The sequence below is a fragment of the Cibotium barometz genome, chromosome 40, assembly GCF_041138505.1.
Source record: "Cibotium barometz isolate CiBa-2024 chromosome 40, ASM4113850v1, whole genome shotgun sequence".
Lineage (NCBI taxonomy): Eukaryota > Viridiplantae > Streptophyta > Polypodiopsida > Cyatheales > Cibotiaceae > Cibotium > Cibotium barometz.
This window is the reverse complement of record NC_141085.1, coordinates 13,106,865-13,251,043: the sequence shown is the minus strand read 5'-3', so window position 1 is coordinate 13,251,043 and position 144,179 is coordinate 13,106,865. Positions and strand designations below refer to the sequence as shown.

Below are 144,179 nucleotides of genomic sequence, written 5' to 3'. Positions count from 1 at the left end.
ATTTATCGAGTAATTTTTGATGTGTTCTACTATTTTCTATAATATTTAAAAGGTCTTAGAATTGTTAAAAAACATACTATTTTATCCTCCCACCACATCTACCATTTAAAATGCTCAAATTGTATGGATCTAGTGATGATTAGATTGGGAAAGATTAGTATAATTTGGGTATAAGGTAAAATTACAAATCTAACGGTTGGATTTTTGTAGATTTACTTTGGAAAATTTGTTATGACTGTAAGAGGCCCATTAAATCAATTGTAATTTAATTCTAGAAAATTAAATATTGAATCTTTCAATCTAAAAACTCTAGGGATCAATACTCTTGTTGCCATGAATTTATTAAAAACAATTTGGCTTAATTTGAGTATGGGAAGGTCCATTTTCAATCCCCCCAAGTGAAAATTCCCATATTGTGTCCACTCTCCCCTTTTCAAGTCTAAAACCAATCCTAGTTAGGTTTGGAAATCTAGGCTTGGTAAACTTCAAAGCTTAGGTTTCATTCCATGTGTGAGGCTTGGGTAGGCACAAATCTTATATATGCATGCCACTTTATGTCCACATGAGCTTCGAGAGGATCCACATAAGCAGCTTGCGACCTCAGCGATGACCTGACAAATTTGCTATGTAGGAGGGTGATGTATTTGCTGTCATTGTTGCCAGTGAGGGAAATAGCGAGGGAGTAGACTACTATCTGATGAGTTGCACTAGGCCAAAGTGCATCCTTGACCAAGATACAATGGATGATCATGGGTTTTCTTATGACGCCCATAGCATGATTGTGGCAGGCCAGTTCTACCAGCAGATTTGACTTCATCGGGGGAGTCTTGAGTTCCAGCAGTGGAAGTGGGAGTTAGAGGCATTTCAGTTCTCTCATCTAGTGGTTTCTACCAGGCTCACTCTTGATCGAGTACAGAGTCGAAAACACAGTTCTCACCCTCGTTTTCAGCTTCGAGTGGATGACCATGAGAGCATTCTAGAGCAGTTTAGAGGTAGAGAGGGTGCTGTTGACTAGATCTCTATCTTGATAGTGACTAAACTCAGACTAGCTGGGTTAGCTCACTTACATTGTACTTAGATTTTTTGGGAGTGACTAATCTCAGAATAGCTGGGGTAGCTCATTTTCAAAATACCTTGATCTTTTGAGTTAGTGGCTAAACCCAGAGTGGCTGTGTTAGCTCGCATTCTGATGTACTTAGCTGATGTTTATATCATTATGAGTTTTCTCATTATTGAGGATCATTGCATTTCAGTTGATGTTCATGTTTTTCTGATTTTTTTACACTTTGGCTATCATATCGTTTATTGATCTGCACTCGACGCTAATTACCAATCCAAACATGCCCCGATTAAGACCAAACTTTGCAAGCATGTGGGGGTGGGTCCCCCCCACATGCTTGCAAAGTTTGGTTCCCATCGGAGCATGTTTGGGTACGATGGTATGGCGAAGGCCCGGAAGAGACTTGAAAAATTTGCACTGGGCGCTTCTTACCAATCCAAACATGCTCCGATTATGACCAAACTTTGCAAGCATGTGGGGGTGGGTCCCCCCACATACTTCCAAAGTTTGGTTCCCATCGGAGCATGTTTGGGTACAATGGTATGGCGAAGGCCCGGATTTTCCATGGCCTCTTAAGCACCAAGAGACTTGAAAAATCTGCACTGGGCACTAATTACCTATCCAAACATGCCCCGATTGCGACTAAACTTTGCAAGCATGTGGGGGTGGCACATGCTTGCAAAGTTTAGTTCCCATCTAGGCATGTTTGGGTACGATGGTATGGGGAAGGCCCGGATTTTCCATGGCCTCTTAAGCACCAAGAGACTTGAAAAATCCGCACTGGGCACTAATTACCAATCCAAACATGCCCCGATTGTGACTAAACTTTGCAAGCATGTGGGGGTGGGTCTCCCCCACATGCTTGCAAAGTTTAGTTCCCATCTAAGCATGTTTGGGTACGATGGTATGGGGAAGGCCCGGATTTTCCATGGCCTCTTAAGCACCAAGAGACTTGAAAAATCCGCACTGGGCCCTAATTACCAATCCAAACATGCTCCAATTGTGACCAAACTTTGCAAGCATGTGGGGGTGGGTCCCCCCCACATGCTTGCAAAGTTTGGTTCCCATCGGAGCATGTTTGGGTACGGTGGTATGGGGAAGGCCCGGATTTTCCATGGCCTCTTAAGCACCAAGAGACTTGAAAAATCCGCACTAGGCGCTAAATACCAATCCAAACATGCTTCAATTATGACCAAACTTTGCAAGCATGTGGGGGTGGGTCTCCCCCACATGCTTGCAAAGTTGGGTTTCCATCGGAGCATGTTTGGGTACGATGGTATGGGGAAGGCCCGGATTTTCCATGGCCTCTTAAGCACTAAGAGACTTGAAAAATCCACACTGGGCACTAATTACCAATCCAAACATGCCCCGATTGTGACCAAACTTTGCAAGCATGTGGGGGTGGGTCCCCCCCACATGCTTCCAAAGTTTGGTTCCCATCGGCGGAGCATGTTTGGGTACGATGGTATGGGGAAGGCCCGGATTTTCCATGGCCTCTTAAGCACCAAGAGACTTGAAAATCCGCACTGGGCGCTTATTACCAATCCAAACATGCCCCGATTGTGACCAAACTTTGCAAACATGTGGGGGTGGGTCCCCCCCACATGCTTGCAAAATTTGGTTCCCATTGGAGCATGTTTGGGTACGATGGTATGGGGAAGGCCCGGATTTTCCATGGCCTCTTAAGCACCAAGAGACTTGAAAAATCCACACTGGGCGCTAATTACCAATCCAAACATGCCCCGATTGTGACCAAACTTTGCAAGCATATGGGGGTGGGTCCCCCCAAATGCTTCCAAAGTTTGGTTCCCATCGGAGCATGTTTGGGTACGATGGTATGGGGAAGGCCCAGATTTTCCATGGCCTCTTAAGCACGAAGAGACTTGAAAAATTCGCACTGGACGCTAATTACCAATCCAAACATGCTCCGATTATGACCAAACTTTGCAAGCATGTGGGGGTGGGTCCCCATATGTGAGCAAACTTTGCAAGCATGTGGGTCCCCCCCACATGCTTGCAAAGTTTGGTTCCCATCGGAGCATGTTTGGGTACGGTGCTATGGGGAAGGCCCGGATTTTCCATGGCCTCTTAAGCACCAAGAGACTTGAAAAATCCGCACTGGGTGCTTATTACCTATCCAAACATGCTCCGATTGTGACCAAACTTTGCAAGCATGTGGGGGTGGGTCCCCCCCACATGCTTCCAAAGGTTGGTTCCCATCGGAGCATGTTTGGGTACGATGGTATGGGGAAGGCCCGGATTTTCCATGGCCTCTTAAGCACCAAGAGACTTGAAAAATTCGCACTGGGGCTAACTACCAATCCAAACATGCCCCGATTGTGACCAAACTTTGCAAACATGTGGGGGTGGGTCCCCCACATGCTTGCAAAGTTTGGTTTCCATCGGAGCATGTTTGGGTACGATGGTATGGGGAAGCATGTGGGTCCCCCCCACATGCTTGCAAAGTTTGGTTCCCATCGGAGCATGTTTGGGTACGATGGTATGGGGAAGGCCCGGATTTTCCATGGCCTCTTAAGCACCAAGAGACTTGAAAAATCCGCACTGGGCGCTAATTACCAATCCAAACATGCTCCAGTTGTGACCAAACTTTGCAAGCATGTGGGGGTGTGTCTCCCCCACATGCTTGCAAAGTTTGGTTCCAATCGGAGCATGTTTGGGTACGATGGTATGGGGAAGGCCCGGATTTTCCATGGCCTCTTAAGCACCAAGAGACTTGAAAAATCCGCAGTCGACGCTTATTACCAATCTAAACATGCCCCGATTGTGAACAAACTTTGCAAACATGTGGGGCTGGGTCCCCCCCCACATGCTTGCAAAATTTGGTTCCCATCGGAGCATGTTTGGATACGATGGCATTGAGATTTTCAACAAACAATATGATAGCCAAAGTGTTAAAAAATTTAATAAAATCAAGAACATCAACTAAAATATAATGATACTCAATAATGAAAAAACTCATAATGATATAAACATCAAATAAGTACATCAGAATGAAAATGAGCTACCCCAGCTAGTCTGAGGTTAGTCACTGCCCATAAATCTAAGTACAATGTAAGTGAGCTAACCCAGCTAGTGTGAGTTTAGTCACTATCAAAACGGCAATCCAATCAAAATCATCATCTCTAACTGCCGGTCTACATGCACGTTGAGGCTGCTATGCACGTCGAGGAGGCTGTGCCGGCTGCGGGGGAGGTCTGTGCCGGCTGCAGGGGTCGTCGAATGTGTGGGGGGAGGTCTGCCTCTCAAAGGCAGGATTGTGAGCTGGTGCCGGTGTACTCGGGAGCTCACAAGTCCCAAAAGATGCTATAGCCCTCTCTCTCTCTCTACGTCGTGCTAATGCAAGACATCTCTGTCTATAAACCCAAAATCTATAATCTGCAATGGTACGTGTCTGCCACTCTGCTCGTGTAAGCTCCTCTGCTGTAAGGACACACTGCTCATGAGAAGCAGCACTGCTGCTAGCACCATCACCCGAGGTGCCACTAGGACCAGCACCACCCACACGCTCATATGCTGTGATCTGGCTCTCATGTAGGACTCTCTGGTATGCATCAAACTCATGTGAGCTCCACTCAATCTCTGGAGGCACCTCGGGCTCCTGATCTCTATCATCGAAGGCGTCGAGTCCCAAGTCAATAGTAGCTGATGTAAAATCAATAGGCCTGCCAGTCCGAGCATCTACTCGAATGAGGCCTGGGTGAAGATCATCAATGCCCAAAACTCTGTATGTCGCTAGGTCGACGCGTGCACAGCAAGAGGGACATGCTGAGAACCGTACTAGCTCCTGGGTGATGCAAGACAAATGGAAAAAATGTCCACATCCCAGGGCATATCCACCAGTAGTGTTAATGTCCTCGGTACATAAAGCACAGCATGCATCACGTAGGAAGGGTGGTGCATCCTGAGGGAGAGGTCGTCGAAAAACCTCTATAACAGGCCGTGGATATAAAGGTAGGTAAGGCACTGTCACGTCCGAGGATCTGCAAAACTCTCGAACATGCAGCATCAACTGCTCTGCCCTATGCTGGGCAATCTGCTCCATAATCTGGTGATGTTGTGCCTCAGCTCTAGAGCTCTCTACCTCGGTCCGAGCCTACGCAAAAAAGTAAAGCATAAAAATAATTGATTAGTCTCTCTCATTAGGTATTACTTAAAGAAATTTATAACTTAGGACCTTAATTATAACTCTTTTACGTGCAAGAGAAACCTACCTACTGGATGTCCGACTCTCTCAGATGCTGTGCCTCTGCAGTAGCTTCCTCTGCCGTCTGTAATGCAGCTCTAAGGTGGTCAATCTCCGCTCTCGCCTCTACCAACTCCTGAGTGAGCCTCTCAGTGGTAGGTGTGGGACCCTACTTGACACAATCAACCATGCCGCTCATGTAAAAATATAGAAAAGTACATATAAACATGTAAATAAATGACTAAAAAAACTTATGAAGTAATAAATATGTAAATACCTCGACATCTGTCATCGGTATCGATCGTGAGAACAGGCGTACCACATGCTGGATGCTCTCCGTGGTACTCCGTACGTCGATGCCAACCTGGGTGCCAAGAGCCTCTACTGTCAACATAGGCACAAATGAAGAATCTGAAGGAGCTACACGAAGGGCTGGTGGAGGCCGCCTACCCTGGTCCTGGAGACGGCCTCGGCCAGCACCACCACCCGGCCGATGGCTAGTGTAATCCACCTCCTCCCCTAAGACAAACTCTGCATATAATTGCTTTGCGAAGTATATGGGAATCTGGCGGTTGTTTGGCATCCTCCCATATGCGGCAACATATCGACTATAGATATGTGCTGCCATACGAGGATGCGAACATCGCGAAATAGTAAGGGGCTTGCCCGCCCAGGCCTCATCCCACGACTATCGAGGAAAAGATCTAAATAGGCTCCATCCCTAATCAGACCAAGATCACAGACCTGACAATATGTCAGGCCATGTGACACAGGAGCAGTGCGATGGTGGGCTATCCACTCATCCACATAAACAATATCGTGAAGGCTACGAAGGGACAAAAGCATCGCCTCCAAGTCTGCCACAATATGTAATGTAGACGGTGTGTCTCTAGCACTCGTACGGATAGCCACTAACTCGCGGTCTATCTCCGCGAGTGAGGTTCACAATAGACGAGCGGCCCTCCTCGTGGCCCTCCTCGTGTGACTCCATGCTAAAACCTAAGCCTAACACAAAGGTCCAATGTGAAAGGGTCCAATGTGAAGGGTCTAATGCTTAGTGCTAAGTAGCACTAATGAAGCTATAAAACAATGCTAATGGGCCCACTAATGCTAATCCAAATCAAGAGAGCAAGGAGAGTGAAAACGACTTCTTACAATGAGGCAAAAAAAAAAGTTTTTTGGTTTTATAACCTCGATCGAGGCTCGGTAGCATCATGCAATTTAGGGTTTGCAAGATGTACGCTCTGGATTTTAGGGTTAGTGAAACATACGGCCAAGATACACACTTAATTTTAGGTTTGGTGAAGGATCGACGGCTGAGATTTGATATCATTATCTCGTTCGAGGTACATGGACGGCTTTGATTTTAAGTCATTACCACGACCAAGGTATGTCGACGGTCGAGATTCATTATATACCTCGATCGAGATATTTAAACGACTGAGATCGCATCTTCCAATGTGCCTAAATGGATGGTGGAGATTGCATCTACGTATCTCGAACGAGATATTTGGACGGTGGAGATTTGATCTCAATATCTCGTTCGAGATACGTGGACGGTGGAGATTGTATTCCTTTACCTCGAACAATGAATGGTTGAGATTCGATTTTGATATCTCGCTCGAGATACATGGACGGTGGAGATGGGCTAGTCAAATATGCCTAGGGGGATACAGCGTGGCTGTGATGTGGATCCGAGTGGCATAGATATCTCGATCGAGATAATGTGGTGGCGGTGACATGTAATGGTGACATGGATGATGACTGGAACCCCGAACCTGCTAGCGTGGCATTGGTTGGTATCTCGATTGAGATATGTCGATTTAGGCTTGGGAGGCACGTGTCGTGTTTTAATTCACGACGATATCACGATCGAGGTACTCTGCCCGAGATGCATGGATGTCCCAATTTTAGAGAGAGTGAACGAAAGTGAGTACCCTCATCTTGCAACCTCCCGAAATTGCCTTTTACAGATTCAGCTGTAAAGCAAACTTGAAATGAAACGAAAGTGAGTACCCTCATCTTGCAACCTCCCGAAATTGCCTTTTACAGATTCAGCTGTCTTTAAAGCAAACTTGAAATGAAACCATAGTATTACTGATCATAATCCTCCAAAATATCGAGATCCAATTTCCAACTTTTTCACTTTCCAACCATAAAATCCAATTTCAGTCATTCCTTCCTCAGCGTACCTATGGCATTATCGGCCAACCAGAACACTCACCACCTACTCACTCAGGGGCCTTTTCAATAGTTCCTAGCCCATAGTACCTAGGAGTTTAATCACATAAAACCATTGGCTCAATTGGGGATCACCAAGATCAACCAACAAGATCCATGTAAAAGAGCCATGAACTCCTCCGAAGACCAGCAAGGTCAATCAACCAGATCCATGCCCATGTTCAAAAAACAGCTCCAACACAGTTTCTTCCCCAACGCACGTATGGGTATCTTCGCTGACCCAGAGCCCGAGCACCGTATGGTCAGCACCCTCTAGGTTCCTTGGCAAGTGACCTAGCGCTTCCCTCATAGGCCGCTTCCTTGGTCCCTCATCCACCGTACCGGAAGCTCACCATTTTAATCAAACCAATGCTGGTCAAGACCTTGGCGGCCGACCTTGCCATACCAGATGTCCTTCATTGACTCTCCATCAGGTGTTGTGCAACTTTTTCACTTAGGTCCGCACGACCTCATTCACAAGATGGTCAAAATACTTTCCCAACATTCTTGACATAAAACAATCTTTTAAAAACAGGTTTCATCTACAAATACAGTTCCAAACAAAATTCCCATCTTTTCTCATCATCCACATCCTTTCACATTATTCCTCATCATCTCTTGTCATTCCACATCATTTCTTATCGTCCCATTCCATGTCATTTCTCATTTTTTCATGTCATTTCTTATCATCCCATTCCACGCCATTTCTCATTATCCCACATTTTCTACATTAAGTCACATCAACTCACATCCATTCACATCATTCCTACATCCATTCACATCATTCCTACATCCATTCACATCATTCCTATATCCATTCCTACATCCATTCACATCCATTCACATCATTCCTATATCCATTCATATCATTCCTACATCCGTTCACATCCAGTCATATCATATCACATCCATTCACATTATCCTACATCTGTTCACATTTATTCACATCATTCCTACATCCATTCAAATCATTCCTACATCCATTCACATCATTCCTATATCCATTCACATCCATTCACATCATTCCTACGTCCATTCACATCCAATCACATCATATCACATCCATTCACATCATCCTACATCCGTTCACATCCATCCATTCACATCATTCCTACATCCGTTCACATCCATCCACATCCATCCACATCCATTCACATCATTCTTATATCCATTCGCATCATTCCTACATCCATTCACATCATTTCTATATCCATTCACATCATTTCTACATACATTCACATCATATCACATCCATTCACATGATCCTACATACGTTCACATCCATTTACATCATTCCTACATCCATTCACATCATTCCTACATTCATTCACATCCATCCACATCCTTTCACATCATTCCTATATCCATTCATATGCATTCACATCATTCCTATATCCATTCACATCCAGTCACATCATATCACATCCATTTACATCATCCTACATCCGTTCACATCCATTTACATCATTCCTACATCCATTCACATCCATTTACATCATTCCTACATCCATTCACATCATTCCTACATCCATTCACATCATTCCTATATCCATTCAATATTTTCACATTCTTTCTCAAATTTCTCAAAATAAACTACGCTCACAAAATGAATTATACCCATATTTTCTCTTTTAGTATAAACACTAATCCATTTATCTAAATGAATCATTTCCATAATTCTCATAAATTGAATGATTCTATAAAATTTGTGCACAACCTTCTTTATTTTTCTTACTATTGAATAATGCTCAAAACTGCACTTTTAGCATAAAAATATCTATGCCTAAAATATGATAGGAATTCCTCTTTTTACATTATTTAAAATTATGCATAAAAATAAGAATTATCTCTTTTTTAGAAAATTTTACGAGAGCTTCAAAATGAACATTAATCTAAATAGACATTATGAATCTTTGGGAAAGCTTGATTTGAAGAAAACCATTGCTTAGAAAGATTCTCAAGCTTTAGAGGGGTTGAGAAGAAGAAAATCATTGAGAGAATTGAAAAAAAAACCATTAAATAGGGTTTACCTTTGATTTGGGCTTGATTCTTTGGCTAGAAGTGAAGCCCCCAAGCAAGTCCTTGTCCACCAAGAGAGAGAAAGTAATCTCCAAGAGAGGTTGGAGGAGAGAGAAGCTCCAAAGCTCTCAAGAGAAGAGGGAAATTAGAGAGATAATAGAAATAAGGTAATTTAGAGAAAATACTAGCATGGTAATTCTCCAATATGAAAATACAAAGGAATGAGGGTCTATTTATAGGTGAGGGAGGCCACTTACCAAGTCCAACTGGGTTCTAGAGCCTTCCAACTTCAGTTTGACCCGATTCGAACAAGATTTGGATCAGTTTAGCTCCCTTTTTGATCCAGTTTTCTCCAGGAGAGAGGAGAGATAAAAATATCACATTTTTTGAATTAAGAACCCAAGAAATGATGATGAAGAAGGCGCCTAGCTCAAGTGGGTTTCCCACCTTCCTGAGGTGTCAAAAATGCATCATTTCAACTAAATATCTCATTTTTTTACTAATTACCTTAGTTTTTAACTAATAAACCTTGTACTCAGTCAACTCTTCATCTTATGTGAGCATTTACTCATTTTTGGGCTATTTTCTTTTATTCATTATATTTATCTCATCCCAACACTTGGATTAATCCTATTGGCCCTTTGGAACCTTATTTGGACCTTAATCTAAAAATTTCTGAAAATGTGAACCCTTAGGCTAGGGTCTCTTATACACATATTCAATTAATTCCTAATGTACATTGGAAAGTTCATTTTGAACTTCTATTTTAGGGAAATTCATCTTAGACATTAGGAGAATTTTTGTATCCAAAAATATCTCAATTTTGAATTACCTCTACACATTTTCTCTCAAGGCCAAAACAGGGTAAAACAATATCTTCTTCCATTTCTGAGGGAGGATGATTACAAGAGACTGAAGGAGAGGTTCTTACACCTGTACATCTCAAAAGCTGGGGGGGAGGAACCTTACATCCTACCCCACTTAAAAAACACGAGATGTCCTCATCTCGCAACTGGAGAATAATCTCTTAGTTCTCTTTCTTCTTCTATTACTTCCAGCGTTATTGCCTTGGAAGTAGATGGCCGATTTGGGAATATCTCTCTTTGACTTCCCCTATTCTGAGGTGGAGGCCTTGCATTACTTTTCATTAAAGCTCAGGGTTGGTTAGGGGGTCTACCTATGGGGTTTTTCTGATTTTGACGGGAAGGACCTTGATTATTCTGGAAGGAAGGAGCTGGCATCTGGAATCTTGGTCCTTGAATTCCTTGTCTTGAAAACCTTCATCGAAAAGGAGTTAGGCAATCCATACTATGATGACCGTATCCTTGGCAGTTAAAGTGTGAGGTCCCACTGCCCCCTCCGCATACTGGATTCCCGGTAGTAGCTGGCAGCGGAAGCAGCTCCCTCATGCGCGGGGCAGGGTTTCCCACTCGGGGCCTCGCCCATGAATGTCTGGGCATGAGACTAAGCTGGTGGTCATTCCAAAAACCAAAACCAAGGAATTTTCTCATTCCCGAAAAACGGGGACGATTCCACCATTTTGAATTTCTTAACGAGTTTTTCTAACGAGATCAAGATACTGAACTAACCTTCATGTGATTAAACCAGATAGAAGGAAAACTATTACTACCAGACTTATCTTGAAGGAATCAACGCTTTTTTTCTAATTGAATCACGCTTACCGATTGATCTATTCATTAGAGAAGTCTTTATGCTTTTATTTAACTACTCGAGTTTTAAGCGTATTCCTATTAATCAATTTTATTATTAAAACTCTACTGATTCCAGCCTAACCCTATCTGGCCCGTGGGTTAATTGAATGCCTTTCTTGACTTTTGCTTTAGAATACAGATACGCACACACTCCTCTTTAAACTTTAACTTTTAAAAACAATCCATTGATAAACAATTATTGGTTACAGATGTCATAACTCAAAATTTCCATTCAATCCTTGTTTCTCACAAAACAGTATCACTCTGGACTCTCTGTTGAGACTAGCAGGTCAGCAACGAGATCCAATAACAGATTACAATAATTTTCTCGTCATCATACATATATAAATCTTCCACGACATATGTAAGATTCCTCCCCAGCCTCTCAAGATGTCCAGCATCTTCCCCTGTAATCAAATCCCTCTTCAGAAATATAAAAGATCTTGTTTCTACCAGAGAGCCTAGACAGAGAAAATCTTCTAGAAAGTGGTAATTCAGTTTTTAAATATTTTTAGATAGAAAAATATCTCATCTTATTAAAATAAGTTCCCCTGAAATAGAAGTTCAAAAAGATTTTCAGAAGGTGCATTAGAAATTAAGTATAATCTGTTCAAGAGGCATTATCCTCCTGAGGGTCAAGATTTTTTCAAAATTTTAAATTAAGGTTCCTATGGACCAATAAGATTCATCCAAATGTAGGGAAAAGATAAATAGAAGAAGAAAAGGAAAATCCCCCAAAAATGAGTAAATACTCACATAAGATGAAGAGTTGACTAAGGACAAGGTTAATAGTTAAAAAAGAGAGATATTTAGAAGTAATGATGCATTTTTGACACCTCAGTATGGAGGAATTTCCCTCATGAAGGAGGTGCCTATTTCACATGCTTGAATGAGTTTTAAACTCCCAAATAATGAGATATTTTTATCTCTCCTCTCTCTTGTTTCAACTAGATCCAAAAAGTGAGCAAAACTGACCCAAAAATGGTCAAAAATTGACCAAACTGATCTGGAAAATTCTAGAATCAGTTGGCTTGGTTAGAAGCTCACTTTTTCCTATAAATAGAAGCCTTCCCCTTTGTTGAAACTCAATAGTGTTTTGCACTACCCTGCCTCTCCCAAGTGCCAAAAACTGTGAATTTTAGTTTTTGACCTTCCCTCTTCTAAAAGATTGGTGGCCACTTTTGTTTCAAACAAGAGTAGAACCCTCAAACCATCTAGCCAAAGGAAAGCTCTCAAATTATCAATGTAAGTTGGAGATTCTTCTCTTTTCTATTTCTTTTATGGTTTTTTATGATTTTTGTCTTCTCTAAATTGAATGGATGTTATGCCTCATTGAAAAAAGGCATTCCCCTCTCTTCTTTAGTAAATCTAACCATTCTTTATCTTAGATGATTGATTATTGGATAAAATCAAGTTTTTCATAAAGTTCTCTTAAATAAGTAGAAAATGTTTACACTAGAATGATTTAGATACTCTTGGTGAACTTCTAATTAATTTTAGTGAGTTAAAAATTGAAAAATGGTCAACCATACAAAGGAGGTTATGGCAATTTTTTTGAAAATTTGTGAAATAAATTTCATCTTTTATTAATCAAAAAGAGTAATCCCCATCGTTAGAGCATTCTAAAAGCGTCATTTTCATTCATGCATAGAAAGATGCATATTGATTAATTTTTATAAAAGAATGATTTTCAATAGAATTAAATTCTATGAAAGATACTTATTGATAATTTTTTTATTATGAAAGTGTTACTTTCTTCATTATGAATTTTTATGCATAAAATAATGCATAAAAGTATATTTTTTTATTACAAAAGAGTTACTTTAATCATATTGATTTTTATGCATAAAAGAATATTTTATTATTGATTTTTATGCATAAAAGAATATTTTTTTAATTATAAAAGTGTTACTTATATCATTATTGATTTCTATGCATAAAAGTATGCATAAAAGGATATTTTTATTATAAAAGTGTTACTTTTATCATATAGAATCTTTATAATTAAATAAGGATTCTCCTTAATCCTCTATTTAATTTTCGTAAAAATTAAAAAAATGAATAAGTAGATAATCTGAGAAGAAATGCTACCATTTCATATTCACTGAGATGGTAATGAGAAAATTCAATTAAACTATCGAAGTCGGAGATCGAGATAAATGATTATTTTATTCCTCATAAGAAATTCATGTTTTAGAAATCTGTAAGCAAATATTCATTAAATGAAATTTTAAAAAAAGAGAAATTAAAATAGTACCTTTCGAGAAAGATAGTTTAAGAAGAACCTTTCCAGACCCAAACTCTTATTCAGACTATTGACCAAGACCTAATTCCTTCGTCAGTTTCAATCAATGACGATGTGTCGAGTTCAAGAAAAATGTACTCAAATCCCTCACCGAATCTGAAACTAAGTTAAGATTTTTGATTTTGATCTGAGGATCAAGTTAACAGAATTCGAGGAATTCTGTTTAGAATTCAGACCTGGATCTAGAAGTATTGAGATACGGATTTAAGATTATTCATGGTTTTCAAAAAAAATCAAAACTGAAAACTTGCAATAGAAACCTTGTTTTCTTAAAGGACTGTCTTACGCCATAATGCTGGAGGGAGCATTTGGCATATATGTTTATCTAGGGGAAGTTCGGTTGCAACAGCTGGTGGGGAGTGTTCGAGTGACAGCTCACGCGGCAAAAACCTGCCTAGGTCTTAACCAGCCTGGGTATGGTGAAAAATGGTGTGCTTCTGGTATGATGGGCGAGGGCCGACGAAGCGGTCCCTGAGTGAAGTACCAGGACCTAAGGAGGAGCTTGGAGGGTTCTGACCAGGTGATGCACGGGCTCCCGGTACTTAGGACGCCCATTCATATGTCGAGGAAGATATATATATGTATGTTGAGACGAAGTGATTATTATAATCTATTACTGGATCTCGTTTGCTTACCAGCTGGTCCCAACGGAGAGTCCAGAGTGGTACTGTTTTTGTGAAACAAGGGATTGAATGGAAATTTTGAATTATGAAATCTGTGATCGTATCTATTTTGTCAATGGATTATTTTTATATTACAGCTAATCATTGTAACATACATAGCATTGTTGATTGTTGATTAAAATCAATTTATAAGTGGTTTATAAACACCATTTAAGTCAGTTGTAACATACATAGCATTGCTGATCGTTGATCTAAATTATTTTTTAGGTGGTGTTTATAAACACCTTTTAAGTCAATTGCACTTGAACAATTCCACAACTATTAAAAAAAATGTGTAAAGGATATACAAAATCAAAATAAAGAAACATTAGTATGGTGCCAAAATATTAAAAAGAAAAAGCATGACCATGTTCTCAATATTTACATGACAAAATAAGCTATGGAACCATAAATGCTTCCTCATTCATTCTCCACATCACAACCACATAAGCTCTGAAGTGCCTTTGAGCAAATGTTTAGCATAAAAACACAAGAGAGAATAATTGGGTGCAATCTATCCCTCCTCAAGAAGTGTCGGCTTCCTTCCACTTCTTGAGTATTTATGCTTTATTAATCAAAAATAGCCCATAAGCCAAAAATAGATGCACGCTTATGCATGGGTTTGCCCTTTACAAAAATGGGAGCTGCTTTTAACACAAGCTTAGCTAAAGTGTTCCTATCTAAACACTAAAGGATAATTACAAAAAGAACTCCAAAGGCTAATTCACGAGAAAATAAATAAATCCATGCCCAATATAACAAAAGTGGGCTGCTCAATAGGTCCACGCTCGAATACATCAAAATGGGCAGCCAAATACAAAATCTTGTAGTAAACACTACGACAAAAATCTCAAAATGAGAACCATCCCGGTAATAGCTCGCACCATATTGCCGCCATCACATCAATCTCACCAACCTACAAGGTTGTCCATTCAAACACACTACGAGCTAGCAACACATGCCTTAACATGTCCACGACAGCACATACGTAATAAATCCACACTTAGTTCCAACTATCCCTGAAAGATCTTTGCCCCCTCTACGCAACAAATTCTGGGGTGCTAGCAGCGGAAGTAGAACTTCTTACACAGGGCAGAGTCTCCCAAATCGGGGCCTTGCCCATGGATATCCAGATAAGAGACTAATCCCTCGATTCTTTCAAAACTGAATCCAGAAAAACTTCCCTCACCCAACAGACATAGGCGATTCCACCAGGAAAAATCTATTCTAATGTAGTCAAAAACCTTAACAAACCAAACTGATCCGACCGAGCCCGTAAGTCACATGGTCAGATCAAAGAAGAGACTTGTACTTGGATCATAGGACCAATGATTTTTGTCTCATCAAGAGGCACAGCCGTTGATTCGTTTTTCCATAGAACAAGGACTATCTGGGATTTACTTCAACTATCGTAACTTAACAGAATTGAGTCTCATTTTAAGGATCCATCAGTCCAGCCTAATCCCATGGGTTAGCCAACCGCCCAACCACTGTAGTGATAGGATCCATTTAGGAATTTGGTTATGTTTTGCCCTTGGTACCAAGGAAAAGAGTTCCCAGGCCCCCTAGCCAGTGCTTCAAACAAACTTCAAGATAGTCACACCACTTACACACCCATATGAAATTGCATGTTTCACAGATTCAGTTGTCTTTAAAACAATCTTCTAATGAAACCATAGTATCACTGATCATAATCCTCCAAAATATCTAGCTTGAATTCCAATTTGCATCATTCCTTCATCGGTGTACCTATGGCATCATTGGTAACCAGAACATTCACCACCTGTTCACTCAGGGGCCTTTTCAATAGTTCCTAGTTCATAGTACCCAGAAATATATTCACTTAAGAAAATCCAGATGGACTCTCCGTTGAAGATCAGCAAGATCAACCAACAAATCCATGTAAAAGAGCCATGGACTTATCCGTTGAGGACCAGCAAGGCCAATCAACCAGATCCATGCCTAAGTTTAGAAAACACTCTAACTCCTTGTTCTAGTTTTTTCCCCGATGTACGCATGAGTATCTTCCGTGACCCAGAGCCTGAGCACCATATGGTCAGCACCCTCTAGTCTCCTTCGCGCAGGTCACCTAGCGCTTCACTCATAGGCCACTTCCTTGGTCCCTCATCCACCGTACCAGAAGCTCAACATTTAAATCGAACTGAGGCTAGTCAAGACCTCGGCCAACCTTGCTACGCGAGACGTCCTCCATTGACTCTTCGTCAACTGTTGCAACTTTATCACTTAGGTCTCCATGCCCTCATTCACAAGATGGTCAAAATGCTTCCCCAGTATTCTTGACATAAAATAGTCATTTAAAAACAGGTTTCATAAATAGAGTTTCTAAATAACGAACTCTCATCTTTCCACATTGTTCCACATCATTTCTCATTATTCCACATTCTTCTACATCAATTCACATTGCTTATTCCACATCCAGTCATATGTATTCCCATTGTCTTTATCCAATCACATCATATTACATCTCATCACATCTATCCTTATCACATCACGTCACAACATATCCACATCACATCTCATCCATTCATATCACATCACATCCATCTACATTCATTCAGATCCACATCGCATCCACATGTCATCACATCACATCACTTCACATCTACCCAAGTCCACATCACAACACATCTCATCTATCCACATCATATCTCATCCATTCATATCTAACCAGATCCACATCACATCACATCTCATCTATCCACATCATATCTTATCCATTCATATCTAACCAGATCCACATCACATCACATCTCATCTATCCACATCATATCTTATCCATTCATATCTAACCAGATCTACATCACATCACATCCATTCACATCTCATTACATCAAATTCATATCACACCACATCTCACCACAGCCACTTACATCTCATCACATCCATCACACCCCATTCACCTCCCACATTCATTCACATCTCATCACATCCATCCTCATCTCATCACATCCATCCTCATCTTATTACATCTCGTTCACATCCATCCACATCACATCACATTCATTCCATCCACGTTACATCACATCCACATCTATCCATATCACACCACATCCATTCACAACTCATCACATTCATCCACATCCATTCATTCATTCACATACACATCTATCACATCACATCTCATTCTCCTCCATTTACATCACATCACATCCTTTCACATATCATCACATTCACATCCACATCCATTTACATCTCATCACATCACATTCATATCTTATCACATCACATTCACATCTTATCATATCACATTTACATCTCCTCTTATCTCATTCACATCTCATCTAATCACATTGCATCCATTTACATCCCATCACATTCATTCAGATCTACATCACATCTTATCACATCCACTTTTAGTACGATTTTCTACTTTCAATACTGATAGGACGTTTCTAAGTTTCTGCCAATTTCTTGGCCTAGATAAAGGTACTTTTTCTCAATCTCATTGAATCTATGTATCAGAGTGTTGTTGAAGGTTTAAAAAGGAAAAATAAACCTTATCAAAATTGAATAGTAAAGACTCAAAAAGAGCATTTACGTATTGTATTTTCATTCCTTAAGCTTCATTAATGAGAATTAATTCTAAACTTTCGTTTACTCATTGGATCCTCGATCCTCCTAGGGATTCCAGATTCTCTTTTCTCTGAAATAGGAATTATCCCTGTTTTCTCGATGGATATTTTCACATTCTTTCTCAAATTTCTCAAGTAAGATGTATTCAATATTCTTCTTTTTGAATAAAAGATTCATGGGATTTATAAAAATCAATTCTACCCATATTTCCCAATAAAAATAATAATACTCAAAATTTCACTTTTGATAAATACTCATAATTTTAATTATGACAAAAATTCCTCTTTTACCATTTAATGACTTGGATCTCAAATATCATGGGAATTCCTCTTTTTGCATAAAAATAAATTAACCAAAAATTCCTCTTTTCTTTTAATTTAATATTTATGCATAAATACAAAAATTTTATCTCTCATGAATATGATGAAAATCATTCTTTTTGCATAAGATGTCCAATCCTAGAATATGGTAGGAAGTCCTCCTTTTGGCATTATGCATAAAAATAAGATATGTATTATTTTCTAAAAATTTTACCATAGCCTCACTGCTATTATTGATAATTCTCAATTTTTCCTAAAAGAGTAAAAGCTTGTAATGAAAATATGATAGTTGTTCCTCTTGTATACTTAAAATCAAACTATGAATTCAAATCATAATTTTAATCATAATTATAAACATAACTATGATTATCCCACTAGATTAAGCTAATTTCAACATTCCTCTTTTCCCAAATTGTTAGGATAATCCATTTCTCATTTAGAATGAGTTAAAGTAGTTTTTAACTACTCATAAACAATCTAAAAGAGTTTACCATTATTTTAATAGTACAAAATCATGAAAATATCATTTTCTTACTCTCTAGGTCATCAAGCCTAGAGTTTAGCTTTGAATTAAGAGACTATCATTGAGAAGCATCCTTTTCCAAGGGATTTAGCCATAAAGATGGCTATTCTTTTAGAGAGAGAGATCTACTTAAAGAAAACATTACAAATATCTTTTTCTTACTGTCTAGCTCATCAAGCCTAGAGTTTAGCTTTGAATTAAGAGACTATCATTGAGAAGCATCCTTTTCCAAGAGATTTAGCCATAAAGATGGCTATTCTTTTAGAGAGAGAGATTTACTTAAAGAAAACATTACAAATACCTTTTTCTTACTCTCTAGCTCATCAAGCCTAGAATTTAGCTTTGAATTAAGAGATTATCATTGAGAAGCATCCTTTTCCAAGGGATTTAGCCATAAATATGGCTATTCTTTTAGAGAGAGATTTACTTAAAGAAAGTATTACAAATAAGCATATATATTAACTTTATCTTAATTAAACATTAAGATTTTTGGAGAAAGCTTGATTTGAACTAAAATAATCATTTTGAAAGCTTCTCAAGCTTGAGAGGGCTTGAGAAGAAGAAAGTTATTGTTTGAGATAATTTAAAAAACCATATAAATCAAATTTACCTCCAAGTTTACCTTGATTCTTTGTTAGCAGCAGTGAAGCCCCCCACCAATCAATTGGTCCACCAAGAGGAGGAGAGCAACTCCAAGAGTTGTTGTAGAGAGAGAGAAGCTCCAAGCTCCCAAGAGAGAGAGAGAGAGAAATTTAAGGGATAATAGAAAATATGATTATTTTAATATAATACTACCATGGTATAGCTCCAATATGAACATATAAATTAATGAGAGTCTATTTATAAGTGAGGGAGGCCACTAACCAAGTCCAACTGGGTTCTAGAATTTTTCAGGTTCAGTTTGACTCAATTTGGATAAGATTTGGACTAGTTTGGCTCCCTTTTTTATTTGGTTTGATCCAGGAGAGAGGAGAGATAAAAATATCACAATTTTTTGAATTAAAAAACCCTTCCACACATGTGAAAAAGGCGTCTACCTCAAAGGTCCCCCTCTCCTTACCAAGGTGTCAAAAATGCATCATTTCTCTAAAATATCTCATTTTTTAGTAATATCTTTTAATTTTTAACTAATAAACCTTATACTCAATCAACTCTTCATCTTATGTGAGCATTTACTCATTTTTGGGTATTTTATTTTATTCTTTGGAGTTATCTCATCCCAACACTTGGATTAATCCAATTGGCCCATTGGAACCTTGATTGGACCATATTCCAAATTTTGTTGAAAATGTAGACCCTTAGGCTAAGGTCCCTTATACCATTTTCAATTAATTCGTACTGCACATTGGAAAGTTCATTTTGAACTTTTGATTCAGGGGAATCCATTTTAGAAACTAGGAGAATTTTTGTATCCAAAGATATCTCACTTTTGAATTATCTCTCTCTAGGTATAAACAGGGTAAAACAAGATATTTCTTCTATTTCAGAGAGGGGAATAATTACAAGAATAGAAGGGGAGGTTCTTACATCTTTACATCTCAAAAGCTGGAGGGAGGAGTCTTACATCCTACCCCACTTAAAAAACGCGAGATGTCCTCATCTCGCCCGCAGCTGGAGGATAATCTCTTAGTTCTCTTTCTTCTTCTATTAGTTCCAACGTTACTACCTTGGAAGTAGATGGTCGATTTGGGAATATCTCTCTTTGACTTCCCCTATTCTGAGGTGGAGGTCTTGCATTACTTTGGATTGAAATTGAGGGTTGGTTAGAGGGTCTACCTTTGGGATTTCTCTGATTTTGATGGAAAGGAACTTGATTACTTTGGAAGGAAGCAGCTGGAATCTGGAATCTTGGTCCCTGACTTCCTTCCCCCAAAAACCTTGATCCAAAAGGAGTTGAGCAATCCATACTACGATGTCCAAATCCTTGATAGTTATAGCATTTCACTTCTTTGTTCAAGGGTGGAACTTCTGAAGTTGAATTTCAGGGGATTAAGTTCCGAGAAAAAGACCTTTCTTCCATTCTGGAACTTCCCATATCCTGAGTTTGACCTTGTTATCTCTTAGGTGGTGGAAAGTTGGAATCACCTTCCGGAGCTAGAAATCTTTTAAAAGGTGATGGTGCTTTCAGCGAGACCTTGACATCAAAGGCCTTGGTGAAATCCTTCGCCATCCGCACTGCTTTAGCCATGGAAACTGGCTTGGCATTCTTCTAGGTTATTCAAGGGTTTGTTCAGTCCCCAAATGAACCTGGCCATTAGCTGTTCTTTATCCAGCGGTGGCGAGTACTTGAGGGAGGAGAGTGAACGCTTGGTGATACACTTCACCCAGGTTAACTCTAAGAGTTCATTCATCTTGGTTTCCAAAAAGCCGGGAGGACAGAATCTCTTCCTTAGGTAAATCTTGAGATCATTCCATGTCTGGGTGTTACGATCAAGACGGTTTGTCTCGCAGTGGGTTTTCCATGCCACTCGCTATTTCTACTATCTTCAGCCTTGCAAGAGCCATTTTACTCTTCTCATTGTACCCAGTGACATCGAAGTATTCTTCCATTTCTTTGATCCACTTCTCCACAGCTTCGCCCAAGTTGTCCCCTCACTCTTGAAAGGTCCACGCTGCGATCTATGAAGAGTTTTACGAACATCCGGGTCGAGCTCTTCCTCGTCGAGTTGGGGGTTAACATTCTCACCACAATGACCTGGATCCATGATCCTATCAATACGAAAATTCTTGTTAAGTCCCTTTTTTTTTCCAAATTAACCAAGACGCTCAGATGAAAAGACCACTTTATTTATAATTCAAATCCGACTTTAGATCTAATTGATTTTGGGGTTCTTCATAGTTGGCTAGCCCCCCACAAAATCCTGGGATAAAGATCCCTTCTACAAGAAGAACATACAGAGCTCATTACCAGAGAATAATTCATTCATATTCTTAACACAATAATGGTCCATTAGATCGAAAATTTTATCTAAACATTCGTCCATCAGAATTTCAGTTATGCAAGTTCTCAATTTGTTATCCCTTAATTAGATCCACTGGGTCAAAGGTGAAACAGCAGCAATCTGTCAGCACAATCCACTAATCTCATAAAGATTTGCTAAAGTCATAATCATCTTCCAATTACTAACATCATCACTGGGATTCGTCCCATTCACCCTCATTGTGACTTTGTTCAACTTATCTTCTTTCAACCAGAATTCAGCAATCATCATCTTTCAATCAGAATCCAAATCAATTCATCAATTCTCGACCAAAATTCAAAAATCATATCAACCAGCATTCGAATTCATCTTTTGGATAGCATTTTTGCTTATAATTTCAAGGTCTTAGATTTACTCGTATATATTGTTAGTAAAGAGCTGCAAATATACCCACGGTATATACGGGTAGTCATGCTCCTTGGAGCTATAAGGTAAATACCATCATATCTAGGACTCAATCAAGTCATGGATTCCATACAATTGCGGTACTTCCATCTAAAGACCCAATTTCCAATTTATGAACCTTCATTCTGAATATCAATTTGTATGAATTTCATCACACCATTATAATCTTTTACTGGTACTTCATAAATTTTTGACATTTCTTGCTTCTTGATTGATCCACTTTAGCCAATTCATTCGGATACTATCTAAAAGATCCCTACCCCCTCCGCGCAACAAATTCTGGGGTGCTAGCAGCGAAAGTAGCACTTCTTGTGCAGGGCAGAGTCTCCCAATCGGGGCCTCGCCCCCCCCACGGATAACTAGACAAGAGACTAATCCCTCGGTTCTTTCAAAATCGAGTCCAAAAAAACTTCCCTCACCTAGCAGACATAGGCGATACCACCAAGAAAAATCTATTCTAACGTAGTCAAGAACCTTAACTAACCAAACTGATCCGACCAAACCCGTAAGTCACATGGTCAGATCAAGGAAGAGACTTGTACTTGGATCATAGAGACCAACACTTTTTTCCTCATCAAGAGGCACAGCCATTGATTCATTTTCATAGAACTAGGACTATCTGGGATTTACTTCAACTATCGTAACTTAACAGAATTGAGTCTCATTGGAAGGATAGATCAGTCCAGCCTAACCCCATCCAATCCCATGGGTTAGCCAACCGCCCAACCACTAAAGTGATAGGATCCATTTAGGAATTTGGTTATGTTTTGCCCTGGGTACCAAGGAAAAGAGTTCCCAAGCCCCCTAGCCGCGCTTCAAGCAAACTTCAAGATAGTCACACCACTTACACACCCAATATGAAATCGCATGTTTCACAGATTTAGTTGTCTTTAAAACAATCTTCTAAAGAAACCATGTATCACCGATCATAATCCTCCAAAATATCTAGCTTGAATTCTAATTTGCAATCATTCCTTCATCGGTGTACCTATGGCATCATTGGTAACCAGAACGCTCACCACATGTTCACTCAGGGGCCTTTTCAATAGTTCCTAGCTCATAGTACCCGAAAATATATTCACTTAAGAAAATCTAGATGGACTCTCCATTGAAGATCGGCAAGATCAACCAACAACAGATCCATATAAAAGAGCCATAGGCTCAGCGTAGCAGGACCAGTAAGGCCAATCAACCAAATCCATGCCCGAGTTTAAAAAACACTCTAACTACTTGTTCCAATTTCTTCCCCGATGTACGTGTGGGTATCTTCGGCGACCCAAAGCCCGAAGCACCGTATGGTTGGCACCCTCTAGGATCCTTCACACAGGTCACCTAGTGCTTCACTCATAGGCCGCTTCCTTGGTCCCTCATCCACCGTACTACCGAAAGCTCACCATTTAAATCGAAACGAGGCTCGTCAAGACCTCAACTGACCTTGCTACGCGAGATGTCCTCCATTGACTCTCCATCAACTATTGTAACTTTATCACTTAGGTCTCCACAACCTCATTCACAAGATGGTCAAAATGCTTCCCCAACATTCTTGACATAAAACAATCATTTAAAAACAGGTTTCATAAATGCAGTTTCTAACGAACCCTCATCTTTCCACATTGTTCCACATCATTTCTTGTTATTCCACATTCTTCTACATCAATTCACATTGCTTATTCCACATCCAGTCATATGTATTCCCATCGTCTTCATCCAATCACATTATATTACATCTCATCACATCTATCCTCATCACATCACGTCACAACATATCCACATCACATCTCATCCATTCATATCATATCACATCCATCTACATTCATTCAGATCCACATCACATCCACATATCATCACATCACTTCACATCTACCCAAGTCCACATTACATCACATCTCATCTATCCACATCATATCTCATCCATTCATATCTAACCAGATCCACATCACATCACATCTCATCTATCCACATCATATCTCATCCATTCATATCTAACCAGATCCACATCACATCACATCTCATCTATCCACATCATATCTCATCCATTCATATCTAACTAGATCTACACCACATCATATCTCATCCATTCATATCTAACTAGATCTACATCACATCATATCCATTCACATCACATTCATATCTCACCACATCTCACCACATTCATATCTCACCACATCTCACCACATCCATTCACATCTATCACACACATTCACCTCCCACATTCATTCACATCTCATCACATCCATCCTCATCTTATCACATCTCGTTCACATCCATCCACATTACATCACATTCATTCCATCCACATTAGATCACATCCACATCTATCCATATCACACCACATCCATTCACAGCTCATCACATTCATCCACATCCATTCAATCATTCACATGCACATCTATCACATCACATCTCATTCTTATCCATTTACATCACATCACATCCTTTCACATATCATCACAACTCATCACATTCACATCTCATCACATCACATTCACATCTTATCACATTTACATCTCCTCTTATCACATTTACATCTCCTCTTATCACATTCACATCTCATCTAATCACATTGCATCCATTTACATCCCATCACATTCATTCAGATCTACATCACATCTTATCACGTCCACTTTTAGTACCGTTTTCTACTTTCGATAAATACTGATAGACTTTTCTAAGTTTCTACCAATTTCTTGGCCTAGATAAAGGTACTTTTTCTCAATCCCATTGAATCTACGTATCAGAGTGTTGTTGAAGGTTTAAAAAGAGAAAATAAACCTTATCAGAATTGAATAGTAAAAACTCAGAAAGAGCATTTACGTATTGTATTTTCATTCCATAGGCTTCATTAATGAGAATTAATTCTAAACTTTCGTTTACTCATTGGATCCTCGATCCTCCCTGGGACTCCAGATTCTCTTTTCTGAATAAGAATTATCCCCGTTTTCTCGATGGATATTTTCACATTCTTTCTGAAATTTCTCAAGTAAGATATATTCAATATTCTTCTTTTTGAATAAAAGATTCATGGGATTTACAAAAATCAATTCTACCCATATTTCCTAATAAAAATAAAAATACTCAAAGTTCTACTTTTGATAAATACTCATAATTTGAATTATGCCAAAAATTCCGCTTTTACCATTTAATTACTTGGATCTCAAATATCATGGGAATTCCTCTTTTTGCATAAAAATATATTTACCAAAAATTTCTCTTTTCTTTTATTTAAATATTTTTGCATAAATACCTAATTTTTATCTCCCATGAACATGATGAAAATCATTCTTTTTGCATAGGATGCCCAATACTAGAGTATAGTAGGAAGTCCTCCTTCGGCATTATGCATAAAAATAAGATATGCATTATTTTCTAAAAATTTTGCTATAGCTTCACTGCTATTATTGATAGTTCTCAATTTTTCCTAAAAGAGTAAAAGCTTGTAATGAGAATATGATAGTAGTTCCTCTTGTATACTTAAAATCAGAATCATAATTTTAACCATAATTATAAACATAACTATGATTATTCCACTAGATTAAGCTAATTTCAACATTCCTCTTTTTCCAAATTGTTAGGATAATCCATTTCTCATTTAGAATGAATTAAAGTAGTTTTTTACTACTCATAAACAATCTAAAAGAATTTACCAATATTTTAATAGTATCAAATCATGAAAATATCATTTTCTTACTCTCTAGCTCATCAAGCCTAGAGTTTAGCTTTGAATTAAGAGACTATCATTGAGAAGCATCCTTTTCCAAGGGATTTAGCCATAAAGATGGCTATTCTTTTAGAGAGAGAGAGAGAGAGATTTACTTAAAGAAAGCATTACAAATATTATTTTCTTACTCTCTACCTCATCAAGCCTAGAGTTTAGCTTTGAATTAAGAGACTAACATTGAGAAGCATCCTTTTCCAAGGGATTTAGCCATAAAGATGGCTATTCTTTTAGAGAGAGAGATTTACTTAAAGAAATCATTACAAATAAGCATAAAGATTAACTTTCTCTTAATTAAACATTAAGATTTTTAGGAAAAGCTTGATTTTAAGTAAAACAATCATTTTAAAAGTTTCTCAAGCTTGAGAGGGGTTGAGAAGAAGAAAGTTATTGAGATAATTTGAAAAAACCATATAAATCAAATTTACCTCCAAGTTTGGCTTGATTCTTTGTTAGCAATGAAGCCCCCGACCAATCAATTGGTCCACCAAGAGAAGAGCAACTGCAAGAGTTGTTGTAGAGAGAGAGAAGCTCCAAGCTCCCAAGAGAGAGAAAAATTTAAGGGATAATAGAAAATATGATTATTTTAATATAATACTGGCATGGTATAGCTCCAATATGAACATACAAATGAATGAGGGTCTATTTATAGGTGAGGGAGGCCACTAACCAAGTCCAACTAGGTTCTAGACATTTTCAGGTTTAGTTTGACTCAATTTGGACAAGATTTGGACCAGTTTGGCTCCCTTTTTGATTTGGTTTGATCCAGGAGAGAGGAGAGATAAAAATATCACAATTTTTTGAATTAAAAAAGCCCTTCCACACATGGGAAAAAGGCACCTACCTCAAAAGTCTCCCAAAATATCAAGGTGTCAAAAATGCATCATTTCTCCAAAATATCTCATTTTTTAGTAATATCTTTTAGTTTTTAACTAATAAACCTTGTACTCAGTCAACTCTTCATCTTATGTGAGCATTTACTCATTTTTGGGTATTTTCTTTTATTCTTTGGATTTATCTCATCCCAACACTTGGATTAATCCAATTGGCCCATTGGAACCTTACTTGGGCCATACTCCAAAACTTTCTGAAATTGTAGACCCTTAGGCTAAGGTCGCTTATACCATTTTCAGTTAATTCCTAATGCACATTGGAAAGTTCATTTTGATCTTCTGATTCAGAGGAATCCATTTTAGACACTAGGAGAATTTTTGTATTCAAAGATATCTCACTTTTGAATTACCTCTCTCGACATTTTCTCTCTCTAGGCCAAAACAAGGTAAAACAAGATCTTTCTTCTATTTCAGAGAGGGAAATAATTACAAGAATAGAAGGGGAGGTTCTTACACCTTTACACCTCAAAAGCTGGAGGGAGGAATCTTACAATCCCTAATTTCATATGTCCTACACATGGAATATTTAGAATTACCCAAGTGCCATGCTTTGGACATAGTGGTAATTAGGCATCCCCAATCAACCACATAAGGATGGACGGACAAACCGTGACATCCCTCCTGCCCGGGATAGCAACTTTCCGTAGTTGCATCATATCAATCCGCTCGTGTTGTTTGAAAGTAAGATTGGATGATGTCGGAATAAGCACGAAAAAACCGCTCATGCATCCATTTCGCATTTTCGTGAGGATGATTTTTGAAGGTCAAAAGATATCTATTATATACAGTACATGTGCGAGTAGCAGTGGTCTCATGGTCAATAATAGCCTCAGGTTAAAGTTCTTCTACTTGATCAACAAGACTAAACACCATATTAGGGAATTTGGAAAAATCCCAATTCCCACTTTCAAAGATTTGGACATATTTGTTAAAATTGGCTAGATAAAATCAATAAAATGATCTAGATTTGGAATATATTTATTAAAATCGACTAGAAAAAAGCTTGTATTACTTATAAATTTAGTCTATATTAGTGAAACTTGAGAAGAATTACCCTTTTGATTTAGACTATATTTCACTAATGCAAGAAGAACATGCTCAACAAATAATAACCTATATTTCTATTGGAGAGATTTTGAAATACTACAATACAACATAGGTTACCATGTGATTATAAGGATCATTACTTAGTAATTCTACTATTCAAAACTATATCAATCAGGACAGTTCCTAAACACTACCAAATTTAAAATTCCATACTATATTTATGAACACATTCATGCCACTTAGGAGCTCGAGTACATAGACATTGAAAACTTTTTAGAAGTAGTAGTGTTGAAAAAAACTATAAATTATAATTGAGATTACATTAGAAATCATAATCAGCAAAAAGTTCATCTCCAGAGTGATATTCTTCAATGCTTCTACATAAATGTAGCCGTAATAATCTACATGTACATTTATTTCTCTATGATTGTACCATGGAGGTAATGATGGTGAGAATACATAACACACATTCTCTCTTTCTTTGTAATCCTTACAGCTATTTATATAACCAACCACATTTCCATCTTGAACATCACCGACAATGTAAACTCTGTCCTTCTTATTAGGACACACACTAGGGTCCTCAATGATCGAGTACTTTTGTGCTCTAGGATTCTCTACACATAATTTTATCCAATTATCATGAGAATATTTTGACCCTCCATATTGCAACAAGGTCCTTCCAGCTTGCACATTTGAATGTATAAACAATCCAAGCCCAACCCCTTGGATTGATGAAGGTTTAACCATGTAAGCCACATCTTTAATGTAGAAGATCTCTGCAACTTTGATAGGTAAATGTGGTGGTCGCATTTCATCATCTTTGATATGGTATTCACATATCAAAGATATGTTGATTTTTCTTAAAGCCTTGAATTCTATGAAAAGAAAAAACACAAGTTAGTCTTTACATAAACTACATACCATATATAGCATAAATGTTAAATGCTTCCTCCTACACATTTGCAGGGTTCATGGAAAAAGAACCTAGTTTCTCCCTGGTGGCTGATGTTGATAAAAATCTTTCAATTTGAAATATATAACTCTTAGCTGCAGTTCCTGTGATGAATCTTTTTTTATACCCTAGTTGTTGAGCATAGAGCATTGCTGCCATGTCTTTTAGTGTCGACACTGGAGGGATTCTTTGCAATATCACTAGTTGTCTACTACTTCGATGAACGAATAGAGCACGAATTTTAATTGTTTTCCAGATCAATATATGTTGTGTGTCCTTGACATTGACTCGATGCAGTTTTTCTACTTGATGAGCTTGAATGAGCATCTTGTCCTCCTTCCCTTGTTATGTTCTTGTTCATCTCATCCCATTCAAGAATCACCTTTTGAAAATAGTCATATAATGAATGACCATATTGCACTGGTTGTTGCCCATATCTATTGAAAGTTATAACATCATGCACATCTAATGACCATATCTACTGCAACAACGGATCCTCAATTAAAATGTAATCTCCTTGCTCAATATTGAAAGTGGTAGGAAAGATACAATTTTTTGCGGGATTCAAATAACCTTTATAAGGGTTGTCATCAATGAGCAGAGTCCTTTCCACAAAACACTTTCCACTCCTTTGGCACCATACCTTTAGAAGAGGTTGAAACATTGCTTCAACCCCAATCTTATTTGGCCTATAAATCTTCTCTTTATCATATTTGTAGCACTCTTCTTGTCCCCAAACCATGAAAAATGGCAAGTCTTTTCCTGCGTGTTTCGTTCAAAGTTTGCACTATAGACAAAACATTTTTTTGCATTCCTGTTGACCATATCCCAACATGAAATCTCATAAACAATTCATTTAGAAATTCCATGCATCTTGGATGAAGAACAATCCATTGATCCACAATGTAGGCTTGTGAATTTATTTGATCCCATGAAGCAACGCTACAAAATTAATCCATTCAGGTCCAAGATAATTACCATCTTTGGTTTAGTTTCGATCGGTGCAAGATCTCTCATTTTTTCTTATGGAGAAGTTAACAAGACATGATCTGTTTCACACAAAGATAATTTTCTTATTACAAAGATTTTGGGAATGTTAATAAAATCTATACATGTACTAAATATAATAAAGGTGATCTCTCTTTATTGAATAGTATGATATATAAACCCATTACAAAACTTCATTTGATATAATAATTGCACATAATTTCTCAAACTAATATGGATTTACATGCGCACCTTGCTTAATAAATGGAATAAAGACAAAGCAATAGCATTTGACTTGAAGTATTGATTTGTATTCTACTACCCTCCCCTCAGGATCTTACAAGTTCTTGTTTTGGCCTGGAGAGAGAAAATATTTAGAGAGAGGTAATTCAAAATTGAGACATTTTTAGATATAAAAATCCTCCTAGTGTCTAAAATGGTTTTCCCTGAAACAGAAATTCAAAAAGAACTTTCCAATGTGCAATTGGAATTAATTGAAAAAAGGTATAAAGGACCTTAGCCTAAGGGTCCAGATTTTCAAAAAAAATTAGATTATGGTCCAATTAAGGTTCCTATAGACCAATAAGATTAATCCAAATGTAGGGAGGAGATAAATTGAAGAATAAAATCAAAACCCCAAAAATGAGTAAATGCTCACATAAGATGAAGAGTTGACTGAGTACAAGGTTTATTAGTTAAAATTTAAGAGATATTTAGAGAAAATGATGCATTTTTGACACCTCAGTGTGGAGGCACCTATTTCATATGTGTGGAGAAGTTTTAAACTCAAAAATAATGAGACATTTTCATCTCTCCTCACTCCTATTTCAACTAGATCCAAAAAGTAAGCTAAACTGACCCAAAAATGGTCAAAAATTGACCAAACTAATTTGGAAAATTCTAGAATCAGTTTGCTTGGTTAGAGGCTCACTTTTTCCTATAAATAGAAGCCTCCCCCTTTGTAAAATCTTAATGGTGTTTATGCACTCTTACTCTGCTCCTGTCTTGAGCCATTTACATTGAATTTTTTAATAATTCAATTATTTTTGGCCTAATCCTCTCCAAAGTGAATTGGTGGCCACTCTTGCTTCAAACAAGAGTAGAACCCTCAAGCCAAAGGAGAGCTTACAAGCTCTATGTAAGCTAATTTTCTTACTTGTTTAATTTTAAATCTATGGTTTTCTTGATTTTTATGTTTTATAGTAAATTGAATTAAATTAAAATGCTATGCCTTGATGAAAAGGCCACCCCCTTCTCTTCTTTACATTCCAGACTTTCTTAATCCTAGAAAGATTAACTAAAGGATTAATTAAACTCTTCTTATTGTTTACTCTCTAAAATTTAGAAAATTATCTAGGTTAGAGTTCTATGAATCTAATTTGGGTTAATTTAAGTCAATGAAAGAATGATAAAAATGAGAAATGGTCAGCCATACAAAGGAGATTATGGTAAAATTTTCCAGAATTTTGTGGAAAAGAAAGTTTGTTTTTATGTTATTCCAAAAGAGTAATTCCCACCATTTTTGCATCTAAAAGAAATATTTTGATTACTCCATGTACATATTCACCTATGAATATGCATGTATATCACTGATATTAATTATTAAAATTGATTTTTATGCATAGAAAGATGCATAAAGGAATTATTTTTATTTCAAAAGTGTTATTCTCATTAAATTTGATTTTTATGCATAGAAAGATGCATAAGGGAATTATTTTTATTTCAAAAGTGTTATTCCCATTAAAATTGATTTTTATGCATAGAGAGATGCATAAAGGAATTATTTTTATTTCAAAAGTGTTATTCCCATTAAAATTGATTTTTATGCATAGAGAGATGCATAAAGGAATTATTTTTATTTCAAAAGTGTTATTCCCATTAAAATTATTTTTTATGCATAGAGAGATGCATAAAGGAATTTTTTTTATTTCAAAAGTGTTATTCCCATTAAAATTGATTTTTATGCATAGAGAGATGCATATAGGAATTATTTTTATTTCAAAAGTGTTATTCCCATTAAAATTGATTTTTATGCATATAGAAAGATGCATAAAGGAATTATTTTTATTTCAAAAGTGTTATTCCCATTAAAATTGATTCTATGTTTAAATTCTATGAATAGATGTGAATAGAGGTGATGAGATGTGAGGTGAATAGATGTGATGTGAATCAGATAAATGTGAATGAATGGATGGATGGATGTGATGTGAATAGATATGAAGAGATGTGAGGTGAATAGATGTGATGAGATGTGATGTGAATGAGGTAAATGTGAATGAATGGATGGATAGGATGTGATGTGAATAGATGTGATGAGAAGCAATGTGAATTAGATAGATGTGAATGAATGGATGGATGTAATGAGATGTTAATGAATGGATGAGATGTGATGTCATATGAATCAAGATGTAAATGAATGATATGGGATGTGAGTGGATGATATGTGATGAAAATGGATGTGAATGAGTATGTGAAAGAATGGATGTGAATATGTATGTGAAGAATGAATATGAATGTGTATGTGATGAAAATGGATGTGAATGTGTATATGAAGAATGGATGTGAATGAGTATGTGAAAGAATGGATGTGAATGTGTATATGAAGAATGGATGTGAATGTGTATGTGATGAAAATGGATGTGAATGTGTATGTGAAAAATGGATGTGAATGCGTATATGAAAGAATGGATGTGAATGTGTATGTGAAGGATGGATATGGATGTGTATGTGAAGAATGGATGTGGATGTGGATGTGAAGTGATAGATATGAATGTATGGATAGATGTGAGTAGTCGTACATGTGAACGATTGGATGGATGTGGATGAATGAGATGAGATGTGTATGAATGAGATATGATGTGGATAGAAGTGATGTGATATAATGTGGATAGAATGTATGTGATGGGATGGTTATGAGAATGAATGTGGTGGATATGAATGAATGAATGTGATGGATATGAATGAATGTGATGTGGGATGTAAATGGATGTGACGGATGTGATGGATGTGAATAGATATGATAAGATGTGAATCGCGATGTGAATGAATGAGATGTGATGTCATGTGAATCGGGATGTGAGGGAATGAGATGTGATGTCATGTGAATCAGGATGTGAGTGAATGAGATGTGATGTAAATTTAGGATAGATGTGATATGTGATGTGAATGAATATGATGTGATGAATATGATGTGAATGAATATGATGTGATGAGATGTGGATATGGGTAGATGTAAGTAATGAGAATTGATACGGATAAATGAGAAAAGATGTGATGAGATGGAAAATGATGTGATGTTAATGGGAACACTACAAGGGATCGGGCTCATACCCGCGCTCCTAGCCGCGCGGAAAATGACTTGTGGAAAAAAAGTAGTGGGCCGTGTATCATCGCGGCCAGAGACATGCGTGTAAAAGCGCGTGTATAGACGCAGTCAGATGCGCTGATACAAGGGCTTATACACGCGTTTTTTGAGTTTAGCTGTGCTTACACACGTGCATTTCACAGAGTATCCGCATATATACACGCGACTTTTACAGAGTTGACGCGTCTATACACGTGAACAGAGAGTATGAAAAAAAATCCAGAGAGTGCTATTTTGGTACCTGAATGGTGTTCCAGCATTCCAGCACCCAATAGCACTCTCTGGATTTTTTTTTTAAGTGCATTGCACCATCCACGACGAGGAAGATTTAGTGCATTGTCATTACACGATTCAAGAACGACATGAATGCATACATTGTCAATACACGATTCAAGATAGACATGAATGCAATACTATCAATTCACGATTCAATATTACTATCAAAATTTTATGTGTACACATATATACAAGGGAGTCCGTATGTCGAATAGCCCATGGCTTCAATTATAAACAAATATATACAAAATCAAATTGGTTTGTCTAAAAAAGCCCATGGCTTCAGTTACAAAAATATATATACAACCACATCCTCAATATGGAATGTGATACTATAAGTCTGAGTACTACTCAGACCCAGATGATGACCCGCTGCTCCCTCCATAATCAGATGAGCTCACATCGGTATACATGTCCGAGAGTAGTGCTCACGTCCAGCAGGAGCAGTGGCGGCGGGTGGATCATCAGTGGCAGGAGCATCAGCAAGTGCAGCAGCAGCTTGTGCCTGTTCAAGTAATATATCGTATATAAGTATATATATATGTAATTCCATAAACCAAAATCATTCGTTTAGAGTTTTCAAGTACCTGTCGACCGTATGGTCTCATGGTGGCCATTTCAAACTGCGCGTTCGTAATATGTCCCTCGGCTCTGAAGAGGGCCCACGTGTCACGTTTGCTATGCCGGCGAGCATACCCAGTATCGTGGGCTGTGGGCTTCCTCCCCATAACCCGTCGTTGTATCATAATCAACACAATTTGTAAGATTAAAACAATCATAGAATCAATGAATTAAGTAAACAATCAAATAAAGTGGCAAGATACGAACTCTGTCTCCCATGACTTGACGTCGCCAGATCCGAAATGCGAAGATCCAATGGTCTCCATCTAGATCCGTCGTGCCTCCACATGGTGCCTGCTCTTCACGCCACCCTCTGCTTGTTTCTTTGCCTCCTTCCACTCGCATTTGTGCGCAGTGGTAGGTTTGTTGCGGCAGGATAGCCACCTGCAGCTACATTTAGCCCATCATCGTACGTGAGTTTCTTAAGGTGAGATCTTTTATTGCTTAAGATCTCCCTTATTCGCGTCCTTCCCCATACATCCGAGAATGTCGCATGTGGGGGATTGGGGTACCGACTATGTACAGCATCTATCACCTCCCCAACTAATCGGCGGCTATTTTGATCTTTAAATTTAATAAAACAATTTCTGTACAAGTTTGAAACTACCCCACGCATGTACTCCATTACCTCTTTCCCCCTCGCATCCATCACTACCCCGCCCCTATCCGTCACATCATAGTAGATCACTCCCTCCACCTCTCTCACCTCCTCATCCTCACTGTCTCCTCTAACTCTTCTCCCTCTATCTCCTCTCTCACCACGTGCCCTACTATCTCCCCCACCAAAGCACCCATCGCATCCTCCACTCCCACTCTTCCTACTGCGGCATTTGCTCTCCTCTATACTGCGGGTGGAGTCACGACTGGGGGATTGTGTACATGACTGTGTACGTGACTGTGTACGTGACTGTGGCCGTGAGGGAGTACGTGATGGTGGCTGTGAGCCCTGACGTGACGGTGCCTGGGAGGGTGTGCGTGAGTGTGTCTAGGACGGGGTATGTATCCTTGGTGGGCGTGGAAGAGGAGAAGCTGCATGCCGTCTCGCCGGACTCCGCCGGACTCGCAGGCATAGACAACAGTGGAGTGACGTGGATACTCGGGGGCGGGGTAATCCAGGAGGGGGATGGGCATACATGTACTCTGTAAGCTAAACTGGACCAGGATGGCACCCAAAATGATTTAGCATCTCCATCATCCAAGTGCCGTATGCAAATGGATCGGATGAAGAACCTGGATCCATGAAGAATCTGCAAAAATAAAAGTATATACATGAAGGATCCATGAAGGGGATGGCGATAAGAGCTACTATGAGAGGCGATAAAGGGGATGGCGATGCTGGGAAACACTCTATGTATCAAAGCACAAGGCAATCACTCTATGTATCAAAGCACAAAGATGAAGATTGAAAGCACAAACTTTATGCAGCATCTTGATCAAGGTTGTTCCTATACATTGTTGATGATTCCCCACCATGATGACAACATGCAAGCTAGCACATATGATTTTGTGAAGGCAAGCCATATGCAGATGTGAAGGCAAGCCATATGTAGATGGGATCATCTCTCTCTTGAGCTCGATCGACACAAGCAAGACACGCAAGCATGGGTGAACTTTAAGGACCAACACAGTCGCGTGTAAAAACCTGTCCAAAAACGCGTGTATCTGCACGTGAACAATCTGTGCAAACAGGGTACACGCGCTCGTACACGCGACCTGCGCAAAAACTTTTTCGAAAACGACCGACCAACCGACAAATCTTTCTTATAAAGAAAGCCCAGACTGTCACTATCGTTCACAAAAATACTAAAGCAGGCACGACCAGAGAAGGACGGAGACAATCACATAAGGAAAAGAGACAATCGCATAAACAAATGGAAGGAAAGAGACAGGACAAGGGACAAACTGACTCACCTCTAGAAAAGTGAGTCTTCTTTTTGGCTGGTTTCCTTCACCCGTGTCTGTTCCTTGCACCCATGTCTGCTCCTTGCACTTGGCTTTAGTTCTCTGTTGGAAGAAGAGGGAAGATTTGGCGGTGACAAAGGAGAGGAAACATGGAGTTTGAAAATGGTTTTTTGGAGAAGGCGGCGAGTTATTTTAGGTATAGAGACAGGTGGTCGCGTGTAGGAGCACGTGTATATTCGCATGTATTATAAAACAGCCGCGTTCATACACGTGATTTTAGACATCTAGACGCGCTGTTACACGCGATTTAAAACAGTGAGATGCGCTATTACACGCGATCAACACAGGATATAGAGACTTTTTTATACTTTCATTAAAAATTGATTATGATTATGTGTTTGCTCTTTTGTACATAGAATGTCATCAACCTCCTCAAGCAGTTCTGGTGAGGATGAGACAATGCGTCATCGTAATCGCGATGTGTGGTTGGGACAAAGGATCAAGTGTATGTGTAATCGATGTCAAGGATGCATTGTACGAGCGCGTCGAATTACCTTGAATCACATCTCCATGTATGGAGAATGGAATCAAACAGGTTTAGAGGTGAGTAGATGTAAATTGATAGTATTCAAATGACTCATGGTGTCCAAATTAATGGAGTTGTAATATATATACTCTAATTGAAGCAGGATGCAGTACCACACCCTAACATGGTGCCCTACGCGCGGTGAGAGCACGCAAAGCATCGACGAGATGATGCTGGAGCTTCAAGATCTATTGTCAAAGATGAGTGGGAAAGGGATGACAATAGCCCTGCACCCCACGAAGTTGTGGAAGAGGAAGTGTTTGATGATATGGTGAGGTATCTTTTTAGGGATGATCCCAAAGGTATGGACGACGATTATATGGAACAAGAGCATCTTTACAAGGCTTCATTGACACCAATTTTTGAAGGGTGCACATTCTCTATTTTACGTGCTTCACTTGAACTACTCAATATACAAACAGTTTATGGATCATGGAGCAATGCAAGTCTTGACGCATTATTGAAGTAAGCATTCTAACTTGCAAATTTGAATTAGTGGTTAAGGGTTTAGAGTTTAGTGTTTAGGGTTTAGGGCTAATTGATGATATTGGATGCAGGCTATTATCAAACATGCTTCCAAAGGGGAATAGACTACCCACCTCAAGAGACATAGCGAGGCGCTATGTGACATCTCTTGGGGGATTGGATTATGATCGCATACATGCATGCGTCAATGATTGCATTCTCTTTCGTGGGATGCATAAGGAGGCTCGACATTGTCCCACTTGTGGTGAAGCAAGGTATAGAACAGATGTGAAGAGTTTTGATGTACCTCGTAAAGTCTTGCGACACTTTCCTATAATTCCTCGCGTCAAACACGTGTTCAAGTGCAAATCCATAGCAGAGCTCATGTCATGGCATTCCTCACATTGATCGGATGATGGCATGTGGAGAACTCCCGCAGACACTCCTACTTGGAAGCATATTGAAGATGAGTGGCCCAGCTTTAAAACAGAGCCCAGCTTTAAAACAGAGCCCAGAAACTTGAGACTTGGCCTAGGTATGGATGGAGTGAATCCATTTGGTTTCAAAAGCACCGCATACAGTGTGTGGCCAGTTGTGTTGGTGAATTACAACCTTCCATCATCAATGGCGCTCAAGAAGGGACATCTTATGTTATCCCTTCTAATTCCAGGGAAACATAAAGTCAAGCATATGGATGTTTATCTCGAACCGTTGATTGATGAGTTGAAAGAACTATGGAGAGGTGTTGCGGTGGTGGACATTAGTAGGCTTCCCTCCTCTCGACACTTTGACTTAAAAGCAGTGTTGATGTGGACAATGCATGACTTTCCAGGATAAAACGATTGTTTTGGTAAGAATTCTAATTACCTCCCTACTCTTATACTATTGGCTATATTAATTATAACTATTGACTTTATTATTCTAAATTTTATTTATATTTTAACAGGTTTGAAAACATCGGGTAAACATGCATGTCCTATTTGTGGCCCTTCGTTAGTACATGAGTATGTTGATGGTTTGTGTAAGACCATATTCGATAATCATCATCGATTTCTCCCATCAGATCATCCTAAATATGTTGCTTATACTAGTAAGAGTAACATTCCTCCACAAACACTTCATACAAAAGATTGGAAGCGTATTTGGGAGTCTACAAATGTTCTTCCAGATGGCATGAACAAGTACAGTAATTTTTTTCAATCTTGTTTTGTGTAGTCTCTAATTGGACTAAAGATCACATAGAGCAGTCCCTTGTGTAGGTACTCCATTTTTTTCCGGCTACCATATTGGACCCATCTTAAGATCAACCATCTTCTTGATCCCATGCACATCTTCAAGAATGTGGGATCTAGTATTTGGGAACATGTTATTGGTAAACGAGACAATGTTAGCGTACGGGATGACTTGCGGGTCGCAAGACATGGAGAATGTAGCAAGCCGCAATGAAGATGATGTCGAACATGCCAATGAAGATGTTGTGATCGATGATCAAGAAATAAGAGATGATCATGATAATGAGGATGAGCGTGCCATTTCTCATGATCATGAGGATGACCCTACTGCGTATATACACTCGCTAGTACACGCATTTCTGAAACTAGTATACACGCAAATTTAGATGCCAATATACACGCGTTTTTGAAACCAGTATACACGCGAATGTAGATGCCAATATACACGTGCCCGTTACTACTCATATACATGCGCGACCATACACGCGCCCGTAACTTATCACGTGTATCGAACACATGTATGGCAGCAGTGTCTTGTAGTGGAATACATATGAAATAAATGAGGATTGATGTGGAACAATGTGGAAAGATGAGAGTTCATTATTATAGAAACTCTATTTATGACCTGTTTTTAAATGACTATTTTATGTCAAAAATGCTCGGGACGCATTTTGACCGTCTTGTGAATGAGGTCGTGGAGACCTATCTGATAAAGTTGTAACAGCTGACTGAGAGTCAATGGAGGACGTCTCACATAGCAAGGTTGGCCGAGGTCTTGACCAGCCTCGGTTTGATTTAAATGGTGAGCTTTCGGTCCCTCATCCACCGTACCGGAAGCTCACCATTTAAATTTAATCGAGGTTGCTCCAAAATCTTCCACGATGCATGTGTGGGTATCTTTGGCGGTGACCCAAAGCCTGAGCACAGTATGGTCAGCACCCTCTAGGATGCTTTGCAGGTCACCTAGCACTTCACCCTCTAGGATATTTTGGAAATTTATGATCAGTGATACTATAGTTTCATTAAAAGATTGTTTTTAAGCTAAATCTGTGAATCGTACATGTAAACGATTGGATGGATGTGGATGAATGAGATGAGATGTGTATGAATGCGATATCATGTGGATAGAAGTGATGTGATACAATGTGGATAGAATGTATGTGATGGGATGGTTATGAGAATGAATGTGGTGGATATGAATGAATGAATGTGATGGATATGAATGAATGTGATGTGATGGATGTAAATGGATGTGATGTAAATGAATGTGATGGATGTGAATAGATGTGATAAGATGTGAATTGGGATGTGAGGGAATGAGATGTGATGTCATGTGAATTGGGATGTGAGTGAATGAGATGTGATGTAAATTAGGATAGATGTGATATGTGATGTGAATGAATATGATGTGATGAGATGTGGATATGGGTAGATGCGAGTGATGAGAATTGATGCGGATAATGAAAAAAGATGTGATGAGATGGAAAATGATGTGATGTTAATGGAAATACATATGAAATAAATGAGGATTGATGTGGAATAATGTGGAAAGACAAGAGTTCGTTATAAAAACTCTATTTATGACCTGTTTTTAAATGATTGTTTTATGTCAAAAATGCTCGGGATGCATTTTGACCGTCTTGTGAATGAGGTCGTGGAGACCTATCTGATAAAGTTGTAATAGCTGATGGAGAGTCAATGGAGGACGTCTCGCATAGTAAGGTTGGCCGAGGTCTTGACCAGCCTCAGTTTGATTTAAATGGTGAGCTTTCGGTCCCTCATCCACCGTACCGGAAGCTCACCATTTAAATCGAATCGAGGCTATTCCAAAATCTTCCACGATGCATGTGTGGGTATCTTCGGCGGCGACCCAAAGCCTGAGCACCGTATGGTCAGCACCCTCTAGGATGCTTCGCAGGTCACCTAGCGCTTCACTCATAGGCCGCTTGCTTGGTCCTTCATCCACCGTACCGGAAGCTCACCATTTACCTGCGAAGGATCCTAGAGGGTCCTGACCATATGGTGCTCAGGCTTTGGGTCGCCGAAGATACCCACACATGCGTCATGGAAGATTTTGGAAGTAAGAGTTGTTTTCTCTGAATTCGGGCATGGATCTGGTTTATTGACCTTGCTAGTCCTCAACAGATAAGTCCATGACTATTTTATATGGATCTGTTAGTTGATCTTGCTGATCTTCAACAGAGATTCCATTTTGATTTTTATAAGAAAAAATATTGCCAGTTACTATGAGCTAGAAACTATTGAAAAGGCCCTTGAGTGGACCGGTGGTGAGTGTTCTGGTTGCCAATGATGCCATAGGTACACCGATGATGAAGGAAAAATTGGAAATTAGGATTCAATCGGATATTTTGGAAATTTATGATCAATGATACTATAGTTTCATTAAAAGATTGTTTTTAAGACAGCTAAATCTGTGAAAAAGGCAATTTCATATTGGGTGTGTAAGTGGTGTGACTAGTTTTAAGTTTGCATGATTATCTGGCTAGGGGGCCTGGGAACTCTTTTCCCTTGTACCCGAGACAAAACCTTACCAAATTCTTAATTTGATCCCATCGCTACAGTGGTTGGGTGGTTGGCTAACCCACGGGACTAGATGGGGTTAGGCTGGACTGATGGATCCCTAAAATGAGAATCAATTCTAATATGATACGATAGATGAAGTAAATCCTGGATAAAAATTGTTCTATGGAAAAGAATCAACGGTTGTGCCTCTCAATGAGGAAAAAAGCGTTGGTCTCTATGATCCAAGTGCAATATTTTCCTTGATCTGACTATGGGACTTACGAGTTCTGTCAGATCAGTTTAGTTAGTTAAGGCTTTTGACTACGTTAGAGTAAAAATATCATGGAGGAATTGCCCGTGCTTTCCGAGCGAGGGAGGTTTTTTCGAGTTCGGTTTTGGAAGAACCGAGGGATTAGTCTCTTGTTTGGATATCCGTGGGCGAGGCCCCGAGTGAGGGACCTTGGCCCGCGCAATCGCTAGTAGCACCCCTGAATTCGTTGCGTGGTGGGGAGAGGGATCTTTCAGCTAGTATCAGAGCAAATTAGCTAATGTGGATCAACCGAGAAGCCAAAAATTTTAAAATTTATGAAGTAGCAATAAAAGGTTGTAATTGTGTGATGAAATTCATACAAATTGATATTCAGACTGAAATTCATAAATTAATAATTGGGTCTTCAGATGGAAGTACCGCAATTGCATGGAATCTGTGACTTGCTTGAGGCCTAGACATGATGGTATTTACCTTATAATTCCAAGGACCGTGACTACCCGTATATATCGAGGGTATAACTGCAGCTCTTTACTGGCAGTATATAAGAGTAAATCTAAGACTTGAAATTATAAGCAAAAATGCTATCTAGATGATGAATTGATATACGAGTAAATCTAAGACTTGAAATTATAAGCAAAAATGCTATTTAGATGATGAATTGAAATGTGGTTGATATGATTTTAAAAACTTTGGTTGAGAACTGATGAGTTGATTTGGATTCTAATTAAAAAATGATGTGTTGAAATTTGAGCATAATGATGAGCTATGGTGGATCATACACTAGAATCAACATAATTAACAAAGTGATTAGCAAATGATTAAGACATAATTAGTGAATAATTAGCAAATAGATTAATGTAGGCATGGATACTCAAAAACCAACAAATTCTCATTAGGGCTATGCCTCAATTTATAGAGTTTACATCAAGCATCTAATCCCATTGATTTCTCCATGATTTACTCCCAGAATATCTCCACCTTTTGCCTGATTCTCTCCACCTCTTCTCTTTTCCCTGAATATCTCCCAGAATATCTCCACACTCCTAAATTCCCTCATGCTACCCATTATTCTCTCCCAGTAGATTCTTCTAACCTTTCCACAGGTTCTTTCACAATTACATCTCCTCTTTTACAGCCTCTATCCAAGAGCTTGTTCCCACACACACCCTATTCACTTGTATATTTCAACACCTCCCCTCAAGTGAATACTCCTAGTACACCTAGACCCTATACCAAGTTTGCCTCCCCTTACTTGGTAGTCCGTGACCAGTGTCTACTCCTCCCCTCAAGTTATCTCAGCACACCTGGACCCTGTATCAAGTTTCTCTCTTACTTGACAGTCCGCGACCAGTGCCTCAAGTCCCTAAACTCCATAGTCCTTGACACACTCTCTCTCTATGTGTCCAAGGCTACTATAAGTGCCCGCGACCTTGACTAAAGTGCTCACACATACATCTACCACGTGGCCTACATCATCGGTGGCTCAGAGGTGGTTTTACTTTATTGGGGCAGGTTACATTGGGTTGTGGGGTCTCTCTCTCTCTCTCTCTCTCTCTCTCTCTCTCTCTCTCTCTCTCTCTCTCTCTCTCTCTCTCTCTCTCTCTCTCTCTCTCTCACTCAGAGATTTTTACACGGCTCCTCACTCTTTGGAGCCTCACATCTTCTCTTGTCTTCAGTCTTCTTGTCGTGGCAGCTTCTCTCCACGCTCCGTCTCTTCTTCCAGTCTTCTCGGGGCAGCTTCTCTTCTTGTGGCAGCTTCTCTTCTCATGTCTATGTCTTCCTTCAGATCTTCTTGGTGTGGATCCTCTTCTTGGGAAGAGATATTCTTCTTCTTTCATGGCTGGGGCCATGAGCTTGTCCGTCCTCAGGTCTTTTTGCTCCATGTGAGCAACATGTTCCAATGTTTTGCTGACAGCTCCTTTGGGCTTTTTATGTTTATCTTTTATCAATATGCAATGCAAACCCAAATTTATGCGGGAGGTCTTACCTCTTGCCTTATTCTGGACAAGGGCAGTGTCTGTTCCCATTTTTACACTGATGCAATGTGCCCAATACATAATGCGTATAGCATTCATTCTCATGCACATTCCAAATGCAACTCTGGCTGTGAATAATCTTGAATTTGAGTGAGATTTATAGGCATTAACTAAGGGTTAAATGCAAAATGATGATTTTCACAATTTTATCAGCACAATACATTGGTGTTTTATCCCACGACTAGCCAGAAATGCATCAAACTCTTTAGACAAGTACTCCCCCCCTCGATCAGAACGGAGGGTGCCCACAATACAATTGGATACATTTTCAACCATAAGAAAAAACTGTTTGAAGCACAAAAACACTTCGGACTTTGCCTTCAGTGGATATACCCATGCATGCCTCGAGTAATCATCAATGAAAATCACGAAGTACAAGTGTTTACCAAATGACGGAGTTTGCATAGGCCCACATACATCACTATGTACAAGTTGCAATTTGCGAGTGGCCCGCACAGAACCATCCTTTGGAAACGCAGAACGCTGCATTTTGCCCAAAATACAGCCTTCACAAACATGTTTCAATGGTGCCTCAAGAGGGGGCAATGAAGCAACCATATCAAATTTCTGCAAACGCAGCAAACTAGCAAAGTTCAAATGACCAAAACGAGCATGCCATAGTTTTGCATCTAAAACTGCCTTTTCATCTGAAACTGCATTTGCTGAATCTTTCACACACTTGTCATAAGAATTGAGCCTATACAGCCCACGAAACAAGGTGCCAGATGCAATAATCGTATCACCAGAAGTCAAATCATGAACAATACATCTGTCATCCACAAATTTGACTACAAATCCAAGTCTAGCAAGCACAGAGACAGACAAGCTGCTAGAACCTGCAACATCCTCAACAGATCCTACATCCACAGAACCTGGACATACATCCATACCCTGCACAATGTTCCACACTCCTTTTGCAACCAAAACATGCTGCATCATGTATGCCCAAAGTGGGTAGTTACTGTCTCCATCCAATTTGTCATCAGCAGCAGATAACATGCGAAATACATCATTGTTGTTATCAGCCATGGCCACTGACTGAAATTGATGCAAAAGCTACCTGTAATGAAGCAAAGACTAAACAAAAAACAACTCGTGCTATGTAGCACGGTCCACAATAGAGTACGTATGCCTGTTTTGCAAAAAACTGCACTGTCAAAATTTCTGCAAAAAATGACGAAAACACCTGTGCAGAACTTGAAATGCAAAAACGGAGCCCGAAACGACCTCAGAGTATAGGGACCTGGAAGCTCTCGTGAAAGCTCACCTCAATCGGAGAACGTGAGTCGGAGGGTACTGGCGGCGTAGCCTTGGGAGCCGATGCCTGCTCTGATACCAATTGTTGGAATTAGGGTTGCAGGAAAGCACACAAAGCTTGGAGAAGAAGGAGCAAGAATGCACACAACACAAAAGCATTAGATTGTGTCAATGTACAAAAGATAAGTTAGCCTAGAATGATGGGCGTATATACAAGCCGGGAGAAAAAACCTCCTAAAGAGGGAAAAAGTGTCCTGGCGGTCCTAAGCGTGTTCACACACATCACTGCCTATATATATGGCAACAGATTTTTATGCATAAATAGATGTATAAAGAAATTTAATATCAAAATTAGAATCCTCTTGAATTCTATGTTTAAAGTCTATGAGTATTTGATAAATGAATAATTAAATACTCTAAGAGAGAAATTTCTATCGTCTTATATTCACACGGTTTGTAAAAAGAAAATTCACGAAATCTATTGAGATCGAAATATTCATATAAATGATTAATTTATTCCTCATTAGAATTCGTAACTAATTTAGAAATCAGTTAAGTGTATATTCAAAGAAAGAAATTCGGTAAAATAGTAACTAAATTATCAAACCTTTTCGAGAAAGATAGTTTAGCAAAAATCTTATCCAAATCGAACCTTGAATCAGACTATGACCAAGACCAAACTCTTTCGTCAATTTCAAGGAAAGAAGATGTGACCAGTTTAGAAAAGTACACTCAAAACTCCCACCAAATCTGAAGCTAAGTTTGAGACCCTTCGAATTGATCTGTGGATCAAGGTTATAGAATTCGAGGAATTCTGGTATGAAATTCAGAATGCCGATCAAGAAGTTTTGGGGATACTGATTCAAGAAACATTGTATTCAAAAGAAAATCAAACTGAGAACTTGCATAGAAACCTTGTTTTCTTAAAGGACTGTCTTACGCCAGAATGGTGGAGGGAGCATTTGGTATATGTTTTTCTAAGGGAAGTTTGGTTGCAACAGCTGGCGGGGAGTGTTCAAAGGGATGGCTCACACGGCAAAGCCTGCCCAGGTCTTGACCAACCTCGGTATGGTTGAAAATGGTGTGCTTCCGGTACGATGCCAGGACACCTAAGGAGGATCATGGAGGGTTTTGACCAGGTGATGCACGGGCTCGTGATGCCTAGGACACCCATGCGTATGTCATGGAAGATATGTATGATGGACGAAATGATTATTGTAATCTGTTACTGGATCTCATTGTTGCTGACCAGTGGGTCTCAATGGAGAGTCCAGAGTGATACTGTTTTTTGAGAAACAAGGGACTGGATGAAAATTTTGAGTTATGATATCTGTTTGTCAATGGATTATTTTATATGTTAAAGTTTTAAAGAGGAGTGTGTGCGTATCTGTATTCGAAAGCAAAAGTTAAGAAAGACATTCAATTATGGGTGGGTGAGTAATTGTCTGGTTCTACCGATTCCAGTGGTTGGGTGGTGTCTAACCCATGGGCCGGATAGGCTGGAATCAATGGAGTTTTGATAATTTAAATTGAAATAATAGGAATACGCTTAGAATGCGAGTAGTTAAATAAAACCCTAAAGAATTTCTCAAATGAGTAGATCAACGACGGCTGTGCCTGATTTCGGTTAGGAAAAAAGCATTGATTTCCTCAGATGATTAATCAACGGCTGTGCCTGATTTCGGTTAGGAAAAAGCGTTAGTTTCTTCAAATTAAGTCAGTGATAGTTTTCTTTCTATCTGGTTTAATCACATGAAGGATAGTTTAATCTCTTGAATCCGTTAGAAAATTCTTTAAGAAAATAAAAAAGGTGGAATCGTCCCCGTTTTTCGGGCAAGGAAAATTTTCTTGGTTTCGGTTTCGGAATGACCACCAGATTAGTCTCGTGTCCGGACATTCGAGGGCGAGGCCCCGAGTGGGAAACCGTGCCCGCGCAAGAGGAAGCTACTTCTACTGTTAGCAACCGAGAATCCGGTGCGCGCGGAGGGGTCAAAGGGATCTCACAGCTGGTATCAGAGCACTGTTGTAAACTTACAAAACAACAGTAGAAATTGCCTAAAATTTTAAAGTAAATCTGGGAAATAATGTTTTCAATTGTTAAGATTATGTTTGAAATGAACTTCATAAATTGAAAACTCATAAATTGAACTGGATTTTTAGATGAATACCCCAAATCTGTCTAGCATTCCTGGACTCTCCCAGAGTCAAGATATGATCTCATCAACTCCGCTACAACCCGAGTAAGCAGAGTGAGACTCGCTCGTCACTTTGAGGATCTATACTTTCCTGATCCAGTAGAGCGACGTCAGCATATGTGGTTCTCTGGAGGGCAAAGTATTCGCATCAATACCAATCAATGACAGAGACTCAGGCAAAATATCTCGCTAGCCATGATCTTGATAAGGCTAGGAGTTATTCATTATGTACAACTCTATAGTCACTCACCCCGAAATTTTAGAAATTCTTGTCGTATTTTTAGACTTCTTAGGTGCTTTATTCCTAGGAGCAGAATTGCAGCACCATTATCAGTGATGAATCATCGTGTATATCATAGCATGTCTCCATCGCAGTATCGCCTTTTTATGAGTACGCGATTGAGGCGGTGACTTTTGGAGCCGAGACGCTCTATGTATATATCAAAAACTTTTGATAATAAATGATGTTTTGCAAAAGATTTCAAATTGTTTCGTGGTTGTGAATATTGGTTAATAAAATTATCAAAGTAATCTTGTTTTCAAGAATTATGATGGAATATTTATTTGTTTGAGAAATAAATCTAAAAAATTAAAGTCATAAATCTGTTGACAAAAATGTCGTTTTGTCAGAATCATGAGGCGCACGGGCCGTGGTAGCAGCTGGATCCTCTTACCGATGATGAAGAGTTAGATCCGGACATTCATAAAGCTCTGTACCGATCCCAACCTGGTCCCTTCAAGGGTGAAGGGGAACAGTTAGGAGAAGTAGTGGAAAAATGGATCAAGGCAATGGAAGAGTATTTTGATGTAACCGGTTATAACGATAGGAGCAAGATGGCTCTCGCCAGATTGAAAATTGTGGAAATGGCCAGGGTTGCATGGAGGAACCATTGCAAGGCAAATCGTCTCGACCGAATTACCCAGACCTGGTCAGATCTTAAGGCTTACCTTAGGAAGAGGTTCTGTTCTCCGGGCTTCCTGGAAACCAAAATGAATGAGTTCTTGGAACTGAAGCAGGATAGCCAAACGATTGAAGAATACCATCAGGCAATTGCCCTTCTCCTCAAATATTCTCCACTTTTGGATGAAGAGCGACTGTGGCCAGATTCATTCGAGGGATGAACGAGCCATTGGACACTTTAGTGAAAAATGCCAAACTAGTCTCAATGGCAGAAGCTTTCAGAATGGCAAAGGACTTTGCTAAAGCATTTGTTGTTAAGGTCCCGCCAAAGCCTGCACCCTCAAACTTTAAAAGGTTCCAAATCCCGGGAAGTGCTTCAAACTTTCCACCCCAAAAGAGGCAGCAAAGCCCTAATTAGAATCAAGATACTGGGAGATTCAGAAGTGAAGGAAGACCCTTCCCTCAGAACACTTTGTCAGGAGCCCCACCTCTTTTAAGGATTTAGAGGGATGAGCTTAGAAGTGAGAGCAGGTGTTTTGGGTGTCAGGGTTTCGATCACCAGCTTAAAGACTGCCCAACTCCTGCCATGTCAAGAGGACAGGGAAGTCAAGGACCTAGAGTGCAAATACCAACCCCTTCGTAGTATTAGTCAACCGTCTCGCCCAAATCAGGGCAATCCCAGGAGGACTCCAGCTCAACCATCTGCCTCCGTTCATAGTAGTCTCAGAACTCCCTCCTAGAACTGGGGTAACCAAAGAGAAAGAGTTCCGCCCCAATCTGCAGCAACCAGAGTAGTTACAATAGCAGAAGTTGTGAGATCCCTCTACCCCCTCCGTGCGCCGGACTCCCAGTAGCTGACAGCGGAAGCAGCCCCCTCATGCGCGAGGCAGGGTTTCTCACTCGGGGCCTCGCCCTCAAATGTCTGGGCACAAGACTAGGCTGGTGGTCATTCCGAAAACCGAAACCGGGAAAATTTTCCATGCCCGGAAAGCGGGGGGACGATTCCACCTTTTTGAATTTTTCTTAACGATTTTTTTTCTTTCTAACGAGATATTATTTTCTCCTTAGGAATAAAACAACTAAGGAGTCTATAGACTTGACATGAAAGTCTATAGACTTGACATGAAAGTATGAAATTCCGAGGTGTCGAATGATATAGAATGACGCCACGCACCATTTTCAGCTTTAACAGAATCATAGCCAATGAGAGGTTCTACCACAGCATTGCACGGTGGTCGCAAGAGGCATGGACATACTGCCCTGCAAACCACTTATGCTGTAGCCTCTCCACTGGGTTAGAAAAATATAAATCCTCGAAATGGCGTGCGAGTCTTACTCGGCTTGTCCGAGTTGAAGCGGAAGAAATGAGATGCTCGAAGGCGAATGCGGTCATATCTTGAGACTGGGTGAGGTCGGGAGGGAATACCAAATAAATAGGAAATTTCCATGTATAAAAATAATTTCTTTGATTAAAAATTATTCATTAAAGAAGCTTACGGAATGAAAATACATTATGAAAAATGTTTTTTCTGAGTTTTTATTATCAATTTCTGATAAGAATTTGTTTATTCTTATTAGCTTTCAACTTCGCTCTGATACCAACTGTGAGATCCCTCTGCCCCCTCCGCGCGCCGGACTCCCGGTATCTAAGAAGGAAGCAGTCCCCTCATGCGCGGGGCAAGGTTTCTCACTCGGGCCCTCGAATGTCAGACTAGGCTGGTAGTCTGTTATATGTACACTATGTGTGCTATGTTATATACACATTATGTGTGCATATACTAGGAGGCTAACCCACATTAGGCTTGTGAGCATGGGAGCATGGGAACAAGCTCTAGTGGAGCATGGGTTAGAACTAACCTTAAGGTTTAAGGTTAGGGTCAGGCATCCAAGGGTCACACATGAGGAATGGAAAGTCAAGAGTCACTTGAGGGCCCTCCTATATAATAGGGGCATGGGGCACACTCAAGGGAGCTTGGAGGCTTGGAGGTTTGGGCTCCATGAGGCCAAGGCTATGTTATACTCTCTTTGTAGAGGTTCATATCTACTCACCTACCATTTCACACTATAGCTATATGCTATTGGATTGTGTTATACCTCTTGATGGTATGGGACATCAAGGTAGAGGTATGATGTATTTCATTCATTATTCATGTGTGCATCCCTTGGGCTCGGGGGTGGTTGGGTGGTTGAGTTTATGCCTGATTTATGCATGTTTTATGCATAACAATTATCTAGAGAGATCTTAGGGTTTTAACAGTGGTATCAGAGCAATCTCTATTTAATTGTTGTTGATTTTTTTTAGTAAATTTTAATATTTACTAATAAAATGTTATCTTTTGTTGATTTGTGTTGATGAAATGCACATGGATCATCGTTATGGTGATTGGAACGTGTGGTACTTCAATTCAATGGACGAATCGACGTTGCGGGGGAATACCGTGAGTTAATGCTATTTTTCCCTATTTTTTATGGTTAAAATTGAGCATTAATGGATTTATTTACAAAAATGCCATATGGTTTATGGTGGATATTTTTGTAGGATGGATTCCCTGAATTTCTAGAATTTTTAGAAATTTTTTTCTAATTTTTTAGGAATTTTTTGAGCATTTTTATGATTAAAAATGTATTTTTATACATTTTTGCGGGTTTTTTCCGCGGGAATGCGATCAAGTTTCTGTCAATTTGCTACTAAGATTCAGTAGGGGACAGCGTGTTGATGCATAAATTGCTCTCCCGTGTGCGTGGGGTCCTCTCCGCCTCTCAAATCTGATTTTTCTTTCTCTTTTCCGGGTGAAAATTCTCTTAAAAATGAATTTTTTTTTACATTAATCATAATTAATGCTAATTATGATTAAGGATTTAATTGAAAAAGCTTAATTAAAGATTAAGCTAATCTCTGATTAACAGAGAGAAGGGTGGAGAAAGAGAATGGAAAGGAGGTGAAGGAGAGGAAAGAGGGGAGAAGATGGTTGTGACTCTTTCCATCTCTCTCTCTCAGGCGCAGGCGACGACGGGAGGGGGGGGGCTGCGCTGCAGCCGGGCGGAAAAAAACGCCCCCCCCTAAGAAAAATCAAATTGGCTATAAGCCAATAAAGCCATTTTTTTTATTTTTTTTAAAAAAATGAGTTTTTTTATTAAAAAAAAGCTTTTTGATATTTTTCAAGAAAAAAAGCTTAGAAATTTCTGAAAATTACTGGATTTAAGTAAAAAAACTCTGAAAATTCTTTGGAAATTTCTTATTGAAAATTTTTGGCTTTTCATCTTCCGAAAAACCTTTGGCTTTCCGTTTTCCCGAAACCTTTTGGCTTTCCGAATTCCGGAAAAACTTTTGACCTTCCGTATTCCGGAAACCTTTGACCTTTCACATTCTGATTTTTTTTTGTCTTTTCATTTTCCCAAAACTTTTGGCTTTCCGTATTCCGGGAAAACCGTTGGAATTCTGAAATTTTTTGACCGTTCGTATTCTAAATGCGTTCGGGGTAATTTAAAAATTTCAAAAAATTCCTGAAAATTAGTGAAAAATTAGACAAAGGTTATTTTAAATTTTGGAAAAATGTGGGGTTGGTGTTTGGCATGTGGTGTGTCCATTCGGGCGCCCATGACCATTCAGATTCCTTTAAAAATATATTTTTTGAACCAGAAAATTAGAAAAATCCATTAAAATTGAAAATTTTCATTGGATTTGAGAATTGTCGGGCGGAATTGGAAATTTCGTGAACGATGGGATTCTCAGGAAAAATTAGGAATATTCTAGATATTATATTTAGAAATCCTAAAAATTGATATTTTTAAAATATCAATGGTATTTTGGCAAATTTAATTGCTAAAAATTTTCTGGAAAAATATAGGTTTGGAATGCCATGAGATAGGTTTGGTGGAATTCAAAATTATTATATTTTGAGGCCCTATAAATTTGGAAAAATTAGAAAAAAAATCATGATAATTCTTTTTCTCGAGAATTTAATATTTTCGAGGGTTATTTAATGTGAAGTACGTTTTCTCGTGCTGACATTAGATAGATGCGGGTTATTCGTATATTATTAATATGAGTATACCTCGTATTAATGGATATTTATGTTTGGATTAATTCTAAACGATGTATTCATGATTTTTTACCATTTTTTAGCCATTCTTTTTGGACATGTTCCTTAATTTCTTTTGATGGCTATAATTTACGTTCAAAGTGTGTTTCACCTTTGACACTTTTCCATGATAATTTATTTTGCACTTATTTAAGTGTGGCTTGTGCTTAATTTCTTAAGCCTCTATCATGGGTTAGTTGATCGGTTTGTTTTGGTGGATTTTTATTGGATGTTTTCTAAGTTTTATATGGACTCATCAGGTTCTGCCTAGATCACTTATGTCTAGGGTTTTCTTATTGAGAGTGCTACACACATGTGTTTCACTTTCTTACTTTGGAGTTTTATTTGAACAACACAATGTTCATATACTCCGGATTGATGAGTTGGCCACCAATTTTAATGCTTCTTTTGGCATGATTAATGTCCATTAGATGGTATGCATTGATTCTTATGATCAACTATGCTATTTATGGATTGAAGGAGCTTCTATGCTTTTATCCATGGTTTTATAAGGATCTTTTGATCTTTTGAATATTTACATGTGCTTTGAAGGTAGCATTTGCCTTCGTTTTTTGCACGTAATTTTGGAGTATATTTCTTATACTCTTGTATATATTCCAACTCGGATACCTAGTTATTTATATATCTAGGTGAGTTATTTTTCTACCCTAACTTTATTGTGTTTTGGGTAGTTATCATTAGAAAGGCGCCAATAATACAATTTCTTTTCTAATGATGTACTCAGAAGGAGTTATTCCTTGATGTAGTCTCTCAAGTATATAGAGACAGGTTTAGTATGTGAAAGTCTGGATAAGACCATCTTATTCCTTTTACACGGGAATTTATTCATATTTTCCTAGACGGCATACTAGGGAGTTTCAAATTGTTAAGGTATGTATGGGTGGTATCATGGTGGTATGGGACGCTAGCGATCCCTCACATATATTATCTTATGGGATAATTTGGGCTCAAGATTGTTGCTTTGCTTACATCACTTAGCATGTTGACCTCAACATTCAAAGACAATCTTATTTTCTAAATTCACTAGAAGTTATACTGTGGGCATTCTCTAGATAAATATCTTTTATCTATAGCCTACATGTTTTGATGAGGGTAATCTCATCGGCATTTTCACTTGTTGAAATCTCTTTCTTTAGAGTTCAAACAAGTTTATCTTGTTGTATTCGGATAAGGAAATTTGGATTCTTCCTTTATTGGCATTTCTTTCTCTAGTTCCGTACTTTAGGTGATTTACACAATCAACCTGATAGGTTTACGGATGGACATATGTGACTCATCGAGACATTGATGATTCTCTATGTTGATATGGATAACTCGAGACGTTGATTATTCCATATGCAGATGTGGATATGTCGGGGCGCCGATGAATCCCTGGTTTCTGCTGTTATAATGCCATGTTTTCCTACTTTATTCCGAATGGTTTACAACGAGGAAGTTTACTTTGAATGTGAATTATTCTGATCATCCGCAGTAGTCTGATGGGCAAACAGAGTGTATGAATCAGATTATAGTGTATATGCTTTGTGCATATGTCTCTAGAAAATTATCATATTGGAAAATATCTTCCAATGATGGAATTTGCCTATAACAGTTCTAAATTTACGGCTATTGTTTTAGTCCGTGCATACTTATGTATGGGTATCAACTCAGGGCACCTATTGATGTCGGTCTTAAGGACATCGAGCTTGATGCATCGAGGGATTTCTTGCGTGATATGTAGGAAATCCTGACCGAAGCTCGGGATTCTATCAGGAGTGCTCATGATAGGGCACGGTTTTATGTTGATAGGAGACGCTCATCTCGGTCTTTTGAACCAGGAGCGTTGGTTTATTTTAATGTTCCTAAAGATTTTCAGACTTTGTCAATGGAAAAATGCTCGAATTTATCTCCTAGATATTGTGGTCCATTTCGAGTTATATATCGGATTGGCACGGTTGCGTATGAACTAAAACTATCTCCAATTGTTAGAGTTCATCCAGTCTTTCATATCGATAGATTGAAAGGGAAACTGGGAGGTGAGGATGACACAGTTACTCCTCAAGAACTCGTTGAAGTCGATGAATTATCCTATGTTCCACATGAACCTGATATGGTACTTGAATTCAGGGAAAGGAAACTTTGTAGTTGACTAATCCTTGAGGTTAAAATTAGGTGGAAAGATAGGGAAATTGAGAATTCGACTTGGGAGTCGGTTGAGATTGTTCAGCGCAGTTCTCCTTCTTTTCATTGCAAGAGTGCAATGTTTTGAGAGAGGGGAAGTATGTTATATGTACACTATGTGTGCTATGTTATATACACATTATGTGTGCATATACTAGGAGGCTAACCCACATTAGGCTTGTGAGCATGGGAGCATGGGAACAAGCTCTAGTGGAGCATGGGTTAGGACTAACCTTAAGGTTTAAGGTTAGGGTCAGGCATCCAAGGGTCACACATGAGGAATGGAAAGTCAAGAGTCACTTGAGGGCCCTCCTATATAATAGGGGCATGGGGCACACTCAAGGGAGCTTGGAGGCTTGGAGGTTTGGGCTCCATGAGGCCAAGGCTATGTTATACTCTCTTTGTAGAGGTTCATATCTACTCACCTACCATTTCACACTATAGCTATATGCTATTGGATTGTGTTATACCTCTTGATGGTATGGGACATCAAGGTAGAGGTATGATGTATTTCATTCATTATTCATGTGTGCATCCCTTGGGCTCGGGGGTGGTTGGGTGGTTGAGTTTATGCCTGATTTATGCATGTTTTATGCATAACAATTATCTAGAGAGATCTTAGGGTTTTAACATAGTCATTCCGAAAACCGAAACCGGGAAAATTTTCAATGCCCGGAAAGCGGGGACAATTCCACCTTTTTGAATTTTTCTTAACGATTTTTTTTCTAACGAGATCACTATCCTTCACCTGAATAAACCAGATATAATTTGATCATCTGAGTAAATTCAACGCTTTTTTCCTAATCAAGATCAGGCACAGCCGTTGATTCACTCAATTTAGAATTTTATCAGGGAATTAACTAACTACTCGAATCCTAACGTAAACCTAAGATTTTTTTAGTTTGATTATTAAAGCTCCACTGATTCCAGCCTAACCCCATCCGGCCCATGGGTTAGCCACCACCCTGCCACTAGAATCGGTAGATCTAAACAAGTACTCACCCACCCATAATTGAAATGCTTTTCTTAACTTTAGCTTTAGAAAACAGGTACGCACACACTCCTCTTTAAAACTTTAATATAAAAATAATCCATTGACGAAACAGATATGATCACGGATTTCATAACTCAAAATTTCCATTCAATCCTTTGTTTCACAAAAACAGTACCAGTCTGGACTCTCCATTGAGACCAGCTGGTCAGCAACGAGATCCAATAACAGATTACAATAATCATTTCATCAACATACATATATATATCTTCCTCGACATACGAATGGGTGTCCTAAGCACCGCGAGCCCGTGCATCGCCTGGTCAGAACCCTCCCGGATCCTCCTTAGGTGTCCTGGTACTTCACTCAGGGACTGCTTCGTCGGCCCTTGCCCATCGTACCGGAAGCACACCATTTTTCACCATACCCAGGCTGGTCAAGACCTGGGCAGGTTTTTGCCGCGTGAGCTGTCCCTCGAACACTCCCCGCCAGCTGTTACAACCGAACTTCCCTTAGATAAACATATATGCCAAATGCTCCCTCCAGCATTCTCGCGTAAGACAGTCTTTTAAGAAAACAGGGTTTCTATGCAAGTTTACAGTTTTGATTTTGTTTGAATACCATGAATAAATCTTAAATCCATATCCCAATACTTCTAGATCCACGTCTGAATTCTAACAGAATTTCTCGAATTCTGTTAACTTGATCCTCAGATCAAAAGTCTTAACTTAGTTTCAAATTCGATGGGAGATTTGAGTACATTTTTCCAGAACTGGGCACATCGTCATTGATCCTCAAATCAAAAGTCTTAACTTAGTTTCAGATTGGGTGGGGGATTTGAGAAATTCCAACGGAATTTCTCGAATTCTTTTAACTTGATCCTCAAATCAAAAGTCTTAACTTAGTTTCAGATTCGGTGGGGGATTTGAGTACATTTTTCCAGAACTGGGCACATCGTCTCATTGATTGAAATTGACGAAGGAATTAGGTCTTGGTCAATAGTCTGAATCAGAGTTTGGGTCTGGAAAGGTTCTTCCTAAACTATCTTTCTCGAAAGGTACTATTTCAATTTCTCTTTTTCTAAATTTTGTTCGACGAATATTACAGATTTCTAAAACATGAATTTCTTAGGAGGAATAAAATAATCATTTATCTCGATCTCCGACTTCGATAGTTTAATTGAATTTTCTGATTACGATCTTAGTGAGTATGAAACGGTAGCATTTCTTCTCACAGATTATCTACTTATTCATTTTTCCAATTTTTGTGGAAATTAAACAGAGGACTAAGGAGAACTCTTATTTAATTATAAAGATTCTATATGCATCTTACTATGCATAAAATCCAATTCTAATGAAAGTCACACTTTTATCATCATAAAAATCATTTATGTTGAAAATCACTCTTTTATCATGAAAGAATTTCATTTATGCATAAAAATCATTTATGATGAAAATCACACTTTTAATATAAAAAAATATCTTTTATGCATAGGTTTATGCATAAAATCATTTATGATAAAAATCACACTTTTAATATAAAAAAATATCTTTTCTGCATATGTTTATGCATAAAAATTATTTATGATGAAAATCACACTTTTAATATAAAAAAATATCTTTTATGCATAGGTTTATGCATAAAATCATTTATGATGAAAAATCACACTTTTAATATAAAAAATATATCTTTTATGCATAAAATCATTTATGATGAAAATCACACTTTTAATAAAAAAAATATCTTTTATGCATAGGTTTATGCATAAAAATCATTTATGATGAAAATCACACTTTTAATATAAAAAAATATCTTTTATGCATAGGTTTATGCATAAAATCATTTATGATGAAAATCACACTTTTAATATAAAAAATATATCTTTTATGCATAGAATCAATAATGATAAAAGTAACACTTTTATAATAAAAAAATATTCATTTATGCATACCTTTATGCATAGAAATCAATAATGCTAAAAGTAACACTTTTATAATAATAAAAATATTCTTTTATGCATACCTTTATGCATAAAAATCAATAATGATAAAAGTAACACTTTTATAATAAAAAAATATTCTTTTATGTATACCATTATGAATAGAAATCAATAATGATAAAAGTAACACTTTACATATACATACATATATATGCACACACACACACACACACACACACACACACATATATATGTATATATATGTGTGTGTAAATGTATGTATGTATGTATATGTATATATACATACATGAGTGAGCACACCTTACCACCCATCTCCACACATTAAAATTTAATCAAAATTAATTAAAATTATGTCTATGTGTGTTTATGTATATGTATATGTATCTAAAACATAATATTGTATATACTATATATTTACATGTGTGTATGTGTGTGTGTGTGTGTGAGAGAGAGAGCATGTGTATATATTTACATGTGAGTGTGTGTAGCCTAGGAGTGAGAGAGAGAGAGGTATTAATGTCGATAGAATGCAACATGAGGGCACATATGACCAACGGGTGAGATTTGAATTTGGGTGCACCGATCATGCCTTTATAAGAGAGAGAGAGAGAAAGAGGGAGAGAGATGGATCATGGAGGGAACATGTTCTTTTGTAGAGTATTTTCAAAAGCAAAAGCGAATATACAAAAAGCCAGCCTGTAGTACTACGATTCCGTCTTTCTTAAAACTCATGCAGTATGCTACGTGCGAACTGTTAGTGAACTTTATCGCCCCGCTTCACTAGGCAGACCACACACACACACACACACACACAGAGCAAAACAAAAACGTTTGCGAGAGAGAGGATGGGGGAGTGCTGTGCGGATGACCAGCGCCATGTCCAGACCCCCCTTCTCCTGCCTCCATCCCTGCACCACGACTGCCCTGGCTGCCTCCTGGAGCTCCGCAAGGCTGCTGCTAAAGGCATTCCCCCCAAAAAAGAGCTTTCCTTCGTTGCCCTCTCGGTCCTCTGCAATTGTAAGAGCTTGTCTTTAAAAAATAATAAATAATAATAATAATTATTGCAATTTCTTTAGTATTGTTATTGCAAGGCACTCTTAGGGCATTGCACTCCTCCAAGCTCCAAGTTTATTTGTGGCATCTCAATTAGTAGTTAATCAGCCCCCCCCCCCCCCCCCCCCCCCGCCCCCCCTCCCCCCCCATTAAAAGGCCTTGAAAATTGCACTAGTTAGTTTTTGGTGTTTCTGGCTTTCTTTGCAGGAATTTGGTTGCTAGCTCTTGGAACTCCAGCAAGGTGGTAACTCGCCTACTGCACCCAATCTTCTCCTGGGCTTTCTGGAGCAAGGCCTTCTGTAACTTGGAGTGGGTGGTGGAAGGGGTTTCACCATTATTGCAATCAAATGCTTAAAGTGGCAACAATCTTAAACATATGCCACTTAATTCCACAAAATTGTAAAAGAGAGATGTGCACATCTGACACCACAAAGAGGCCGAAATGTGCCGACCCCCCACCTTGAAGTATTTTATTACCAAAGGAGAAAAATATCATGTCCAAGCTTTGGGGAGCACACACTCTACATTTATCCACATACAACCATGAATAATTCATATACACAGGCTGTCATCAAAAAGCCCCATGAAAATGCCAAGAATATGTATATTCTGTGTGGATACCGACCAACATAACTTATCGAATAGCCTACATAGCTGTCCATAAACACATACAGCTGAATCATAAGCCCATAAAGCTGTCCATTAGCCCATATGGCTGAATCATAGGTCCATAAAACTGTCCATAAGCCAATATGACTAAGATACAATACCCCATAGCAATAGTAAATGCCCAATGGCTCAATTTCATGTGCAATTGCAATAGCAAGTGTCCAATGGCTTTCCCTATATAACCAATTAAGAAAACAAATGCCCAATGCTTGAAAATCACAATACAATGATTAAATACACTTGCCTTCAGTATTCTTTGCGATGGAAGCCTTCAAAACAGTCCCCAATAGTCGGTATACTTCATGGATAGCCTGAGAGAGAGAGAGAGAGAGAGAGAGAGAGAGAGAGAGAAAGCAGCTGGCATTGCAGTATCCTACAGCGGTGGTAGAGAGCCATAACCTTGGAGTAGAGAACCACCAAGAATAGAGAAGACTTGCCAACATGATCGAGGCTAGTGTGCAGCAATATAGCCTACTCAAATGAAGAGAGAGGACTCCAATTTATAGATTTGGGGTTCTCATGAGCTAGAATGGCAAGTAAAAGTATAATGACAAGTGGAGAGCTGTGATGTCAAGTGTGAGGCCACTTGTCTCATTTTGGGATTCTTTGCATGATAAGGTTTCTTTGTTTTTAGTCTTCAGCTTTATTTTTTGTGTCCAAGGTTCAACTACCACACGTTTCTGAGTGTTTCTTCCTGAATTGATTGTTTACAGCCCTACCAATTGCTTCACTTTTCCCATTTATATACTTCATGGTAAGCCTGTTCCCTCATTTGGCAAGTTCCCTTGGTATCCATGCATTTACGACACCATTTTTTCTTTTATTGGTTCATGATGAGTTATAGGCTATTAATTGTTTCTGAGAGGTTCACATATGAAACAGAAATATCAGTGTCATTACTTTTCATACCAAACTATTCTCTGTAGGAATCTCATATATGCCTTAATTGCAGGTCCGAGACTTTGGAGTTGCAAAGTCAGACACAAAAATTGCTACATATGCAGGCTACATAGGTGTGAAAATTGATCAAGTTTTCCATACTTTGAAAGGATTGGTGTCCCTGGTTTACCTTTTTCCTTCACACATCCCTAAAATGTTTGTAGATACAGTGCACTTAAGTATCTTGGAAATCTTTAGACGACAATTGTATAAAACAAAGTCAGAAATTTGTAGTCAGATGTTTATTGCAAAGCAAAAGGTATTGCTATAAAAAAAGCACCCTATGTTATGGTGGTAGAACTTCTTGAGATTCTTATCACAAGAGAAGGGCTGGGTTGTACATTGGGCTTCTAAATTTCTAGTGTCTTGTTGAAGATTTATAACACCGAGTATTTTCTTTTTGTGTGTGTATAGCACCTCTTCTCTTTACATGTGTGATGTTCCTTCTCTCTTCACTTTGTCAAGAATACCTACATTTGTAAATGTTTCCTACTGGCTGTACCTGTACTCACCTTACAACACCTCAGTTCAAGAGAGTAGGGACCTGTGCCTGTACAGTATATACATAGAAGGTAAGAGGAACAGAGAAATGAACGCACCCACCCAACTGGGAGCCACCTGGGTTGTATTAATGAATCATAAGTTAGTAGTACAAATAGGACTTGATGCCATCTCTAGGTAGAGAAAGGGTCTTTATCTAGCCTTCTTACAATCCAAGATTAGTAACTCTTGCAGTCTTCTAATCTTTTTGAAAGAAAACTTTATCTTGTAAAGATAACTTTATCTTGTAAAGATAAAGTTAAGGAGACTTGTAGAAAAAGTTACCAATGCAGATGATAAAGAGGATTTCTGTCTCACATAGCCCATGAAATCTATAAAAAGCAAGGCTAGTTCTGGCATAGACACTCTTCTTCATCATGAGAGCTGGCTCCTTGCAGCCCATCTAATGTCCATATCTGGAACATCTTGATCTCCTGGCAAGGAGGAGGAGATCGAGAATGCCGACATCAGCTACTCTCGAGCAGTAGCACATGGCCTTAGCCTTGTCTCTTTGTCATAGAAATGTGAAAGCTCTTGCTTTTGTTGCTCATTGCTGTATCAAGCTCTGGCATGTCATTGATTGGCCAATCGATCCCCTCATTGGAGGTGAAGCAAAAGGACCTAGATGTGAGTTATGTGGTTGGTATAATTAAGAGACCTCGTTGATTCACCCCTTACATAATCCAAAATGCAAGAGACCGCCTTCTTCCAAGGATTTTCAATCTACCCGATCAGCTGCCTTTTCACTTTCTCAAAATCTAGCAGTAGAATAGGCATTGCTGATTGCGTTCTTAGTCCATTCCACACAAAGAGAAGACATTGTTAACAAAATACCCCTGCCCTGCATAAAACTAATTGGAGCCTCATGTATAAGATCTAGCAAGAGGTAGTTGGAGCCTCAAGATGACTGCCTTGGCAAGGACTTTGTAGGCAGTTCAAGCAAGGTTATGGGTTCCCATTGGGTGATAAGATCGAAGGCCTATTCTCTCCTTGGGGATGAAAGAAATAAGATCATCTGAGAGAATAGAATGTATCTCGTGTATTTCAAATCTTACGGAGAGCTTCTATGATGTTGTCTCTTCCAAAGGCTGACCAATTGGAGGGGTGTAAGGTCATCCTCACCTGGACACTTGACCTTTGGCAAGGTAAGAATAGCCCTTTCAAGCTTCATGACGCGTGCATGGCTTTTGCTCGCTGATGTAACAAGATGGTTCTAAATCCTTCTCTGGGATGTGTCTCTAATTGTTGAGTGGGGTTCCACTGTTACAGCTATCCACCCGCCCTTCAATGGCTGCTCCTGCTTCCCTTGTGCTGATTCAAGGATTTCTCCCCCTTGTCACTTGAAGCGTTGCCAGTTTGCATCCAAATGTCCTCTCCTCAATTGCACCTTTTTCTTTGTTATTGCTGACTCACTTTTGATTTCACTTTCTTAGATGTATTGGCATAAGTAGTCATGCGTGTAGACTCCATATTCTGTATCTGGGCCAGAGAATAAAATCCTGAGTTTTCTTGAAAAAAAAGATAAAATTTGACGTGCCGAGTTGATGGTTGTGTATGCAGGGTCAGCAATGATGCTAGGGCGCTTTATGACCTCAACACCTTGGGGTATGGTGGCTGATAGATATGGCCGTAAGCCTGTCATCCTGATTGGTACTGCATCAATGTAAATGGTGAATCTTTATATCTATAAGCAAATTGCTTGAAAGGATCTATGCATCTATGATGATGAAAGAATGCTTTGTAACCATTGCAGCTGGCTTCTTGTATCCTGTAACGATAACGATAATGCATTGATTTAGTTCATTTTCTCTCTCTTTCTTTTTGTCATTCCAGAGTTGTACTCAACACGCTTTTTGGCTTCAGCACCAACTTTTGGATGGCACTGACATCACGATTCCTTCTTGGCATTTGTAATGGCATGCTTGGGACAGTAAGGTATGCTCTTATATTCTTTTCTCCTTTTATTATTATTATTTTTGCATCAGTTTCGATGTGGCTAGTTAGTTTGTGATGCTATTATTTTCTGCAAAATTTGAAGTGAACGGTTGGGGAAAAGCTTTGTATTTCCCACTTCTGTTTTTCCTCAAAGAAAGCCGGGAAGAAATTTACAACCTTCTGAAGAGGTAGACACTAAGATGTTTGTGGTGGGCGGGGGCGGGTGGGGGGGTGTGTGTGCTCTTTTCATGGATGGCTGCTCTTGGAGGGAGACTATGTCCATGGGGGAGGGGGAGAGAGCCACACTAGGGGTGTGTAATGCCATAACATACTACTGTTGCCCGGGTGAAAAAGGACCCAGTTTCCAAGTGCGTAGGAAGGCTGCACGTTGTTGCTGAATCACCCTGTAGGTGGTCCTTGTGAAGGCGTGGATGCTGTCTGCCCTGATGAAGCGGATGGTCTCCACGCCTTCAGAGACACGATCCTCGTGTCCCTGAAGGAGTGGATGATGTCTGCCCTGATGAATTGGAGGAGTGACCATGCCCCCCCTAGTCTCACTGCAGTGTGACTATAGAGGGTTGCTATGCTGTTCATGAGCTCCCACCACGGATCTGGTGGAGTCTGTGGGGTTCATGGGACTGTTGGAACCTGAATGGCGGCAATGGTTGAGATCTAGAGATGTATGTGGTAAAATGGGAGCTCCATACAATAATGCAGGTGTGACTAATGTGTCAAACAGTGAGAGCTTTGTCCTCGGCTCGTGAAACTGTATCTGTGAGAAATGCCTCTCAAGTGAGCCCATAGCTGCATACTCTCGCATCAATCTGGTTCTGGCTGCCTTCTGCATAAAGAACTGAGGCCCAGCAAAAATGATCCCAAGATATACATAAGAGGCCACAAACTGCCCACTATATGTAAACTGAGGTGCGGATCTGCCTATCCATTGTGAGGATGTGTTAAAGATCATAACCTTGGTCTTTCCAAGGTTCACTGTGAGGTCCCGATCGTCACAAAAAGCGCGTAGTGCATCCAAGTGCCTTTACAGCCCCTCTGGTGAATCAGGGGACAATGTCATCTGCATACAATAAGATAGGTATCAAGACTCCTGCCAACTGTGCGCCTGGTCCTCTATCTATGTAGTTAGATATGTCATCAATGTATAGCCCAAAGAGAGTAGGAGACAGGGGGCGGTCCTGTTTCACTCCGATAGTGCTGTGTAAGACATCTGAGTCACCTCCCGGGGCCCATACTCTGCCAGTGACAGACTCGTACAGTGTGAGGATCCCCCAAAGCATATCTGCTGGTACTCCCATATCCTGCAGTCTCTCCGACTCTCCTCGTCAATCTGGCCGGTGTCAAAAGCCTTGCAACAATATATGTGACGCCCATGAGCTCCCCCCTCCTCAATGATGCCCCGTAATGTGAAAATGTGATCTATTGTCCGAAAACGTGCTTGCCCTAGTGCTTTGAGTTTTTGCTCCTCGGCCCATATGCTGAGCTCATGCTCCAAGATTGATCCATAAATCTTGGCCAGTGTGACCAATCATAATAGTCCTGTAGTTGCTTGGGTCCATGGGGTCACCTGCCTTCAAATGGGCACAATGGTATTCGAGGACCAGTTGTCGGGAAACCCTCGCATATTGCCTTGTTAAACATATGAACCAAAAGTGGAGCCAACACATCCCTGGCATGGGAGAAATGCTCGGCAAGCAGCCCATCATGATCCTGTGCTCTCCCATTTTGCATCCTGTCAATGGCCAAGTGGAAGGAGGAGGAATGTGGGGGGGGGGGGGGGGGGGGGAGGCTCAAGTGGGTGAGGGAGAGGTGGCTGTCCGGGGACGTGGTAAAGGGAGGAGGCATAGGTATGCCAAGTGTGGAGTGTGGTAATCAGAGTCAGTGTGCGATGATCTTGGAAGAGCCTCCAGGGCTCCTTGCAGTCCCATCCCAAAAACAGTTTATAGCTTTTGCTCAAGTGTGGCTAGATAGGCACGCTTCTTCCTCCACGTGAGGTGCCGGAAGATCACTTGTGCCTACTGGTGAATGGTGGAGCCCAGAGCAATCTCCCATTGGCGGCGGGCACGGGTCTTTCGGCATTCCTTATCATACCAACTGTTCTCTGGAACAGTCCCATATTGTGTGGAAAAGAGGCTGTGGCGGATGTGTGAAGGGAGGTTGCGAGCTGTGGCAAGCTCATCAAGTCGGACATGTGGGTGGAGGTCGGAGATGATGCTGAAGATGTGATCATAGTAGACCGAGGAGGTCTCCTTGGTGAAGTGGTATCTCGGGTGGTGATGGCGTGGTAAGGTAGGTGGATGAGTGGTGTATTGGCATGCGAGGGAGAAGGCTAGGTAGGCATGATCAGCTGCCACACTTGTCACATGCGGAAGCTCTGGGAGTCTTCTTTCAACCCTAAACACCATCTTGGAACATGCTTGATGCAAAACACATACAGAAGATAGAGAAGAGAGAGAGAGAGATAGCTGAGTATTTAGTATATTCATAATGTACAAAAAGGTGTACAAGTCTTGCAGCCATAGGCTGCCTCATCAAAAGGAGGTCTTGACTCATAAGAGTCCCTAGAGGAGTGTGCCTCTAAACAATGAGCATAGCCCCTTTTATAGTTCTTCTTGGTGCATGACACTCGGCTTACCTACTATCCGCTAGCATCATCTTGAACCCAACCCGATTATCATGTCGGCCAACTTTGTAGTTGCAGCCGATAGGCTCTTGTTCCATTCCGAGGATCTCCTGCACACCAAAGCGCCTGGCTCATACCCAAAACCTGTGTCTTTTCCTGCTGCCTATCAGAGATTAGCTCCTAGAATGAGCATGCACATGTCTTGCACATGACATCCCCCTCTGCTAAACTTGGTGATGGAAGGAAAGGAGACATGATGGAACAGATGCATAGATCTTCATCAGAGTTTGGATTTGGAGATCGGGCATGGTTTTTAGTGAAAAAGGTTGCCACGAAGGTAAGGATGACGGGTTGGGACTCCGTGAATAGACAACAGGATAATAACAGTCATCCAAGAACAGAAGTTGGAATCCATGCCTTGTTCCTGAACACTTTCTTTGGTCTTCGTATTGAGTCTGGCACTCTCACTCCACCCCTTGGAGGATCATCCTCTCTTGGAACCGTTGCTTGAAAGCCTTTCCTGGTGTGCCACAAGTGGCACCCAACTCACAAGACTGCCATTCCCCTTGGATGTTATGGAACACCACCAACCAACCTCCTAGGAACTTCTTCCATGTCTTGTGTTCCTTTCCTTGGGGCTCGTACCTGTGCACGTTCCTGTACCTGTGCACCTTCATCTAGGATTGAATCAGTGTTTAGCTTTGCTAAGCTTGATGCGCTGATACCAATGTAACATGCGGAAGCTGTGGGAGTCTTTCAGCCCTAAACACCATCCTGGAACATGCTTGATGCAAAATGCATATAGAAGATAGAGAGAGAGAGAGAGAGAGAGAGAGAGAGAGAGAGAGAGCTGAGTATTCAGTATATTCATAATGTACAAAAAGGTGTACAAGTCTTGCAGCCATAGGCTGCCTCACCAAAAGGAGGTCTTGACTCATAGAGTCCTAATCTATTGATCCAACTCCCTAGAGGAGGGAATGCCTCTAAACAATGAGTATAGCCCCTTTTATAGCGCTTCTTGGTGCATGACACCTGGCCGACCTGTTGTTGGCCAACATCATCCTGAACCCGACCTGAATATCACGTCAGCCAGTTTTGTAGATGTAGCTGGCAGGATCTTGTTCCAATCCGGGGATCTCTTGCACACCAAAGCGCATGGCTCATGCCCAAAACCTGTCTCTTTTCTTGCTGCCTATCAGAGATTTTAGCGCTTGGAATGAGCATGCACATGTCTTGCACATGACAACACCAATGGGGCGGGGTGAGAGTGAAATTTGAAATGAGCGGTATCAAGGAGAGCGATCCCATCAAGTAGTCCACTATACTAGCTCCATGGGGAGAGAGATACAGAGAAGAAGAAGAAGAATAGGGGACTCTGGAGGAAAGGCAGCCAGAGGTGATGCTGCAATCGTCATCTTCACAGGATTATAGAATTGGTGAATCAAATAGCGAGTCGAGCTAGACTGTTGGTGTCGGGAGGGATTAGGAGCGGCGGCGGCGGGCATGGAGCGGGAAAGCAAAGAGGGGGGAAGGTGTAGGAGGGGGGAGCATGAGAGCAACGTTGTTTCTCGTACCGGTATGAACCTATTCGTACCGTATGGTACGATTTTCTTTAACTTTTTAATTTTTTAATTTTTATTCTCCCCCCCCACCCCCCCCCCCCCCGCCAACCATGAGAAAAAAAATCCAAATGCTAAAAAAAGAAAAGAAATCCTGCTCAATGAAGATCCCAAATGCCCGCAATACTTCACAACTTTTGTGTCCACTCAGTATTCCATACGGGGTTGCTGAGAGACCTAAAAAATTTGGCAAGGTACACTGGTAGTGTACACTTGATTGATAGGATGAGAGTCTTTCTACATCACTTGGAGATCCCTGGTATAGGTAGGCTAGATAGTCGGATCCTCAAGTTATGTACGAGGGAGAAGATGCATCAAGTGTTGTTTTGAAAATCAAACACTACACGAGGATTCGCACACCACGAAAACCCCCGGGGCCAAGTTTAATTGCGCTGATTTGGCTGCGTTTGTGCGTTGGAACGTTTTCTTCAAAAAACACTGATTTGTCTTAATGGACTGCTGTTGGCGATGGCGATTCCTTCAAATTGACGTTGGAGACGAGTGTGCCTAAGAGCTATGGAGAGGCTTGAAGTTATAGTTTGATCAATGGTTGAGTATCTAAGGAGCAATCAAGACTCCAATGAAAGGGGATAGAGCTGCGTTTTTGCAAGGAAGAGGAGAAATGATAAAAATGGGTAATTTCTCACTAATCAAGATTAGGGTATGTGTTGATGAGCAGAGACTAAGCATGAATCACTCAGAAGCACGGCTCTCATGCCATGTTGGTAATCACAGGTTCAACCATGAAGCTATGGAGGATGAAATCTCTCCATGGTTGAGGAAGAAGAAGAAGAAGAGAGAGCAAGTTGGGCACAACACAAGGTGATTGTATTATGAATGAATGAGAATGAGAATGAGATATGAATGCACCACCAAGTACAATACCCTTTAATAGGCATTAAACCCTATCTTTTGACTCCAACTAAGAGGTTGTTTACACCTAGAGTGTTCAGACCAAGTTGGCTATAAACCTAATGATCGGATGCCCGTATCCCCAAAGTCACATGATATTTTGGTGTATTATTTCAACAAGGGGAAGAAGAGGAGGCCGGGCATGCGGCCAGGGGCAACAGAGGCAGGTGGAGGTGAGGGAATCTGGGGGGGGGGGGTGTGAAGGAGGGGCGCAGCAAAGGCATGAGGAAACAAGGGCAACAGAGAAGCAAGGGTAGCAGAGGCGGAGAGGAAGCAGGGGCAGTCAGGGAGGGCAGAGGGCAGCGGGATAAGAGGGGCGGGTAGCGAAGGCACGTGGTGAGCAGAACTCCGGTACGGGGAGTTGATGGAGACCAGTGCCATCACTTTGTTTCGCGATCTAGCTGCTAGCCGATTGCTTCCCCATGCTAGCGGATTGGTTTTGAGCCTGTCTTAGGGCTCTGGCCAACTAGGGATATGGGCTGCCTATGATACAAGTATGGCATCTAACATGCCTTATGGCCACCCCATGGGCTGGCCCATGTACCTATGCTTTAATATGCACCTAAAGGACTGACTTCTCATGATCTTGTAATACGCGGAAGCTTCAGAGAAGGATCGGTACTTCAAAACTCAGAAATCAGCACTCTTTTCGCGACGGAATTAACGCACAAACTGAAAGACGATGTGCAGAAAATAGAGAGAGAAGGGGGAGATGGGGAGGACACAGTATTGGGTCCCAATTACCCTCTGTAGGGCCCCCACCACGGATGGTGTATTTGCTTTATTAGAATGATGTAAAATCTGAAAACAAATACAAAGTACTTGACCTTTTCTTGGCTGGAAAACCTGCCCTTGACCTTCAATCCTTCACCCCTTTGCTTTAGCAATGTTCTTGGCTGTCCTGGCCCTTGTTTGCTTGGAGCACTTGGTGAATTATGAGATGAGATCATGGATTATGGGCTGGGGTATTTATACTTCTCATAGCATCCAGTCGGCCTGCTTCATGAAGTCCCACGACTGTGTCTTTTCCCATAAAGTGTTTTCACACTATATTCCATGCTTTCACACTATGCCAAATACTGTCCAACCTGCGCATATATTCTGGGACAGCATCCTGACTGCTGGGCACCATGCGCATGGGTGTGGGACTGCCCCCCACACCTGGCCGACTGGCTGGGTAGGGTTTCTAACCCTGTCGGCTGCCTGTCCAGCAGCCCTAGGGCTGGCCGACAGCCCTTCCAGCCCAAGCCATGGCTGGTGGGCACACTGTGGGCCCTCCTGGCCCCTTGGGGGTGGTTCTACACCTCCCCCATGCCCATTCTACAAGTGCAAGTGCAAATCCTCACACTGGGGTAGCCCTATGGGCTGGCCCCATCTCTACATGCAAACCTACATGCCTACAGAGGCCTGGCATCCAGTTGCAAACCAGATATACAGAACATCTGACATCATTCCAGAGGGAGACTCACAGCGCGGACTGGCACTGCTTCATGTGCAGAACAGTGCACACCTGACCTTGGACGCATGTGCAGGACAATGCACACCTGACCTCGGACGACTGAGATGGATCCCTGGCTGACTCGTCCCGGACTGGGCTCACATGGGACCAGTTCACCATCCCAGGTCCTGCACCTTCTGTACAGAAATGTCTACGTGGCATCCAAGTGCGGGATGCACGTGACATCCCCTTCTGCTTAACTTGACGGAAGCTGCATAGCCTCCAAATAATCCGTCAATAATGCAGGATAGTCTTCGAAAAATTCTTTGTCGAGCCATACCGCTTCATGAGTTCCTCGGTCCTGAAACTTCGTGAGAAACTGTCGTAGTCTTCGGCCTGAGCCATGCTTGAAACGGTGCAGAAGGATCTGTTCTGGAACCATTACTTCTGCTTCATCAATGATGTCTGGTTCCGCTTCGTCTTTGACCTCTGAAGGGGGTGGACCTGCATATGGCTTTAACCAACTGACATGAAATACATCGTGCATAGTCCAACTCGGAGGTAGCTTTAACTGCATAGACACCTCATTAATCTTTTTCCGGATGGGAAATGGTCCGAAGCTCCTGAAAGACAACTTTGGGCATCGCTTGCCCACCTGCTTTAATCTTTGCTTCATAATCCGAAGATACACCCAATCTCCTTCCGAAAACTTCATGTCCCTTCGGTCTTTATTGGCCTGTCGAGTGTAGGCCTCTTGCGCTTTAGCCAACCTGTCTTTAACGGACTCTAGGATCTCCTGGTAAGACTCCGTCACTCTGTTCGCCTCCGGTACTGAAGACGAAGTCCTGGTTAACAACGACTAGAAAGGCCTTCCAAACGCTGCCTCATATGGAGTCCTGCCAATAGCTGAAGAAAAAGAGTCATTCAAAACAGCTTGAACTAAAGGCAAAAACGATTCCCACTTACCTTGCTGATCGTGGACATAACACTTCAGCACATCAAAGGCCAACTGGTTGTATATCTCTGTCTGGCCATCAGTCTGTGGGTGGAATGCACTGGAAAAATTCAACTTAGTACCAAAATTATCAAACAATGCCCTCCAAAAATGACTGGTAAACTTGGCATCTCGGTCTGACACTATGGTCCTAGGAATCCCACCAATCGGATACCAATGCCGAATGAATAGCTGGGCAACATCCTCGGCGGTCACATTGGCCCTGCAAGGAATAAGCATAACAAATTTGCTGAATCTGTCAACAATAGTTAAACACTGTGTATTACGCTTACTCGGACTGGGAGGCAGATTTGTGACAAAGTCCATCGAAATGTCTTGGAAAGGACCCTCAGGAATTGGCAAAGGCTGTAACAACCCTATCTTCTTTCCACGAGGAGCTTTCACCTTTTGACAAATGTCACAGCGTTGTACATATGTAAACACATCACGCCTCATCTTTGGCCAAAAGTATTGCCGTTCTAATTTCTCCAGAGTCGAATTCATGCCCCTATGACCACCTGTAATGGCGTCATGGGCATCATGGAGAAGAGCTGCCCGGAATGATTTCATGACACACAGTCGGCCTTTGTAGTAAAGCCAACCATCGCGTATCAGAAAATGGCATGGTCCTGTGGCATCCAATGCCTGTTCCCACTGAGTACCGAATTGCTCGGAATCCGCGTACGTGTGCTTCATGTCTTCTAGTCCACTACCAACAAGGTCAAGTCTAGTGGTCTGAATCGCAGATACTTGTCCCTTCCTGCTCAAAGCATCGGCCACTGGATTGGCCTTTCCTGGAAGGTACTCAATCATGCCACCAAACTGCTGGAATATCTGACTCCAGCGGTGTTGTCGATCACTCCACTGTGCATTTGGCATCGTCTGAATCCAGCGCAATGCCTGATGGTCAGTGCGGACCTCAAAGTCACGGCCATACAGGAAATGTTTCCAATGTTTCAAGGCCTGTATAACTGCTAGGAGTTCACGATCGTAGACTGAGTAGTTCTTTTCGGCGGGCAGTAACTTACGAGACATGTAAGCTACTGGATGACCATTCTATTGCAAAACACCTCCAATTGCGATGTTACTCGCATCGGTGATCACTTGAAATGGTTCGTCCCACGAGGCAAGGGCTAAACAAGGCGCTTCTGATAAAGCCACCTTGAGGTTCTGGAATGCCTCCAACGCTCGTGGAGTCATTCGAATCTTTTGCCTCCTTGTTTTCACTCCCTTTAGCGAATCGGTGAGGTCTGCCGAGAGATCAGAAAACTTGTCAATGTGGGTGGAATATGCATGGCATATACCCACAAATGATCTAATGTCATAAGCAGTCTGAGGTACTTCCCAGTTAACAATCTCGGCTACTTTAGCCGGATCAAGTCGAATGCCTTCGGCACTGATTATATATCCCAAGTAATGTACCTGGAACAGATAAAATTCTGACTTCTTTTCATTGACATGGAGCTCGTTGCTTTCCAGCAACTTAAGGACTTTCTCCACATCAATGTCATGCTGCTCAACTGTAGCTGAAAATATGAGTATGTCGTCCAGAAACATGAACACACACACTCCAATCAACTCCCGGAAAATACGCATCATCATGCGGTTAAATGTAGCTGGGGCGTTCGTCAAACCAAATGGCATGACCACAAATTCATAGTGGGCCCGTTCTGTACGGAAAGCTGTCTTGGGGATGTCCCCCTCAACAATCCGAACCTGGTGGTACCCACTCTTTAAATCCAATTTAGAGAACACCTTAGCTCCATTCAGCCTCTCGAGAATATAGTCAATTCGAGGCATCGGGAATCTGCTCTTGATAGTCAACTTGTTGAGTGCACGATAATCGACACACAACCGAGAAGACCTATCTTTCTTCTTGACAAATAAGATCGGTGCTGCAAATGGCGACACGCTGGGGCGGATGAAGCCAGCTTGCAACAATTCTTGGAGTTGGCGGTACAACTCCGATTCCATTGCCTTAGAAAGGCGATACGGAAACTTGCTCGGGGGTTCCGAGCCTGGGAGGAGGTCAATCTTGTGATCCTCCGGTCTGGACGGGGGAAGCTGGGGAGGGAGACTGTCCCGAAGAAAAATCTTCTGGAACTTTTCATGGAGAACCGAGTACTTCTCGGAAGCACTGGCCACCGTCTGGGCTGTCTGGATGTAAATCATCGCACACTGTGCGCCTTTCCTGACTGCTCGCTTAGCCTGCAAGTGGCTTATGAGCGGAAAGTTTGGAATACCTGGCTCACACTTAATGGTCACCGGGGTGTTTGACACATTCCGATCAATCTGGAACGTGTGCTTGTCCCACTTGACATCAGGAAGAAACTTGTGAAACCACTGGATACCCAAAATTATGTCTGCTCCTACAAGAGGGGCAACCATAAAGTCACGCACAAACTCTATGCCCTGAATGACTAACTTAGCACCTAGAGCTTCATACTTGACGCTCGTTGTCATACCTGTGCTAAAACCCTCAACCTGTTTGTCCACCGGAGTCAGCTCGAAACGGGCACGCCTAGCGGCCTCTTCCGTGATCACATCCTCTGTGCTGCCGCTGTCAAACAAGACAACGACTCTCTGGCCACCTATGTAGCCAAAGGACTTGAGCAATTCGTTACGCTCATACTCCTGGTCATGGGCGCCCTTCTGCTTATCTTCGAGCTCCCGGCTAATAATTGCTCCAACTGAAGCACCGGGGGTTGAAGAATTAGGGGTAGCCGCTGGGGTCTGTGTGGGAGCTGTGCTCACCACGGAAGCTGTGGAGGCGGCGGCGGCCTTTGGAGGCTTCTTCGGACAATCCCGAGAAGTATGTCCTTTTGTGTGACAAAAGTAACATCTACCCTCCTTCCTGTACTGAGCAAGCTCCTCAGCACTCAACTTGCCACCTGTCTTGCCTGCCTCCGCTTTCTGGTCTGGAGTAAGCTTAGACGCATTGTTCGAGTTCTTGGAGCCAGAGGCTCCCGGGCTCTGTCCTGGGTAAGACCCCGTCTGGTTCTGGCTTTTGCCCCCCGAGGCGTTAGCCTTGGGAGAAGCCGGCTGGGAAGTCTTGGGCTTGCCACCATTGTGTTTCATTTCTGCACTCTGCGCAAGCGAGAGTGCGTCCTCAAAGGTGGCTGGTCTAAACATACGCACCTCCCATTGGATTTGCGTGTCCAGGCCATACAAAAACTGCCCTTTCTTGTCCGAATCAGATAAGCCTAATTGTAGACACAAGGTCGAAATTTTATTGGCAAACTGAAGGACTGGTTGCGCGTTCTGACGCGCACCCCTGAACTCGTCTTCGAGTCGCTCAAGGTAGTGGGGCGGTAAAAACCGCTGCTTAAGGTCATGGACGAACTCGTCCCACCCATAAGCTGCCATACCTGATCTGGTGTGGGCATGAGCCCATTGAGTCCACCAAGGAATGGCCTCACCTTCCAAGTACCAACTGGCTAATATCACTTTGTCAATATCTGATTTCCTAACTGCGGCAAAGTAAGCTTCAAATTGATGTAACCATGAATACAGAGTAGTGGGATCGAGTTTACCATTATACTTACTGAAATTCATTTTCTCGGGAAAATGATTCGAGGGCGCCGCCGGTGTCAATCTGGCGTCCAAAGCTCTGAGGTAACGCTTGTGTTCCACTCGTCGCATGGCATCGTCTTCGCGTTGTCGAATCTCCAATGCGCGCATCTGCATCTCAAGCAAGGAGCTTGGCTGCGGCTGTGACCCTGCGAGAGGGTCCCTGTGACGAGGATCTGGTAACTGGGATACGGAAGGAGAGGGAGGAGGAGATGGAAAACGCGACGCTGGAGAGCGAGAACGCTCCTCCAGAGCCAAAATCCGCGCCTTCTGCTCATCCAACTTGGTTGTCTGGTCTGCGATTGCTCGCATCATCTGTTGGAACATATCTGTTACACTCAAGCCGGGTGCCCTAGCTGGGCTGCCTGGTGCACTCTGGTCCCATGGTTCTGGTTCTCTCTCGTCGCCGAAATTTGCCATAACGGGAAAATGCAGTTCCTTTCCGGAACGCAATCTGACCATCCACTATCTGTGTGGGAGACTTCCGGAGGCTTCCGGAGGCTAAAAACCAACCGTCCTTCGAGGGACAGGAGTCACTCCGAAAGGGGTAGTCCACCGGCGTCTAAAAACCAACCACACGAGCGAAATTTTTTTTTGGTTTTCTTTGCTGAATCTTTGTCCTTGAAGTGAGCTCTGATACCACTGTAATACGCGGAAGCTTCGGAGAAGGATCGGTACTTCAAAACTCAGAAATCAGCACTCTTTTCGCGACGGAATTAACGCACAAACTGAAAGACGATGTGCAGAAAATAGAGAGAGAAGGGGGAGATGGGGAGGACACAGTATTGGGTCCCAATTACCCTCTTTAGGGCCCCCACCACGGATGGTGTATTTGCTTTATTAGAATGATGTAAAATCTGAAAACAAATACAAAGTACTTGACCTTTTCTTGGCTGGAAAACCTGCCCTTGACCTTCAGTCCTTCACCCCTTTGCTTTAGCAATGTTCTTGGCTGTCCTGGCCCTTCTTTGCTTGGAGCACTTGGTGAATTATGAGATGAGATCATGGATTATGGGCTGGGGTATTTATACTTCTCATAGCATCCAGTCGGCCTGCTTCATGAAGTCCCACGACTGTGTCTTTTCCCATAAAGTGTTTTCACACTATATTCCATGCTTTCACACTATGCCAAATACTGTCCAGCCTGCGCATATATTCTGGGACAGCATCCTGACTGTTGGGCACCATGCGCATGGGTGTGGGACTGCCCCCCACACCTGGCCGACTGGCTGGGTAGGGTTTCTAACCCTGTCGGCTGCCTGTCCAGCAGCCCTAGGGCTGGCCGACAGCCCTTCCAGCCCAAGCCATGGCTGGTGGGCACACTGTGGGCCCTCCTGGCCCCTTGGGGGTGGTTCTACACCTCCCCCATGCCCATTCTACAAGTGCAAGTGCAAATCCTCACACTGGGGTAGCCCTATGGGCTGGCCCCATCTCTACATGCAAACCTACATGCCTACAGAGGCCTGGCATCCAGTTGCAAACCAGATATACAGAACATCTGACATCATTCCAGAGGGAGACTCACAGCACGGACTGGCACTGCTTCATGTGCAGGACAGTGCACACCTGACCTTGGACGCATGTGTAGGACAATGCACACCTGACCTCGGACGACTGAGATGGATCCCTGGCTGACTCGTCCCGGACTGGGCTCACATGGGACCAGTTCACCATCCCAGGTCCTGCACCTTCTGTACGGAAATGTCTACGTGGCATCCAAGTGCGGGATGCACGTGACAGATCTAACCTCAGATGACCTAAATGCGACTAACCTACGTAGCTCGTGCCTGACATGTCCCGGATTGGGGCTCACAATGGTGTCACAACATACAAATATTCCTAAAAGATACTATTTTCTATGTAAGTGTAGCACTGATGATGAGCAAGTGTCACACTGCACCTCAGTGCATGGGTAACAATAGGACAGAATCTTGGATAGGTGATTGAGATTCCCAATCAACTGCAGTTGTGATGGCTTGGGCAGTAGGGTTCCGTCCATCCGATCGATCTTTCCTGAGTGGGTAGTGCCGGAGAGGGTAAGGGCTGCAAGGGAGCACTCAGAAGAAGTTTTTCTTTTTTTTCACTGGTTAACATTATAAAGTTACGCTCAAGATTATGAACTTATTTTGATCAATAACCAAGGAAGGTTTTGCAGGCCTATGCATCTGAGATCTGTAGCAACGAGCATCAAGCATTGGGTCTGTCAATGGTATCGCTCTTTACCGTACCCTCTCCTTGTTGGCCATCTTGGTCTCAAGATGAACTAATATAAATTCTCTCATTTGTTTTAATAGGTTGGAACAATGTGGGGGGCTGGTTTGATCATTGGTCCAGCTATTGGAGGGTACTTGGCTCAGGTGTGACAGTTTCTTTCCACATTCATCTTCATTTTCATCTCTGGTTGACTAGAAGTAGGATAACACTTAACTAGTAATATTGTGCTCAAGAGATTGTGAATGTTCAAAACGTATACCATCTGCAGGGATGCACGCAAATCAGACAATTTATGATAATATAGATGCCATTTTTGTAAAGGCATGCTCTTTATTACAGCATAGTCACGGGATGCATGGCCTTACACATTGAACACGTGTTGGGAATTTTTGGTTCTTGTTTTGTTCAAAGACAAGTGCCCTATGGTTCCAGTTTTCCTCATGACCTTGTCGCCTGTCCTTTGTGAGGACATCACCAGTGCTTGTTCGAAGACCAAGGTATTGCTTAAAATCATAATAGCTAGGGAGGATCAAAACAATTACACAACATTATAACTGGATAATTAAGATTAATGAAAAAAGAGCTTAGCAAGACAAGCACAACAAATATCTCATCAACGTATTCATCAAATTTTCTGAAATGAGAGCCCAAATATATTTTTTAAAGCTCCAAGATCCATGTATGGAGCACAACTCCTGTGACTAGTACTTTTTATGTGACTTAAGCACAATCCATGTGACTAGCACAATCCAAGTGACTAGCACACAACATGTGTCTAGTCCATGTGACCCATGACATCACTCAACTTACATTACTTATGGCATGTGGAATCCCTCCCAACTTTTCACATATTCTCATCCATTTACAATCATCAAATAACCAAGTACCTTAGGTATTTTAGACCTATCTACACATGTAACATGCACCTTAATGAAGGAGAATGATGCTTGAACACATGTTGAAAACTGAATATGCAGAGAGTAGGGTTGAGGTTCCATTGCAAGTAACCCTCTCATTTTTAAACTGGTCGCAAGAGCTCCCGTACCTGAGCTGCACCCACCGCTCTCCGCTTCTGGCTGCCCTCTCTGCCCCTGCCTCTGCTTCCCAGGCCTCTATTCTCTGCTGCCTACGCTGCCCGGCCTCTGCTGCCCATGCTTCTTTCCACTGCTGCCCGCTGCCTGCCCTCCTCTTCTACTGCCCGTCCTCCTTCGTCTTGCCCCTTTGCCCACTCTTTCCTTCTTTCTTCCATGGTTATCCCCTGCACTCTTCAGGACGGAACAGGAAGCACCTCGTGAAGGACCAGCTTCTTTCTGTCATCCACTGGTGGAACCATGGATGCGCTATTGTTGCAGGAGCACAAATTGGATAGGCACCAGTGTGGTAAAACTGGTAAGATTCTTCTGTTGGGGTCAGGGATGCAGCAGCAATGCACGCGCGTGCGCGCACACAGTTGTGGAGATGCAGAGAAGGTGAGAGGGAAGAGAGCACACAACTTGATAGACTTCTTGATAATCAAATGTGTACCAAGTACAAAAGATAAGTACACCCTAAAATATGGATAAGTGGGTGTTTACACAGTCGGGAAAAAAACCTCCTAAAGAGGGGAAAAGTTTCCCAGCCTGGTCCTAGATGAGCTCACATCACTACCATGACATACAGTCTACAAAATTTTTCTTTGAAGTTTGCACTTATCTCCACCAATTTATGAACTTGATCTAGAAAATTAGCCGGCCTACCAAATGCGATATCATAGGTTTCTCTTTAGAGTAGCCTTGATGTGGAGACATGCCTTTCAGCACCCTTGTTGTGCCCTTTGTGTAGCTATATATTCTTAAAAGAATGGTGAACCAAATTTTATTGGGCATATACTTTACTTTATCAAGAAATGTAGATGGTCGTCATAGGAAGGTGGGGTGATTGATCCATCTTTTTTGTAGCATTTATTTTGAATTGTTTGTTTTACCCCTTGGAGTGATGATGTGAACATGTACAAGAATATGGCTGATCAATCCCCAAAAGGCAATAAGCCCAAAGCTTTGCGGAAAGCTTCGAACCTTCATGAGAAGAGACTTCATGAACAAATATGCCATGTTGTCATGTGCAGGCACATAAACCAGGTTGATCTCTCCTGTAGAGAGTCTCCCCTGACATAATGATAATGCATCTGAATGTGCTTCGTGCAAGCATGGAACACAGGGTTCCTCACAATTGTTCTCTCCATGCATATATCACAAAGCCAAAAAAACTCCTATAGTCTCCTCTTGAAGAAAAATGAACCAAGCTCTGATACCATTTGTAAGGTGCCCGTTCACCCCTCGCCATGATTACACAGAAGTTATAGAAGTTTACAATAACAATTCAGGGAGCCTCGTCACCCTCATCACTAGAATCATCCATATATCACGAAATTAGAGCATATCCATAGTTTCACATGTAACATACAGCATGGAGTTGGTCCTTCACGAGGCGCTTCCTACTGCGGGTGGCAAGACCCCCGAGGCCCTGCACATTCCATGAGACAATTCTCGTGGTAAAAATGTGGTTTAAGCAAATGCTTAGCTAGTGTCTGTGCCCGCCTTTCACAATGCTGAATGAGGGGGTATTTATTAAAAATGTGATCTACATACATGTGTGGTATGGTCACATATGAATCCTTTGTGGTAGATTTCGACAAATTATAGGCTAAGGTCTAAAGGTTCACATCAACATGGTTACTATGTGAACATGGTTACTATGTGCTATCATGGTCAGGTGGATCATTCATGGCACCTCTAGTTGGAGGGCACATGGCCAAGCGGATCTAGGTGCCTTCCTTTGATGAGCCTATATATTTGGGAGGCTCACATTGTGTGGTACATGTGCGAGAGCTCTAGCTTCTGTAATCTCTCTTGGTGAGAAATACTAAGTGGTCCTTTGTGGATATCTTGTCTCTTGCTTATTGTTAAGCTTTTGATCTAGAAAGTGTAATGCTTAGTGTTAATCTTGAATGCATGCTTGATTAGCACTTCTTTAGTAGTTAGCATCTCTCAAGTGAGCTTATCCAAGAATGCTAATGACTCATATCCAATCAATGATCGGGTCATTGCTAATGACTCATAAGAGGCACGTTTGCACTAATCCAAAATGCCCGTACTGGTGTGACAGACCCGGCCGTGGTTTAGGTCTACTTGCAATCTTCATACGTTGCTTCAATGGACTATTAGGTTCTGAAAGCAACACTGTCCTTAGTATGCTCATTGTCTAGAGCAAGCACCATAACCCTAGGGATGTCCATCAAGGCAGTGACCACTTGGGCGGCAGAGGTCGGCAAGGCAGGGATAGGAGGTACCTGTAGAAGCTGACCCGATGGTATCCAACATCGGCCAATACGCGTGTGTAAGACTTGGGAAGTTGAGTGTAAGAGGAAGTGGTTCTGGTCTTCTTCAATAGGGTCAAAATAGCTGGTGTATAGCTGGTGTATGGTAGGAAGATATCTTCCTTGGGCCCAATGGGAATGGATTGCCCTTCAGCACCTCTGAAACATCGAAAATCCATTTGGAAGAAACCTCTCCCAAGTAACCTCACATCTTTGAAGTGGAGTGCAAATTTAGACGGAGAGCATCAATGCTTGAGCATTCAGCATATCATCAACAAAACGCAGCATCAATCAGCAATTAGCCGATACAACACCTTGCGTTTTCAGCATCTACACAGTTTTCATCATTCATACACACATCGTTTTGCTACAGTCCTTCCGGTGAAGGTAAAACGCATTCATACAATCATTTTCAGCATTCATTCACAGCCTAGAACAATCCCAACATTCAAGCAAGAAAATCAACCAAATTCCATATCTACTAAAAATAACATCAACATTAATGCAAGAATTAAGAAGACATTAAGTGAAGGACCAAGGTGGCCACAGGAGTGGGCAGCCATGGTGGCTACTACAGGTGGAAACAAAGACTTCGAACGATTTGGGGTTGTAAGCTGCCTCTTAAACAGTGTCTATTCTTATGGAGATGCCTTGTGGAAATACTTCCGGTTTCTACTTTTTTGGCAAAACTACACATCTCCAGTGAACACAGGGTCCCCTCTAGGACATTATGCCCTTAGGAGTTGTCACAAGGTAGGAGAGATGTGAGCTAAGGGTCACACGCATAGATCGCTAGCACAGAGAACACACACATGAGCAAGACACAAATGAACAAGAACATAGATGAGCAAGAGCATGCAGATGCGCAAGAGCAGTGAGAGTGGAGAGAACACCAGAACACGAAAATAGATGAGACTAGTATTGCTAGAATGATCCCCGTCACACAATCCCATATCCTTTTGTACAATGTCACTTGGCCTTTGGACTAGTCCAAGGGTGACCATCAAGTGGCCTTGCTGTCACTGCTGAGTAGCGTGGTGTTCATCAAGTGAGCATAAGAGACAAGTGGTGCATCATTGTAGTGTGAGTGCAAGTGGTGCGCTGGTCTAGGTGTCAATGCAATGAGCTGGACCGGTCCAAGGTAGTTGGCTTTTTTGTCTGGTCCAAAAGTGAAGGACCAAGGTGGCCGTTGGAGTGGGCAGTCAGGGTGGCTACAGAGCGCCCACGACTAATCGATTCACTGTCCTCGGTGAATGGCAGAGAAAAGCCAATGTAGAGGATGGAGAGGCTGTGAAGACATTGGGTGATATTTATGAGTTTAAAATAGAGATTACAATAGAGATAATTTGATCAACATGTTCAGTGATATATACAATGAAATGAAATAAAATCGTACATACTATACTTCGAATGTAACAGTAACCAAAAGTGAACTAGAGGTTTGAGGTGTGAGGAGGAGCGGTACAGCCATCTTGCCCTGTAGCTGCACTCTGACTCTGGCTGGGACCGACAACGAGGCCCCCACAAGCGAACTGCAGAGTCTGTCGCACGGCCTGAAACTGAGCGGCCTTCTCCCTAAGAGAGGAAAGCTGTGCAAGATCCATATCCATCGTAGCCAGGTGTGACCTAGTAGATTGAAGCTCCACCTCCAGCGTGGCAGCATGATGCTAGGATGTGGTAAGAGAAGATCTGAGAGTAGCAACTTCGGGCACGAAGTTGCGTTATAGTAGTAGTAGCCTGTGTCATCTCCTCCTGAAGCCAGGTCACTTCCTAAGAGCGTAGTTGCTGGATGGTATGGTTGGCACGGCGCAACTCTCCATGTAATCGGGACAATTCCTCTGATAGTAGGATGAAATAATCCGTGAGGTACTCAAAGTAGATGCTTGCCTCGAGGGACATTGTCGAAGTTGCACACTAGACGTCGGGCACGTGCGGCATGCGGAAGATCCAAGGTGTACGGAAGCCTGCTGAAGGGTAGCACATCCCAAAAGGGATCAGGAGTAGCATCTGGGAAAGGAGATTCTCGGGTGTAGCCACCTTGGCTGCCCACTCCTGTGGCCACCTTGAACTGGACAAAAGTGCCAGCCTCCTTGGACCGGTCCAGCTCATCACTTTTGGACTGGACAAAAGTGCCAGCCACCTTGGACCGGCGGTCCAGCTCATTTCATTGACACCTAGGCCAGCACACCACTTGCACCACTTGCACTGACACTACAACGATGCACCACTTGTCTCTTGTGCTCACTTGATGAACACCATGCTCCTCTCGGCAGTGACAACATGGCCACTTGATGGTCACCAGTCCAAAGGCCAAGCAACATTGTACAAAAAGATATGGGATTGTGTGATGGGGGTTAATTCTAGCAATACTAGTCTCATCTATTTTCGTGTTTTGGTGTTCTCTCCACTTTCACTGCTCTTGCTCATCTACGTGCTCTTGCTCATCTATGTTCTTGTTCAATTGTGGTCTTGCTCATGTGTGTGTGCTCTGTGCTAGCGAGCTATGCGTGCGACCCTTAGCTGACGTCTCTCCTACCTTGTGACGACTCATGAGGGCAGAGGGCAGAGGGGGCCCTGTGTTCACTGCGGTGTACACTGTCTTGGGCGCGCCCGGGCAAAGAGGTGTGCTATAGGTAAAAATTTGGCGATCCTGTTGGGGACACCGCCACACCCTCATCACCCTACTCTTTTTTTTTTGGCACACCGCCACACCCTTATCACCCTACTACTTTTTTTTGGCACACAATCAAAGTTTTTTTTTTTTTCGCGCCACTCCAGTTGATGAATATTGGCGCACCGTCTTACCTCTCCTCCATGTTTTTTCAGCGTCTCACCGATGTTTTTTTTTTTTTTGGGCGTTGCTAAATATGGCGCACCGTCACCTCATCTAGCCCCATGCGCTTTTTTGCCACCCAGCTAGGAAGCTTGGTTTGCCACATGGCTTAACACAATTTCGCCAGCTTATCTAGCTGTGCCACATACTACTATGCTTTTTGGTGCAGCAGCACACCTTGATACGCATATTTTTTTTGGCACACCGGCACTCCAATATTTTGGCGTCCTACCACACGTCTCACAGTGTGATGCAGCCACGCCACGGAGTAGTAGGGACACTGCCTGTAAGACTGTCCCAAAGCGCAACATGTGTGGCAGAGGATTTTTCACCCACACACTTCCTGGCGATTCCACACTGTGCACTCTTACTTGGGGCACAGTAGGCTAGGTGACTGCTGAGACTGACCCCACTCTTCTATGAGGAGGCAGCAGGTGGGCCGGCCCTCCGACTCTCTGTAGGATTGATACAGTTCCCACCCCCAACAGTTTGGCAGAGCCTTGGTCTCTGGGCAGCACCAGGTGGGAGATCATCAGCATCATAGCTGCATGGCATGTTGCAGCGAGGCCATCAAGCATACTCTAGTCTCTCACCCCTTTAGCTGAGTCAATCGGCTCCGTTTGGATCGTCATCATTCATACCCTCCACGGTCAGTGGGAGAAGCTGTAGGGCTGATCAGATTGCATGTGTAGATGCAAGAGGCCATCCTACGCACATCCCTTTCTCACTCATCCGGCTGGCCAGGTTACTTGACTTTATAGGCCGCTGGTTTGGCCCCCCCAGGCCAGTAGTACGAGTTTCCCTCCGAGAGCGGCTAGCCATGGAGGGAAACACCCCTTTCCTGTTTGTTTTGGCCTCCTTTGAGGGTTCTGAGCATGTACATCTAGCCCTTGGGCTGCTATTTTTTAACTAGTAGAAGATCATAAAAAGCGTTGTTATGCTCATATTTACAAAATGCAATACTTCTTCCAGCCTTCGGAAAAGTACCCGACTGTCTTTCCGAGTGGATCGTTTTTTGACACGTAAGTATTAATTATACAAAAGGCAAGATAACAAAATGTCTTGTTATTAAAAAGTGCCAGATTTTTAGTAAGGACTAACTTTATGATGCTTGGATTGAATGAGCTTTTGGTTGCAGGTTTCCCTATGCTTTACCTTGTATATGCATATCCGCATTTGCAGCAGCAGGACTTGTAGCAAGCTTTTGGATTCCGGTAAGTGATTTATTGCAACGCTCATTCAAATATATTGAGGGAGAGAACATCCTTTCTCTTTGTTGTATTGGATTTCTCATCTTGTATGGCACCAACGCAAAATGTGCTAGAGCTGCTAGACTGGATAAGACTCTTGGATAGTAGCTCATTCATATACTTATAATTTCTTTTTATCAGATGGATTAGTCTGGCTGGAAACCAGCAGGCAAGCTGGGTCTCCGATTCTGCCAAGCTGTCACACTCGCAATGATCTCTCAATCTAAGTCCAACTTTGAGTGACGTAGTTTGAAGGGAGAATGGGGGATCTGTGTCAAAGTGGTGGTATGGACAGACCCATGATACAGCATAAATAAGTATCACCATTACGAGATTGGGTGGATTTTCTTGTTTTTTTAAAGAAATCCCATGTATGTCATGCTTACCTGTTGCTGGGGAAATGAATTGTGGGGGTGAACTGTCTTCATGATTGGACATTCCCTGGATTTCATGCGTATGAATTGTCCATGGCCTTGGGGACACCCAGGAATACCCTGGACGGACATGATCTAACTGATATGGTTCAATTTTATGCACTAACAAGTGTTCACATGTCTCTGTAGGTGGTAAGTATCAACTCAAACCTATTTTTAAATGTTTTTATGAGTTACAGCGTTATTATGTGAATCCTTTTAACATGTCCTGGCTACATTCACCAAGGCCATGCTAATGGGGGCAATTAATCTGGGGCCCTCTCCAAGTGTCCTCTTGGTTGGAAAGTTCTCCACAAATATGAAAGAACCAATAGAAAATCACAGCATCAACTACTCGATAACACGATGGAGCTCCTTGAAGCTGCCCTCCCTTCGCCCTCGACCCAACACCTCCCCTTTCCACCAAGAAGGCATCCTCCCGCTCAAGACCTTGGCTCTTGCACATAGAATTGAACCGCTGGATGTGGTCTACATCTTCAGAGGTGGATCCTTTGAAAGTGGGAAGCTTTACATTTACCAGACCCAACACTCTAGAAAAAGGGGTTCCAGGCCAGGAGGGTTGGCTGAGCCTCCAGCATTGTTATCACTCAGCCGAGGGAGAGAGGCGGCCTGGGCATTGTTGATCCTATTTGCCAAAGCCGAGCATTGCTTGGCAAGTTGGTAGTTCGTGGCCTCCTGCCAGGTGCTGAGCCGTGGAAGGAGTTTCTTGTTTCCAGGATGCTCAGCCGCACCCCTTCTCTTAGCGGCCCCTGGACCCCCAGCATCAGGTGGATCTTTACAGAGCAGCGATCCAGAGGAGTGGGCCTTGGCTTCGAGGAGCGTTTTGCAGCTAGCCTTCTGAGGGCCTGGTCGCATCTGAGGCCGTCACTCTTCCAGACTCCTCCGGGCACCGATGAGGAGCGCCTGAGGCAGCCATTGATCTGGAACCCCTTGATTCGACTTCCCAGTGGCCATATGGTTGGATCGCGGTCTCACGTGTCGTGGGGCCAGTTGAGCTCCGGCCCAGCCCAGTCCCTAGACGACTGGATATGTTTTCAGCAGCTGCCTCTAGAGGCTCAGGAGAGGAGACTCAGTGGGATGAGGGGCAGAGAGTTGATGAGACAGGACATTGAGGCGGCCATCCCCCGGGAGTGGCGGACCCCAGTACAGGACCCTCCACCTCCACAGTGGATGGGTGTCTTTACTTGGCATGAGATCCTTCTAGCGGTTTGCGGCACAGCGGAGAGAGTCGCCCCACTCACTTTCGAGGTGGGAGAGGGTGGCCAGCTTCAGAGGACTCGACTAGATTTGGATGGGCTCCAGGGTTGTATTCTTCAGAGGGTGCGGGTGGTCGGCTTTCATCAGAGACAGTGGCATGTAGACCCCTCACCGGCCTCGATAGGGGAGGACTGTTCTTGGAGATTATGGGCTTGGGACAGCAGGCCTCTTATTCGCCTTCAGTGGGATCCAGGTGAGTGGTTTTGGCGAGATCCCTACTTGGCCCCTACCAGCCCAGGCATCCCCTTTTTTCAGTACAGAGCGAGGCTGGGGCGGCGGATTCAGAGGCACAGGATAGCGAGCACCCTAGCGGCGGCCGAGCATTGGCGGCGACAGGGGCTCTCCCATGCCTTTCTTAGGGACTTCTGGCAGCGCCTCTGGGCCAGTTTCCGGCCCCGGAAGGTGACGCTTTTTCTCTGGCTCACAGCGCATAGAGGACTGGCTGTGGGGGCTTGGCTAGCTTTTGGCAGACACCCAGCGTCCTGCCCTCGGTGCGGCCATGCACAGGAGTCGCAGCGGCACTGCTTATGGGATTGCCCACAGGCACAGCAGGTCTGGCAGCGCGCTCTCAGGATGGTTTTTGCAGGCTCTCCAGGTGAGATGCTGGTGACGTGGGGTGCGGTGGCGTGGGCCACGGACAACGGCCCGGCCCTTGGTTATGAGGACGTCCCTGGCAGTGCGACCATCCAGGTCTCTGACAGGGCGATGGCGGTGGTTCCGACGCCAGACTTCTCTTCGGCAGCCCCTCAGGAGGGGGTCGGGCACAGATGGGAGATGATCAGTAGCATGACGGCTTGGCACATATGGAGAGCCCGATGCAGGGAGGCCATTGACCGCCAGGCGACTCCACCGGCGGAGGTCATACAGGCCCTCTGGGTGGACATCATTCACACCTTGAGAGGACACTGGGGGAAACTCCAGGGCGACTCGGATCGCATGAGAGGGCGCCGCAAGGCTTTCCTCCGCACTTGGCAGCCTGGCCCTTTCCTCACCGCGAGGGGCGAGGATGTCACTTGGCACTACAGGCCTCCAGTCTGGCTTTTCTCACCTCCCATATGTACTACTAGGTAGCCCCCCCCAGAGAGCGGCCAGCCACGGGGGTGGAGCTCAGGAGTTCACTGTGTTTTTATCCCTCCTTGCGAGGTGAGCTTTGTAGCCCTATGGCGTTTTCTCATTAACTAATAGAAGGATCTTTTTTCCCGGAAAAAAAAAAAAAAAAAGATTGGCCACCATAGGGAAGGGTGGAAGGGGGTCCCTTGGAGGTACGTAATTGAATCTCTTCCGGCTATAGCAGCGTATTGAGAGGGGACTCTTGGCTAGGCTGACTGGACTAGCATGAGAGTGTGTATTGGGCATACAGAGGACTAACAAGACTCAAGTTGCAAGTGCCCCACTGGGCGTGCCAAATTTTTAGTGTACATGTAGCAGGGTTGGTTGCCCGGCACACTAAAGTGGTGGTTCTCCTCTGGACAGAATGTCTGGAGTCCTCAATACGCACGACACACTGTATACATAAACAGATTAAGACATATTAGAATATAAGCATAACACAATGACAAGAATACTGTAAACATTACTTGCATTACTCCCAAGAAGCTGTTACATGCCCTTCACTGTACCATGATACCCAACAGTGGACAGAGTGAGTAGGACAACACATAGGACAGAATAACAAGTGACTACAGGACTTTGTGAGGCGGTGGAGTCGGTGGAGTTGGTGGCATCCCCAGAGCAGCTCTCAGTGCCACATCCTCATCGAGCTTGCTGCATCGTTCGGGGTCTCGAGAACCTCTCGGCGGATCTTCGCATCTACTCGGCATATCTCACTGATTATATTTTTGAGCTATCTAGGGATCTCTGCCGTCAGCAGGATCACACCCGTCACACTGCAGATACCATGGTAGCTCTTCTCTGGACAGTATGTCTGGAGTTTTCAACGCTCATAGTGCAGCACATGTATGAATAGACAAAATGGGGCGGAACATAAGTGACAGATTGGCAAGAGTGACAAGAATATTGCACAACACTTGTACTACTCCAAGACACTGTTACATGCCCTTCAATGTACCATGCACACCCAGTAGTGGTCACAATGAATAGGACGACACATAGGCTCAAATTGATGACAAGTGACTACAACACCCAATGTTAAGGAAAGGATGTAGTATGAAGGATGGAGCATTAAGGATGTCCCCCTGAGGGACCATATAAGCATTCGTGCAAGATGTGGTAGAGTCGGTGGAGTCGATGGCATCTCCTATCTCTGGTAGATGCCATCGGAATGGCGGCCTTTGGTGGAATCTCCTATCACATGCTGCTGTCGATAGCCTCCGTACATTAAGTGCTCCAAATATGCCTTGCTGTCAAGCTCCCAACAATCTCCAACCTTAGTCTACTGTCAAATGATGCACTGTAAAGGGAGAATCAGGAAGATCTGCTAAGGTTGCAGTATGGGCTGTTCCACAATAGCATGCAGGATATAACCTGTCATATTATTTGTGGGATACCCTAGTGCTTATCGTAGTGGAAATTTGCAATGAGCCACAATCAGCAACGCTCCGAAGATGGTTCGCAATACGTACTTCTTGAACTTTGAGTTCTTGGTACTCATCATTTACTACTAGTGAGTCCCTGCTTCCTCATAAAGTGGTTACCATGTAACTGCTGCAGAGTAGACAGACTGTTTTTGTATGACAAAGTTAATCATGTTTCCAGTACATGCTACTGCTTTTGGCAACAGGGGAGAAATGGCATTGATGTCATGCTTAGGACCTCAGACATCACATTAACAATTATAGTGCTCTTTTTTATCCCTTTACAGGAGAGTCTGCACAATCATCCAGTCCATGTGGTAACTCATGACAAAAAGGTTCACACTGATGTCAGTGGCAAAAGCATTGATGTTGGAACTGGGAAGGTGGAGGATACTGTGGTTGAGGTTTCCAAAAGCGAAACACAGGGGGTTTTAAAAAGTGAATTGCAGGTGGTGAAGAAACCACTTTGGAGAAATTCAGGGATGCTGGCTGCAATTTGTGTGTACTGTATTTGGGGACTACATTCTATGGCATACTCAGAGGTGAGCTCTCTCTGTGAATGTGCTCTTTGCAGTTCTCATCTTCTTACTGAGAAAACTTCTTCTAATATTGAAAGACCATTTAATATCTGCAGATCTTTTCTTTATGGGCTGTTAGCCCTGAGATGTATGGCGGACTAGGTTTTACAACGTCCGAAGTGGGTGATGTGCTTGCTGTGACTGGTAAGACGGCTTGTGTGTGGACACAAAACGTAACTGGGAATCAGGATGAAGAGTTTGGCCACAAAGTGCTGGCCTTATCTGCTTGATTGTCTGGTCTGTTTTTTCTCCTTTTTTTAGGTGTGTGTGCACCCGCATGGCATGCACATGGCTGTGCGTGCGTGTGTGCATTGCATCATGCCTTTCTCAAAGTTTGTTGGTGTTTTGCAAGGAGCTGCGCTCCTCCTGTTTCAGCTTTTTATATTTCCTCGATTAGCGAAAAAATTTGGAGCTATTCAAATAGTTCAGGTGCCAGCGGTAAGAGCCAATATGTTGATGAGTGTGATAATCTATATGATGTGTCTTGCACCACATGCTTTTAAGATGATGAGACCTTTTTTCAATAGATTTTATTGATGACAATTTATTTTATTTTTCCAGAAAAAAGACTTCTATTAAGTAAAATAAAATCATACAGAGGGAGATCTCAAACCAACAGGTAGGGAGATCCAACAGATTGGGGGCACTATGCTGCCATAAAAGCCCCGTAGGAGTGGAGGAGAAGAAACTACCATGGTTCCACTCTGTCATAAATCTGCTGCATGTCATAAACATGAATACCCTCGAAGGCCTTTGAGCATCTAATCATCCAGATATGCCATGCCATGATACTAGTAATAATCTCCCAGGTGGTGTCAATACTCAGTGGCGGTGGTGTGTATCGTAACTCGGGGATATCCTGAAGCGAACATCTCGGACAAGTATAACAGTATTTGCTCCCGTGCCTTCAAAAAGAAGCTGTGGGCCACACTGAGTCAACCATGCAATATCACCCCTAAGTATAGATAGGATCACTCCTCAATCTGCCCAAGAGCTAGATACCCAGATCCTCTGTGCTCCTCTGCACTCCCATAAGCAATGATACACCGTCTTGGATGGAGCTGGGCATCTAGGACGAGATGTCCACACCAAAATTAGATCTCCGCTGGTTGGTGGGCACAGGTCTGTCCAAGCATGAGCATCTTGGCGTTACGTGCAGTGTAGCTGAAGAAAGGTATGCTGCTCATGGAGTTGTCACATCAGTCCATTCCCACTCACCAGGGTCCCAATGTAGATATCTGATAGGGCATCCACCATATAGCCATAGGCACCATGAAGCATGAACAAACCATTAATGGGGAAGGGTCAGTTACCAATGCTTCCAGAGCAACCCACTACTCTCGCTGGGTAGATCACAGAGCCAGGTGTGATCACTTGTACAATACACCCCTCCATCTGCCATCTAGACTGAATGGAATAGAAGGCGACACCCTCTTCCTCCTCTGGCTTTGGGAATCCCAACACCTAAAGGGGCATGCATGTCCCAGAAAAAACCCCAAACCACAAGTCATGATACTCATCTAAAAATGTACCAGTGATCAAGTGGATAGGTATACTGTGCTATCCATCAGTGACTCCCTGTGGGTAGATGCCTCCTTCTGATCGTCTGGAAGACACTTAAAATTCTTCTAGTCGCTGTGCATCTCTGCTGGCCTGGCCACTGCATATACCCTGCTGCCAAGATCATCTCTGATAAGGTCATTCCACATAATGGGCTGCCTATCAACCTCATGTACTGAGCTTGGGGGTCTAACATAAAAATATCCACATACAACTCTAAGCCTGGATGATGGAAGAAACCAGTGGGGAGGATGGGTGGTGGTAATCTGCTGCCTCAGAGAAAATAGAACGTGTGTCGTGTGGCGTGCCTCCATTCATCACCGCTCTCAGCAGGGACACATCTAAGAACATGGTTGATGACAATTTATGCTTGTGGATGGCATGATCTTGCCTTAGTATCTCATTTATCAATGCTATTCTCATTTGTCTTTTTTCTTGGACTTAAATATATCAGGTCTTGACTATGGGTCTGATTGCAACGTATCCATTAATAGCAAGGCTTACTGGGATTACACTCTGGGCAGTGCTGATTTCTGCAGCTGTTGTCAAAAATCTATTGTCTGTACGTATTCTCTCTCTCTCTCTCTCTCTCACACACACACACACACACACACACACACACACACACGCACGCACGTGTGTGTGTGCACACGCGCGCGCACGCACATGTGTGTGCACACATGTGAAGCCATGCAGATCAGTTATCCTCCATTATCAAATTTGGCTTGATAGCTTGTAATGACCACCAAGTCCAATGTAATGCCATTTTGCTCCATGAAGCATGCCATTTGTATTCTATATACCAGTTTAAGTCATGGTGGAATGGTTGCTATGTTAACCACAAATTCATATCATGCATTAAATCTCTCAGGATCCTTGTCCACAAGATGCTCACCACCACAGACTAGAGTGTTGAAAGCCTGTATCTTGGTCTCTCTGTAACCCACCATGATATTTCTGTACTTACTTGGCTGCTGGATGGCTAGGAGTGATAAAAAGCAGTGACAAGAAACATAGGAATGCACATCAAATAAGCCCTATGACCACTATACCATCATGTCCTATAGAGGATGTGCTTGTAGGATCCCCATATATCCACACCTATTGGGTCACATTAGAGGCAGCCATTTGGGAGATTGAGACCAAATGCCCAAACTATGGATGTAACGCTGGTAGATAGAGGGATAAATGGCGAAATTTCCATTTTCTGAAATAAAGGAGATCATAGCATGCACTCATCATTTGCAAATGTACCCCTGTTGAAGGATTCGTATGGCTGTTTGTTTTCCAAGAAAAGTACTTCTTAACATGCATTTATATTTTGATTTTCTGCTTGATATTAGGGCATGTCTCTAATAACTTCTTTACTGAATGCAGATAAGTGTTCTGACTGGGACATTTATGTTGGTTAACAACTCTGTGGTAAGGATCTTTTTTTCAAAAGCTTTAGATTTGTTGTTTCTATGATATTTTTGTGCCCTTGGCCTGTTTGGCGTTTACTACTCGGTTGAATTCGCTACCAAACTGGGATCTAGGTGATCAAATACATAGCCTGTAATAGAGATTCAGATGTCATATGCTTCTTTTAGAAGTGAATATATACAAGTTTCCATTGTAAAATTGACATAAAAGTGTAGAAGTGTCACCCATGGCATTGGTCCAGGTCCACCCTTACCCCCTGGAATACTCACCTGGGGGCAGGATTTCATATGTTTTACAAAGAGATTTATTGAGGTGGATGTGGTTCCCTTCAGTTTCGACTAAGAGTCACTTGACTTGCTCTTTCCCAGAAAATGTTTAGCTCAAGCTTGTCTGACTGAATTGAGAATTCTCAATAGAATTGGACCAAAATGCCATAGGGAAATATTGGGCAAAATATGGGCACCCTTTACTCACCTTATTTCCTCAAAAAGCGATTGTTTCCTTTAGGGCATCCATATGCATACTCACATTCCTCCTCTGCATGCAGTGTCCATCATAACGCGTGCCCACACAACATGAACTTTGAAAATTAAAGTTTAGAAGTAAAGTTGCTTCTTTCCAGAAGCTTGTAGAAGCTTCACCATACACTTGCTTAAAGGGCATTTACAGTCTTACATTGCCCTTTCCGATCTAAAGAAAAGGCTTGCTTTTATGTTAACTTCTTTTGTCTTTACAGAAAGTGTTCACTGCTTTAGAGCTTGATATTGAGAGCTTCCTCACAGGCAAGTGCTGAACGAGGAACTGTAAATGGACTTTCGACAAGCTTTATGTCACTTTTTAAAGCTATTGGGCCTGCAAGCGCAGGAGCAATGTAGGTAAAATTGTGGGAGTTTGCATTTGCTGTGTAATAATTATTTTGTGGTCGGTAGTTATTTCGTTGCTCATGCTAACTTCCTCTTTATGAGAAGGCATGCAAAAAGAATTGGAATTGTATGAGTAGAAGGATGTGAAGGTAAACCTCGGCCCAGACCAAGGTCATCATCTTCCATATACGTCTAGGGTGGGAATGGATATGGATAACTTCACACAGAGGAAACCAATTGAGATGGCCGAATTCTACAAACAAACAAATTGAGATGTACACACCTAGGGACGGTCTTGACATAAAGGAAACAGTTTCTTTGCATGGTTCGGGGGAGAAATTTTGGAGGGGGCCATTTTGAGCATTTAGAGAATTTACTATTTGCTTCCATGTGCATGGGGTTCCTTTCTTTTGGCCTGACCATGAACAAAAGGGACCTGCCAAGATGATAGAGAGGATGGTCCCCATGTTCACAAGGAGAAAATCCCTGTATACAGGATTTGGGCTGGAGCATCCAAATGGATGTCTTATATGCATGGATTAGGCCACAATCTTTCCTCCATGAACAGTATCCTAGGAGGTGGAATGAGAAGAGATTTACTGAGGGAAATTTCTACCCACTTGAGACACTCCAAGAACGCCCACTAGAATGATGTGCCTCAGTTGATAGAAAATCAGGTACAAGTCCACTACCAAGCAGACAGGCAGCTACGATCCTTTCGTGTCTCCTCTCGATGCAGAGAAACCTATTCCAGAGTCTCGTGAAGGGAGGCTATGTGGTTTCACGTAGGAGGTTTCCTTGACTCATGCACATGCTTAGGTCTCCAATAGTTCTCTCTCTCTCTCTCTCTTTTTCTTCCTCTTTCTTTTCTTCTCCATGTTCCATAGCAAGTGTTGGAGTCAATGTTCAGGAAAGGTGTGGCTCAAATTCACCTTCCGCCGATTGAAATTCAAAATAGTCAGCCAGATACTCAGTGTATTTGCGGTATTTGGAGTGACATCGTTCATACTCTTTTGGCCACCTGGGCTTGTATACAGGGATCTTCTAGATCTGCACAAACAAAATGCAGCAGATTTTTCCAATGAGGTGATACCCTAAGTGGTGAAGGTGTTTGCCTAGGACCAAGAGGTTTTGGGTTCAAAACCCCACAAGGTGCTTCCTCGGCGGTATCACCTATGAGCGGATAAAATGTGCCTATGGGCGGTGAAAAATGGTAACCGGGGGATGATCTTGGGCCTACGGCTAGTTGGAAAAAAAAAGCGTAGCAGATTTATGAGAGTGGAACCATGGTATTTTTTCCTCCACTCTTACGGGGCTTTTATGGCAGCCTAGTGCCCCCGCGATTGGTTGAGACCTTCCTACCTTTTGGTTTGAGATCTCCCTTTGTATGGTTTTATTTTACTTAGTAAGTCTTTTTTGGGGAAAAAAAAAACAAAATAGTCAATTGGCATCTTCCCTAATAGGAAATGAACTGGTTGATAGAAGTGTAAAATTTTAAAAAAGTATGACTATTTTCCTCATATTTCCGGCTTGGTGAAAAATGAAGAGGAAATCTGTATGTTTCCTAAAAAAAGGTTTCCTGAACACTGGTTGGAGTCCTATTGACATCTTGAAATTGGATTACAGATTCTCTTGGGCTCAGGAAAGAATGGATGCATCCTTTCTTCCAGGTTTGTTTATAAATTCTCTTTCACCTTTTGTGCCCACTACTGTTGTAGTGCAATGTGAACCTAGATGGAGGCATTGTTTTGCAAGCATGTGGGATATGTTTTGGTCACCCTCATAGCTCCCCATGCTTTTTCTTTGTGTTACAGGCATGTGGATGGTGTTTTCAATTTTGAGTGCCCTCTCCTTTATCACTCTTGTGGCCACTTTTGAAGCATTACTACCACACTCTCTCAACAACCCCCTACCTGAAGGATGATAAATCATTTTCCAAGCCTAATTTTTACAGGTAAACAAAGATTTTTGATAATATTACCAGTATTTGTCAATTCTCATTGTTGGAATGGCAGACACTCAAGGGTGTTTGGCATGGCCTTTTTGTAAGTAAAGGACATAAGATTGTAATCACAAACACAAACACAAACATATACTTGGATGGCATAGAAAATTTAATACCAAAATATCTTCAAAAGCTAAATGCTTTGAATATGCACTTAATATGCATGGCTCAGCTAGTCTTTAGAGGCCCTTATGCTCAAGTGGGTGAGATCTCTCCTTTTCACTATTGCCCTAACATGGTGGCATTAACCTTGAGAGTCTTGTGCCCTCTAGTGATTAAGGAAAGTTGGGGGCAGGTGCATATAGATATAAGGTCACATGAAAGTTGTGATTGAAGGTGAAGAGTTAATAAGTATGTATACTTGATGTTTGTTTGGTGTTTTTGTGTATGCTAATGACTACTCAACCTCCTATCATGTGTGAGTCTTTCAAACTGCACACACATCCTTTTTGGTGCTTGAGGGAGGCTGCACTTGAGAGAAGATTAGAAGTGGGTGGCCGTTTGGGTTTGGGAAAGAAAAGAAATGCTTAATGTTTTTTTTTTGGTTGATTTTTCTTTTTTCTTTTGGCTTCTTGCCCTCCTAGTGCAATGCAATGCATGAACAAGAAAAATGTGACTTTCAACACTTCAATCCACGAGTTTTTAGAGTGTCCTAATCACCTAGGCCAAAAAAATATCTCAACTAAATGCAATGAAATCCAATCCTTTTGGGCAAGGAAACTATGTAAACGGTCAAGAAAACTTTCTTCCCTTCCAAAACGTGTAAATTGAATATCTTGAAACCTAGTGTAAAACCAGAAAAAACAGCATATCACACACACTCAAGGCTTCAATACCTTGTAAGGAGTGGGACCTCCTAACAATCAACATCAAGCAGTATTGGGTGGTCCCAATAGCTTGGATTAGATTAGATTTGGAGCTAAGCCCTAAGTCTAGTCCTTGGCAACGACACCATCAAATGTGTTTATGCAAGCCTATGCTACCATTCCCAACCAAGGAGACATCCATAAAGTAATGCAAGCAAAAGAGTAGAGAGGAGAGCGAAGAAAGCTCACATGTATTCTATTGCAAGGGGAATGATTGTGTATTGCTTAATATCAAAATTATCTTATATACATGTGACTAGTGATTGCACTTGGTTGGCCATTGACTGAAAAATATTTAATGGCAACTATTTTAGCGTAAAAGAAGTATATACATGGAGTCTAAGACTTTCTCTATTTATTAGCATTAGCATAGTAGTAAGGCCACTTTGGCACCGCTGTCGGGGAGCGCCAATTCGGTTCTTGTCGAATTCGAATCCTATAGAGTCTCCATTGTTCAGTGCTAAGTAAGTAACTATGGTATTTGGTTTTGGTTGGTTTGATATGTTTTGTGTTGTTTTTGTTTTGATTTTGTGCATAGCTTAGCTTGTGGTTGGAAGTAGGATTATCAAGAGTTTAAGAACGAAAAAACTAGAGATTCGAGTGCAAGAGAGTTTTTGCTTAAACCTAGTGTTTTTGTTAATTTTTATTAATCATGTTTGTTGTTAGATTTGTGTACATAGGTAGCTTAAGAATGTAAGATAGAACTTTAATCAATAAAAAATACATAAAATCATAAATAATTTCTTAATTTGTTAAATTATGACTAATCTATTATTTAATATGATTAGGGAGCTAAAAGAGTAAAAAAAATAAAAAATTAAGCTTAATTGCTTACAATTAGACTTATTGGAGTGGCATTACTTGACTTGACTTAAATTCATGCTTAGACCACTCCCATTAGGTCACAATTAATGAGAATCAGCACTAATTAGGTCTCGTTTGTTTAATTTTTTTTAGTGGATTAATTAGACTTAATTAGAAAGATTGATTGGGGATGATCACATCATTAGATTAGTCTATCTATCAAATCTTTATCTCAAAACTCTTCATCATTAGAGAGTAATTAGAGAGTAAAGAAGAGGATTAAAGGATGATTAATAATGAGATTAGAGAAAATTAATTTTTAGTTAAGTTAGTGTCTTTAGATTAGTTGAAAACCACTCATCTAGAGTTAACCTTTAACTTTAATCTCTTTCCACGCATTTGTCATTAATGAAGGAATCTTAGTTGTCACTCACTCATCAATTTAAATCTCCACTCAATCCAAATTCAAAATCGTGTGGTAGACGTATATACTTAGCCATGGATGTTTACACCTAAGTCAAGGCCACCATCGTTCACTCCTAAGCTCTCGTCCATTCACTCTTAAGCGTACGCGTGTACGCTCTTGGGAAAGAAAAATAAAAAAAAAATCTTTAAAAAAAACTTGGACACGGCCGTTTATATCTAAGCTACGGTCATTCACTCTTAAACCCATAGTTGTTCACTCCTAAGAGCATGAACGTACGCTCTCGAGAATGTTTTTCTCAAAATTTTTAAATTTTTAGAGGTGCTTAAGGTCTATCTCCTCGACTAACTAGGGTGGTTTTTACACACACGAAACACCTAAAAAGATAGTTTTTCACCTTAAGGATACATTTAAAAGAGAGTCAAAACTCCTCTTTTAGATCTGTACGCGAATTGATGAAGCTTTTTGAAGCCTCAACGCACACCATGGACACCTTTCGGTCATGGTTACATGTCCCAAGTGCTCCCATTCCATTGGATGGCACCTCGGCCAATTGTACATTCACATGTGGCCACCATACCAAACACGTTTGGCCGTGAGGGGGAAACGATTTATGAAGAGCTCTCATCTATCCTCAACCTTTGATCAAGCCTGAAAATGGGCGATCTTTCGCGATGACTATATCCGAGAAAGCCATTCCATGCAATTGGCCACCAAGCCAATGACAACCCAAAGCTCATTTGTCACATTACCCTTATCTCCTCTCGGGAACCATGCATTATGAGTGGCACTCCCCCAACCAACCACTCACACATAGCGCCACCGCGACCTTCTACAATGCCCATCTTTTCATTGCAATCGTTGCCTCTCAAGGTAAACCCCATTGATTATGGAAAGATCCAAACCTGGTCCATTGCTAAGCCAATGGAGCCTATGCACTCCGACACCCCTGAGGCACTTATAATACATCATCTTCCTTTGCTTGTGGCTGACATGGACCCTAAACCAATTGTGTATATAGCATAGGTGCACCTATAGGAAAACCACTTCTTCAGTGTTTCCTCTGCCAGCAGAGACCCCATAGAGTGGCTGAATGCCCTCAGAAGAAAAGCCTACCATTGACACCACAATGTCACGGCTATGGAATCGACCATTACTTCAAGGATTGTCCTTTGCAACAATTAGTTTCTCACTCCATAGTCGAAGGCATGCCATCCCTCAATGTGTTAAGTGTTCAACATGGGAAGATATCCATTGTTCCATTGAATGTCCTCATATGGATGCAGGTCAAACTCAAGAAAGCCAATAACCAAATCAGTCCCACACCTTAGCTATTGAATGTGCCACATCCAAAAAGAAACAACGCTCTAAGCACATTGGCAACGGTGAAGATCGGGTGACCATCCGAAGTGGCTTAACAAAGACCACATCTCCTCCTTTGGAAGTGATGATAGTGCTACAATGTTCCTCCCACATGCATCCCCGAGGAATCGAGCCGAATTACCAAAAAAATTGGCCGCGTATCCTAATCCCATTGGGGAGAAGCAATGTCTTCAATAGGCCCAAGCATTGGTACGAGACTACCAGGCTCAACTCGAAGATCCGCCAGTACACGTGTCCTATCCATCGATACCCGAGGACACGCAATCCCCCATCGAACCATTTACACGATGTTCGAGAGAAGAACCTGAACTTCCATAGCAGGTGTACAGAAGGAGCCCGAGATTATGCTTGAGGCTGAGGAAGATTTGTTTGCCAACATGACGTTGACAAACGAAGATCTTGTCCCACTTGTGCCTCCTAATCCTCCATTGCCTATTCCACAGGAGGCCAAGACCGAATCCCACGTTGACATCGAAGAACTCTGCGGACAGTGACACAGGGTCCGATGAAGACTTCCAAGGTGCCCACACACAATTTGTTGAGGTATTTTACCCTCCTATGGCACCCAAGTCTCGACCTCAATACATAAGGACCAAATTGAACTTCCATATACGGTTTTCAGTCCAACCTTTGAACTAGGCCCTGACCATGAGAAAGATTCTCATTAATGCGACCTTGTCGCCTATCAACCTTTCTTTCCTCCCAAATCCAAATGCTCATTGGAACCTTGTCAAAAGTAAATCTGAATTTATGGAATGACCTCAAGGATTGGATGGAATGAAAACTACAGGCTTCCGTTAGAGGAGAGGGATAACTCAAATTCCTCGGATGAATCTGGGTGCTATCATCTTGAAATAGTCCATGAGCAAAACCCACGACCCAAAGGCACACCGACAATTCCAGTAAATGCGTTGGGTCACTACTTTAAAAGTGATGAAACAAACACAACCCTACCTATTTCTTACGACAGACATGCGATCCGAGTCATCCTGGACAAGAGTGCTAGCATAAGTATCCTCACAAGAACGTGCTGGGAAAACTGGGGACAACCACCACTTGATCCCACCAAATTGATGATATAGCTTGCGAATGGGACACCTTGGCCTAGTGAAGGACCTCAAGATTAAAGTTAGTGACATGACCTTCAAACACATAGTTGCAGTCACGGGCTTTCGGCACGATGGCTATGACAGCATCTTGGGAAGACACCCGATTGACTGCGACACAAATCATGTCTACCTCCATAAATGGGATCGAACGCTCAAAGTGAATTTAAATACATGGAAGACAATTCCCAGAACAGTTTCTTGAAGCTCATAAGAGTCTAGAATGGCATTGATTTTGAATTTCTAGAGTGTAGTTTGTCCCATCACGCTTGTCTTCCGTGAAGGCAGGTGGACGAATGCACAAGACTGGTGCAAAAGCAACATAGATAAAAAAGAAAGACTAAACTTTATGCACTATTCCTGCTAATAAAAGCACTTAAAAGCCCTAAAAATGCTCCCATGTATTGAGCTTCAGAGGATAGACAAGAAGATCTTGGTTAGTTGGCCAAACCATAAAGAAAATCCTTGTAACCAACAGCAAAAAGAAAGACTAAACTTTATGCACTATTCCTGCTAAAAGCACTTAAAAGCCCTAAAAATGCTCCCATGTATTGAGCTTCAGAGGATAGACAAGAAGATCTTGGTTAGTTGGCCAAACCATAAAGAAAATCCTTGTAACTATGTTTTGGGCACCCCGGGTCACTTGCTCTCGGGTAACCTAGTGGGAAAAAGCTTGTAACTATAAAAGCCAATTTCTCTTGTTTGCAACTCATCCTCCCATTTATGCAATAGAAGTGGAGTTTTCTCTCTCCCTCTCTATTGCAACTCTAATCTAGCATGTGGTATGCTTAGGCTTAGGGTTTGGGTGTGATTAGTGCTAATCACTTGTTCTCTCTTGCTTCCCTCTTGTGTCTTCTCTCTCCCTCTTGCTTGAGTTATTAGGCTATCACGGCAATTGTCTTTCATAGAGATCCTACACGATCTTCGCAAGAGAGATTGCACCACCCGTAGGATTAGCAACCGCCTTGGTGTGACAATGAGTACGGGAGGATAGTGATGATGGGTGGCTATGGCGGAGCTCTTGAGCATAGCTCGATCTTGGCGGATCATCAACTTTCCACGACACGTTAGGGTGAGCTTAATAGTCCCAAATGGTAAATAGAGAGGTATGACCCGGATTAATAAAGTATTCACCCCCCCTAGATCTCCTTGATTTTAAGAATTTCCAACTTTGCAACTTTTTAAATCTTGGAAAGGGGTTCTTCGTCTCCCTAAATGGTGTGGCTCACTAATGGGTCTTCATGTTTGATGGCCTTGAAATTTTCTCCCCTCCTCTCTCCTTTAGATGAGTACAAAACTACCACAAAGCTAAACACTAAAATTATATCTGGGCTGGAGGGAGGCTCAACAATTGAAGGTTGTACATGGCCCTCTAAAAGGTTCTGTGTACAAGGCATTAATAAGTAATACATCACTCAACACCATTTAGAGCACATTAAAGTACAGACTCTGATTTATCACGACAGCATAATGATTGCACAAACATCAAGAAAGACATAATAGATACTGATCAAAGACATAACAGAACTTCTCCTTCATTAGCGATCAGAATCAACGTTCCATCCTTCTAATCCCTAGATGCAACTGTAAGGGTAATAACTACTCGGTTCAGATCCCAAAGGGTACATCCACACGTAACTAACCCCCAAGCCCTTTGACTAAGGTCTAAGAATTACATAAGAAAGCCCTAACACTTGGCACAGCCTGGTGGCTAAATTTTTCCCAAAAATTCGACTTGAACCCATCAATCCCTGATCAGCAAAATCTGATTTCTGCAGTAGATCTCTGATCATATAAAGAGAGTGTCTAGAACAAAATAAAATTTCCCTAAAAAGAAAATGCCTAGTGTTTGTCTGTTTTTATTTTTTTATTTATTTTCACTAGTGTTGAAAAACACTGTGGAAACATTCCGAGCATCACTATGCCTGACCCAATTGGTCAGACTGAATCTCTAAGACCTGCTCCTGCTGTGCTTCCACGTCCATTTGAACCTCCTTTGCAATGTTGATCACCGTCTTAGGGTCTTCATGATTTGGTAAAGCTTTATCCATACCCATCAACAAGCTCACGTGCTCATCAGAGCTCTTTGTCTGAACAGCTCCAGATGTTTGTCCTTCAGCAGCACCTGCTCCTCCTTCCTGTGTCTGAAAAAGGGCTCTAATCTTCTTCATCTTCAACTTAACAAGCTTAAAAGGATTAGAACTTGGACTTTCTATCCCCATCATATGAGACTCCTCTGGTCTGATTGTGCTTTTCAGAGCAAAACCACTCGGCGTCTTATATTCTAGCATATCCTCTGGTTCATCCACCTTGCTCTGAAATTTGGACTTTTCAGCTACAAGCTGTACCACCTCAGCTTCCAGTTGAGCAATGCACTTCAAATTCACCTCTTGCTCCATTGTGTTCACAACGCCTTTGAGGTTCTGATATGGCTTGAAAACAAACTGCCCAATTCTTTCTCTGATCTCTTTCCATATCACTGATCCCTGTTGGATCATTTCTGATTTGATTCTCCCCACATCTGCTTCAGAGACCAGAACACCTCCCACAGACAGTTCTTCATGCTCACTTAATATTTGCTCCTTCATCTGTTCTAAGGGTTCCAATCTATTTAGAAGCATCCTATTCTCTATTTCAAGCTCCACTTGTCTTTCAAGAAATCTTTGCATCTCTGACTCTACACTATCCTTCAAAGATGTTGTCCATTCTTCAAACAACTTCAGAGACAATCTATTCTTAACCAACTGACTAGTCTGTTCAGAGATCTCCTCAGCTGAAGAAACTTTCAACTCAGCCATGTCAGCATTCAGAGCTTTAATCTGATTCTGCAACATTTCAACTTCTTGATCTTTTTCTACAAACATTTGTCTAAATTAATCATTAGCCTTCTGCAAAACTGCTCTTCCACATAAGCTCGATTTTGATATTCCCTAATCTTTTCAACTTGCTGCAGACAGAACTGCCTCAGAACTACAAGAGTATCTCCCACATTTTCTGTAGTGACAATCCAAGACTGCTCTGAACCAGATTTAATTGCCACAATGGAGTCACCTTCGAAGGCATCCCTTGCATCTTCAATAGATCATATCTTTTACTGCCTCCTGCCACATGTTCCTTTTCACTCAACTGCATCTTCTTTGCCAACTTGGTTTGCGAGAGATTGCCCTATCCCAGAGACTTTTGTCCCTAAAAATGGTTCATCATCATCATCTATCCCAGACTGCAACACAGAAGTTGTAGCCTCTTCCAAACTATATCCTGCCTCCAAGAGACACCCTACTGTTTTCTGCTCCTCCTCTGTCAACTATCTATCCCTAAGTTTCCTCTTCAGAGTCAGAGCTACTGTATGTGAAGAAAGTCTAGGGTCCACACGCTTTGCAGGTATAACTGTTTGAAAAGAGTCATAATCAAATAAGGCCTTAAGGAAAGGGCCTAGCCTGCTCTTACTAACTGCTCTCCTTTTATCCTTCTCTCCCACTTCAATCATAATCCTCTGATGTACCACAGTGGCCCAATCCACATCCACTCCTGCCTCTGCTGCTACTGCAGCTAAAGGAGTATAAGATTCCTTTGACATATAATCAACCTTTTGGAGTAAAAGAACACGCTCCATAAACCATCGCAATTGCTGCTTCCTGGCGGCTTCATCTATCTTCAAATGATAATAATGCTTGGAGCCCACAGGATTCCCAAATTCTCTCTCCATATCCTCATTAGAAACTAAATTCAAAGCTTCCAAACCTGGGTTAAAAGGTAATTCAAATACCTAAGAAATCAGAGCTGGGGTTACCCTTGTACCTCCTTTGAGTACTCCCTCTGTCTTTCTCAGCAAAGCTAGCTGTGTGGGAGCATATATATTGTCTTGCCACTCAGCCCAGGCTAACTTTGCATACCCGATCAACCCAATTGAAGTAAGCCACTGAACGTTTGCGTTACTCTCCAAATCCATGCTGTACTTGAAAGGTGCAAAGTTCTCCATCAGGCTACCCACAGCAGTAGAAATATCCTTCATAGAAGTCTCCTCCTGTTGCTCCGTCTCTTCAGAATCCGAGCTAAAACACTGCTCCACTTCTTTGCTTGGCGCTGAATGCTCTCGCAGGGACCATCGAACTGATGTGGTCTCTGCCTTAGGTCGCCCTTGCTGCATAGCCTGTTTACCCTTCACCATGGCTAACCTCTGCCTAATAGTATTCAGAGCAAGAAGGTCCGGCCTAGTGGTAGAACTACGGGGCATGTGAGCAGGGAAATAAGGAGAACAAAGAGAAGAAGAATTAGGTACACAGTACACAACACAATGAGGCTTCTGGAATGGATGCCTTTGAAACGCAGATGTCACCTCTCGCAATCTCCCCTTCCATACACTGCTAGAACGGGCTGGATGAATTCGTGCATGCCGTCCCCTCACTGGTGCAGGTTTATAGGGATTCTCATGCATCACGTCGACCATTACCGCAAATAATGTCGGACAAAAAGTTAAATCAAGCCAATTGACAGCCGACTCGTACAATCCAAGCGGACTCTGATCCACACACAAGCTCTGAATTTCCTCTGTTCTCTGATCTTTTACTCTGCCCTGATCTGAACATGTACTCTGAACTACAGGGGGAGTGCCCACAAATGGCTTAAGTCTAAACCCATTCACCGCCTTTGGTACCAATGTTCCAAAGGCATCTGAAAGCATAAAGGTTCCTTGCCCTAAGTCTTTTTCAATTCTGTAGGGTCCAATGTACCTGAGCCTCAACTTCCCTGGGTGTGGCCCTAACTTGGAATTGTAAAGCATGACCCAATCTCCCACTTTGAAGACTTTGAACTTGACATTCCTATTCACCCAAGCTTGTCTCCTTTTTTGAATAATCTCTGAAACATAAGCACTCATTGCTCTGTCTTCCTCCAACTGATTCAGATTGTGCTGTCTATAGATCAAAGATTCTCTGAGTGGGAGTCTGCTTTCTGTAGCAACTCTCAAGCTAGGCACCACAAACTCCATGGGTACTACTGCTTCTAACCCATAAACAAGCCTAAAAGGAGTCATTCCAGTGGTTACTTTAAAAGCTGTTCGAAATGACCATAAAGCTGAGTCGTCCAATTTCATATCCCAATCAGACTTGTTGTCCTGAACAATCTTCTTGATGATTTTAAGCAGGATTTTGTTTGAACTCTCAGCCTGTCCATTTGCCTGGGGATGATAGGGAGTGGACTTCTTATGCAAAATCATATGGGTTTGAGTCAGCTCTCTGATAACATCATTCAAGAAGTGTGTTCCCTGATCACTGACAAGCTCAATGGCACATCCAAACCTTGTCATGATGTTACTATACAAGAATTTGGCCACACTAGCTGCTTTATTGTCTCTGAGAGCCACTGCTTCCACCCATTTAGTATAGTAATCTGTAGCCACCAGAACATAACTCTTACCTGTCTTGCTCTTTGGCTTAATAGGACCCACAAAATCTAATCCCCATTTCTGAAATGGATCTAAAGGTAGCACAGGGTGGTCTGACATCCTATCTTTAGAATTGGGTTGGCCCACTTGCTGACAAACCAAACATTCCTTGGCATATGTGTGAGCATCCTTCACAAAACTGTTGGCCACCATAGACCTGATTGTAAAATCTTCTTTCCTGTTATTTCCCCTGAGAAATGACCTCCAGACAACCCTGCATGTGCCTCTTGTACCACTACTGCTTGTTCAAAATCAGGAACAAATCTTCTTATTATCTGATCTATCCCCTTTCTATACAATGCTCCAGCAATGACTAAAAATGGCTTGCTTTTCAGCACAAACTTCCTTTTCTGATCCACAGTCGTCTCTTCTGGTAACAATCCATCAGTGAGAAACAACAACATTTGATCATAAAAGGAGTCAGAGCTCCAGCTCTGAACAGCAAACAGATCAGAGTCAGGGAAATAATCATTAACTCCTGCAGCATCTTCTTTACTTTCAAGTCTGCTTAAATAATCTACCACAACATGCTAATTCCCTGGAGTATGTACTATCACAAAGTCAAATTCTTGCAACAACATCCATCTTGCTAACCTTCCTGTCAACTGTGGTTTCTTCACAAGAAATAACAGAGCTTGATGGTCAACATGGAAGAAGACTTTGTTAGCCAAGAGATAATGTCAAAATTTCTGTAAAGAGAACACCATGCCCAAAGCTTCTCTCTCTGTAATAACTGAGTAATTTCTCTCAGCTGAGGTTAGCATTCTACTTGCATAGTAGACAGGTCTGAACCAATTCTTGATTTTTGCCTGCATAAGAGCAGCTCCTACTGCAATGTCTGAAGCATCAATAAATACATGGAATGGTAAAGACCAATCAAGAGGCTGTAAAATTGGAGCTACCACCATCATCTTCTTTAAAGTCTGAAATGCCTTTTCTTGGGCCTCTGACCACCTGAATTCTACTCCTTTCTTGGTTAAATGTGACAAGGGTGCACATACATCTGACAAATATCTTAAATGTCTATTGTGCCACTTGATCTAGCCCACAAACCTAGATGTTTCCTTCAGATTCACTGGGCTCTTGGACTTTATGATGCTCTGAATTTTTCTTGGATCCACCTGTATACCTTCCTCTGAAATTACGTGGCCCAACAAAACTCCTCTTTTAACTGCAATTGCACATTTGTATGGATTCAATGACATACTATACTTCCTGCATCTCTCAAAACCTTTCCTCAAGTGCTCCAAATGCATCTCTTTGGATCCAAACACACAAAAATCATCCATAAACACCCTCATAAAAGAAGACAAATAGGGCTCAAACACTCTACTTGCCACCTCTGAGAAAGCTGGTGGTCCATTTTTTAATCCAAAGCTCATCACTGTGAACACAAATGCTCCCCACTCTGTAATGAAGGCTGTTTTGTGTTCATCATTAGGGTGCATCCTGATTTGATTATATCCTAAGAACCCATCCAGAAAACTATACATTTGATGCCCTGCAAAACTGAATCTAGCAGAGTATCTGCAAAAGGTAATGGAAAAGGATCTGTGATGGTGGCTGCATTGAGCTTTCTATAATCCACACAAACTCTGATTCTTCCATTTTTCTTGGGGACTACTACAATTGGAGATAGCCATATTGCTTCATGTACCGGCTTAATGAATCCCACCTTGAGCAGCTTGTCAATTTCATCTTTAACCTGCTTTGCATAATTAGGATTCATTCTGTACCTCTGTTGGATAACAGGCTTAGCATCTTGCTTCAAATTAATCCTATGGGAATAAAATGCAGGATCAATCCCCTTCATATCTGAATATTCCCATGCAAAAATATCCTTGTATTCCATTAATAATTTCAAAAGATTTTCTTTGAATTCTCCTTCCACATGAACACTAACTTTGACAACTTTACGAGCATTCTCTGTTCCTAAATTCCATTCATTCAGATCATCCTCCATAACTCTAGCTGATTTCTTCATACTGTTTTCATATCTTTGCTCTGCTATTGCAATAGCCTGATCAGTTGATAAATCATTCTGCATCTCCTCTGACTGTGATAGCTCTGATTCCTGTAGAACTCTGAACTGTTCCTTAGTCATCTCAGTCCCTGTTTGAATATCCTGTAATTGCTGGTCTCTCTCCTCTTCTGCAGCTACTGCAAAACAATCCTCATAATCTCCCAAAATAGTCATCACATTTATATCAAACACTCGGACAACTGCTGGATTGGCCCTCAAATATTCCTCTTCTTCATCATCTTCTACTTCATCTGCCAGGTGTATGCCTTGTGCCCACAAAGCTCTTTGCTCCTTTGGCATAAATATAGTAGATGTCATGGGTAAAGTCTGTTTCTGGTTCCCCTGTTTCAAGATCACCATATTAGCTCCCCAATATTGCTGTAACTTGGCCTGCCTGAACCAGGGTCTTCCAAGGAGCATTGGGTAGGCCAAGTTCCCTGATTGCATCCTGAGTACTACAAAGTTGACCATAAACTTCAATCCTGCAATGAAGATCTCCTGGTTTTTTAGCAAACCTAAAGCTTGTAATCTCCTTTGATCAGCCATTTTTAACGTGAAAAGGTGCTGGATGCAACTTTTGGCTCCCAAATTGAATATAAACTGACTCAGGAAGTATATTAACTCCTGATCCACCATCCAAAAGAACTCCATGTATGGGCTGGCCCTGATATTTGACTGATATGGTAGGAACTTTGAAATCAACATCTTCCACCTGAACAATATTACTCATTGAAAAATTACTTTGAGGTGAATCAACACCTTTTCTCTGAAGAATTCTTTGAAACAGCAAATCTCTAAACCCTGGTACTAATGTCAGCAATTGGTCAAGAGAAATCTGAATTTCTGATTGTAACAGAGCTTCATAGAGTGAGTCAACCATAGAAATTTCCTCTTCTCCTTTGTCCTGTCCTTGTTCTTCACAAACCCCTTCTATTTGTTCTAACAATAGTTCTTCCAAAGCTGGCTTCTTCTTGTCCAACTTCCTCTGAACCTTGCTTCTAACTTTCTCCTGATCCACCCATTGAATTGGACCTTTATTCAGCTTTGCAGCTCTTGTCACTGCCAAGGCAGGAATCTGTTGTTTCCCATCCTTATCATTTGCATGGACTACACATCCAGAACAATCACAAGCAACATTCTCAACCATATCAGAGTTACTCTGAAACTGGTCCTCTATCACTGTCACTGCATTTAACTGTGTTATTTGTTGGTTTTGTTGCATCTTTCCTCTCTGATTTTGATCTGCTACTACAGGGTACCTTACAATTGGGATACCCCTCTCTGTCCTATGCTTGCACCATAACCCACAAGCTAGACCCTGTCTATGACCCTCTTTGTCACAATACGTGCACTTCAATTCTCCTCTAAAATCTGATTGCCATGTTTGTCTAGGCTGTGATCTGAACTGTCTATTTGGTCCTCTAGCTTGAGCAGGGAAGACTTGATTAGATAAAGTTTCGTTCTGCTGCTTTGACCTTTGTACATCGAGGGGAACTCTTCCTCTGAAATTTTTGTTATACCAGCAAAATTGGTTGCTAAATGTCCTTCCTTTGAGCATATCTGACACACTGGTCTGTCATTTGTTAATACTGAGGCATACTTCAATGCTTTAAGCCTCTTAGTTGTTCATCATCCAATCCTTTCTTCTTCTTTTTGCCCTTATCTTTGGACTTAGAATATTTCTTCTTCTTTTTCCTTTTCTGGCTAGTTGATTCATCATCATTTGAATCTGAGTCACTCTGAGTCTGTGTCTCCATCATAGTCAAATTCCAGGTCTGAATCGAACCTCTTTTTCTTTTGCTTCTTCTTGGTAACACCCAACCTCTTTTCTACTCTTACTGCTGCTTGCACCAAAGCATTAAAACCTGCAACAATGTCTACATTAGCCACTACTGATCTGATTGTCTTCCTTAATCCATTCAGGAAATAGGAAGCAAACATTTCATTGGAAAGCCTATCTGCTCCTTCCAATCTTCTAGAGAGAACCCTGAACTTCTGAGCATAGTCGTCTACTAGCATTTCTTTTTGTTGAAGATCTTTAATTTTATTTATGATGTCATTGGCTATTTTCTCCCTTCTGAACCTGGCCAGAAAACTCTCTCAAAGCATCAAAGTTTCCAAAATGTCCCAAACCATACTGGCTACACCAATCCATTGCTGAGCCTTCTAAGGTAGCAGCAAACTGCCTCTTCTTCACCTCTCCCCCATAAAGTGTGTCATAGCCACTAGCCTCCCACCTTGTTTGGAATTGGGCTACATGGCAGTCAGGGTCCTCCTTGGGTTTTCCCCTAAACTTTGCTGATCTCACCTTTGGGTTCTGTGCTGGTGGATTTTGAGGATTCATTGCTGCCCCTCTAACTGGCCTCCTTGCTAAGACTAGTAATGGTTGAAACTGCAACCTTCTCCTACTACTTCCCCTAATAACTCTATTCAACAAGGTTCCCCCAAGAAATGTCGTGAAAGTGCTTGAGAATACTGGTGGATTTTGAGCATCCCCAACACTCCCTGCTTCTGCATTAACATTTGAATCACTATTTAAAATTGGAATGCCCAAATCTGATTCAGATTGTACCGAACCTGTCGGAATCCCTTCTCCTTGAACAGCATCCACAAACTGATCATGTACTTCTTTCTCATCATCAATATCCTCTGCTTCTTGATCCAATGTTTCCTCCTCTACATCTTCTTCCAAAACAGTTTCCAATGCTCCACTTGTTCCCAGAGGAAGTTCATAATCTGAATCATAATCATCACCTTCTTCATCATCATTTCTGCCTGTTAAAGCAGCATCAGCATCTCTGGCCCTTAATCTTGTATCATATCGTCTTGAATTCCCCGAATTATCTTCAAACATCCAAGGCTAGCGGTCCTCTGAATATATCATACCCTCCCAGAACTCAGGGCATTCGAACTCGCAGAATCGCCAATGTATACATGGCCCTCTAAAAGGTTCTATACAAGGCATTAATAAGTAATACATCACTCAACACCATTCAGAGCACATCAAAGTACAGACTCTGATTTATCATGACAGCATAATGATTGCACAAACATCAAGAAAGACATAATAGATACTGAGCAAAGACATAGCAGAACTTCTCCTTCATTCATTAGCGATCAGAATCAACATTCCATCCTTCTAATCCCTAGATGCAACTGTCAGGGTAATAACTACTCGGTTCAGATCCCAAAGGGTACATCCACACGTAACTAACCCCCAAGCCCTTTGACTAAGGTCTAAGAATTACATAAGAAAGCCCTAACAAAGGTCATGTATAATATTTTTACTTTTGACATTAGGTTTCTTGAGCAAGTTTTGGAGAAATATCGAGGGTTCAGTATCAACACCAACTATAGAGAGGACTAGTAATTTAAGGACCGGTAGTGGATTATTTGTGTCTCTTTTGTTAACCCTTAAACCAAAACTTTGTATATGAAATTAGTCAAAGTGGACATTAATGTTGATTATCTAGACTGTAGAGGCTCAAGTGGCATGAACAAGTATGGCTACGAAGGTTCAAGTTATGATGGGAGGCTTCTCCACCTTTAATGGGTAAGACCTTTTTATGGAGAGTTTTCTTGGGAGTCCCCTTAGGTATCAAGTTGATGGAAAGAGGTATCGCCTATGGTAGGTGCCCCATATGTAAATCAAATAATGAAAACCTTTGGCATTCCTTTTGGGGATGCCCTGCCCTAAGAAGCATATTAACTGTTCTTTGAAGTTATTTGACGTTAGAGTTTCCTAGCTCCATTAGCTTCTTGGTTGGTAAAGCCTTGAGTCGTGCCTTCTTGGAAGATAATGTGCTATTTGGTATGGCAAGCCTTTTTTCAATTTACCATCTACTCATAGTTTTTCCTTACATGTGTGCACATTGTTCTCATCAGGTTTTCATCATGGCACAAGCCTCCACATTAATATGCCAATAAACAAAAAACACACTTTGAATGCCATTCTTCTTTTTATAGCACTCCTTTGCTATATGAACTTGGTTTTTCATACAATAATAGCACTCCTTGTGCTATTTTCACTCTGATTTCTTTGTCATTCACCTTGCTCTCTTTGCCTCCCCCCTGCCTCTAGAGTGGCCTCTTTCACTTGTTTATATATTGGATTCCTATTGTTGTTGCCCATGATAATGGCATTTATCTCAGCCTTTAGATGATAATATACCTCTATCTCGGCCTTTAGATGATAATCTACCTCTACCTCTACATATGTCAATGTATAAGGCTTACTCTTACATATTTCCAGAAGATGATTTACTCCCAACATTCATCTCCTCATCAGCAATAAAAAGGGCTGTAAGATCCTCAAATTTTGGAAAGTTTTTTCGAGTTCGAATAGATATCTAAAACTCATCATAGGCTTTGTCAAGCCCATTTAATTGACTGACACCAAATCATCCATAAACTAAAGCTATAATAGAGCCAAGGACATATGCAAGCTCTTTTACTTTTAGTGAGTAATCATTGATATTATATTATGTAGCTCTTGCTTCAATCACATCTTTCTTTTTTTTTTTTCCAAAAAAAGATCCTTTCATTAGTTATATAAAAACGCCCGTAAGGCTACAAAAGATCCCCTCCTGCTCATACGAAAACAGAGCAGAGATCCAAGCAAGGCAGCTAGGGAGACTCTCCCTAGGTGCAGAGAAATACAAATATCAGTACACAGACTGAGGGGCTATATCATACAATAGGAGGGGGGAAAAGCCAAACAGGTGGCCTATAGTGCCAGCGGGGGAGCCCGCGTGTAGGGTATAGAAGGGGCAGCTATGCCAAGTGGTGTGGAAGGCCTGGCATCGCAAGATCGCCTCATTCGAGTCGCCCCGGGGATGCGATCATACTGTCCTCGCAGAGTGTGGATCAACTCCTGCCAAATCCCCCAAACAGTCTCTACTGGTGGCTCCAGTCTCCCCTCAAAGGCCTTGAAACACTGGGCTCTGTCGTAGATCCCTCTCTCCTGTGTCCAGCCGGTGACGAGAAATCCGGTGAAGGAACCAGGTGAGGCTGGCCCCTAATGAATCTGATGGCCTGGCTGTCTTGCTCCGTCTCATAGCCCATAGCAGGCCGCCCTGACGAAGTCGACCAAGCAGTGGCACCCCACGTGTACCTACCCTCTGGAGAGAGGGGGGCTAGAATGCGCAGCATCCGCAGCCAAATCTACTGCGCCTGGGGGGACAGTCCCATAGGCAATGTCTCTGTGTCTCCATAGGGTGGCCGCATCGGACGTAGGCCGCTGGAAGACTGTTGTAGACCAGCCAGGTGCCAATTGTTGCAGAGCCCCTGTGGTTGGGCGACCAGCCACCACTGGAAAGTCGAGATCCTGCGTGCCTGTCGACTAGCCCAGAGCCTGGTTCAAAAATCCTCCAGGAACTCCTGTGAGAGTCCCTGTAGTAGCTGCCAATGCTCCGATGCAGCTGGAGAGACCATCCTCCTCGCCGCCGTCAAAATATGTCGCCCCAACCGAACAGTATACTGGAAAAAGGTGATCTCTGTGGCCTCGGAGGATGCATAAGGATCATGCCACTCGTACTCGCCAGGGTTCCACTGGAGCCGGGCTAAAGGGCGCGCTGCATAAGCCCATATGCGCCAATGAGAGTCCACATCTGCAGGGTCTGGGTCAATATGCCACTTCCGAGAAGCGGCAGCCACTACCCGTATCCTCTGAAAAATGCACTCTGCAACCAAAGGCGACTCCACCTCCACTCTTTGAAGTCTGCCCTCATCCTGGATCTCATAGTAGAGGCATCTACCATCCTCAGTGCAAGCTCTGACAGCAATCAGGATCTCCAACTGTGTAAAGGCTCCCATCCACCGTGGGGCCACTGGCTCGAGAGGCGTGAACCACTCCTCTGTTGAGTGCCTCCTGAATGTCATCCCTCATAATCAGTCCCCCTCTGAAGTGAATCAGCCTCTCCACCTGGATCTCCTCTGGGAGACTGTAGAAGGCCTGCCAGTCTCCAAAACTACGTGCTGGGCCTGCCGCCAATGGTCCCCAGGCTAGACGAGGCCGAGAACCCAGCATATGACCCTGCTCTGTGCGAACCGCTGGGCTCCAGATGAGCGGCTGTCTGGCCCGCTCCTCATCACAAGAAGGAGGTCTCTAAGAGAGTCCGGATCGTTTCAGCAACTCCCAAGCTTGCAGGATGCTCAAGGCAAATCTATCCTCCCATCCTCTACTGAGGCCTGTCCTCCTCATCTCTATAAAGATCCATCGTATCTCCGGTGCCCAAGTGCCCCTTGCTGGAGGAGCCCAAGCTTGCAGCCGCTGTTGCAAAAGAAGCTCTTTCCAAGGCTCAGCACCTGGAAGCAGTCCCCGAACAATAAGCTTCCCCAATAAGGCTCTACTCTGATCAACTGGATCTATAATGCCCAAGCCCCCCTGGGCCAGCGGAAGTGTAATAACTACCCAGGCGACCTTAGCCCCCGGGCTAACTGACCGTCCCGCCCAGACCAAAGAAAGTTCTTGATCAGCCTCTGTACCTGGCTGATGCAAGAGCTCGAGAAGATCCAACAAGATGTGATGTACCACATGGTTGCTAAAAGCACCTGATTCGCCACCACCACCCTCCCAACCAAGGATAGCTGAGCTGTACTCCGATACAAAAGCTTCCTCCAAATGCTGAGAACAAGCGGGGCAATCTGCTGCTCAGGTGACAAATCTAGTCCAATCTGACATCCCAAATACCGCACTGCTGTGCCAGGAGGAATCCATCGAAAGCCTGGGTCTGGGCTCCATGCCGAAGTGGGAGCGCTACTGATCCAAAAGGCCACTGTCTTGCACCAATTGATCAATGCTCCCGAAGCTGCACTAAAAACCTGAAGCAACTGCTCTGCCCTCTGGAGATTGGCCTCCTGGCCATGCAAAAATAAACCCGTATTATCAGCAAACTCAGCATCGAGCAGGTCCTCCCCCACGGACTGGGAGCTGGAGTCCTCTCAAACCAACCTTCTCTGTCGTCAGATACATGCTCATAGCCTTAGCAAAGAAGAGAAAAAGAAATGGGGCGAGAGGACACCCCTTTTATTGGCACCACCTTCCATCCCCACTCAAAACTTGCTTTCTTTGGGGGATTGCTTTGCATGTACTCCAACCGTTTCTTTATCCAAGACGCGGTTGAGTAGGAGGGCTCTACGGTATTAGCTGCTTTCTTTTAAGAAGAGATGGCTTTATTTTGGGAAGAAATGGCTTTCTTGGAAGCTGGAGCAACCTCCTCCATTTCACCAATTGGCCTTTCATGTGCATGCTCTATAATAAATGAATGTTTGCTTTCATGTAAAAGATAACATAGCAAAATAATAGAAATAATTTGGCCAGAGAAAGGTAGCAAATGAATACCCTTGTAATGATCTCCCTCATGCCTTGGATACTCTCCAATGGGGTAGTCAAGCCACCACCACGGATGGTAGTAAAGCCACCACGGATAGTATTGCACCTCCCATTCACTAAGACCATGCTCCTTCATCAAAAGAGGAAACATGGAGCCATGCCTAGAGAGATCTATCCACTCATCCACAAATGCTGGTGTCTCTTCAATTGCATGCTCATCATGAAGCTTCACAATCCATCTATAAAAGTGGAATAATCATTAACTTTCAACTTATTATTAGTATGTCACATGCAACTTAGGTTCTCTAATTCAAGGCACATAATGATAAAGAATGAGACAATGTGGTATGAATACCTATAAAATACCTATTATTAACTTTCAACTTATTATTAGTATGTCACATGCAACTTAGGTTCTCTAATTCAAGGCACATAATGATAAAGAATGAGACAATGTAGTATGAATACCTATAAAATACTATCTTGGAAGACTATGAAAGCTCTAGAATCTTCTTATTTGATTCTTTGGTATTCATGCGACCCCATAACTCAGAAAAGGAATTGTCAAGATGGTCTCTTCTTTGGCTAGAGAACCATGTTTCAAAGCCCTCTAGCAGTTCTTCCACCAATTTGCCTTTCATTTTGAGGCATTGTTTCAAAAGATTTCCCCAATACCATTCTTTCGTCAAGCACATTCTAAGCTTTTGCGCACTCAAATATCACTCACATGAAGGGTCATCCAACCAGCATGTGAGCATAGAGCGGAGTATATCTCTCTTCCTACAATTCCAATAGGAATGACAACGTTTGAAACGACTACCAAGAAGCATACATATGGACACACACACAAATACTTGTAAATAATGTACCTGTCAATTAGATAATTTTTGCTGTAGCCAATGAGTGAACTTTATCCTTTGTCAACCCAACCATGTTCTTTTCTTTCACCCAATTCTAATTGTAATTGTAAAGAAGAGAAAAAACCCTTGACCATTCGTAGGATTTGCAATAGATAGCATCTTCATATAAAAGGTTAGAACCACGATTTATTGTTAATTCTTAGGCTTCCACTCATGCCATATTAAAATTACATACCTTATAAATCCTCTCATTTCTACCTCGAGCTATGCTCTCCTTTTCCCGCATTGATAGAGAGGGATCATTAATGTCTACTATCTCTTTGGCTAGAGACGTATCAAACTCCTCTTGTGCAGTACAAGAAAGTCCCACTTAGTAATGTTACAATCTCATAGTGTCAAAGAGTTAAAAAAGTAGTAATAAAAGTCCTTATATTCATACCTTCCAAACAAGCATAGCAAGTAAAACTGCTGGAGCATTAAACTATGTGCCCTTGGCCGCTTTCCTCTCACAGACCAACTCCACTTCAATATAATGAAGCCACTCTTTTGGAAAATCCTTGAGCAAATACTCTTTACTAGCCATAGCCAACTTTTGGAAAAGAAACATCTCTTGACCAAAATTTGTGCATATGGTAGTTCTCCCAATTCTACCTAAATAACAAAATGACAAACCATCCACTTCATTTTGACCCATCAAAGAGAACATGAATGAGTGTAATTACTTACTCATTTTGAGTTCTCAAAGCTAACATCAACTCTCCTTCAGTACTTTGATCAACATTGACAAAGTGGCATTTCATAGAGCAATGTCTCAATTTAATCATAGAGTACTCTATAATGGTTGAAGAAAAACAGAGAATTCATATTCATGATACAAATACATATTAATTTAATCAAGTATTTAATAAATAATAGAAATAACTTGCGAGTTTTGATCATATGGAGCCATGTCTTCAGTCTATGATTCCCATCCCAAACAAAGAATTTCTTCCCTCGAAGATCCTCCCACTCTTCTGGTAGATTTTTCTCTAAATCCGCATTAACTTCTCTCCACATTGGTTCCCATTTAAGAATATTGTTTTCTGACACAAATTGTTGATCATGGCCAGCCTTTTTGAAAGACATAATAAATGGGGCCCCCAACACACTGTAACTAGATTTCTCAAATCTTTTGACAAGCCCATCGGCAGTCCCTAGACCAACAGCTCGAATGGCCTCATTCTCCATAAGTCTACAGAGAGGTATTCGTGGAGGATCCCGACCTCTATTGACAATGAAGCTTTCAACCACCTCCTCTAAAATCTACCGTGGCACGGTCATTACCAAAGGTAGGTGGATGATTAATTGGTTTTGAAACCACTGTGGACGCTGCAGAGAAAGTGGTTGTATTGTCTTCTTGATCATGCTCTTCTCAATGAGTGGTAGCATGGTGAGATAGGAAAAACTTCATCATGCTTTTCTTGGTCTATCTCTGCTTTATCTTCGCTCATGCCATGAAGCTCCTCATGTTGTGAGCTCTGAAATTTGGAGGGAAGAGGGTCCTTCACTAGTTTCTTCCTTTGAACAACATTGGAAGAAGCCATAGAATTGCGTGCACAAGTTTTATAACCGGTCTTCCCAGACCGCAATGAGTACTCAATTCCTAAAAAGGAGCAACAAGCTTACAAAGTATTCATAGCACAAATACCAAGATTGCATAACAATAAATCATAATTGGAAAGCAAACCTACTTTTAAAGGAAGAAGGTGCCTTCATCTTTGATGGAGTGCACACCATTCTTGCTTGTTTCTTACTCATAAGTTCAAATTATGAGTAAGCATCTTCTTAAAATGGGACTCAAATTAAATCAAAATAAAACATTCTTCACATCTCAAAATTCATCTAAAAGAGGCTTGGGTGTTTTTGAGACAAGTTGAGCACCAGGGATCACCTCGATTTCATGATCAACTTCTCGAGGAGGCGGTAGCCATGTAAGCTCGTCACTCAGGAAAGATGTCAGAGAATTCTTGGAGGAGCCAAGAGGGTTCTGTTTCTTTACTAGGTTAAGGAGATTTGTTGAGCTTAACTAGGAAAACTTGTTGTCCCTTATGTGCTCCCTTGAGAAGATGCTTTTCCTTGACTACCCCCCTAGACTTAGGTTTACCAGTCTTCCCCTAAACTGATACTACTTGGCCATGCTCATATATTTAAAAGTGATACTCCCCAAGAGCATGTTTGGATTAGCAAATTAGCGCGGAGTGTAGATTTTTTAAGTCTCTAAGTGCTCGAGAGGCCATGGAAAATCCTGCTCTTCTCCATGCCATCGTGCACAAAGTATTTAATTATTTAAGGATCTTTTCGTTTAGATATTTGTCAACAAATCAATAAAAATATAGAGCTTTTTCAACACATGGCCATGATGCAATCAACTGCGCCTCCTTTCAGAGGAGAGATGAAGAGAGATATATGTTTGGAGAGAGAGAGTTAGAGAGCGAGAAAAATAGTTTAAGAGAGAGACAAAGTAAGAGAAGAGAAGAAATCAAAATTTTAGGCAAAGCAAAAAAAGGTATTCAATTAGTTCTAACTTTCTTTTATCACTCATTATTTTTAGGTTAAGCATTCTCTCACCTAGTCCATAACCTTGTCGATCCCTAAAGTTTAAGCACAAGCAACGTTTTCTAAGGAATACACATAAAGTACGCATGCCATGCTTCTCATTTTAGACCTAGAGCATGTTTAATCATAAGGCCAGCAAGTTAGGAAACTTCACATATACACACTAAGTAATTTTTCTATAAGTAAACATGCAATGGAGCTTATATGTTCACTTGAAAAACAAGCTTTGCCATAGAGCTAGAAAGCAACTCATGAAGCAAGATAGGGGGAGAGAGATATGCATGGAGAGAGAAAGAGAGAGTCAAAGAGAGAGAGAGATAGTTTGAGCAAGAAAGAGAGTGAGAGAAGAGAGAAATTTAGATAGGGGGTAGAGATAGAGTCCTACCAAAGGTTTATAACCATACACAAGAATTTACACCATAATGGAGTCAATAACAAAAAAAACCATCGATTTCAATAGAAGGAGTCAAGAACACAACAATATAAATAGAGTTCAGTCAATAACATAACATTTTCATAATGTAGCATAGCATAATGGATCCTTTCAAATAGTCCACCAATATTTAAAAAACCATTGAAATCACTGCTGTGTCTTGTAGTAGCAGGCCATAATCTCATCTGCTAGATTACGAAACATATGCTCATCTTCTTCAAATATGGTCTTAAAGGTCCTCTAATATCTAATGACCTGAGGGAGTACCATCTCTAGTATGTCAATGTCTGCGAGCTTAGGAACTCTCGTGGACTACACTAAGTTGGATAAGAGCTGCATTCCATGAAAGGTGCACCTTTTTGCTTCCTCTAATTTCTCTGTACTTTCTTGTTGATCAGCATTTCTAGGTAGCCTTGAATTTGTAGCTTGAGTAGCAGTTAACTTTTTAAAAAGCTCTGTTAGAGCCATCTCCATTGTTTTAAAGAATGTTAACTCTTGAAGAGAAGGGGATGCCATGGACTCTAAAAAAAAAGCAACATGGGTTAAATGTAGAGCACCCTCAATTAAACCCAAGAAAACTTTTCCATAAACATTATGAATTAAAAAGAAGCCAACACATTGTACCATATGCAATTACACTTAACACAAAATATACAAGAATCAAACTAACTAAGTACTTTCTAGGCAATATATATATATAAGTTAAGCAAGTTGATACCCATACTTTAGAAGCTCAATCATCTAATTTCCTAACATAGAATATCCAAAGAAAACTAGATAAAGTCAAAGTAATCTAACACTTTTATGCTAAAAGATTCAAGTCTTCCTTTATATCAATAGATTGCTTGATTTCTTTACGATTGTTTTGCACAAGTATATGCACGCACACACAGGCAAGAAAATACCATATACCAAACAAAACAATCGTGTACCAACCATACATTAACATGCCTTTAACAATCCAAACTTTGTTGGAGCAATCAGATTCCTAGAAAAACTTCTGCACTCAAAACAGTAGTGACATAGTGCACGTGGGTACAAAAAAGTCCACCAATCACATAGTGACATAGTGCATGTGGGTACAAAAAAAGTCCACCAATAGTTAACGCCAAAAAAAACTATCAAAATCAAGGACATTGGGAAACTGGCACATATTGGTCCCAATCTATGTCATCCCTTGCCGCTATGTCACGTCTTGCTAAAGGAGATAACTCTATATCCCCAAACCGCCTAAGATGGCGCTCATAAACTTGTGTATCACTGTCAATACACAAGCAACACTAATGTAGCTCGGCACATATGACTCCAAGTTCACCATAGCCTATAAAAATACCAATCACCGCAGTCTTCTCCAGGGTGAAAGTCAACACCAGCCACCTAAACACTTAGACATTCCACCATCATTCATTTATCACAACAATTGATTATCTGACAACAACGTCAACGAGACATTCCACCATCATACTCCACATGTAATTTTATGTCTTATAAGACACCTCTGTAGAAGTTTGGGCTCGTGTGTGCAGCACCTTGTAATGCACCTTGACCGACTAGCTCACCATCATCTCGATCCACTAGAATCCTTGATTGGGCATCGAAGGCCTTTTGGTCTATGGTCTCCCCCTCCTACCTATCATACACATGGGAGATTTCCCTTTCAATAAGACATGCCCAAGAGAAGAACTTCCACCTACAACTCCTTTGTAGTCCCTGTGGATAATGACGATGCCATCCATAGGAAGTCGACCAAGATAGTGCGCCAACGCAGCATCATGTCCATGGACCTTGGCCTGCTGGTCTCTGCTGCCGCCACCTCTCTCCCAGCAAATGCGTCAATTTCAACCACCCTCTGCAATCAAAGGAAAAATCAAAATATTTTCCTATACATAATTACAAATGTTTCTAGGTTGTAAAAGGTCGATTATTACCTCTTACTAAATGTCTTCTTTTACCAAAGTGATGGTGGGGGTGGAGAGGTCAATCGAGGACTTAGCCTCATCCTTTTTTGGTGCTTTGGTCTCCTCCATGACTCCAACAGTAGCAAGGGTATACTTTTCAGCCTCTAGCTTGTCTTGTAAGGTTGTGAATTCCTCCTCTGGAACTAGGGCTTGCTCCGCGGTCTCAACCACAGTTTCCTTGACCAAAGCAATTGTCTCTATGATAGATTCTCCAAGGGGTAATATAGCACTATCTAGGTGAGGACCGAGGTTGGTGGACATATCAAGGTCCACCTCACATCGCGTGCATATAATGCCCAAGCATTCATCCATTCTCAAGCCAGCTGTCTTTTCAAGGTCATGAAGAAATAAGTATTCTTCACCTTCCACCACAATGGTGCTCAAGAGATTGATCTCAAGCTCTAGCAGCACCTTGCTCTCCTAATGTGGGGAAGATGGCCCCGCATCTTCTACTACAGTGGGCTGCTCAGCTGCAGATTGTGCACCCTCTGGGAAGTGCTCTGATGCAAGCTGCTCTTCTACACTAGCACTCGTTCCTACTGCCTTCACTTCCTTGTCATCCCTCAAATACCCTGCCAGCACTCGTTCCTACTGCTCTTCTACACCAGCACTCATTCCTACTGCCTTCACTTCCTTGTCATCCCTCAAATACCCTGCCAACTGCAATGCAGGCATCTCTACCTCCTCATCCGAATCCTCATCGCCTTGATGAGGAACGCAAAAGTGGTGAGCCACGAGAGGAACCTAGTTCCTAAATTTCCCTTCCCCAACCTCTTCACCCTCTACTTATTGAAGGTACAGTAAGCTCCTGCAGGGATGCAGATGTCGATGAAGCGTTCAAGGCGCTGGTGGATGTAGGGGCGGGCATATTGTTGAATGTACTTAAGGAGCTCAACAGGCACCCATCGATCATTGGGGCAATGGGGAAAGGAGATGGAGTGGGGAGCCAAGTATTGCTCCATGTATGCAATCTGCGTCTCATAATGTTGGGACGCAAGGGCGAGCGACTTTTCAAAGTTGACTTCACGAGAGAACATGACAAAGAGCTCGCTCTTGCTCGCCCACGGGGTCTCGCCCAGGGGTGGTGGAGAGGAACTCACAGAAGTTGTCAAAGTGGGTAGCCATGTGAATGCAAAGAGAGTGTGAGCTCGTGCTTGGTTTCTATCGTGAAAATGAGAAAGAAGGCACCTTTGGCTATTTATAGTTAAAATTTAAACTTTGGCCTTTTCACACTAGACCGCTAGACAAAAAAATTTAAACTTTGGCCTTTTTACACTAGACCGCTAGACAAAAAAATTACAGTTTGCAAAAATATTAAGATTTCAATTAAATAAAGATTGGTTAAAAAATAGCTTGCTACAAAATTACAAGCATGTCATCTAATCTAAAATTATTATAATGTCTTCATTTTTTGCCCCTCTTGTAACATTTACTTCATGTTGATCTCCATCTCCTTGTTGACTTGAAAGCTTGTCATTGCCTTCACCTCGATCCTGAAACTCTTGCCCCTCACGTGCATCAAAACAGAGGCTATTTTTCCATATACTCAGTTCATCTTCAAGCTCTTCCACATGCCTACTATGTGTTGGTAGGGCTATGCACCTTGCTGTGCTGAAAATTCAAGGTCCCCCATTTGCCATGATTCTGAGACCATGGTTGTCCCCTCCTTACGCTTCCCAATCTGTAAAAATATAGAAAGTGGCATAATAACCAGAAAGTGTAAGGGTTAACTCTAGACATGTAGTGGAATCAAACATACCTTTCTTCTCATCAACTTGAAACTTGACTCTTCCACATTGTCAAAGCCCATGATGCTAAAGTGTTGACGCAGGTCTGCTAGGCTCCAATGCATGCTTGCTTCCCCACTCGCTCAATCCATCCATTTTGCATCATCACAGCTATCTCAATAGGCATAATTTCTTCTTTTGAGGCTTGAAGTAGGATCCATGTCCCGTGCTTTTGCATCCATCTTTGGTAGTGCAGACCCATGTACAAAATAGAGCGTGCCTTCAAGTTGAGAGGGAAACACACTTTTGAAAAAAAATTATTTTTTTTTAAATTTTTAGGGTTTTTAATCTGCGCGATTCTAGTTGGGGGGACCTCTAAGTTTGGGCCCAAGAGGTAGGGGGACAAGAGTAGTAATTAGGCCCCATTAGCAAACCAAAGCCTAGGCCCCCTAGGGTCAAAGAAGTCACCCAGCCCTCTTCCTATTGGTCCACCATTAGCAAACCAAAGCCTAGGCCCCCTAGGGTCAAAGAAGTCACCCAGCCCTCTTCCTATTGGTCCACCATTAGCAAACCAAAGCCTAGGCCCCCTAGGGTCAAAGAAGTCAAAAGTGTGCACCCAGCCCTCTTCCTATTGGTCCATTCCTAATCAAAAGTTAATCCAAGAGGCCCTCTTTGGGTCCAAAAAATTCCTAATGTAGATGAAAGCGAAGATGCTCATACTTAAGTGGTTGCAAAGGATAGAAACGGTGCGACCATGGGGTGAAATCACCATTCAGAATGTAACATGGCTACCAGGTCAATGGCCAAACTTGTCTTGGAGACACAAGCTTGCATCAGTGGGCAAGTGCACAATCAAGCAATCTATCCTTGTGCATGGACTAGTGACAGGGTGGTAGGAACTCTTCGCCAACCTGAGATGGAATGGCCAACAACCCCTTACGGCGACGGGGCCCTGGGCAAAAGTATATGGTGGTCTCTATGCAATATGGAAGAAAGTTAGCCACTGGCACTAAGGAATGTCAATCAGGCCTGTAAACTCCACAAGAAGGGAATGCAGATATGGAATGATCTTTGGGATAGTGGAACGGCCCAATGGCTAGAGTGGGATGCCATTGCCCAAAACTTTGGTCTTTCCAACCCTACACTCACTATTCTGCAAGTTGCTGTTGATGCCCTCCCGTCCTACCACTGGCTAACTGCTTTACGTCTGAAGAGTGATAATTGGCTTGCCAACTGGGCCTCTAACAAGGGGAAATCACTCCCAGATTTAAAAGGAGCTGATATGTATGCGCCCCAAACCCACTAGTTTGGAAAGTTAGTAGGATAGGTGGAAAACCCCAGGCTCTCATGGAACCTAGGCCTAACGCACGGTGGTAGTGTGGAGAACAATCGAGAAACTCCCTCCTCTTGCATCAATGTCTTTCTCTAGAGGCTGTTGCTCTTGAAACTCCCCACAAGGGACACACTTGTCAGCTGGGCCAGTGTCTCCATTGTTCCTGCTCTGCCACACCCATAAGGAAGAAGCGTTTCATTTGTTTTGGGCATGTCCATTTGCTCAGGCACTATGGAGAGGAACAAAAAGATGGCTGGAGAGCCGGGGCACGCAATATCATGTTACATGGAAACATGCATTGTTGGGAAAAACCAAGCTCCTTAACCCGGCCTTAGCATGCATATGGCTGTGGGTCCGCTACTTTGTGTTGCAGCAATTGTGGACGGCCAAGAATCAGTTAGTCTTCCCATATGCATATGCAATGCCCTGAATGGAAGGTGTAGTTAAAAACTCTAACTGGCCCTTTTAGTAATGAGCTGCTAGATAGCGCCAAGACGCAACTTCTCAAAACCCAGCATGTTGCACACATGCGACAACTTCATCTTTTTGTAACTAAATATTTTTAATATTAAAGTATCCTTCCTCAGAGAAAAAAAAAACTATAGCCAAAGGGTAATAAACCATTATGAGGCCTTTTCACTCTGTAAACTATTGCGAGGCCTAAATATATTTTCACTCTGTAAACTATTGCGAGCAGTGTTCGAAAAAAACTATTTTTCTAAAAAGTACAAAACCTTCATCTAAAAATTGTGAAATTATTTATAAATTTTTTTTTCAAATTTTGAAGGTTTTTGTTCCACAACCCCTCAAAATCTGCAGGTTTTTGTACCCTTAAGTTTCAAATTTGAAAGTAATTTTAAAAATCTGCAAGTGCAAATTACACTATACCCGGTTTTTTTCGAACACTGATTGCGAGGCCTAAATATATTTTCAAGGAAATCAACTTATTATTATAATTTCATTTCTGCGTAGAGCTTCACAGACTCGAAATATATATTATTACGATGATGAGCACTTCATCATTAAGTGTTCACCTGCTGCTGCTGCAGGCGAACAGCCCTAATATCACCACTAATTGCGACCCTGCAGAGCTCTTAGTGGCCTACCTTCTCCTACAAATGAAGCATGGGGGCGGCTGATCGTCATCAGAATCATCACCATCGTCTTCTTGCGCAATGACTACAGAGGCGATTCGCCATATCGCAGCAGGCCTCCGATAATGAGACGGCCCTTAATCAGTGCATCACTAACAACAATACAAACTCGATTAATGCTAGGGTTAATAGATCTTTGAAGCCACCTCGCTTCAGGCGCCTCTCCGATCTCAATGCATCAACATCAACAGAGTAACTCCTCTCCATACATCAACATCAACAGAGTAATTTCGTGGATAATTAGGATGGACAGTCCTCCATTGCCTGATCAGATTGTAAATGACACCTTTGTATGTAATATATATCATTTGTTCGTGGATCATGAGATGATATTATAGCATTCCACTTACCTAGTGAATTTCTGAAGTGGCCACCATAACCACTCCCATCACCACCACCACAACCGAATTGAATTTTGAGGAGTTGGTGGATACAAAGTTTTGCGATAGCAGAAGAGCGAGATGAGGCAATTAATGATGACTTGCAATCCATTGGTCTTGATTGAGACGTGCAAGACTCCATTGATTTGGAAGACCATGAGACAATTGATTTGCTAAGCTCGTCTCTACCACTATTCAAGAAGCCCCAAGCTCCTTTCTTTCCTCTCTCCACATAACACAATGTCGCAGGCAAAGATTGCATCTCTCAGCATCCTTCGCATGTCCTCCAAATAATTGTAACCAAATCTCATTCCTACACACTACCCTTAGACATACCTTCTCTCATCATCCTTTGAATGTCCTCTAAATAATTACAACCAGAGCTTCTACACTACCCTCAGACATACCATCACCTAAGTTCATGTTAGTGGGGACAAAGCTATCTCGATCAAACATCGATATATGCATTTTATGAATTTTTGCCACCACCACATATCTACATGATGATACAGGCTATACAATTTCTTCCCGCCACACCATATACCCATATTGCATAACAGGCATCTCCTTTATAATAGATGCCTACCTAGGTCAAAATTTACAACCATAGGCTATATGATGTCTCCCTCCAAAATTATCCTGCCCAAAAAATAGCTCAATTTTCTACTCTTTTAACATCCTTAAGCTTACTTAGAGCCTCCATAATTGCCATCTTCTATATATGTATAAATAGAGGTCTAACTTTGCACAGCTATAAGCTGACCTCTTTAAACTCTTATCATTGGTTGTATATCATGCCTACACTACTTCCTTATAAATAATAGATCAAATAGTTATGTCATGCAAACACCAAGGTAAGCATATACTCAAGGCTTTGCAGCTATTTGGGTCTAGAAATAGACTCAAGGATGTTTGTAGGATTTTTCATAAATTTTGGAGCTTATAATGTTATGCATTCTAATATTTTTTAAGTACTTGTCACATAATGTGCATATTTATGCATAGTGGGAGAACTTTTTCCCAGAAATTCCCTTAAAGAAAGTGTCTTTCATTCATGAAATTTATAAAATAAATTTCCATTTGAAAAAGATTGATATTTCTTTAAATTGTGTGGACTCCACAAAATACCGTGATATCTTTAATTGTTAGTGTTTCAACTCCCCTTTTCACACTCTCATAGCCCTAGCCCAATTATTCTATTCACATTGGCCCTGTCCACCCACACCTCTTGACCTTCCCTCAACCTCTTCACACTCTTTGTCCATCCATTGACCATTGTCCTATGTTATTGTTTCATAAAAATAGTTCACACGTGACCATGGTTTATTATTTTTATCCTTCTTATATAATCACCATGGTGCAAGATTGTATCATCGGTGACATCACTTTAATACCCTCTCTACTTCCAATTGCAATAGGTTTGCTCATGCATTATCATCATGGCTATGGACTCGCTATCTTGACTTGCCATTTTGTGTCATGGATTACATATTTTTTTTGAGTACACACATACCTTCGGGACTTCAAGGCTTAAACCTCTAGATTCTTATTTGCCAATTTCGTGCTATGATGAGGCGGCATACTTATGCCATGGTTGGATGCGCAAGCTCGAGGGTTTGATTTCTCACCACTTGAGGTGTTTGTTTGATGGGGTAGATGTATGTGCCATATGGTCTAGATGGTCCATATATAATGATTTATTGATTCATTTGCTTCGCCACCTTGACACAGGTGGTTCAACAATGCTCACATGGGATGATTCTTCTTTTGATGCCTTGCACGAGTATCCTACACTCTTGAGTCGCTATGATTATTCTCCATTGGCAGATGTATGCTATACTGCTATGTCATCGTAGATACTGCCATAGCCGAGAGGGCTCTGAGCTCGTGGTCACCACCTAACCATAGAGGAATGTGAATAAGTTTTCACACTGTCGGTCTAATATAGTGGTCTGCTTGCCCACACTAGCCTGCCTGTGAGCCATCTGTCCACAGTCCTCTGACCTAGGTGCCTCACCCTTGAACCTCGGGCACACTCACCACACGCGCTCTGGTGTGTGGACGGTGTGTTCGATTGAGCTCTGCCATCACAACGGGGGCGACTCACACATGCCTTTACTACCCCCCTTATAAAGAGTTTTTGTCAGTGAAAACAAACTTGGGAAAGTTGTTTGTAAGCATGTTTAGTTGTTCTCACTTGAGACTTTTTCTAGTTTATCCTTTCACTTAACAAGTGTCTATCAATACACAATAAACCTCATGTTTCAATATCTCAACCAAACTTCAAGGCAAACTACATGCCTTGGGTTTTGCATTCCAATAGGATAAAAAGTTAGATGTACTTGACATCTCTCCGAGAACTCAAGTTTGTAGACTACGCTACTAAACACTTGTAGACTACACTACTCAATATTTGTAGACTACGCTACCATGTTACACTACCAACTTGTTGACTCTTCTCCTTGCATAGCTCTACGGCCATAGGAGATCTAGACTAGAGTCCATAAAATAAGGTAAATGGATCAAATCTAGTCATGAACAACATAAAAAATATTCCAAAGGTGAGAAGTACTCCTCTCTAGATTACAAGGATATGCTCTAGAACCTCGTCGGGTTTTCTGTTTGATTACCATTAATCTATAGTTGGTTGGTCTCACTCGTACTTAGAGTGATATTCAACCTTTGAAGATTTACCTTCAAAGATGACTATCAAACTTTCTATCTCTACCCCACTATACCTACGGGCATTGTTCCACGGGAATACTCATAATATTCCACGAGAACACTCACGGGAACACGGATTATGGAAGGAGGCCGGAAGCAATTAATGCGAGAGAGTGGGATTGTAGCCATGGGAACATAAAGACGTACATAATTTTTCCATATTTTTGTGCCGAAGTGCAATGTAAATCGTTTTAGGCTAATGTGAGTTCTAAGTGTATTAAGCAAGGCTCACTTATGGGGTTGTCCGCCCATGTGTGAAAGAGGCCTAGGGTTAGTGACATCTCTATAAAAGAGATGTTAGCTAAAGAAAGAGGACGTTTTTGGCCATTCTCATAAGCTATTGAGTGAAGCTCTTGAGCTCTCAAGCTATGGCAACTCTCTAACTCTCTCTATTGTACTCTAATGAGCATCAAGCTGCATTAATCAATGAGTATAGCTCCACTTCTCTCTCTTAATCTCTTTTAGCATCATTGAAGTAGATTAATCTATGATTAGTTGAATGCTTCTTTCTTTCTCTTGTATATGCATGCTTGTAGTGTGTGTGTGTGTAGTCTCCATTGATGCAAGCTCTTGCCCACTTCATTGGCAATGAGTTATTCATGGATAGACTCTCTCTATTAGCTTGTGGGTTTGTGAATGTTACATTCTATGCTTGCTTAAGCTTGTGGGTTAGTAAATGCACGCTTATGGATTTGCTTGCATTAGGGAAAGCTAAGATTTAATCAATGTTTAAATGGGATTAAGAGATTGCCATGCATTGCTTGTTCTCTTGATTAGTGTAGTGGGTTTAAGGGATTGAGAGATTGATTGAGGTGTTTGAATGGTTGAATCGTCAAGTGGTGGTTCGTGTATGTGAGCTCTCCCACAAGGGATAAGCCTTCATGCACTAATCGGGTTGAGTCCTCGGATTGGCATTCTGTTTCTCAACACATTTGTTGATCGGTAGTACTCTATGAGCACTATATTGCATGGTAGAGAGAACCGCTCTTCAATGGCGCCGCTACCGGGGAGCGAACCCGGGTCACCCGCGTGACAGGCGGGAATACTCACCACTATATTGTAGGTCTTTTTCTTAATCATTTAGACGTCAGTGTTCACCCCATGGAAACTAAGGCATCGGCCCCAAGGTGCTAAAACAACCCAAGGTCCTACCAAGCATTCCACATGGCCATAGACACGTCATGTCTCGAGTCACTTCTATATATTTTTTTGGGTATGTGTTTCATAAATTTTTTTATTAATCGTAGCACCTAGCCCATACCTAAGAGGTAGCTACCACTAGGAATAACTAATATACTTCGAGAGCATAAGAACTTGGCATACTCCGTTGGCATATGTCTTACACCGTCTTCAAATAGAAATATCTTCTACTAAGTCCTCTAAGAATCTAGAAATCTCTCACCACATAGTAACAACTAATTTAAAACTTAAACTAGCCAACTGTGTGTGAACATGCAAACAATATATACAAAAGTGAAAAGCACATAAAGAACAAAAGATTATGATTTGAATACACCTGTTGTAGTGCTCGTTGATGTTATGCATTTGTCTTGATGCATTGCTGATGTGCAGATTGCTTCTCTTTGCTCTTTGTAGGCATTGCATGTCTCCCCCCTTCCTAATTTGTGTGCACGGTAGGTGGACTGTTGGAGCGTGTTTGTATGCTCTTCTTTAGCTGAGATCTCTGCAAAATGTCTTATTAACAAACAAGAAAAGAAAAGAAAAGAATACAATTTGTTATTGGTGCCAAATCACCGAATATAGCCGAGGAAAAAAACCCAGTGGGAGAAAAGTGTCCTGGCTTGTTGATCTTATTGTGGAGTTCATGAGCGTACTCTTGCACTGGCGGTGGATTCGTGTCCACTTCTACTGGAAAGATGGTATCAATCACTTCAGGATGCAAGGACAACCCTGTACAAAAGCCGGCCTCTAGAGAAGGTGGTAGAGGAAGGAGTGCTTCCTCGCTAAAATATGGCATTGGTTCTATGGGAAGGTTAAGCAGACAATGCCGATTTTGGAATTGCTCAATATAGGTGCTCATAGTGATCCAAAATTGACATGTTGAGGCTGGGGGAAGAAGGGCTTGCAAGATAGGTGGTTGCAAGTCATTTATGCATGTATCCCTCCATTGTTGTGCTTGAACCTCCTCAGGTAATCTACGGTGATTTGGTCCTCGGTCTGGTACTCTCACATCAAGAAGGTTATGGCGTTGGGGTGTAATTCCCACAATTTGTTTCATTAAGCCCGTGCCATATCGTCGAAAGTAAGAGCGGCATAGCCAACAAATGTGTGAAGCTTCCCCTAATACGAGTCGTGTATACTCTTGACATTCTTGCCTGGCCTTCTTTGAGCAGTGACTAGAGTAGTTGGAACATGCTAGCCATGGCCCTCACATGAGGACTCATCAATTATCCACATCATTTGTCTTGGAGCTTGAAGAGCAGATGTTGAAAGTGGGTTGTGTAAGGTAGAACTACCACCCTTTTGACATGATAAAACTCTTGGAGCAGCAAATCCCAAGATGCAATCAGAATCAATTTGCAATTTGTATTGTCTATTCTTCCAATCTAATGAACAATTGGTAGCACTTAACCATGATCGACCAAGAACAACCTCTACCACTGCCTTGGACTTACTAGCCACATAAAAGGGAACTGACATCTGGTGACCCTCAATGGACATCATAATGACACATTTTTCCTCTATAGGGTTATCTTCACCTGAGAAGCTTCGTAAGTCAATAGGAATGTGCACAAGTGTTGGTTGTCTTAAGGCTACCCATGTGTCAAATGAGAGAACATTATAATCTGCACCAGAGTCAATTAAGGCAGAGACAAAGTAGGTAGTCTCATGAAGATGAAGACACACGTGAATATTGAAAGGATCGACATATTGTTCATCAGTAGTAGCCAACTGTAAGGTCAACACAGAAGCCTTGCGACGCTCCTTGGCTTTTGCAACTCTAGCTTTAGCTTCTTCTTGAGCCTGACATTTAAGTAGGTCATGTGCTTCTTTCCGTGTGTGGGCAGCATGCATTTGTTGAAGCATGGCTTCAGTTAATGGTTCATTGTATTTCTTGAGACGACTTCCATTAATGAAGTTAGGCATTTGCTCACCTTCTAGTGTCTCTAAACGCACTGCACCACTAGAAGTAAGCTCATTAATCACAAACGGTCCTAGGCCACATTTCTTGAGCTTTCGCTTATGCTTCTTAAGTGTGTACAAGAGCACAAGGTCTCCTTTTTTGAATCGGCCAGTTGTTACATTTCGATCATACCATTGCTTTTGTCTCCTCTTCTCGGCATACATCCCCATTACCGCCAATAAGCGGGTCTCATCAAGCTTTTTCAATTCATCAATGCGTTGAGAAAGCTCATGACCAGTCCAGTCCAATTGTTTAGCAACTCGTAGAGTAGGTACAAGAAATTCAATGGGAAGAATTGCATCTAGCCCAAAAGCAAGCTCAAATGGGGTTGTGCCCCCACACAGATGTTTTATAGGCTGTTCTATATGCCCAAAGAGCTGAGTGTAACTTTTTCTCCCAATCAGTCCTATGTCCCTCAACAATCTTTGTGAGTGCTGTGCAGAGAATCTTGTTAGTACTCTCAGCTTGACCATTGGTCTGGGGATGATAGGGTGCAGAACGCTTGTGAATTACCATAAATTCTTGAAGTAAAAACTCTATGACCTCATTCACAAAGTGCACACCTTGATCACGAACGATTTCAATAGGTAAGCCATAGCGTGTAAACACGTACTCATACAAGAACTTGGCTGTGGTTCTGGCATCATTTTTGACTGTAGCCTTTGCCTCTACCCGTTTAGTCAAATAGTCATTTGCGACTATAATATATTCGGCATGCGTGTGATGAGCTGGAGGTTTAATGGGACCGACAAAATCAATACCCCATTTGGCAAAAGCATGTGTGCTTATTAACATAGACTGCAATGGCATATTGTCCTTTGTGATGGGAGGTTTGGCCTTTGACTGGCTCAATGAGCCAATCATCTCTAGACTCCCTTGCTCTGGAAGGCTTTGATAAGTCTAGGAACTCACTCTTAGAGAGCCCTTCTAATTTGTCTACATTCTCTGGATGATAGGTGACTTTGTAGCGAACACCATCTCCGCCCATGTACATGTTACCCTGGTCATTGACTAGAGGTGCTCTATCAAGCTCTGAGAAAAAGTCTGCAATCTTAACGAGATATCGTTGTTAACACCATATTGGGGAATATGGGAATTTCCCACAAGTTTGGGACACGTGGTCAAAAGTTTGGATTAACCATAACTTGAACACCACTAATCCAAAATGAGCGCAATATAGCTCTTTAGATTCCATTTTTCAAGCGCTTTCCAACGATAGGTCATATGATAGGGTTTTGAGAAACTTACAAACATGTTATCCATGTCCCCTTTTTTAAGTATTCAAAAATGGGAATTGGAAAATTCCCAAATTCACTAATATGGTGTTTGTTATGGATCCCTAAAGATCTCAGCTCCTTGAGCATTCGTGTAGACATATTGAAGTCTCACATAGAGTGGTAACCCCATGATGTTGGCTTGAAATGGATTAAAAGATCTTGTGGGTGTCCTATTTGGGGCTAAGGGATGACTATTTGACGGCCCTAGATTGTCCATAGACAATGAGATAGTTGTCCTGGAAAGGGTATCAGATTGGGATTCGGAAAAGGTTTCAGCAATATCTGCCAAATTTCTACCGATTGGGACCCACTTTCTTGTATAGGTACTCTAGAAGGTGCCCTAGACCCTATGGCAGTGTCTATATGACGTCTCGACCGCAAGTGCATATAAGGTCAAATTTTAAGGTTGGTTTTTTTATTTTTTTATTTTTTTTTTCAAAAAAAAATCCAAAAATTTTCAAGTTGGGTCAAACTTTGCCAAAACCCATTTTGAACCCCCTCGAATACATTAGGCCAAAAAAATAGCGTATTTTTCAGGATAAAAAATCGCCTAAAATTTACCAGTTTTCCATACTAAACTCACTATGGGAAAATGGTTCTGGGACCAAAATTTCGACGATGGGTGTTTTCTAACTCCTCTCGGAAAGTTAGAAAACCTCCCAATTTTTTGGGACAGAAAATGAAAAATATTCCAAACTCCTTTTTTTTTGCATCCCTTTATCCGGTGCGGTGGCGATCTTTATGGTGTGGTGTGTGGGTCTCTCCGCGTGGTGCGCTTTCATGCACAGCCACCTTCTTTTATTTTTTTTCTTTTTCGAAGTGCGTATTCAATGGGTGTGCAGGGAACTCAATGCGTGTGCAGCTCTGAGATTTGCAGCGAACTCAAAATGTTCAATCTTCATGTGTGTGTATAGATTTCGGTTTCTCTACAGGTGTAGGTTTAACAGAGAACTAAAATGCACAAAATTAAAGATGCAGAAAACTAAGCTAAGAACAGAAAATAAAACGAACATGCAAAAAATTGAAACTACAAAAATTAACCTCAGACAGCCAAAAATTATCCTCAAACAAAATGACAGAAATGCAAATCAGGCCTCTCTCTTTCGCGCACAAATTGAAATTGGCAGGTTTAGTGTCTACCTCCAATCCTTTTCGTGTGTTGAATCCTTGTTCTGACCTCAAGGGAGAGGTCCTTTGCGCGTAGCTAGCCAATCGCACTCAAATTGCAAGACAATAAAGAGAATTTAACAAAAGATTAGTCTAAAATAAGTACCAAAATTAGTCCCAAAGCCTGCTCTCCTATCCAACGGTTTTGCAACCGATTGGAGCTTAACAAGGATAGTGGTAGTGTGTGTATGGTGCTCAACTAATGTAGGCACTCGCTCCCTGGCAGCGGCGGCGCCATTGAAGAGCGATTCTCTCTACCGTGCAATATAGTGCTCATAGAGTACTACCGATCAACAAATGTGTTGAGAAACAGAATGTCAATCCGAGGACTTGACCCGATTAGTGCATGAAGGCTTATCCCTTGCAGGAGAGCTCACATACACGAACCACCACTTGAAGATTCAACCATTCAAACACCTCAATCAATCTCTCAATCCCTTAAATCCACTACACTAATCAAGAGAACAAGCAATGCATGGCAATCTCTTAATCCCATTCAAACATTGATTAAATCTTAGCTTTCCCTGATGCAAGCAAACCCATAAGCATGCATTTACTAACCCACCAGCTTAAGCAATCATAGAATGTAACATTCACAAACCCACAAGCTCATAGAGAGAGTCTATCCATGAATAACTCATTGCCAATGAAGTGGGAAAGAGCTTGCATCAATGGAGACTACACACACACACACACTACAAGCATGCATACACAAGAGAAAGAAAGAAGCATTCAGCTAATCATAGATTAATCTACTTCAATGATGCTAAAAGAGATTAAGAGAGAGAAGTGGAGCTATACTCATTGATTAATGGAGCTTGATGCTCATTAGAGTATAATAGAGAGAGTTAGAGAGTTGCCATAGCTTGAGAGCTCAAGAGCTTCACTCAATAGCTTATGAGAATGGCCAAAAACGTCCTCTTTCTTTAGCTAACATCTCTTTTATAGAGATGTCACTAACCCTAGGCCTCTTTCACACATGGGCGGACAACCCCATAAGTGAGCCTTGCTTAATACACTGTTTGTAGAGTATGGATTGCCATATAGTTTGTAGAGTATCGATTCACCCATGTAAGCATAAAGTAAGCTAAGATCATGCCCGGATTTAGAAAGGTGTCCCAATCTAAATGCATCTACTAGGAGCATTCATAAAAGTGGAAAAAGTGGGAATATATATTCCATGGATTAACTCCAATCCATAAATAATAGAAAACATGGAAATATGTAACAATAACCTCCATTAGCAAAAGGTCAGATGGTTGTTGTTGTGCTAAAGAAAATGGAGAAGGATTGAAAAGTACTTTCTAAAGATTCTGGAGTGTACCCAAAGAGAGAGGGAACATGGTGTCCTTATTGTCGAGGTAATCACACTGAAAATAAGTGTCCTCATTATCGACACAATCACACTAGAAATGACTTTCCATTTAATAGGGGACCTGATGGGCTCATGGTACGGTTACTACAGCCTATAGAAGATACACTAATCACAATACCTGTAATTGTAGGTACAATCTAGTAAATCACATTATGGTTGTCCCTACTCTTCCTGCTCTACCAACCAACCCTTAGCACTCCCTGTGCCACATAGAATGGGTAATGGAGATCCTATGCCCCCTACTAGGACTAACCTTGTGTGAATATATGGCATTGTGGAGTCTTGTGGGGTTGATATACTAATGCATGGAAATTTAGCAAACTGTTTTAGCATTCACATCTGAAGTTATAACAATAGTTGAAGCATTGGTTGTGGAGAAATTCAAAAATTAGAATCTCAACAAGAAGGTGCTTACCCATGGTTATGTATGGAAGCGATTAAAGCATTGAAGCATTTGGTGCCATTTTATGCACACCTTGGAAGCATTAAACACTGTCTAATGGAGCTAGCAAGAAATTGGAAGCCCTTACATCACTAAATCACAAAAGGCGGCAGTGTATTTACTGCTTGGATGTATTTGGAAAAAATGCAATAGCAAAGCGTATGCGAGGTTGATAAGCATCAAGATTGGGCTTAATACACTTCATAGAGGCTATCTAAAGCAACATATAGTAGAAGGAATCTCACAGCAGCCACCCACGACATCTACAGCAAGCTGGCGGTAGCTAACAGAGCTACACTACAGTGAGTCTGGATCCCTGTGGCAAGAGGGGATACAGTAAAGCGGTGTGTTGACTTTGTGCTTTATTCAACACTCAAGTAAGCTTGAATATTAGGGTGACCCAAAAACGTCCACCAGTAGGATACGTAGGAAAGGTGGAAATAGGTAGCTTTAAATCAGCATACCTTGAAGTTCACTTGAGCTATGGCATTGGGTTACACATCATATGTTGAAGTATACGCACTAAATTTAAGTCTCATTGAGCTGGATGTGATAGAGAGGTGAATAGAGTAAATATAGAGTGGCTGGCAAGCCTGCAAATTCATGACACGGATGAGGAGATTTTGGATTGGTTCTCTAGTACTACATGTGATGGTGATGTTGTACATGTGCATGGCATACAATAATGTCATATATGAAATGTGTGGAGCCAATATCTAATGATTGGAAGCTAGAGGGTGCTTGTTAACCACCTTGGTTAACATGATATTGGACACCACTTGGCAATGACAAACATGCATTATGCTCATGTACATAAAGGTTGTTGACCGCCCAATCCCATGGCGTTCTACGCCTGTCTATGGCCGTAAGTGACCTGTTTACAAGAGGCAAGAGCTTCCCAAGGATAAAGAATGAAGAATACATTACGAGAAGTGTATTTGCATATTGTATAAGGCCAAATTATGAGCCAAGCATTGCATATTGCGTTGGGCATCTTGAGTGGACACACTTTGAGTGAGTGTGAACACTATTGCCTTGTATATATATCAATTTTCTATCACAATTGAGGACTCTCCCCATTTTACCCTATTACTCGTGTTGAAGAGCCTCTTGTGTTTAGCTAATTAGTAAGCTTGTGATTACCTAATTAGTGAGCATGAAAGGTGAAGGAGAGTGATTAACTAAACACTACCCTCGCTGTGCCGACGAGGAGAGGAGAAAGAGTCAAGCTTCCCCTCAATGGAAGTAGCCACCTACGATGGCAAGTCCCCAAACCAAAAATAAGGTCAGCCCTGAGCACGCAGACGAGCCTTAACATAGCACCCATCGTGCCGACGGGGATCGAACCCTCGATTACCCACATGAAAGGCAGATCTTAGAGACTAGATGATGGATGGAAGATTTGCAAGCCCGTGTAGCTGAGCAAGAGGAGTTTGATGATGACTCAAGTTCACAAGCATCTACATCACCTAAAGCAAAGCCTGAGATTGCTAGGGTATCAATGAATAAGGTTGGGCATTACTTTGAGGGAGATGACTCTTATGCCATTATACCAATAATCTTAAGGACAATCAAGTAACCGCTATCTTGGATGGTGGAGATGGTGTCAGCATCATCACTAAAACAATGCTGGGAATTCTAGGAAAAACCACCACTTGATACTACAGGGGTGATTTTGAAGTTGGGAGATGGAAACACAACTAAACCAATTGGCACTGTTCAAAATGTAAAAATCAAAACCTTAGGCATTAGCTTTATGCACACCTTTATGGTTGTGAATTTTGAGAAGTAATTCCACCGTGCCTCTCGTGAGAGCCTTGTCACACTACCGCGTTGCACTACGGGCCCTCATCCCTCCCCTCACCTCACTTCACTTATACACACTCACTAGCATGCATTAAGGAGATAGATTAGCAAGAGGATTAGCAAGAGCAAGACTCAATTGCACAATAGGAGAGAGTATGTTGTATTATGAGAGAAAGTCACTTATATACATGGCCATAAGCGTTCACACTCACTTAAACTATGGTAGGCCGGGCACTTTAGGCTCATAAGAGGCCTAATGCTATTACAATGACTACTCTCATAATATATCCATGAAGTATATCACTTAGGACTTCATCCTAACGTGCCACCACACACTTTTGAAGAAGCGGGAATCGCTATAAATGCTCTGCACACCATTACGGGCGCCCGTCCAAGTTGTAGCTTTGGACATTATTACTTCATATCTTGAATGTACGACCCCTTGGTGTACCTATCATGACTCTTTGATGTAAGATAATGGTGGTAGCTCTTGTTAACCCTAGAATTGGGTTAACATCCCCCCCTTCTTGATGGCAATCGCGTCCTCGTGATTGCGTTGAAGACCTTTGTGTAGGGAGAATGAACAAGCTTTGTCGATGGCTTTGGTGTTGAGTGACGTTCAATGGTCTTTGTTTCTCCAGAAGGAATAAGAAAAGCTAGTTCATGAATGAAGAGGTTAGTGGTGTATTGGGAGTTCCTAACGGGGTGGGGTGCAAATGATTGCATTTTTATATTTGTGTGAGCCCCTTTTTTTTTGCTTAATTTTTTTTGGCAATCATTAGCAAGGTTATATGTGATTTTTGTTAGTGGGGACACTAAGAGATGTTAATAATGGGAGAGAAGAGAGGGAAGGATCCGGAGGAACGTAGACTTAATCATCAGAATGAGATGGTGATTCTTAGTTCCTCATTTGATTCATTGAAGTGACATTCATCATTTGAAGTAATTGGCCTTTGATGATGTCCCTTTGTGTGATAATATTCTTGTCAAATAATGTTGAGAAGGACTTGTTCCTGCTTTCTTCTACCCATGTGCTTTTTAAAAAAATGTATATTTAAGTGCTCTTATGAAGCAGATATATGTGGAGTACAAGAATTGAGTCATATAGACTCTTATTGAACTGCTCTCTGTGGAAGTAGCCACTTGTTGGTGAGGATTGAAAGAATTATGTGGACTTGTGAGGCTAATATAAATATCTTTACTAAGGATTGAAGATCATTGATTTGTGAAGATGGTAGCGTCATTTAGAGAGGTTGGTAATTTGAAGGAAAATTCCAGGTGATGGGTTATACCATTGACGAGGCTTTCGCCCACCATGGCTCCCCCATCGAGAGATGTACCTGGAAGTTGTCGATGGTGAGGCTTTGGTGCAAGTGTTATCCAATGCATGAGTATGGACATGTACTCATGGAGCAGTTGCTACATTAAATTAGCCAAAAGAATAGTAAGCAATAAGCTTAACAAATGTGCAATGGCTATTGAAGGTCGTTGGAAAAGCTTAATGCGTTAGATGGCTTAATCCTGTTGAAATATGCAAGTGAATGGGTGTGTGCGGGAACAAGCCCTTAGAAAGAGACTGTAAAAGGGAGTCTATAATTGAGTGGGTAGTAATGAAAAGGTGAGACGTATCTACTGATGAAAGAATCAAGGGTAGCATGAGTGAATATAGGGGTATGGAAAGATTCTAGGAAAAGGTGCCCCCAGAGATGTAGGGGAGGTGGCACAAATCAAGGAGACTTTACCTTGTCAACAAGCCATATATAACAAGACGCATCACACGTTGGTTTCTCATTCTCTTGGAATTTGACTTCTCTATCATTGTAAGAAAAGGCTCCAAGCATGTACATGCCGATCATTTGTCTAGAATACCTAACGAAGAACCCCCGCTTGGCATAGATGATGATCTTCTAGATGCTCCTTTGTTCAAAGTGGACCTTGTCTCACTACCTTGCAAATGGAGCGAAGACATCTCTCACTACCTTGTGCAAATGGTCTACCACAAGATCCACAAATGGATAAAAGTGAAGCAAGACAATTAATAAAAAAATCTGCTCCCTATCAAATAATAGTAGGTATACTTTATCAGATAGAAAAAGATGGAATCCTTTGACGTTGTGTACATGAAAGTGAATTTGTAGCTATTCTAGAGAAAGCACACTCAGGAATTGCTGGAGGACACTTTGCAGGTGAGCGTACTGCTCGCAAAGTTCTTTAGGTAGACCTTTGGTGGCCTACCTTATTTGGAATTGCTATACCATTTGTCAAAGGTTGTGATGAATGCCAATGCTTTGCCATTGTGCAAGATAGAGATAGGATTCCATTAACACCTATTATATCCATGCAACCATTTAAAAAGTGGGGTATCAACTTTATTGGTCCCTTCAGCCCTGCAGTTAGAGGAACCCAAGCAAGATGGATTATTGCACCAAGTGGGTGGAAGCTAAAGCCACACATTAAGCCTATGCTAAATCAACTACCAAGGTTTTATACGAAAACATCATTACTTGTTTTTGGATGTTCACTAGGAGATAGTGATGAGCAACGGAGGAACCCATTTCATTAATGAGACTATCGACTTCCTAATGGTAGAATTTCTTCTGGTACATCGTAAATCAACTCCTTACTACCCACAAGCAAACGGTTATGACAAGCTGAAAGCACCAAAAAAAATCTTGTGTGATATATTGAATAAGATAGTAAATGCCAAAATAAATGATTGGGTACAAAAATTACCATCCACACTTTGGACTTACAAAACATCATACAAAGTAGCCACTAACAACACACCCTTCTAGGTCACTTATGGTCTTGAGGTAGCCATGCCAATGGAATAACCTTGTTCCAAGCCTTAGAATTGTAGTAAGACATGAAGTGCCTGGCCACCCTCTAATTAATTTACCAGAGCAAAACATTGACCACAAAAAACTAGAGGAAAAATGATTCAATGCAATTTATGGCATGATGGAAAAACTACAACATAAGTAGTGGTTTGACAACAATCTTCGAGATAAAGACATATTTATAGGATGTTTGGTCCTCTTTTATAGTGTAAAAAATAGTAAAACAGAATTGAAATATAGAGGACTAGGACCATTTAGAGTTGTTGATATCACACCATAGGGATTGATAAGGCTTGCCACCCTTGACGAGTTAAAGTGCAAGAGCATGTGATTGGTAGTAAAGTCATGCAATTGCACAAATGACAAAAATCCAAAAAAGAAACTAAACTTGAGAAACAAAAAACCAAGCTAGAGGCCTTAGCACAACAAAAGAAACATTAAAAATCAAAACTCCCAAAAGAATGGAGATTTGTGTTCACATGGTCAAAATAATAAAAAATCAAAACTTTGAAAAAGAAGGGAGATTTGTGTTCACATGGTCAATCTTACAAGTGAGATGGTGTCTGGGAAATATCTGGATGAGCAAGGCAAAGAGGACAAAACCCGACAACCCCCCCAGATATCCAACAAAGAATAGTGCTACACTCTCCCAACACCCCAATGAAGAAGGCACTAGTAGATAGGAATGTATGCTATGGATTTTTTCGACAAATGCGGCGTTGCAATGATGGGGTGCTGATGATGTATGCACACATAAATGTTAAACAAGCTTTGTGCTAAATGACAAAAGAGCGAGATGACACTACGACACCAATGAACGAGGCAAGATATTATGTGCAATGTGCCTTGTATATTAAATTTGATGTGCACGTGTTTGATTCATAAAGCAAATTTATGTAGCTTTCATATGAGAAAAAGATAGAGATCTTATCTAGCCACTTCTTGCTTGATGTTGACAAAGCTTTTGCACGCTTGCCGATGATGACCTCCACGAGAAACAATGTCCTCACGGCCCTCAAGGATTGAATTTTTACAATGCTTTCAATTTTTGAATACAAACAACTTACGAGGCTTGCTAACACGTGACTATGTGAGTGGGGAGTGCGAAGCTATGTTATTGTTTGCCGCCGACAATTGCACTTGCTTCTTTATTGCAAATATCTTCTCTTCTGCTTCCTTCTTCACATGCAAGGAAAAAAGGCAATGTTATTATGCTTTTTCTTTTTTTCTTTTTACCCCTTTTTCCCCTTGATCAAGTGTAAACGGGAACAGTCTCTTTTTAATGATATTTTTTTTTATAAAGAAAAGCTTAAATAAAAAAACGTATAATATAAAGGTAATTCCCAGCGATGTAGGTCGTGGTGAATCGCTCTTTTTCTCCTTCACAACCTCGCTTTTGGACGCCAGAACAGGGTACTCTTCTTTATCGTTTTGCGCATGTGAGGGAGCATGCGATTCTGTCTCTTTCTCCTTCACAACCATGGCGCGATAGGTTGTAGCGGATATTAGCAAGGGTTCGTTCAGTTCTTTTCTATCGCAGCACAAAGGCCGGCAAAAACAGAAAATGGCCGCACTACCTCTCTCTTCAAGGGAACGCGTGCGCTCGTGTGTTGGCGGCGACGCTTCGCTTCAGGCATGCACGCTGGCGTTGGTTTGTATATACACTACATGGCGGCGATCTCCAACCACTAAGGTTTAAACCTTTAAAACACACGGGTTTGAACATATGAGGATGCAAATGCCATTTAAACCTAGGTAAAACCCTAATACCAACATTTGGCGCACAAGGGTGCACTAGTCTTACAAAGGTCCATGGCTAGTAAAAATGGCATTTACATCTTGGGTCTGTCTCATTGTTGGGCTCTTTGTTAGGCTAAACATGTGCATGTGTGTACATTGGTGCTTTTTGGGGGGGCTTGGTTAACTTGGTCACCAAGTGAGGGTATGAGGTGAAGGCAGGGCAGAAAAAAATACAAGCCACACATATGCTCATGCACCAAAACATAGTGGAAGGGCGGAAAAAAATGCAACAGTGGTGTCCTGCTGGGAAAGCTAGCTGGCTAGTGTGAACCCAGAATCTCCGGTTAGACTAGTGCCTTCTCCATTGGGCTACAGGGGATCATGAGCAAGTGGCTAGGAGCTATAGTGAGAAAAGTAACATCTGACAAGTGAATCAATCAACGAGTCATGGATAGAATGAAAGAAGCAAAAGTGGAAGAATGGGATGACTTGAAAACCCTTAGAAGACTACCCAACTCCTACTTTCTCATCCCCCTTTATAGGAACTCTCACAGTATCCTCCTCTCTGGCCAAAGGTAGAGTCTCCTCACCGTCATCAAGGGTAATCTCAATAGAATCAGGGTAAATGCAATACGAACTCGGTGTACATGGAGAAGTAGAACTCCGGTCATCATCCCCATCACTCTCAACATCAGTAGTAACCCCAGAGCTCACAATAGAGGAAGGGTGAGTAGGAAGAACCGCTCGAGAAGGTTCTCTACCAAGAAGCAACCGCCCTCTAGGAATATCAATAACACAATCAGTCTTCCATATCCAAGGTCGCCCTAAAAGAAGCTGGTACTGGCTAGAGGTCCTGGACTAAGCCGCAAAACATAGCAATAAATCTCCACCATACGCCCAACGACAGTGTGACTGGCAAGCCCTGGATGAAACCCTCAGCTCTCACTGGTCGATGATCACCCATACGCAAAATAGTAGTAGGAACTCCATTGAAAGATAACCCCAGTTTGGAAAAGGTAAAATAACTCAAAACATTGACGCGTGATCCTCCATCAACAATAGCATGTGGAATCACTAGCTGGTGGATCATGCACTCCACTCGAGGACACTCACGCTCAACAAGAAGGGAATCCATGTTCTGAACAACAGGAATATTAGGACCCACTCCGTGGGAAGAACTCAAAGCTCTGCAGTACCTCCTCAAAGCTTTGCAGTACCTCCTCAAAAGGGCTCGGCTAGAAGGAGAAGTGAGAAGGTACTGTGGAAGGGACATGGTGAGCTCTACTCGATTAAGAGAGCAGAAACAAGGTCAAAAGAAAGAATGGGGAAAAACAACTTACTTGGAGTAGGGCGTGGACGAGTGTGGCGAGGTCGAGGTAAAGGGTCGGCAACAGGAACAGCGACATGGGTGGGTGGGTAGGTAGCAACAATAGGTTCGGGATCTCCCTCCTCATTAACAACCTTCTCTTTTGCCTTTCGTGTGATGGCTTGCACGGGTGATGAATCTAACTCAATCATATTAATCGAAGGGTTCTCAGTGGTGGTAGGTGGTGCACTAGACGAAGCAACTGCTGGAGAACTAGGAGACCCCCTCTGAAGAAGTGTCCAACTAGGGCTCGGGGGTTTCTAACATGCAAAAAATTGAAACTGTAAAAATTAACCTCAGACAACAAAAATTATCCTCAAATAGAATGACAGAAATGCAAAAATAGGCCTCTCTCTTTCGCACACAAATTGAAATTGGCAGGTTTAGTGCCTACCTCCAATCCTTCCCGTGTGTTGAATCCTTGTCCTGACGACCCCAAGGGAGAAACGTAGCTAGCCAATCGCACTCAAATTGCAACACAAATAAAGAGAATTTAACAACAGATTAGTCTTAAATAAGTACCAAAATTAGTCCCAAATCCTGCTCTCCTATCCAACAGTTTTGCAACCGATTGGAGCTTAACAAGGAGTGGTAGTGTGTGTATGGTGCTCAACTAATGTAGGCACTCACTCCCCGGCAGCGGTGCCATTGTAGAGCGGTTCTCTCTATCGTGCAATATAGTGCTCATAGAGTACTACCGATCAACAAATGTGTTAAGAAACACAATGTCAATCCGAGGACTCGACCCGATTAGTGCATGAAGGCTTATCCCATGAGGGAGAGCTCACATACACGAACCACCACTTGACGATTCGACCATTCCACACCTCAATCAATCTCTCAATCCCTTAAATCCACTACACTAATCAAGAGAACAAACAATGCATGGTAATCTCTTAATCCCATTCAAACATTGATTAAATCTTAGCTTTTCCTAATGCCAGCAAACCCATAAGCGTGCATCTACTAACCCACAAGCTTAAGTAAGCATAGAATGTAATATTCAAAAACCCACAAGCTCATAGAGAGAGTCTATCCATGAATAACTCATTGCCAATGAAGTGGGCAAGAGCTTGCATCAATGGAGACTACACACACACACACTACAAGCATGCATACACAAGAGAAAGAAAGAAGCATTCAACTAATCATAGATTAATCTACTTCAATGATGCTAAAACAGATTAAGAGAAAGAAGTGGAGCTATACTCATTGGAGCTTGATGCTCATTAGAGTACAATAGAGAGAGAGTTAGAGAGTTGCCATAAAGATGTCACTAACCCTAACCCTAGGCCTCTTTCACACATGGGCGGACAACCCCATAAGTGAGCCTTGCTTAATACACTTATAACTCTCATTTAGAACCCACATTGACCAAAAACGATTTACATTGCACTTCGGCACAAAAATATGGAAAAATTATGTGCGTCTTTATGGCGCATCTTAATGTAACACATATCCTCTGTGTGCCCCCTACCCAAACATTTCTCATAAGTGCAAACAATAGTGGGGCAATCTTTGGAAAGATGGCCGGATACATGACAAGCTTGACACACCATGTTGGTGGGATTAGGCTCAGGGCGACGTGTAGACAACAAGTTTTGTTGGCGCTTTAGAAAATTCACATAAAGAGTCACAGCCTTCACATTTTCATTAAGTTGGTTCATGTAATTTTGGAGTATCCTATTATCTCTCGATCAATGTGTACCTGCTGCTCATCGGTCAGTACATGACTCATGTACTGATCTCTCATGGATAGAGGCGCCGTGTCCATGAAAAGATTTGCACTCTTGTAGAGAGGATGTAATAGTGCTGCTATATCATGAATTGGACGACGCATCCAATCCCATCTCCTCTCTACAAGGCGCATAATCTCATCCACCCTGTGAATGTCAACAACCATAAGTACATCCTACGAACTTCGAAGAGTAATTTATAATACTCAATATTAAATAGACATTGCAATTTACAATTCAAGTTTTATTTTCTGTTCTTAGCTTAGTTTAGTTTTCTGCATCTTTAATTTTGTGCATTTTAGTTCTTTGTTAAACCTGCACCTGTAGAGAAACTGAAATCTGTACACACACATGAAGACTGAACATTTTGAATTCGTTGCAAATCTCACAGCTGCACACACATTGAATTCGCTGCAAATCTCACAACTGCACACGCATTGAGTTCACTGCACACGCACTTCAAAGAAAAAAAAAATAATAATAAAAGAAGGCGGTTGTGCGTGAATAGTGCACCGCGTGGAGAGATCCACACACTGAAAGACCGCCACCGCACCTGATAAGGGGGTGCCAAAAAAAAAGAGTCTGGAAAATTTTTCATTTTCTGCCGCCCGCGAAAAATTGGGAGGTTATCTAACTTTTCAAGAGGAGTTAGAAAACACCCATCGTCGAAATTTCGGTCCCGGAACCATTTTCCCATAGTTAGTATGGGAAATTGGTAAATTTTAGGCGATTTTCGATCATGAAAAAATACGCTATTTTTTTGGCCTAATGTGTTCGAGGGGGTTCAAAATGGGTTCTGGCAAAGTTTGAGCCAACTTGAAAATTTTTGGATTTTTTTGAAAAAAAAACCTTAAAATTTGACCTTATGCACTTGCGGTCAGGACGTCATATAGACACTGCCATAGGGTCTAGGGCACCTTCTAGAGTACCTACGTAGGAAAGTGAGACCCAATCGGTAGGAAATTTGGCAGATATTGCTGAAACCTTTTTCGAATCCCAATCTGATACCCTTTCCAGGACAACTAGCTCATTGTCTATGGACAATCTAGGGCCGCCAAATAGTCATCCCTTAGCCCCAAATAGGACACCCACAAGATCTTTTAATCCATTTGAAGCCGACATCATGGGATTACCACTCAATGTGAGACTTCAATATGTCTACACGAATGCTCAAGGAGCTGAGATCTTTAGGGATCCACAACAACGATATCTCGTTAAGATTGCGGACTTCTTCTCAGAGCTTGATAGAGCACCTCTAGTCAATGACCAGGGTAACATGTACATGGGTGGAGATGGTGTTCGCTATACGAAGTCACCTATCATCCAGAGAATGTAGACATTAGGAGGACTCTCTAAGAGTGAGTTCCTAAACTTATGGAAGCCTTCCAGAGCAAGGGAGTCTAGAGATAATTGGCTCATTGAGCCGGACATGCCTGGACCATCCAATGCCCAGTCCTCAAAGCCACCCATAGATGATTTACTTTTTGTAGATTTAAATTTGGAAAGGGACAGAAAAGGCAAGAGCAAAATGGATCAGGGGGCTGAGAACCAATGGGAGTTTGTACGATAAATTCCAGTGACAAAGGTCTTTCAGGATGACCCACTTCAAGAGGTCTATAAGGACTCTTTAGAAGGATATTATGCCACAACTAGATTGCCAGAGCTAGATCTTCCTCTAGCAC

The 144,179-nt window shown here is 41.7% G+C and overlaps 1 protein-coding gene across 13 annotated transcripts; it reads left to right on the top strand.

The window, feature by feature from the left end:
• Positions 1-57,083: 57,083 nt before the first annotated feature.
• Positions 57,084-93,195, top strand: LOC147615222 (putative peptide/nitrate transporter At3g43790). Of its 13 annotated transcripts, none has more exons than XM_086779261.1 (18): positions 57,325-57,462; positions 57,706-57,739; positions 58,881-58,921; positions 59,120-59,180; positions 61,207-61,309; positions 61,480-61,582; positions 74,908-74,961; positions 75,047-75,109; positions 82,127-82,176; positions 82,293-82,368; positions 86,917-87,171; positions 87,264-87,351; positions 87,560-87,645; positions 89,222-89,329; positions 90,145-90,189; positions 90,972-91,060; positions 92,679-92,722; positions 92,867-93,195. In XM_086779261.1, exons 3-18 carry the CDS (start codon positions 58,919-58,921, stop codon positions 92,974-92,976), a joined length of 1,338 nt encoding a protein of 445 aa, XP_086635387.1. In that variant the 5' UTR covers positions 57,325-57,462; positions 57,706-57,739; positions 58,881-58,918; the 3' UTR covers positions 92,977-93,195. The 13 variants fall into 13 exon arrangements, 11 of the variants coding, with proteins under 11 accessions (XP_086635380.1, XP_086635383.1, XP_086635382.1 ...); XM_086779260.1 differs by having other exon boundaries at positions 57,706-58,743; XM_086779259.1 differs by having other exon boundaries at positions 57,706-58,785.
• Positions 93,196-144,179: the final 50,984 nt, after the last annotated feature.

Bases quoted from the DNA above. Each gene is read 5' to 3' on its own strand.
- LOC147615222 (XM_086779254.1), top strand. From the start codon at position 57,291: ATGGGGGAGTGCTGTGCGGATGACCAGCGCCATGTCCAGACCCCCCTT. The intron at 87,172-87,263 runs GTGAGCTCTCTC...TAATATCTGCAG, and splicing joins ATTCTATGGCATACTCAGAG to ATCTTTTCTTTATGGGCTGT. The intron at 92,723-92,866 runs GTTTGTTTATAA...TTTGTGTTACAG, and splicing joins GGATGCATCCTTTCTTCCAG to GCATGTGGATGGTGTTTTCA.